Here is a 144,179-nt window from a genome sequence, read left to right as displayed (position 1 = left end):
TCATCTTTAGCCATCATGAAAACCAGATTTTTTTTACACTACTGGCTACAGAGCCTGTGTGATACAGTGTGTGGAGTGGCTAAAGCAGTCTTTCTGCTCCTCTGTAATCTTTAGTGTGGGCAGTGGGAGAATCCAGAGCTTTCGCCTAGGGCTTTAGCCTCTACTGAAACGGCTAGCCATGGCTGCATAGGGCTAATTGTGTCTGGGATTAAAGTGCTCTACTAAAGCAGATTAAACTCAAGGCTGAAGTCAAAGACAGCGCTAAAACATCAGTTATAAAAAGACTGAGATTTATAAATGGGTAGGTGAAGAAAGATATCCCAAGGCTTATGGAAGACCACTGCAGAGGGAAAGCGTGTTAAATTTATCTGTTGAAACCTTACTTGGCTAAGAACGTATGGACAATGTACGGTACATTGACTGAAGAACACACCATGTACGCATGGAATATGGGAATCGGATGCTACATCCACTTCACTTCCAAATAATCTGTTTTTATTAGCCGTCATTCATCTCCCAAAATGGCTAGAGAAAAATGGTCCAGTGTAACTGGAGTGCCAGCCATGTGCTCCAGCTTGTAATTAGGGCTGCTGTTTCATTCCAGAGCCAAAGCTACCTGGGAATTGGAGTTAAGAGCGAAAGGAAAAAGAGAACAAGCGAGCAAGAGTAAGAGAGCGAGAGAGAGAGACATTCTCCCAATCTCACCAATCTGACACTGACCCTTTTCATTAAAAGCTGATTAAAACTTTTAAAAATGCTGTTTGCCCTTAGTAGATGATAACCTCTACAACAGCAGACATTAAAGAATAATAGCCAGCTACAAAAGAGGGACAAAGAAATTCTTGCCTAAGCTAGAAATACCCAATTGGAACATTTTAGAAAATTAATGAAATTTTAGATCAAATGAATAATAAATTAAGGGAAAAATGAATTATAAATGAGAAAAAAGTGCTCCTGCTATAAAACAGCACTAAAAGAACATGTAATCCTCAACAAGCTTGAAGAAACAGGGTCAGGTTCAAGCCATGCTAGTTGTGAGCCAAAACAAAGGTTCCTGCACTGCTCTGCTTTGAAGATAATTGAAGCGACTGTACTTGAAAGGACTCCAGTCCCACTGCCTACTGTGCAGGCCACTTTTGCTTGTTGTTTTTATTTTTGCCAAACAACAATGGGATTTATTCGTGTGGGAATGCTCTTTTCACCAAGAAATCACATCAAATGCACACTTGCACTCGAGTTCCTTGGTAATTAATGAAGTTCTCTAAAGCTCCATTAAAAATAAAAGTGTCGAGAAAATATGCAAAGCTTCTCATGCCATGGAAAGTTGGACCATTAAAAGTTGGCTTGTGTGGAAATAAACTGTGAAACAAACTTAGAGCGCCTCTGTAGTCACACAACATCAATCCAGAACTTAAAATGGCCAATTTTATTAATAATCCAGAAAATGTCTATATTAATCTCAGCAGGTTCTGGTTCCAGAAGACTGTAATAGTGCTATGGGATATTAATTTCAATTATTAATATCTTAATGTTACAGCTGAAAAATACATAGCAAGAGAAATAAGCAGAAATAAGGGAGGAAAATAAAAAGGTACTTGGTAGCCTATTTGATGGAGTCAATGAGGTCAAGGATGCAAAGAAGAGGAGCAAAACTTAACAGTGCACACAAGTGTTCATCACTCTGGTGTTGATTTGTACTGAATGTGTGCTTACAATACAGCCTTTAAACTGGTATTCAGTATGGGCATATTGTCTTCTGCTGTCATAACAGTATTGCTCTCTCATACACGGCTGCGATATCACTGGACTGTTATCTGCTCTTGCCTGGGGAACATAGACTTTTATTGGACCTAATAAACAGCGCTCTTTGAGGGTGGGGTAGCCGATGGCTGGTGGTCTTATTGGAGGGTGTTAAACGGCCCATTGGCACGCTGCTGTGAATGTGTCAAACGATTGTCTGCTCCTTCTGAAGGTCAGAGGTCACTGGACAAAAGTAAACAAATCACATGCTAATCAAAGGCCACTCACTGGTCTCTAGAATGGAGATGCCATTGGAGAAGAGCTTTATACGAGCCCTGCAATGCATACTTTGGTCAAAATCATGCTTAATTCATTGTCTGCACATTTAACACAACAGCTCAGGAGTTGTTTAACTCTTCTGCTAATGTCCACAAAGACATTCCCACATACTGAGGGCAATGATAAGCCAGTACAGGCTTAGTAGATTGTGTACCAGTGGAGTAGCCTAGGCACCCTCATTTGGAAGCCAAGTCCTCCTAGATAGCTTACAGCCCAGAGCCCTCCGATGCCATTAAAACTACTATGAAATGTAATTTGTTTTGTGCTCTTGTAATACAGGATGAACCCAAAGTTAATGGGTTCTTGCATCTTTGTGCCTTTTGTTACTCCTTAAATAAATAAAAGTGACTGCCAAAGTTTTCCTTCATCACCAACTTTCAGCAGCTGCTACACTGGAAAAAATTATGCAGCTTCATAAATAAAAAATTAAGTAACTGGGTTAACTTGAAATTTAGAGGTCACTGAACTTGCAAAATTAAGTTAACAGAAAAATCTTCATTTTATACTAAATGTTAACTTATTTGTTAACTTATTTGTTCAGTTCAATGAGCTCAACATTTCAAGTTAAGCCAGTTACTTATTTTTTCCTGCTGGAAATTGGTGATGATCTGAGGAAAACTTTGGCCATCATTTTCATTTGTTTGAGGGTTAAAAAAAAGCACGAAGATGCAAGAACTCAGTACCTTTGTGTTCATCCTGTATTACAAGAGCACAACACAAATTACATTTTGTAACTTTTTTATTGGCATAGGAGGCTCTGAGCAGTCAGAAATGTGGAAGGGCCTGGCTTCCAAATGAGGGGGTCTTCACTCATTTTGAGCTCATTGAACTCGTAATATGTCTTGATATGCCATTATTGTACATTGAATAATGTACAGTATGTCTTCAAGAATAATGTTTGATTGAGTTTCATCCCCAAACTATATTTGAATCTGTGAGGTATCCTGCACAGACAGTGGATCAGGTGAAGACTGTAGTGGTTCAGGAATGAGCGCCTGGTGGAGTGTGAGCCAGATGCTGTTGTGACTGTAGCTGATAATCAATAGATTGTTCAAGTGCTTGAGATGCTTCAGGAGACCTTCAGATTTAAGAATGCTGAGATCAGACATCAGTTTATGACATGAGCTCATCGAATGCATTCCCTGAATGAACAGACATGCACGCATGCCCACACTCACACTTAAACACCAATGCACACATGCTTGAATGCACACATGCGGTGCATGACACTTATTTAGAGATGCAGTGGTCAGATCAGTATGTGTGGGCTTCGCTAAAAGAGGGTTAAAAGTAGACAACGGGAAACAGGAGGAAGTCGTCTGTACGATAGGCATCCACCGGCTCACAGCTTGTTACCAAAAGGGTTTTAATAATTAATGTAGTTCCCTTCCCTGTTCGACACTCTGTCTTTGATATAAGGTTACTGTGCTCGGGGTCCTGCTAAAGGAGCAGGCTATGCAGTTGAACCTTTTCAAGTCCTTCTCCTTTTTCCCCAGTGCCCAAACATGTGCCCTGGCCTGTGCCTTTTCAACGGCAATAGCAATCAAGCGCAGAAAACACAGGCTCCTTTTTGGCAGCATCAGCACATTTTCGTTTTTTTAAGGCTGATAATTGGCTCCGCTTAGCCACTTATTCTTTAAGTTCCATCTGCTTGCAGTAAATTGCGAGACTGGATGGACTGGTTTAGAGGTCAGAGGTATGGAATGCTAGGCCATCATTAGCTGAATATAAGTGTACACTTCTGAATGTGTACATACTGTGCTGTGCCCCTCAGTAGGAGGTCTATTCAGTGCAGATTGAGAAATGCAGCTGTAAGTATTTGCATCCAGAGATGCCTCTTGTTTTACGTTTCAAACAGTTCAACGGGGATCAAGAGTGGTGCAGGGTTGTGTGGTTGACTCACCAGTTCTAAAGGTCTTAGTGGTGTGGTTAAGGCCCCTTTGACTTGCTACAGCCATAAAAGGAATAATTTTTATTCATAAGTGCTAAGCACTGTTATACTGGTAGCCCTGAGCTTACCTCGGATATAAAGTATATGTTTAAAAATAAAAGTGGCTTAGTAGTTTATGCCTTCGTTGTGTAGTCCTTCAAAAACCTTTAACTGTTATAGAAGCCTGTCCAGTATAGTTTGGTATTTGGCCTACTCAGAAAAACACATACTTAGCCTGACAAGTACCAGATTAGTTAAATCAGGTGTGTTTATGCAAGGAAAATATTAATCTGTGCTGGACACCAGTCCTCCAGCACTGGAGTTGAAGACCCCTGTTGTAGAGAACCAAAAGAACCCCTTTTTGGCACCTTTATTTTTAGGGACCTTCAGTTTAGCCAAAAAATAAATTACTTCAGATAACCTACTAAACCAAATAACTGAGGATGAAATATCTGCAGTTTATTCCTGTATTTGTGCTGGGTGCAGTCAGTGCAGGCATGGCAGTAGGTTCTGGGTTTTGTTAGCTGTGAGTTTTACCTGTCTAAAATGTATGTGTAAAGCTATAACTGGCCTGATGCTGCGTGCAGAGCCAGGTCCAGTGAAAGATGAGGTACTGCTGTATGCATGCTGCAGTGCAGGGGGATTTTGAAGCTCGTGCCCATGCTGGGCTGGAGGTGTTGTTGTGGGCGCTGAGTTGTATGCAGGTCCATGCACGGGGCCTTGTCTGTCAAGGTGGGGCTCAGCTGTGGCCAGGCATGGGAGCATTAGCCCCCCGCTGAGCCCCCTCTCCGCACCCCCCTACACCCCCCGGTGCGCGGCCATGCTCTTACCTGTCCGCCTAATCTGGGATTTTCTCAAGATAATGCTGTTATTTCAGACCAGAGACAGGATTCCCACAAGAAAAACCCAGTTCAGCCCTTTTCTCCCCTCCAACTAAATGTCATTCTATTGTGGGGAGATATACTGGGGATTTTTTGGGGTATGTGGTGCATGCATAGAATTTTGACAGCATTTTAATATCGGCTATGATGGTTGTAAGAGATTTCTTTATCTTCCAAACTTGTCAGATAGAGTCCTAAAAGAAATATTTGCAAAGAATCCAAGTAAAACATTGCTAAAGTTACGAGCAGAGACAGAGAGAGTGCAGTGCTGAGAGAATCTACACTGCAGGCCTAAGAAATAAATAGCCAGCTCTAAACACCACGGATTGGGATATGTGTCTTTGTGTGTGTACTGGATTAGGGCTACATACTAGATTAGAGACTGGGGATTAAATTAGGGCAACAGATCTGTCTGGCAAAAAAGAAAAAAACACAGCCACAATGATTTTCCTTCTCAAGCTACTCCGTTTTTACACAAACATGCACGCACCCACACACTCCCACTCACACATGCACACAGAATACAATGAAATACAGTGAAATACAGTGAAATAATTAGATATGTGCTTTTAAAATTGTTTTTAAATGTATTTACATTCCTTTCCCCAGCACCCTCTCCAGTCCTGTTTAGGTTACACAGCAGGTTCCCTTTAAAATGCCATACATTAGAGGCATTATGAATAAACCAGTATATCATTACACTACTGCAGTAAGCCTGTGAGTGAGAGAGCATGCACATGTGTGTGTGAGAGTGTGTTTATGTATGTGTGCATAGTTGCGTGTGTGTAGGTCCTCTGATACTAAGACTGATTGTATTTCTTTATGAATGAAACGCTTTCTTTCATGTTTGTCCTTTTGCCACATGGTTGACCACAAACCAGCACCCTCAAATCTTTAAAATAAACAGAGAGATTGCAGCCCAGTAGTTCTCTTTGAAATGGTTTTGGATCCCAAATCCAGCCAGAAGGTCTTATTGAAGTTAGAGGCCTTAACAGGCTATAGTTTTGGCTAGCTGATTATTCCACGTTTTTATATACCTTCATTTGAAAAACGTCCATAGGCTAAATCAGAGGGGGGATGTAAGAAAACCCAAACAGATAACCACATAATGACAGCCAAGGGCTTTCAAAGTCAGACCACACTGAGGCCATAAAGTGAAAAGAGAAAAAAAGAAAAAACGGGGAAAGGTCCAGTAGAAATGTGTAAATGTTTCCATCCAAAGTGCAGTATATGAGAGACATTGATAATAATCCAGAATCAGGCTCATCAGGCTGTGCTCAGATCCTATACATCCACTCACAGTTACTGCAGGAACCAATAAAGGAAAGTGATACTGTGCTATGCGAAAATATAGTCTCCGGCTATTCAGGGCTGAGTGCATACCGTCTGTCCATGCTAATCGTAAATTACACACTAGACCTTGATGCCGCTGATGTATTTTTTTCACATGTCACACGGCTCTTGGTGCATAGCCAACTCGCGGTTTAGTCATTTGTCATTACTGGGCGGGACGGACCTCCGTAATCTTCGTCCAGATTTAAGACGATATTTGGAGACAATCCTTGATCATGAAAAGCCAATTTCCTCCAGATGTTAGAGGGAAAAAAAATCAGTTCCAAGAATTACCCAGATCTTAACCTCTTGGCCCTTTGTACTATAAATGTACTGAGAATGAACTGCGACAAAGTAACAACAAGAAAAGCTCCTGGATGCCTACATTTGTTGCTCAGATACATACATCCTGCAGGTTAGCCATGCTGGGAGGCTGTGTGTGTCATGACTGTCTCATTCTCAGATAATATACTATATGCATCAGAGCTATGTAAATGCAGTATTTTATGTTTAGAACAAGGATATGACTGTTCAGAGAAAAAGCAGCAATATGCTAGCTTAACTATGCTAGTAGGAATGCTGCTGTGTGCTAATATGCTGGTTCTTCTAGTTCCATGATGGTTTTTCAGCAGAGCATGCTCTTATTCACAAAAGAGTTAATGGAAAAATATGTAGACAGCTTTGAGATTTAATATCAAAGGCGAAAATGAAATAATAAAACCAAATAAAATCTATTGTTTAGTAAGAAAATACCTCATTTGATATCAGTACCCCCAACTGCTCGCTGCACATGAGAGACAGATTGCACCAAACCAATTAGTGCTCCTTTTGTTTGGCCCGAGTCAAACGCAGAGTCGTCCAAAGAAAGCTAGCGTCTTTTGATTTCTTTGAGTGCTATTGAAGATAGCCGAGGAAGGCTCCTCTCACAAAGCCGGGCTTGGTGACGTCGCACCAGGCTTTGCCCAGATGGCTCGGAGGCACTGTGACCTTGTTAGCACCTGCTCTGGAGGCCCTTTGTGTGGGCATGGCCACGGGCACCGAGACGGGCACACACTGGAGCCTGCGCCCCACCCAGCCTCCATCAGCCTTAATGAAGCAGCATTCTGCCCATCATTACGCTGCCTCCTCACCCCCTCACACTTCGCCTGGACAGCCCCCAAAACAGCCAAACGGCAGAGACACGAATTAAAATGAATCAACCATCACTGGGCCCCCTGAAATGTCATTATAATTAGATATGTAAATCTCCTTATCATCCCCCAGTGCCATGTATTAGAATGGCTGCTGTAAGCCCTAAGGTTGCACTAAAAATATACAATTAATAAATGAATGGGTTTTGATGAACTTTGATTATTTTGGGCTGTCTTCCAAGTTTACCTTATCAGGAAATGTCACCTTGATCCAGGCCTCAGTGGTCTGTTAAATGGTGTCGAACCCATCCGCCCCTATCTTCTTTATTTCTCTTTTAAAGAGCTCTCTGTGTTGCCGGGCCTCATGTGAGATGGTGGGACGGCCGTGTTTATGCCAGATTAACCGACTCTCCACGACATGCACCCGTTTGCCTCCAAAAAAGCAATAAATCATTTAGGTTTTATTAAACTCAAATCAAAGCGTTCTGCGTGTGATGGAATTAGTGCATTTAAAATGTTACGCATGGATCTCGTATGCGATTTTCCTCCCCGTGGACTTCCTCTCTCGTCCTCTTTTTCTCAGTGTATCTATGTCCCTCTCCCTTCTCTCACACACACGCGTGCCAACTGTACATATAAAATACATACACGCACAGGTATCAATTATGTATCAATGAATACATGTATGACCCCCATACCCAAAACACACACGCAAAAAGAAAGTGCCCCTTTAAGAGTCACCCAGAAAAGAAGGGAGGGGAGAAAAAAGGAAACAATCAGCGGCTAAGAAAGTAACAAATGAAAGCTCAGAGTGCTGGAGCTAATGTGCAAACTTGTTTCTGTCCTCTACGGCTCCATCATTTATTCAGGAGGAAGGAGCACAAGACGGCCGACTCGCATTTGCTTGATACTCAATTATACATTAGTGTACATCACTTGGCAATCTGTTCATATCAATTTAATTGGATTTTAATATTGCCTCTGATCTTGTTGTCCAATTAACAGTACTGGCTGGCAATAAAGCAGAACCACACACTATGTGACACCTTTGATCCCTGCCATATGGAGCTCCTCCATTGATTACCACATTTTCAGAAATTTCACTCTCTCAATATGGCCCGTGATGAATGGGAGGAAAAGCGCATCCCCGACGTGATAAAAATTTCACTTCCACTCGCAACTTCATTTATTTTGTTGACATTCTGCACTGATTAAAAACAATAAAAAAAGGAGCGCCATGCCCTGAATATGGTATGCAAATAGAACCCTGGGCAGGCATCTTGTGATGCCAGGGGACTGTTGCAGTCACTGGCTTGGCTTCGCCTCAAGAATTCCCTTAAAGCGACAGCACCTTTTTTTCCTTCCCTCTATCCATCCCTCCCCTCTCTCCCTCTCTCATGCTCTATCTCTCTCGCTCTCTTTGGCTCAGAGAGATGCTTCGCTTGTAATGGCTGTCACAACACGGCGCTGGTGGGGAGGAGAAGAAAAGAGGTTTGCAGATCATTTTCCCTTTTCATGAGGGGGCAGAAAAAAAACCTTCACATTCATTTTTCATAGAGGCTTACATGATTTCAGAACTGCGTCACACGAAAGATTAAAAAAGTAGAGGAGGGGAAAATGGCTCCTGTAGCAACTGTTTAGAGCACTCTCAGATTACCGTGGAGAGACAGCTGCCATAAAGCGGGAGCAGTTGTGGCAAATTTCACACCACACTTTGTGGGGGGGACTCAGAGTGTGCAGTGGATGCTCCAATGTGCTGAAACACAGCAGAGGAGCTGCTAAAGCACTGACCCAGTTCAGGTTCACAACTCACTGCAGCCACTGAGAACACCACTCACATACTGACCGTCTTTCTGCTCTTCTGTATTCTCTTCTGTCTTTCTTCTCTTTTCTCTCTTCTATCCCTCCTCTTGTTTCCCGTTTCCTCTCTTCTCTTCACTAATATTCTCTTCTCCTCTGTTCTCATCTCTTCTGTCTTTTCCTGTTCTCTTTTCATTCCACTTTTTCTGTTCTCTTCTCTTCTCTTCTCTTCTATCCTTTCATTTCCATTTTTATCTTCTCTTCTCTTTTCTCTTCTCTTCTCCTTTCATTCTGCTTTTTCTCTTCTCTTCTCTTCTCTTCTCTTCTCTTCTCTTCTCTTCTCTTCTGTCCCTTCATTTTCTTTCATCTCTTCTCTTCTTCTCTTCTGTCCTTTCATTTCCTTTTTTTCTCTTCTCTTCTATTCTCTTCTCTTTTCTTCTGTCCTTTCTTCTCCTCTTTTCATTTCATTTCTTCTCTTCTCTTCACTTCTGTCCTTTCATTTCCTTTCTTCCCCTCTCTTCTCTTCTCTTCTCTTCTCTTCTCTTCTCTTCTGTCCTTTCTTCTCCTCTTTTCATTTCATTTCTTCTCTTCTTTTCTCTTCTGTCCTTTCCTCTGCTCTTTTCGTTTAATTTCTTCTGTTCTCTTCTCTTCTTCTCTTCTCTTCTGTCCTTTCACTTCCTTTCTTTCCCTCTCTTCTCTTCTCTTCTGTCACTTCATCTCCTTTCTCTTCTCTTCTCTTCTCTTCTCTTCTCTTCTCTTCTCTTCACTTCTCATTTGTCCTGATCTTCTCTTCTGTCCAACCCTCTCATTTCTCCTCTTTTCTGTCCTTTCTTCTTTTCTTTTTTCTTGTGTATCTTCAGTCGTTTTCCTCTCTTTTCTTCATGTCTCTCTTGTCCTTTCCTTTTCGCTCTTTTCTCTTCTCTTCTCTTCTCTTCTCTTCTCTTCTCTTCTCTTCACTTCTCATTTGTCCTGATCTTCTCTTCTGTCCAACCCTCTCATTTCTCCTCTTTTCTGTCCTTTCTTCTTTTCTTTTTTCTTGTGTATCTTCAGTCGTTTTCCTCTCTTTTCTTCATGTCTCTCTTGTCCTTTCCTTTTCGCTCTTTTATCTTCTCTTCTCTTCTCTTCTCTTCTCTTCTCTTCTCTTCTCTTCTCTTCTCTTCTCTTCTCTTCTCTTCTCTACATCTGGATTAGTTTCACACATGGCCCAAGCAAAAACAAAAGTAAAATGGATAAATTCCCTTTGCATGATGGAGAAGAAGCACTGACTCAATGACATTAAATATGATCACAATAACATCACATGTATGGTAAGAGGGACATGTTATTTGATATGAGGATGTGCTGGAGTTTGAGTTTGGTGCTTGGAAAGTGTGAGCAGAGTAAGGGAGAGATATCAGTGACTGTTTCTTGCGTGAGCTCCTCTGAAACAGCAATGCTGCTGCTGCTGTGTGACACACTTCTGTGTGTGAGAGCAGCTCCCCTGTTCTGATCACCTCACACACCGTTTCTGTGTCACTTCTAACACCAGAGGGATTGAGTCTCTCTCTCTCTCTCTCTCTCTCTCTCTCTCTCTCTCGCTCACACACTTCCACACAACTCTAAAAAGCACTATTGAAAACTGGCTTATCATTAGAATAATTAATTGTTCAGTGAAGTGGCATTTTCACAGGGAAGTGCTCCAGCCGATGCTGTACTACAGGGCATTAGCAGGAGCCAAGTCATCTGTGCGAGAGACACCGAAGCTCAATTTGTTCCATTGGTGCAATTAAAAAGGAAAAGAAAAAAGCAAACAAACAAAAAGAAAAAAAAAAATAAAAAGCAACAAAAAGGCATCGTTTATAGTAAAATGCTTTCTTTAAAGTACAAACAGTTCCAGGCTGGACCCAGCAACATGTCTCATCATTATAATAAATAAATAACTACACAGTGTTCTAATGCCAGCCTTTTTTTGTGTCTGGCCTCAGTGGCATCAAAAAATGCTTAGCCTATCTATTACTCATGTGGTATATGATTTCTTGACCATTAGCACTTTTTCTGCATCATAGCTGTTCCTGGGGCGTATTAAATCAGTGTGTGTGTGTGTGTGTGTGTATGTGTGTGTGAGAGAGAGGAGGGGGGGCACGGTAGGACATCTGCGCCTGCCAGATAATTCAGTTAATTTCTATTCCCTTGAACCTGGAGGTGTTAATTTGGAAGCGAGGCAGCCGAGTCTGAAGAATGCCAATACGTCATTTGAATGATTAATGCAGATGTGGGAATTGGGGCTCTTTGTTTACTCTTTCATTCTGACATGGCACAGCAAGGAGGAGGCACCACACACGACGCGCAAAGTTAAGGGCAACTTCTGCAGCCGTCCCAGACCAATCAGATTACACCTTGTGTGTCTCCTTCATAAGTGAAAAACGTGAAAATCTAACACTGAGGAAACCTTTGGTGCCCTTTGGTGTTTTTTAGAATCAGTGTATCTATCTGTCTGTCTGTCTGTCTGTCTGTCTGTTTCTTTTACATTTTTTAAAATCATTTTTTAACTCACAAAAAACAGCTTTTACTTTCTCATTCTGGGCACATGCATAATCTCAACCTCAATAACTAAGTTTTATTTAATAAAATATTAATGCACATACCTTTACAGGTCCTTATGTCATCCTGTCATCTTGTCAGAGAAATATGTACACATACAAAGTAAAGTCATATTGCTGTGATGTAATCAGTATGAGAGACTTTGTTAAAGCATGAATATTTTTGAGTATTGATAAATTAATGTATATAAATAAAAATTAAATCATTATATAGGAATGCCGTATGCAAATGTTTGAACACCCGTGAACAAATTTCATGTTTTGTTGATTTTCTGTGTTAAATAAGTTGACGTCTTCTACAGGGAACAACTTAAATATGAAATTTTCTGCATATTTTAATACACAATTTTACAAGTTTAACATATTGGAAAAAATAAAACATAAAAAATAAAACATAAAATATAAAGTGTGCTATAACTCTTGCACAGGCTGTATTTATTAATTTAGGAAATGTCTACACAAAACTTTATCAAATCAGATATTCACAAACCAAATGAATCAAAAATTTCTGACATTCAAAAAGCAGCATATAAATATAGGAAAGAGTAAAAAAGGTATTATTTAACTATTTTTAATAAAATTTGAATACTGTTCTTCTAAGATGCCGAGATGTACAAAGATCTGTCAGATATCATCTCTATTATAATCGTGGTCTCATTATCTGTGGTGCTGAATTATCTCTGAAATTCTTTCCTGTTTTGCATCTCAGAGCTGCATACTAAACATCCAGACTGGTGTTCTACAGAAAATTTGCTGACTCATGCTGCTGCATTTATCTGAATGTTTATTTGACAAATGAGAGCATCGCGGGGGGACTGAAGAAAAAGAACACAGTGCGTTGGTAATTGCCTTTGTAGTGTGAGTAGGAAACGTGCATGTTCCTAGTGGGGCCTCTGCAGGCCGTTGCCAGGCAGTTAGCGGGCAGGGCGTGCCAGGCAGCGTGGCGTCCCTGGGCGAACAGATCTTGGCTGGTCCACCTCAACCCTGCCGCACAACCCCCGCCCCCCCCCTCCCCTAGCCCTGTCCTGCAGTGTGAGAGGAGATGAACTCATCTTGGGATGCTGACTGGCATCTGCATGCTCTGCTGGTCAGAGAACGGCCAGGTGTCCTCAGTCCACACACGCACCTCCTGGCCTTCTCATGCCCGACAGAGTGAAGCAAGCACTGACAGATTTCCTGTTTTCTCTTCCTCTGAACTCCCCATCCCCACCCCCTTCTCTCTCTCTCCCTCCCTCTCTCTCTCTTGCACCAGTACTCTATCCGTCCCTTTCCCATCCCCATCACTTATTCATGGAACAGGTTCAACCCCCTCCACTGATGTCAGGAAACGACAAGTGGGCCCAAAAGTGACAGTGGGTGGTTTCAGTAGTCACCGGCCTGGCATACAGCAGCCAGCCTGGAGATCAGCAGCGCTCCTTTGCTAGCTCACATGCCCAGGGTTAATTATCTGAAGGAACAATGTGATACAAAGATCAAAATAATGCTCTTCATTGTCTTGATTTTAGTGAAAAGATTTTTTTATTCGATTCAGTTTTTTGATTCATCTAATTCCTTTTTTCTTTAAGTCTAGTGGCACTTAAAACAAAATAATAATAATAATAATAATAATAATAATAATAATAATAATAATAATAATAATCATAAACACTCCTTTACAGAGCCTTGCTGGTGACATCCCATAAATAAAAATAATGTGGATGGACGCATGGAAACGAGATTCTAATGTGTGGCCACGACTTAGTATGGCATGGGAATGAGATCATGCCTTACTAAGTCGTGGCCATGTATTATTTTTATTTATACATGGTGTCACCGGGGGGGTCCGTACTCCTCTTTATTGTCTTTACTCTATTTAATTTTTTTTTTATCTAGTGCTCAAGGAAATTCAGCATTTCAGAAAACTTTGTTGCATATTTACTTTTTAAATGTATGTCATAAATAACATTTCTAAATGAAATTATTAAATGCCTCTAGCCTCTAGCAGCTCTTTGATAGCAGAGGTGCCCAAGGTACACTATGATAAAAGATGTAAACTGGTTTCTTTATTGTTTTGATTTTATGTAAAAAAAAAAAAAGAAAAATAGTGAATTTCAAATTTTACCTCCAGGTAATTTAGCATTTCAGTAAATCCATTTTTTCACTTTTCTAAATGAATTTCTAAATGCACCTTGGTGTGAATAGTGCAGTGCTCCCGGATTACGTTGGGCTATATCCTGCAGAGCATGGCCTGATTCCAAATGTGCATTTGGCCTTTTTCAGTAAAAGGATCTACACTGCTAATTCAACCTTTTTTTTTCTGGTGTTGATGTGCTATGTTTTGATATAATAATCTTTTTAATCCTCTCTTGATGAGGCACATTTTAATGAACAATCCTATAATCCAGAATTTGGTAAATAAATCTAAATGGCAACAGGATGATTTGCTCTCGGTCTAGGACCAATGTGGAGTATTATCTGTTGGCTCAGTGACTGTGTGTGTGTGTGTGTGTGTGAGAGAGAGTGTGTGTGAGAGTGTGTGTGGATGGGTGTTTATTAAAGAGGAGGGCTGGGGGATGTGCTTCTCCGCCTCCTTTATCAGTAATGTCTTTCGATCAATAAGTAGGACATCTAGATAAGGCAGACACACACTCACACAGCCATTACTGTGGAAACTGAAGGACACACACATGCTGTGTGCGCTCTGCTCACAGTGCAGAGGGCTACGGCAAAGAGAGAAAAATTCAAAGTAAATTAGACAAGAGTATAAAACATTCTGATCAAATTAAATCCATGGAAATGGAGCACAACCTCATCACACGATACATTTAAACATCACTCAGTTACAGAAAGAAGCTCAATGTTGAGCACAGAACATTTTCTTGATGAAGTGATGAAGTGAATCCCAGCAATGGAATTGATGTCAAACTACATCTTAATACAGTAAGATGATGAAACACACACTTATTAGCACATGTCTCGCAGGAATTGCGCGCTACACGGAACGATTGCTAAAAATAGATCTCTAAGCAATGGGGTCCTATGCTGGTTAATCCATGATGGAGCTACTTGTGTGTCAGTCTATTCAGTGCCTTTATGTTTACAGAGGATAGCTGATCTCTCCACCGCTGTATCCGACACAAGAGAGACCACATCTGTTTTTCACATTCCTGGCCACTTTAAAGATCCTCCCGGTGTAGTTAAATTAGAAACAGCACAGATTTATAAATGTTAAATCCTCCAATAATCTACAGCTTGACATGACCTTAAACTTCTCCAACACTAGCCAACATTATTGGGATAATACAAGTGAAGATTTTGGCCAGAAATAGTTTGAGATGATTTGTATATGGTATGAGAATTTTAACACTCGTGTAACTCTGTCTTTAATGATATAGTGTGTGTGTGTGTGTGTGTGTGTGTGTGTGCGTGTGTGTGTGTGTGTTTTACTAGGCTCCACACTCCAGGGACAGACCCAGGCGTTAGCTGCAAATCCAGCATGAAGACCAGGCTCTACTCCTGGCCTCAGAGTTGCCTGATCAATGGCCCTGCTCTTTTGAAAAGCCAAACCCAGCTGAACTCAGAAAGCCTCTGAATCATCACACAGGCACCCCAGGCATGGTGTAAAGAGAAAGGCTAGCATGATAAAAAGTAGAGAAATACCAAAAAAAAAAGAACTTTTTCCCCCATGAAAAATTTGTCCACCTAGCCTCCTGGTGAGACCCTTTGAGAAGAACTCTTGTGCCTTAAACAGAGAGAATAGCTGTGTGGGAACAGTGTAGGACTTCTCAATACAAATTTGGTACAAAATCAATTTTATTTGTATAGCAAACAAAAGATACCTAATGAGCAAGCTAAGGGCGACGGTGGCAGGAAAACTCCCTAAGAATCTGATAAAGAAACCCAGAAAGGAATCACCTCTACCTGACACTCAGGTCTTGATTTTGGGCGGAAGCAGGGGAATTTCTTTTCAGAAATCATGGACACTGTGTCCTCCGGGCTAAAGACCACTCAGCTTGTTATCAGTGTATAGTTCAAAAGCCAGTATTCATGATGGTATAGGGGTGCATTAGTGCACACGACATGGATAACTTGCACATCTGTGAAGGCACCATTAATGCTGAACAATATATACATGTTTTGGCAACAAATGCTGCCATTCAGATGACGTCTTTTTTCAGGGAAAGCCTTGATTATTTCAGCAAGACAATGTCAAACCACATTCTGCATGTATTACAACAGCATTGTTCTATATTAAAAGAGTCCAGGTGCTAAACTGGCCTGCCTGAAGTCCAGACCTGTAACCCACCGAAAACATGTGGCGCATTATGAAATGAAAAATATGACAAAGCAAACCCTGAACTATTAAGCAGTTAAAATCCTATATCAAACAAGAACGGGAAAACATTTTACTTTCAAAACTACAGCAGTGTCTCCTCTGTTCCCAAAACGCTTACAGAGTGCTGTTACAAGAAGAGGTGATGAAACACAGTGGTAAACATGCCCCCGTCCAAACTTTTTTGGAATGTGTTGTTGGCACAAATTCAAAATGGGTATATAGTTTTCAAAAAACAATAAAGTTTCTCAATTTCAACATGCTGTCTTTGCAGTATTTTCCTTTAAAAATATGGTTTACATGATTTCGTTGCATTCTATTTTTATTTATATTCTGCATACTCCAATATTTTTGGAAATTGTAAACATTTTTAATCCAACCATTTTTTCCAACCTTATTTGGAACAAAAACACCAACTTGCTGTATGCTGTACTCATCATGCCCCTTTTTTAATATATAATTTGACCATTGATGACCAGTGAAATTATGATACAAAACTAACATTAAACAGGCATACGTAGCATACAGACCATACAGAGAAAGAATCCATGTGCCCACTGTTAAAACGTCTGCCAAAGATCTGGAGGACCACCGATTGTGTTGGACAAATACATGTTAGAATGAGATCATGGTAGATAAGGACTTGACTAGATCAGGATAAATAAAGATTGCTGTGAAAAATATCACAGTTAGTGCCCTTAAAGTGCTGTAAAACTATTCTACTTCATCTCTTTGGCAAGGTGCAGCACTTAACCCTTTGTAGACCCCTGCAATGATGTAGCTGGTTGGTAAATTGGTGCCAAAACACATCACTGACAACAAGCACCCTCTGGTGAGTGTCTGTAGCTCTTCTCATTTATTGACATATTGCTGTGGACAGATGCGAGCACCAGCACCAACAAAGATACATATTTTTGCTGCAATCAGTACGTTTGTGCCCCTCATGCTAACCTTCATCATATACCATAAAACAGCTGGAAACACACATGGCCATTGATTTTTGCTTGGGGCATCGCTGTGTGAACTTAATAGGAAGCTTTTTGAGACTGAGTCCAAAAAAAAAGTGAAATAACTGCTTGACAAACAAGTTGCTAGTATAACCTTTGATATCTGACACTCTTGAAACTGTCTTGGAAAGTTGCCTGTGAATGCCAGCTTAAATAAAAATTTGATGAATAAGTGAGACATACAGTACATGCTCAACACCACACACTTTAAGCAGCGTATTGCTTTTCTGCTTTGCCGCGGCTGCTATGAATCCTTTGTGTCCATTCTGCAGAGTTAACCCATCTTTCCTCTGCGCTGGAGTGTGAGTTTCTAGCTAACACAAGGCACACTTCCCTCTGTGTGTTTGACCTGTTTAGCTGCACCACATTCGTGGCTCTTTACAGCAGTGCAAACAAAGAGCGGAGTGAGAACAAAGCCAGGCGTAATTATGTTTGGGGAGAACGAGTATGAACGCTCATCACCAACGGGTGAGGTGGCCAAAACTGCAGCGTGCTCATCTTACACTGGCGGGGAAAGCATTCAGCCCACCAGGAGCCTTTCACAGGAAACAGGACAAGGAATGCCAAACAAAAGGGGGCAAGTTGATTCCTGCACACACCAGGGCAGAGCCTCAAAAACTTTGGTCACTGTCCCACATTATCCTGAGATATATGACCTGTTTGAGACCCTCCCCCCATTACCCTCCCTACATTCTTAGATTGTATTGTTTTGGCTGACATTCATTCACTTTTACATGACCATTTTTAACAACTTTATCTACCTATTACAATTAATCAGGATCTGTTTATTACTGTGCCTTTAAAACAGATAAATGCAAATGAGCTCTGTTTTGATTGGCTGTTATTGCTAATCATTCAAAAAGTTTCAAAAGTCAGTCCAGCCCAAAACACCGTCTTACAACTTTGGTGTGAATGGGCGAGGCTAGACTTCTGTATGATGAATAGACAGATACACGTACATGCATTTGTTTTTGTGTTATATCACAAAAACAGTGAATTCAAAATCGGCTGTTTTTGCAGCCCATTTTTACAGCAGCTTAGTTTCCATATATGGATTGAATGAATTTGGGAGTGAATTGTATGTTTTTAATGTTTGTATGTTAGCTAATGTTTACATAGTATATCAAACTCTATTTAGTTTAAAAGAAAATCAAGAAAAACTTTTTTTTTCCATAATATGACATATATTCATGTACCTACTTCCATTCCACACTTCTGTAGCCGCTTCTCCTTAGGTATTCCATGTACTTGCTAAATAATAAACCTTAGGATGTAGATGTCCATGAAACTTAACTGGTTAAATAAAAACCATGACTCGTTATCATTACCTTGTATGAGCATTTATTACTGAGTACTTGAGCACTGTACTCCGACACTGTGGGAGAAGTCAGCGTCGACTTCTGAGAGTCCTGAGAGCCCTCTGTGGTGTCATAGCCCACAATAACACTGTAATGTCATTCTGAAATAAAGAAGTTTTGCACATGAGTGGCTCTGGTTTCGTCCTCGGGGTTACTTTCTGAAATTAAAATAGAGTGAATGAGCTTCTCTTTGAAGGCCAGGCAGATAGAGCAACGGATGAGAGAGAGAGAAAGAGAGAGAGAGAGAGAGAGAGAGAGAGAGAGAAAGAGAGAGAGAGAGAGAGATAGAGAGAGAGAGTGGGTGGGAGAAAGAAAGGGGCTGGGGGCAAGCAATAGGAGCGCAATTAAAATTGCACACACTGGCGAAATCTCCCTCTTTTAAAGCACAAGTCCTACCCCTCTTTTGGGAGCTCATCAACCCTGGCGCCTTTTGAAGATTTAGCCGCTTTTTATGCTCTGGTTTAAGGCAGACAACGAGGTACTGGCCAGTCCATTATGGCTTTGTTTGCCCTTTATATACTGTATCAACCATACAATAACAGAAATGCTCAACTTTTTTTGCGGTATTTTTAGCATATGCCTTGCTTCCGCTTAATAGTGCAGCCTCTGGTAAGGATTAGCAGAAATCATATCCTGGTGAGAGAGAAGCCACTGAAGAGAAAATGTGGGTGTTCTTAATGATTTGCTGCTGTTAACTGGCACAGCATAGCTTTTTACTTGTCATGTGTATAGAACAGTCAATTACACTGTAGTACAGTCAAGTACATCATTCTACAATTACAGTATAGTGCAAATACATGTTTATTATCCATTGGATAAAACAGAGTCATTATACGCTGGTTTAAAATAGAGATGTAACCAGAGTACACTATCCTAAATGTATGCAGTAACATATTCCATTACAATATGTAAAAGAAACATGTTCAGAATACATTGAGAATACATGTAGAATACATCCTGACAAGGCAAATGAGAAAAATAAGTATGACACTTTTTGGTAAATGCTCAAGGGGACCTGTGTAAAAGGTATATACCATATGTTTTGCATTTCATGATTTGGCACAAGCCTCCTAATTGTAAACGTACTAAAACTGTATTGTTTTATTTAAATATTTTACACCCTGGAACACAGTTAGGTTCAGTTTTTACAGGTAAATTAGGACAGTGCCTTAAGCTTATAGGAATGCTAAACTTAAGTCCACTACTGAGCAGCAGTTTGATCAGCCCTCAAAGGAGCTTTAGTAATGCTGAGGTAAATAACTTCTAATGACATTGACGTTTGAGTCTACTCATGCTTTGGCAGGAACTTCAGTGTTTGCAAAGAAGCATTTTTGTCGAGTTCCTCTTTAGAGTCTGTCTCCATGATGAACTTGTGCTGATTTTAAAATAAGGTGAAGATAAATAAGGGTAACACTTTATTTTGACTGATCCTTTACAGATGATTAATAAACTCTTAATAGATTATTAGTAACACATCAAAAACACATCAGTGAAGTAGCAGTAGTGAAGCGTCTGAATAGATAGAAGTAAACATCTTGAAGATGTACTGTTGATACGTTATTTACATTAAGTAGATGTATTGTTAATATGATACTTCCATTACGCAAAACCTAATTACCCAGCCTTACCCAAAACCTAACCTTAACCCTCACCCTGGCCCTAATCCCAACCCTAACCTTAACCTAAACCCAAAACCTAATCCTAAAACTCACCCTGGCCCTAATCCTAATCCTAACCTTAACCAAAACCTAATCTAGTTAAAGTCCTCTTACAGAACGGTGTTAGAAGTGTGTCTATAACAGCTTGTTGAGGATGTTGAGATGGTCTGTATTAAACCTGCTACATGTTCAGTGACCTCTCAAGTTAACATCTACAGATATGAACTTGGACTCTCCAAATAAAATGAAAACAATTCAGCAAAATACAAACAAATTTTGTTTATGCAGTTAATTAAAGTTCTCTTGATAATCTACTGAATGAATTCACTGCTGCTACATCATTGATATGTGGTGATGTTACTGTGAGTCTGTTAAGTGTTTATTTCATCTAAAAAAGGACCCCTGACCTAATTAATTAAAGATGGTGTTTCTAAGATTTGATCACATTTCATAGTGTGATCATTTTGAACAACCAAACATAATGTTGGCAATGATAGATCATAATAACTTGCTAAATCAAGTTTTTTGTCATTGTGAAAATATAGATTTGGCTCTGTGTGGGAGCTTTTAAGGAAGCCACCTGCTTTGAGAGAGTCCTAAGGATTTCTTACTTTTTGTAGCAAACAGAGCAGGGAATGAGGGGAGACTGGCCATGTTCTCATGAGAATACTTTCATGATATTTTAGGCTGCCAATGAGAGTCTTTGGGTGAGACTCCTAACACTGGATTTGCCTTCTTCTGAAATATAATTAGACTGTCTCTGTGGAGAAATCGTGCCATTTTTTCCAATGGGCCTCTGCATAGGCCTGGCCGTGGTCACCATGCCCAATGCCAAGCTTCAGCTAGAGCGTTATAAAGCTCCCCAGTACTGGGTGATGGAGCAGTGGAATTGTGTTCTCTGGAGTGATGGAGCACCATCCGGTACCTTCAGTTGATGATAATGAGTTGAAGTGGTCTTTGTGATCCAGAACTAATCATCCAACATTAGTACCTGCCCTCACTAATGCCTTATGACTGAATGAAATCAAATCCTCACAGCAATGTTCCAACTTCTAGTGCCTTCAGGAAGAGTAGACGTTGTTATTGCAGCAAAGAAAGGGGACAAGCTCCCAATTAATACCATTGATTTCTCAAGAAATGTTGGATGAGCCGGTGTTCACAAACTTTTTACATTGAGTGTAAGTATATCTGGATTTGAAACAGGACTAAGTTGAGACAACAGTGATGTCTTGCCCTACAGCAGCGACCCTGGGGGAAACAGTGGGGTGTTGTAATGCAAAAAATGTTAAAATGATGTCATATTTCAGTCAATAAATTCATTTTTTTAGATCAAGATCTAAAGATCTTTCTTTTAGATCAAGCTAAGTTCTGTGTGTAGCCTGTAGCCTATAGATTCAAAACTCTTGGTTTATTTGTTCAAGAAAGAGCAGAGTGAATGTGTGCTCTTTCCTTCTAAACCAATGCAGTGTGTCATGTTATTTTGTAGGCCACAGACTTTGTGAATTGCTGGGCAGTTTGTATAGAACTATGAGAGTATTTTGGAGATTAATAAGGCAATAAGAAATTTGCATCATTATTTGTATCTGCTTATCCGTTCATTCAGAATAATTCATTTGTATTTGGTTACATACTTAATATAATCAAGAGTAAAATGCAGTCCAGCAGTGTGCAGTGCTTCAGTCTGAGGTTGAGACTGTGTGTGTGTGTGTGTGTGTAAGAGAGAGAGAGGGAGGTTAGTATGGTGTATTGTAGTACTGAGTTTACTGTCCTGTGTATATTACTCGGGGCTGTGGTGTTGTGTATTATTGGGTATAAGTTCAGTGAGGGGACACAAGTATTTAGACACTTTTTTTATTACTTTACACTTCCAGTGCAAATATTCACTTTAGATTTACACAACTAATGTCTACTGACTTTGTACGAACAAAAAAGTATGTACTCATGATCATAAACAAAAATATGTTTAAGGTCTTAGCTATGGCTCTGTAGCTTTCTCCATTCAAGTGTTGTTTAATAATGTTGTCCTTGAGAACTTTAGGAAGCTCCTTCACCATAATTGCTGCTTGTTGCGTTAAATCATCGCAACTAATGGAAATCTTTATAATGTCGCATAATGTCACCAGATGCAATTTGCACAAGAACTTTTTTTTTGTTTTGGTGTGGTGGTGCAAAATCTACTGATTCTAACACAAAGTACACTATTGGAGCAGCTGACTGACTGGCAAATGATAAATTTCTCTGGCAAAAGACAACTGGGCCACTAACTAAAGCTAACTTTCAGTACTACATAAAGCAAATATCATGGCTTTATTATAATAACATACCAATCAACCTGTTCATGGTAATGTACGCATTGAACCTGCAGATTCACTGGGGTCTACCAAAGTTCTTACATTATAAAGGAGGAGGAGACACACCTACGCAGAAGCCATAATTTTTTTGTGGGTTATTTGAGCTGCAAGTAGCCACTAGTCTTGTATAACTTCCCTCTGAGCTCTCTGAATAGCTTTAAATCTTAGTTTAGCAAGGTCTTAAGAAATGCTGAAACTGACATGTAGTAAATTTCACAGTGTGGTAACATAATCTGTGACCAAGTGCATTAGTTATTAATTAGTGTATTGCAGTAAAAACATTTTACCATTGAGTTGCTGCAGTCATCTCACTAAATATGAAATCATGAAAGTTTGGATGTTTGAAAAATGTCCCACCCCCTCAGCTGAAATGGGGATTTTGATTGGTTCTGCCACAAAGTTTGACTCTGTCTGTTCTTTCCTAAAGGTCAGCAGTCCATACAGTTATGGAGAGTGGAGATGTTTTCAATGGAGGCCCCCTAAACTCAATAAGTTTAGGGGGTCATCGCACCAGTACCCAATACTTATATGCAGTATATGTTTAATATAGCGTCTCAATACTAATCAATAATAGTCACTCAGTAATGAATGTTTTTTTTAACATATCTTTGTTTATGCTTAAAAATACATACTTTTTTGTTCATATTTGAAAGTACAAAGTCAAAAGACATTATGTGTGTAAGTTTCATTTTGGATTTGTACTGGAAGTGAGTGTCTGCATACTTACTTTGCCTCACTGTATGTTAATGTAGTGTAGTCCAACCTGACAGGCTGACTAGGTGCAGATGTGGCGGGCAGTGAGCGGCAGTGTTGCCTCGCACTGTGGAGCGCTCTAATGGAGGGTGATGAATCACCAGCCTGACACTTCTAATTGTGTTCCTTTTTTTACTTCTCTGTAATGACAGCTGTTCTGAGGACAATCTTAAACGCTTCCTGTGTCAAAGCTGCCATATCCACAGCATGTTTCACTACTTGATGTGTGATGTTTCCCTGTTCTAAGCGTGTTCGTGTATACATGTGCTTGTGTGAACGGGTGGCCATGGCAAAAGTAGTAGTGCACTGTACGGTCATGTGTTATAATGTGTTTGTTCTTGCAAAATCACCCTATTTTATGGAACGGTCTACAGCACCTATGCAATATGTTCTCTACTCGATACACGGCCATGGATGAACACCTTGTACACAAAAGCCATCATGCTGCTTTGTCTTTCTAATGGGCCTGGGACATCACAACAGGGTATTATGGTTTCATAAATGATAATTTATGCGGCCGTGTAAAAATCTGGCCACAAAGCTTCATCACCAGCCTCTTCCTTGCATCTTCTTGAGCTAATTACTAGGTCAAAAAAGCCATTTGTAGCATCCAAGAACAGCCCCCTTTCCAAACACCTCACACATTATGCAAAAATGCCAGATGCTGGCAACACCTTCTGCAAAAAGTTGGTGCAAGGGTGAGAGACTGTAGACGGAGGAGAGCAGCTGAATGCACTCGCTTTATTTGATTAATTTGTTGACCTTAAAAGAGGGGAAACCAGATGTTTTCGTCCTGCAGGAAGGTGAAATATCTTACTGATGGTAAGCACAATGTTGTTGGGAGTGCGTTGGTTCACATAAGCTTAGTCATTTTCTTTCATGTCCTCTGTTCATATATTCTGATGTAAGGAACTGTAAGAAAAGTGATACATGTGGAAGCGACTCTGGGAGATATGCAGCGAAGTGTATTGAAAGCGGATCCTGAAGCAGAACAGAGAGAGAGATGACAGTCAGGGCATCAGACCCAACCAGACTGAGGAAAGAAAGTCAAGGCAAAGAGAGAGGAGAAAACAGTGCTGTAAGTGTGGAGTAAGTAATTCTCTTTCAACCAAAACAGAGGAGTTGACATCACAAACAACAGATCTGATACCCTCATATGCGACTTTGCTACACACACACACACACGCACACACATACACACACAAACACACAGAGTTTAAGTGCTTTCAGCAGTGCTGCGCTTTTCACAGGCATGCTGCATTGAATGCTTCTAGTTTAGGTTTTGTGTACCTGTTGTTTGTGCTGTTTAGTGTCGGGGTTGTGGGTTTTGTGTGGTGGGGGTCACCATTGGGGTGAAGTGTGTGGCTAGTGGTGACCTCCCCCCTGAGTTCAGTGTGCCGTATATGCCCCTTTTCTGCAAGGGTGTTCATAATTTATTGCTTTTTGTAGCATATCATGCCTACCCCTGTATTTCTTCTTCTGCCGTTGCTGCAGTGGTGTCAGAAGTGGGATACAGAGAGAGAGATTACAGTAAGGGCTCCAGACCCAACCAGACTAAGGAAAGAAATTCAAGGCAATGAAAGAGGAGAAAACAGTGCTGTAAGTGTGGAGTAAGTAATTCTCTTTCAACCAAACCAGAGGACACACACACACACAGAGTTTGTACTTTTAGCAGTGCTCAGCTTTTCACAGGCATGCTGTATTGAATGCTTCTAGTTTAGGTTTTGTGTACATGTTTGTGTTGTTTAGTGTCAGGGTTGTGAGTTTTGTGTGGAGGGGTCACAATTAGAATGAAGTGTATACCTAGTGGTGAACCCCCCCCCCAGTTCAGTGTGCTATATGTGCCCCTTTTCTGCCACTGTGTTCATGACATGCTGCTTTTTGTAGCAAATCATGGCTACCGCTTGTTACTTCTTCTGCCATCGCTAAAGTGGCGTCAGAAAGTGAGATACAGAGAGAGAGATAGAGAGAGAGAGAGAGAGAGAGATGACAGTCAGGGCACCAGACCCAACCAGACCAAGGAAAGAAAGTCAAGGCGAAGAAAGAGGAGAAAACATTACTGGAGTAAGTAATTCTCGTTCAACCAAAACAGAGGAGTTGACATCACAAACAACAGATCTGATACCCTCATATGCGAATTTGCTACACACACACACACACACACACACACACACACACACACACACACACAGAGTGTAAGTGCTTTTAGCAGTGCTGAGCTTTTCACAGGCATGCTGTATTGAATGCTTCTGGAGAGAAGATGGACTCTGTATCAGTGAATAAAAAGCCAGCAGTGTTTGCGTGTTGACTGCACACCCAAATCTGGAGGCCACTGAGGGGACAGGCCACTTCTTTCAGAAACATGTCAAACTGGACACATTAACTCACAAAATATCCTCTGACCGCATGAAAAATGCAGGCCGGTTCCAGGAGCAGGATATGTATAATTGATTCAAATGAGGAGCTCTTCCCCAGCAGAATTCGCATGCTTGGCTTGCTGGGCCGCCCTGCACGGGAAATGTAGGGCAGAAGAGGAAAGTTCTCCGGCCACAGTCTGACCCAGCTGCTGCAGGATTGCATGACGAACGAGCAACAAGACAACGCACAAGACAACCATAGTGGAGAACTTAAAGAGAGATTTGACTCTCTTCATGCACCATTAGTAAAATGAGCCATGGTTGATGAGAGAGGACTGTGAACACAGGCGCTGATGTCAAAGTTTAGAAAGAGGATGTCACATGCACTAGTGCATCATACAGCATGACAGCGTGTTTGCCAAGCAGAAAGGAAGAACGATGGGGACGTCTCTGCTCCATCAGAGTTAAATTGAAATATTCCTTATTGCCCCGTATAAATTGATGACATGCACACCTTTTAATAATGTATGGAATCCCTTCTGTTTAAATGTCTGTCAAGTAACTGTTTCAGTTGAGTGGACTTGAAACTGGATGAATATTTTAGAAAGCATAACCACGGCTTTCCTTAAGCATCAACATCTCAGTCATGCAAACGAAGGCCGCCGTCACCATCGTCTGGAGAGTGGGGGTGATGGAGATTGCACACTTTCGTCTGGATGCATCTTACAGAATAACAATTACAATCACTTTTTATTCACCAATACAAACTGTATTGGTCACCACAGAACATTGCAATCAAGGTATGACCAAAAGATAACAGTAAATACACAGAACTCTTTACTTAGAACTCTTTACATAGAACAGATTACAGATATAACAGTTTAGAACTGGAAGTATATGTAGTTTTATCTTAATCCACTACATTTGCTTGCAAAAATGAGCAAAATCTGGGCAAACGGGTAACACCACCATCAAGGGCTTTACAGGCCTTCACCGCCTATGGCCTGTAAAGACATGGTTCTCAGTCCCAGTCCTCAGGAACCTTATTTTTATTCATTTGTTTATTTATTTGTTCAAAGGGCAGCACGGTGGCGCAGTGGGTAGCGCTGTCGCCTCGCAGCAAGAATGGCCTGGGTTTGATTCCCGGCCCGGTGACCAGGGTCATTTCTGTGTGGAGTTTGTATGTTGTCTGCGTGGGTTTCCTCCGGGTTCTCCGGTTTCCTCCCACAGTCCAAAAACATGCAGTCAGGCTGATTGGACATGCTAAATTGCCCCTAGGTGATTGTGTATGTCTGTCTGCCCTGCGATGGACTGGCGACCTGTCCAGGGTGTATCCTGCCTTCTGCCCAATGACAGCTGGGATAGGCTCCAGCACCCCACCGCGACCCAGAAGGATAAGCAGTTTAGATGATGTATGTAGTATGTATATGTATTTATTTTTTATTTACTTATTTTGTTTGTTTTACCTGCTCCAACACCTCCAATCAGTGTCAGAATAAGGAACATGCAAAACAGTGTAGCCAGAATTGTATTTAAAGCAAGCTTGGTCAGGGTCAGCTGGGAAGCATTATGTCCCAGACACAACCACCAACTAGGTTACTGCATGAGAATCTGGAGGTGGTATGCGCACGCCCTCCAACAAAGGGACTAAATGTTGTTGCTGATGTAATTAGCTGTTAGATTAGGTTTTGTCTACATGTTGTTGGTGTTGTTTAGTGTCGGTGTTGTGAGTTTTGTGTGGGGGGTTCACAAAAATGGGGCAAAGTGTGTGGCTAGTTGTGACCTCCCCCTCGAGTTCAGTATGCTGTATGTGCCCCTTTTAGTAGCAGATCATGCCTACCCCTGTGTTTCTTTTTCTTCCTTTGCTACAATGGTGTCAGAAGTGGGATAGTGCCACCACTCCCCCCTCCATTGGCCTGGAGAAGAATAGTGCTTTCTGGATTTCAGCATTCATTTCAGAGTTTCCAGAGTGAGACACATTTAAAAAAATCCAATTGGAATTGCATTTCAAACCACCTCCAAATGTGTTTTTGCTGTCCAGATTTTCAAACATCAATCGGGATACAACCTGGATATGCCAAAAATTGGATTTGGGCTGTCAGTCTTAACATAGCCTAGTATTCAGATACTCTTGAAAGCCTTGATTAAAGGGGAATGTCACTGATTTCAGGGGTGCATTGTAGAGACTTTTCTTTTTGGACTATTTTACAACACTCTGCATGCATCTCTCCACTATGAATGGATTTTAAAAAATAAGTTTAATACTAAAACCTTTTTTCAAAACTATCACAAAACTATTTTTCAGGCATCAGGCAACATATTCAAAACCATTTCATACAATAACTTTCTTTAAGGTAGCTTTTAGAGGCATGAAATGCTTCAGATGTCTAGTTCCCATTACCACTTCTGTGAATTCTGACACTGTTTACATCTTAACAGTTTTATTATGCAGAAAACAAAACAGGATCAAGTGTGTGAAATTATCTATATGGTAGTAAATCGCCGAGACTGCACAAGGACAAAGTGAAGGTCTATGTTGTTGATGTTGATCACTAGTCTTAGTGGCCTTAGAAACTGTAGAGGCCTGAGGTGAGACGCAGTGACTGCTTGCTACTCTGCTTTTTAGTAAAGCAACTTCTCTCCAGTTCACTTCTGAGGCTGTGCACTATGATGATACATAACAGAAGAATGAGCGTGCATGAGCTTTAATCTCAGTGGAGGAAAGCTGCTTTGTTAGGCCTTTTAGTCTCCTCCTCTCCATCAGGACAAAGGTCCTGCCAGATGCCTTCACATGCAGCAATTACCTGGACCAAATCAATGGCAATTGTTTTCCGCCTTTAACCTTGCGAATAAATCAGGCTTCAGCTTGAAAGTAGTTAACGCTACTACTCTTGCGGCTTAGACTTCAAGGTCATTATCTGATTTAGGCAAAGAAAAAAAAACAGCATTTTTCCTCCTCTCATTTTCTTTTCCTTTTCTCTTTTTTTTCCTCGCCCTGCTGTTGAATGGCAACCCCTAATCAAGTCTTGACTGAAGCCCGATTTTAATCACTCTTCACACAGAGCTGCCAAATTCCTACAGGCAAATAGCCATGAAAAATTTACCAGCAATTCTTCACCTTGTAGTGTGCAGCTATTTGTTGTCCTGCTTAAATGTATAAAATAATATATTATTGAGTTGCGGGTGAGGAGGAAGGGAGCAAAGAGGAAGGCACTGAGGGATTCCAAGGTCAGCTTTATGTGCCTCAGGACTAACAGATCAATATAATTTGGTCAATAACTTCTTTATTACTACACTATCACTGCAAGCAAAATAATTTTGGAGTTGAAACACATTTTTGTAGAACCAGCTCTCAGAATATTGAGCGGTGTGCCATAAAGTAATATAAAGTAATAACTCTCAGAGGAAATATGTGCGTTTTTTTGCAATTCAAATATGAATCGCTTTAAACATTTACAATTAAAATGTACTTTTGGCCCAAGTTCTATCATTTGGCACCAATTAATTTATTCAAATCTTTCTAAGACATTTCAAGAAATCCACACCTCGAAGAAATTTCAGTTTTGGAACCAGGACTGTGCATTTTTCAAAAGTGTATCCTCTTCAACGGTGGCTAACAGGGTTAGCATAACCCTCCCTCCTCCCTCTCTCACGAGCAGATCACTCTTTAGACTAGGGCCTCTCACTGGGGGCCAATTATATGATGGAGTAAGCACACAAAGTTGTGTGCCAGTGGCCCTGGTGACGGTAGGTGTCCTCCTGTCCCAACGGCACGTCTGCATTAGGCTTTTACAATGCAATCCCTGCTCGCTGTAACTGCGGCGCCGCAGGTGAAGGACACCAAGACGCAATAAATATGGATGCAAAACAAAAATAATATTATAATAGTACATAAAAAGGCACCGGCATCTTTCCCTATCCAGCGGCATAGAAGTGGAGCTTTACTACAGCTTGTAAAACTGCTTTATCACCTGCCACTGCAAGCACAGAGGAGAGAGGAAAGGCACACTATACTACCTCCCTGCATTAGGGGCACTGCATCTTAAAGATGAGGCCGCTTGTTGGTCTTTCTGTAGTTCTTTTCCCAAAGATACATTTGACCTCTTTCTCTGTGCTTCATAGCTCTCCCCAGGTTTTCAGAACAAAGATGTCACTATTGAAAATATGCATTCTTCACATTGCATTAAACCTATTACTAAAATGCATCATCAATTTCAATATGATATCAGTTAAAGTGTATAACATGTGGTCAAAGCCATCTGTAATAGTGAAAGTGACTCCAGAATAAACAGGACTCTGCAGAAGTCTAACTTTGCTATGACATACAGCGCTCCAGTGGAAGTGGCGGGTAGCCTCAGCACTCAGTTTCACTGGCCCAGGTGAGAGCTCTTTTCAGTAGAGCTGTCCAGGAAGAGAGGAACAAACACAACCCTCGTCTGACAAATGGCTCTGCGGTCAGTTACACTTTGGACTTGGCCCAGATAAAGAGAGAGAAAACAACCACAATATCACTAATTCTTGCCATGGAAAATTCTTCCCTCAAAGAATGACTTGGGGAAATAGCTATATATTTTATTGTTCTTCACAGAGGAATGCTTTTCTTTGGAAGTATTTTCTTCTCAAATCATGTTTGGTCAGTTCAGTAATTTTTCCTTTCCTACTAAATCAGTCACCGGGATGGAAGACGGTACTTCATCTCCTTAACTTTTTTATTTGCGCTGAAATTCCTGCCATTCGCTTGCTGAGCACAGTGGTTTGTAGACTCAAAAAGAGTTGGACCAGAACAGATCAGAGCATTCCAGTCCTCTCTGACCGCATGTGACAGACACACTCGCAAACTTTGACCCCAATAATTGTTCTGTTGCTTAACCTTTGACACAATTTATGGCCAACTGGTTAAGGGACAAAACAGCTCATTTGAGTACAAATGTAAAGGATAAAGAAAAAGAATGGGAGAGGTTTTGAGCTAATAGTTCTCAGACAACACCATCTTCTCCTTTCTAAGTGTTTTTTCTCTTTTTTTCATAGTTGTAATCCTCCAAATAAAGAGAATAAAGGTTGGAGAAGGACTCTAGAATGTGGACTATGGGGTAGTAAGGCCTTAGCTAGTACGGGCAGAGACACACAATGCAAGTGCTGTTTCAGAGAGCAGAGCGCAGACCAGGACATATTGCTTTAATGGCTGCCATTTCCTCTCTTTTTCTTTCTCAAGACGAAAGGGTTTGACCCCTCTGACCACCCCCCCCAGCATGAGCTCTCAATAAACACTAAACATACCAACACTTGCTTTACATTAACACTTACAGACATGCCCAAACCCAAGCTGAGTCTCTCTGAAGTGTTTAAGTGAACAAACATTATTAGCTAAAACTATTAGCTTGGTTACATAAGGGATAGCTAGCCAGTCAGTTAGCTCATCCTTACAGCAGAACTGTGGACCTAAGGAACAGGCGGTGTAAAGTCCATGAGATAATTGTTTATGACTGACCAATCACATTTAACATGCTGTCACTCCATATGCAGTAAAAAAAACACTGCACTAGCCTAAAGCAACAGCTAGATAAAGCAGCTAACAAATACATTGGGGATAACCAGCATCAGATGGGAATTTAAATGGAAGGTTGTGATATTTGAGTAGGGCCGAAAAGCTTATCAGTCTTATTACAAGAACCCAAAAGTTAGTCTATGTGAGGCATTTGTATTCAAGCATTAATGAGAATTTCCCCTGGCTAGCAAGGAGCATGCTAATGACTCTCGAGCCAGCACACTGAATTGTGCTAACTGTAGCTATAGCTGGCCATGCATCCTCAGCTGTCTAAACAAAGCAGATCATTGATCACCTAAGATGAACATGAAATGGATTTCATCTTTGAGTAATATGCTGTATGTGAAGCTTTCATTAGACAGCTGGCTGACTGCCTCTTACAATCTACAGCATGGTGCTTAATCCTGTTTCTGGAACTCTACCATCCTGCAAACTCCAGCTCTAAATGAACACGCCTTATTCAGACAGGTGTGTTAGATTAGTGAGGTATATTTCCAGGGAGCATTTTTAAACTACACCCATGTCCTAAAAACACGTAGACCTATTCATTTCACCTGAATTGTAGATCTGAGATCAGTCTATATTGTAAGCCAAGCTGGAGACACGCATGTTCCTGTCCCATTGAATCCTGAAAAACGAAAAAAAAACAAAGAAAAAAACACATTCTGACAGCTTTTGCATGTATAAACGCATGTTTATTATGAACAACCCCATGTAATTTTTAAGAATCATAGAAACCTGACAAAAGTCAGGTTCCTATGAAGTTTTAGTACAACACAAAATTTGGTCAGTAATGTTTTCAACACGCTTTAAAATTTTCCCAAAACTCTATACTTTTGATTTTCAGTAATTAATAGTTAATTAAAAGTTATTTAATAGTTAGTTAATAGTTAGTTAGCTATTTAGCAGATGCTTTCTTTCAAAGTGGCCTACAATAAATGAATAAACAAATAAATAATGAGTGCCAGTGTAGGGTAAAGAAAAATGTTCAAATTTCATAGAAATTAAAATATTTTTTCATTATATTGAAAATATTCATACATTTACCAATATATGCAAAACAAGCATTATTAATTTAGCCAGCGATCTAGTGCAACATTAGCTAACATTTGGAGAAGATTTTTCTTAGGCTTTCACATTTGATAGCCATTTCTTGATGTTAATTTGACATTAACTAACTTAATTTGTGTCAATAGGTGCTAGCGTTTCTCTGAAATGTTAATGTTCTCTGACAAAGCTAACATTTTAAGTGCATGATAGCCAGGTAGCTAGCATGCATGCATATTTTTAATTGAGAAATGATGAAAGAAGTCCCCCCTTCCAAAAAATAAACAACAAATAAAGAAAGTCACACTTAATTGTAACTAATCTGTTGTGTATTGTTTGTAATATATTTCATGATTTATATCAATATGCTAACAGCTGACTGTTTGCTTCTTGACTCTGCAGGGTTTTTACTGGCCATTTATTAAGATGGAGCATGAAAATGAAAATTACTCATTTGACTAATAAAGGAGCATGCTAAAGTGGAGCGCACTACAAGCTTAAACTATTCGGCAGGAAACAGACACATCCAGGCTAGTGTGTTGAGTGACCACTGTTATAAATTATAACTGTTCATAATCTTTTAAGAGACAGATGTTCTTTGACAGTGTAACAGTGTTGATTTTGGATATTCGCAGATAGTGCTCAAAGAAAACTATGAACAAGGATGTCTTACAGGCCTGGTAGCAGTGGGGAATGCTTAGGGCTTTCTATAATGATGTGAAATGAAAGAAAAGTACTTTTTGATGATTTTTATTAAAAGAGTCTTAATGCTTGTTGTATTTAAATACTCACTGTATTATAAGTTTTGGCTGGAAACAAAAAGTGTTTCATTCTTGAAATGGAAAATGTTCCAATCAGGATTATTTTTCTCCATGGTTACTAGGTAGATAGAGCCAAGTGAGCTGTCCCATTGGTTAGGACTTCTGAATTGAACTAAAAGCTTAACGTGTCGGACTAGTCATCAAATAATTAGGAACTGACCAGGAAAATAACCAATCGCATTTTTTTTATCTCAAGTGGCCGGGACCAACTTTGTGAGGAAAATCACTGTAGGCCTACTGGAAATCCTAGATATGTCACCTACTGTGAATATGACTCAGCCTGATCAGTGTGTTTCAGTCAGACAGAAATGGAAACCAGCAACATCTAGGCCATGATTATATTAGATGCACTTTACCGAAGGAGTCACTTTAAAACTACTACAAGATCTGGTATAAGCTTCAAATAAAATATGGAATGTCTTTTACAAGCTTCAAATTTATTATGAGCAAATAATTTTCACGTGAAATGCCATTAGCTTAGCTCTCATGGACATAGGGCTGGTCACCAAAGCATAGAGTGAAAAGCATAAGAAGAACCTCAACATTGTCTGATCATTAGATGGAGACTGTCCCCCTCCCTCTCAGCTGTCATACGAAAAACAGACAGGCAGCCAGCACATGCAGACGGCATATACCCCAACACAGGTCCTAATGGAAATCATAATATCATCCCTAGCATCTCATATATTAACAGGCCTCCAGTCAACATGACAGACAAATTTACATACAGTGTTGCGGACTGCGCGATTATATATGCCAGCGACTTACATGCCCCCTGCGTGGAGGAGACATTTTCTCCTTCATCTGTTGGCGACGGCCAATGCACCCTGTGTGTGGAGGCTATTACAGTAGTACACAACAAAGATCTTTAATAATGAAAGATGCCACTCCAAGTGTAAAAAGAAGCAGCTCCCTTCTGCAGCCACTGCTCCGTGTTCCAGGAGAGATTAGCTTTAAAAATGAGTTGTTTTGATGACATGTGTAAGCCTGCATATAAAAAAAAAAAATCTGCTCTCTCCCCTTTTCTCTCTCTCTTTTGCCCTCCCTCCCCTTTAGAGACATCCAGAATACATTTGCGCATTGACACAATGCTTCCCTGGCTTAACGTTTCAACATAGCGGCGATGAATCATTCGCGGACTAATGTATTCAGGACAGGCGAGGACCAACTGCTGCTATCAAAGGACTTGCTTGAATAACTGTAATAACTGGAAAATTATTTTGATAGCCTGAAACAATCTTATATATCACAGAACTTTATTAAAATAATATCAAATCAAATTAGCCTGTATCCCCATAATGAATTAAGTAACAGGTTACGCTGATATTAATCTCGACTAGCTCGCAGGCATTGCGGCAGGAGCATTTAATAAGCCGGTCCCTGTTGCTCTGAAGGGCTAGAAATCCTCGAGTACCAGTGCTTATTCAGGGAAAAATACATCAAAAGGCTCTCTCCCTCTCTAAATAATGTGCCCGTTTTCTCTGCCTTTGGTGAAATTATTCATAAGGAGAGAAAATCTTGGCGAAATCTCGGGAGGGTTCTGATTAGCAGCTGACCCATGGGGACGCTACGTATCCTAATCCCCTAAATGCCTCGCCGTCTCCCTCCCACCCATGCGCCGAGGAGCAGACCATGCGGACCCTGAAATAATAATATAATCATGTTTTCTTATGGCGGCGTGGAGCAGCCGGGCCGGGCTGAAGCCGCAGCGGGTCTCCCCAGCCCCGGTGCAGCTGTCTGGGCTTGCGTTTGCTCGGGCCTCGGCCTGACTCTCCAGCCCCCCAGCTCTTCTCTCCCTCTGCTTTTCCCTCTCTCTCTCTCTCTCTCTGCCTCGCTCCCTCTCTCCCTTTGCCACTTGGATACTGTCCATTTTCAGGGCTAAGAACCTGCTGGAGGCTCTTTAAATTTTTTAATAGAGCCCAGATGAAGCAGTGCTGGGGAGAGGAGAAGACAGCTCGTGTCAGTTTTTCCCCCGGCTCCCAGAGGGCCAGTAGCCCTGTAATGATCTGGTAAGGCTACAGATTAAAGTCGAGCTGGAGTCCAAGAAAGAAGGGGGGAAAGAGAGCTGCCAGTTGCTCTTCACTCGCTCGCTCTCGCTCTCTCTCTTTTGCACTCTCTGCCTCCCTCCCTCTCCCTCTCTTTTGTCTCACTGTCCTTACCTCTTTCTCCTTCCCACTCTGCAGTGCCGCTGCTCTCTCCCCCATGGTTTGGGTGCAGTGTTTGCTCTGCCTGATGCTGGGGGGGGGCGAGTGGGGGAAGCTGGGGGATGAGGGTACGGTGAGTGCCGAAGAGCCTGGTCACAATGCCACCGCCATACTTTTCTTTTCTTCTGTTTTCATTTCTTTTTTTTTCCCTCTCTCTTCCTGCCTACTTCCCCTAGCAGTTTTTGTTCGCTTCCACTGTGTTATCTTCCCCCACTTCACCATTGCCACCGTCTCACTCCCCCCCCCCACACCTCTCTTTCCCCTACCCTCCCCTCTTCTTCCCTCCTCCTTGCCTCTCGTTCCCCCCGGTCTGCCTGGCTTGTTGTGTTGCCCTGCAAACCGCGCTACATAACCATCCTCCAGGGTGGACACTAAATCTTTTGATGCAGGCGGAGTAGTGATAACATCTGAACTAGGGGAGTCTTCTCAGGGCATGCTTGACAGATGTAGCGGGGCCTTTTAGGATTTAGTGCTAGAGCGTATCTATTACAGGCGCTGCGGCAGGGCTTGGCAGGCCCGCCTGGTAATCTCCCATGAATTTCTGTCCAACTTATCGCAGACCTGGGACAGGTTTCTGCAGGAAGTGGAATCGCTGGATCTCCTCTCCCAAAGACACAGCAGACAGGCCAGGCCTTTGAACTCTGCACTACCACAGATAGGAAGGACATAAACATTGCTCATGCAAAAACGAGATCAACAGGATTCATGTTCAGATGACGCTCTGTCATGCATAACTAACCCTGCAATATCCGCTCTCTTACACCGGTCTTTGATTCTCTGCTACAAATGCATAATTTGAGTTTATCTGCAGGGTAAAAGTGCGAAGATGGTTTGCTCCATTGTCTAATGACTCATGCCCTTCAAAAGTGAACTCTAAAGACAAACAGACAGACTCTCTCTGTGTCCCCAAGACCAGGAAACCGATGGACTATTAGAAATTATATAATTATGCTAATATATTCCAAAAGGATAATCATAAACATCCTAGAGAAATAATATACAGACGCGCACAGAAATATGAATATCAAGTAGATAAAGAAACGCAGCCATGGGCTACAGAAGAGAGCAGATCTGGTATGGACGGCTTTTTCATGTGGGCACGAGGGAAATATGGGGTTTTGTCTGTGTTCAAGAGTGCGTGAGTGTGCTTGTATGTGCGAGACAGGCAAAGATCATGTGTGTGAGAACGATCATGTGTGTGTGTATGTGTGCATCAGTGCAGGATGTGAGTAAATGTTTGTGTTTGTTCCGTCCCTCTGGAGGGTTTGATCCCGTGCCATCTGGCAGCTTGGGGCAATGGGGGCCGTCATCTTCCTCATCTGATGGTTTCTCTGCCCCCGTGCCCTCGCCTCCGACACCCCTCCACACCTCTGAATCCCCTCATCTCTTCTCAAGACACCATTCCCCCTTTCTCTTCTCTTCTGTTTCCCTTTCCCCAACTCTTGCTTTGACACAGCCATCTCCCTCACACAGACTCTTCCACTCTAACACATGGATGTGCAAACACAATGTCTGCTAAAAGTCCCACAGCCCCAACCATTAGATGTGGAAAAAAGATGAACGTAGAGAGTTATGGAGATGAAATGAGCACATGTAGTGCTAAAGGGATGCTTATAGCAGAAGTCATCTGCCCATTAACATGAACAGGGGCTCGTGTTGCATTTTAATCAGTGGATTTTAAGAGTGTTTGCATGAGGATTGTGCAGCAATATGGTTTAGAGCACTGTAACCAAATTACAGTTAGTAAATAAATCATTTGCCGTTCACTTACATATTCAGGAAAAAAGATCTATGATGCATAGTTAGATAAGTGACATAGCATCCAATTACTACTGTTGCTCTCTTTAGCCCGGTGGAGGGGCTCTCGAGCTGTTGGATATTTGACCATTATGGCTTATTTCACTTTGTGACTTCAGGCAATTATTTCCCTACTGGCCCATTTAACTCATTCAGCTCTGTCCCCACAGCTCCCTCATCATGTGCAGGAAAGAGTGTGAAAATAATCTTGTGCACACTTGTCACTGCTCTGAGTTTGATGTGAATGGATTGTTTTTACGTATGTGTGCGTGTGTGTGTTTCCTGCCTCACCTTTAAAGAAGAGAGAGAGAGAGGGAGAGAGAGAGAAGGAGAGAGAGAGAGAGTTTTTGCTCGGGGGCAGGTAAAGTAAGACTGAGGTAGAGTTTAAGGAGACCTGGGTTCTGTGACTACCTCCACTGAACACTGACTCACCTCAGGCTAAACACTGTCCATGAGTGTCTGCTCCACTTCCTACAGCTGTGACCTCCCTTCTACACACACAAACATACCAACACACACACACTCACAGACACACATACAGTACTGCGTAAAAGTGAGCCCACCCTTTCATTTATTTAATCTCCAAACAAAACGCTGGTAAAATGTGTCAGGAAAATAACATATTTAATAGAAAAGTACAGAGCAGAACTGAATGTAATATCAGAATTTTCAGTATTTAGTGTGTCCACTCTTTACCTTTATTACAGCCTCTATTCTTTTCAGTAGACTTGCTTTCAGCTACTCAGACATCTAAAGAAATACTTTTCCACAACTCCAAAGTTCAGTCTGCTTCTCACGATCCAGTTGAATACATTCAGTGATGTTGAGGTCTGGACTCTGGAGTTGTCAGTCCATTGTTCTCAGAACACCAGGATCTTTGTTGTTTGAATCACACATTTTCTTCTTTTTGTCCTTTTCTCTAACAGCTTTTTGAGATCCACAATGTTGTCTTCTCACAGCACACTATTAGAAATTAAGGTACATTTTTCGTTTATTAAGGTACAAACAATGTAAATGTACCCTCAAAGGTACAACAGTGGTTTTAAGGTCCAAACAAGTACCTTAAATATTTTTTCCCCGGTGAAAAGTATATATTTGTTTCTATTCATAACCTAATGTTTTAAAACACAACAATATAATGAAAAGCGTGGAGACGAGACAGGGTGTGTGGAGTCAATACAACTTAGAGAATATGATTTCAGTGGATTATGGTACAATTATGTTCCCTGACTAAAGGTACTGAGATGTACCCTTAAGGGTACCACCCCAGTGACAAGAGGGGTAATGCCCTGGTGACAGATTCAAACCTTTATTTCTGAGAGTGTGGAAGGATGGATGAAAACACCTGAAACAAGAGCTTGATTTTCTCCTATCGTTTAAAAATAAAAGTTCTACGTGCTGTTTATCTGATGATGACAGTTTTGGTGGTCTGTCAGGTCTTGTTAGGAGGCTAATTTTTTCTTTTAATCATTTTCAACATTTTTTTTTTTGGAAAGCATTTTTTCACTTCTCTTTCTTCGACTTCCCCTTCTTTGTGCAAGAGGATTATTTTACATCTAATCTCTTAAAAAAAAAAACTCCTTAGTGGCCTCAGTGGCCGTTCTAACTGAAACATATAAACATTATAACTGTTAATTGAAAGGTGATGACTTTTGCATGGTATTTTACAAATGCAGACACATACACGTAGTATTTAGTGTACAGCTGACTGACTGACTTTATACTGAAATGTATAATTTTCATCAAGTTTAGACTTATTGCTGCTCAGGTAGTCGTTTCATCGAGGTATTGAAAGTGGGGATTGAAATATGTTATAGATTAAGCTGTGTCACTTTCATTCAGAAGTCTAATTATCTTACAGGACTATAAGCATGGCAAGTACACTGAATGAAGAGTTCATTTAGACAGCAGTGATAGAGCTTTAATCCACTGAGATGTCTACATACTGGCCACACGTATATGATATCTCTATATATTACATGACAGCCCATTAGGACCTTTACAATAGGCTTAATTGAATGAATATCTCATTAGCTCATTATGGCATTCATTTAAATAAGGTGATGAATGTGCAATTATTATTATTATTATTATTATTATTATTATTATTATTATTATTATATTAAAATAAGTTGATTGATTATTTTTTCTCTTTCTTTTCTCCTATTGTTTGCTGCCTGGCCTGCTCTCTCTTGTGTGCTGGAGAGGTGTGTTTTCTAGGCCAGGGTGTGAGAGTGTGTGTGAGTGTGTGTGTGAGGTACAGTGCCCTGGGTGCTGTGCTGCCTGTGGAAACATATGGCTAATCTTTCCCGGTCACCATCGCCACTTTTATCTTCTCCCACCCTGGCTCTCTGCTGTTTGATGTCAAATTAGTCCAGGAATAACTAATTCTTTATTCTCCTGAATCTGGCACACTGAAAGAACTTTGTTGTAGTCCTGGGAGGCAAACAATGCTTCAAGGAGTTAAACCTAATGAAAGCCTTTGATCCTGAAAGATATTAGTGAGAGACGGAGAGAGAGAGAGAGAGAGAGAGAGAGAGAGTAAGAGTGAGGGGAAGAAAACAGTCAACTTGCTGAAAATTCAACCGCAAATCGAATTGCAAATGATATTGAAATGTGAAGGGTTTTTTTATTATTATTATTTTTGTTATTATTCTTTCCTTTCTCCCTTTTTAATTAAGGATCCCAGTTTTTTTGTAATAGTCTTAACCTACTAAAGTATGAAATCTTTTCTTTTCTATCATTCTATATTTGTATCATAGAGAATGAAAGTGCTATTTTCAAGTTGATACAAGAGATTAAAGTGTCAGAATGCTAAAGGAGGAACATGGGAACAGACAATCCATAGAGGAGGAGAGAGAGAGAGAGAAAAGAAGGCAACAGAAATAGATTTGTGTAAGTAGTTTTCCTTTTGGGCGTTTTAGCATTGTTAATTTTCCACAGCTTTTCTCTGCTTAGTATATTATGATAGCTCTCCCTAGAGCAAATAAAGTGAAATTGTCTAGTGCGCGGCAGTCCTTAATGACTGCTTTGTTGGGATGTCAGTAGAGCCGCTGACGAGATGGGAGCGTGGCTGACCCAGGCTTTTAAGATGTGACAGTGAACATGTGTAATTGAAAAGAGCTGAAGGTGAAAGCAGCTCCTCCTGCTTTGTTAGAGTAGTGGGATGAGTCTCCACACAAATTCCTCCACAATGTCTCAGATATAGTCGCTGTTGTAAAGCTTGTATCTCCAAAAAACAGGAAATGGTCCATTTGTTATGAAATCTTTACACAATATGAAGGCCAGCTGGTGTTTTCAAATGATGTAAAAAAATAAAAAAATAAAAACAAACCAAAACAAAACAAACAGCTGGAGCTACATAACATCTGCCTATGGATCATTCTCATTGGTTTAATGTCACAGTTAAACACATTTCATACTGTTAACTGACAAGGACTTCAGACTAAAATCATTTTACTTTGAGTGACCCCGTACCATAATTCTGGTTATTTTATTAAAATAAATTATTCAACATTCCATTTTCTCACTATCAAAACAATAACACTTCCCAAATGTTACCAAAAGTTTCAGTAGTGGCTGTTTCAGTAGTGACTGTTTTGGTTGCTCTAGTTTTGAGAAAAACTCAAGCGCTAGCCAATACATGAGCTTTGAACAGTTGTGCACAAATAAAATCCTATTTTTGATTAAAAAATCTTACTTATTTCCAGAAAAAAAAATGTGCTTCAGTGGTGACAATTCTTAATTCTTACACACTGATTTTCAGACTTTGGGACACATTTACTTCAAAACAATGGGATCTAACTGCTCACCATGTGGCCATGAGGGACAGGGATGCAGTCTTACTTCCTGCTCTAAAATGCAGGGGTGTGGCTAAAATAAGGCCCTGCCTATGAACTAAAACTCTTTGTGTTTCTATAGTGATATGAAAACATAGGACAGCATTTTTTGAATAAATTCTTTATTTAAAAATTAAACTCAATTAAATCTTTCAAATTCACTTTACAAGAAAAAGAAAAGAAATGTTGATTTTTTTCACAAGTTGAAATTTAGTGGTTAAGGTTAGGCACAAACAGCAGTATAACTGATGATTTTGTATATATTTAGCTTATTACTATCTCAATTAGTGCCTTGGGTTTAAACAGATCATAACATAATAGTTGTAAATATATACAAGGTCTGAATAATTAATTTAAAAAAACAGTCCACACAAACCATATAGTTCTAAATCCTCCTTAAAACAACTAAGCAAAAAATACAGGAAGAAGCTGACATTTCAGATTCTAATGGACAAAGACTGGAGAAAACGTTATGGAGAGCCTCTTCAGCCTCTGCTTCATAGAGACATCCCAAAGACTCAGCTGCAGCATCGATGATATGTGCCCTTCATAAGCCTCCTCTGAAACCCTTTCAGGTTCATGTTACTGTGTCTTCCTCTTTTGTGTCTTTAGATAGACCTGTACTTCCTCTGTGTGTGTGTGTGTGTGTGTGTGTGTCTGTGTGTGTGTGTTTGAGTGTTTGTGTGAGTTTGTGTGGGAGTGAATGCATGCGCTCCCCAGCTGCGAGTGGTCAGGCCTGGCCCGAGGGCTTGGCTCACTGGACTGATGAACTGCAGGCTTGTTGCCCCGGGGGGTAGTTGAGAACGGGCCACAGCGGCCCTCCTCCCTTATTCTCTTTTTCTTCCTTTCTTCCAATTTCTCCGCCTCAGTCTGGGCGAAAGCAAATAAAGAGATCTTGAGGAGGTGGCAGAGTGGCAGGCCCCGAAATGTAAAGTGTGCGCAATCACTCAGATACAAGTGGCACCGCTAAAAATTGCCTTCATATATCAGCTTATGGTTTACAGGCACTGGCAGAAAGGACGCCGAAAGGTCAGAGGGAAAAACATATAGATGTGTCAAGCCTGGCGCTCAGGGCGGCAGGACCACAGGATGATGGGATGTGATATGGGCTCTGGAGGGACTGAAGAAGTGCTTGATGGGGCAGTATTCTTCTCTTTCTTTCTCTCTCTCTCTCTCTCTCACTTTTTATTTTTTCTCCTTTCGCTTCTCCTGCAGAGGGAACAGGCGTGCAGGCGTCAGCACCGGAGACCAGGTACACCAGGGCTGTAACCTCTCCTGCCGACCCCTAGTGACAAGACAGATAGCTCCATTCATCTGCGGCTGAGCAGCGGCGCGCGCCTGCATTTTTCACCCTAAGCCCAGGATGGATCTGCTCGCCGGGAGGAATGTCAGCGGCCTGAATGCCCTGATCTGTCATGTGCCCACCATCTTCACACGTATCGCACGCCAACCTCGACACACCTTCACCAGCCAGACGGAGCGAGAGAGAGAGGCAAGCAGGCAGAGGGACGTCCACCACGTCAAGTGAAAGTCGTGTAAAAGTGAGAGTTTAACGTTCACCAGTGTCTAAGGGAAACTTAACATGATCAACACAAACACCACAGGCCAAAAGTTTGGAGGCAACAGTCATGACAAATGTAGCTTTTCAAACAGTAGTATGTTTATTAACATACAACAGGGTCTGACTGATCCATTCTCAATTCGTTTTGCTTGGATTTATCTAATTCTTGCTTTCAGATGCTCCTGAATAATAATAATAGTAGTAGTAATATTTGCATAACAGCCTCGATTGCAGTATTTCTTGAGATTCACCCTGAAGACACCATAAAAGTAACTTTTTTTTATCTTAAGTGTTTTTTTGATTACTGATTAACAAAAATCAAAGCTATGTTTTTTTTTTATATTCTCTCTTTTGGTGCCTGTAATAAATACAGCACCATTCTAAAGCATATAAACAACAGACAGTGAGAGCTAGCCAGGCTAAAGCACATTACTTACATTTATGCCTTCTTCTGTAAAGTTGGTTTTATGGATTTACCAGATTTTTAGCAACTGTTACAACTAGCCCCTCTCTCTGTGACAGTTAACCCCTCTTGTATTTATGGGGTATGTTGTATCATGTACACTTGTGCCACTTTCGGCTGCATTGTTGGTAAACGGTAGGTGCTTTTCATTTGTACACTGTTACAAATAAAGCTGCTATGCAGGTACATTTTTTGTTCATCAAGGTACAAAGGAGATGTACCCTTGAGGGTACCACCCCAGTGACAAGAAGGGTACTGCCCTAGTGACAGTTTCATACCTTTTTTCTGAGAGTGTAGCAGAGATGTGTAGATTGCTTGTATAAAAATATTAACCTAGCTCAAATACTTTTTAAAATATTAAGCAGAAAACTAACTGTGTTAGGTTGTACCCTGCCCTGCTGTACCCTGCATTAATATGAGCCAATGGCATATTTTGGGAAAACGGATTGGCATTTAAACTAGAAGTCAATAAACATGTTGATTGTTGACAAATTGACAATTGTAAACAATACTTTTGGCCTTTAGTGTGCTAAGGCACATCCAGGCCTAGTTAACTAGCATCACAATATGTGTCAGGTATTAAGCATGCTATTAAGAAACACCCCCCCAAAAAATCACCCTTCTAGTGTTGTGGACATTGTCTGTGCTGCAGGTTGTTAACATGTGTAAAAAGAGTAAAATTTATGAAGTATAGTTTTAGAAGCCCCCCCCCACCTCCACCCCCAGCCTTACCACCAGCCTGCACAATTTGAACTGTATTGATCACTGTGTACAGATATAATCACTTTTAAATTCATTCTCCATCACTATGGCCTCATGTATTGACTGATTTTTACTGATGCCTCTCTATGCAAGCTGCTGTGTGAGTGTGTGTGTGTGTGTGTGTGTGTGTGTGCGTGTGTGTGCGTGTGTGGAGGGTGAAGCTGGCTGTAATGCTGTGATGTTTTACGAGGTGTCATCCTTTGTTTCCTCTTCAGTGTTTTATCACTGCTAGTGGGAGTGAGCACTCGTGCTAAATCCAGCAGAGGGCTGTGCAATGGAGAGAGAGAGAGAGCGAGAGAGAGAGAGAGGTAGAAGGGAGGACAAAAGCAGGTTTGTCCCAGCACAACCCACCTAAGAATTAGGCTATAAAAGGCAATGGCGAATATTATCACAAGTGTAGATTAAAAACGTCAAATGCTACAAATGAGAACACACGCGCAGCATACACAGAAGAGCCAAGAGTGTGTGTGTCCAGTTTCTCTCCCAGTCACAGACTCAGCTGCTCAGAAGTGTCCTGAATGGCTCCAGCAGGGTCCTGAGCTGGTGCTACCGACTGAGAGAGAGACAGATAGGTGCAATAAGGAGAGAGGAAGAGAGAGAAACACAGGCTCTGTTACTGTTACCTTCAATTTGCTATACTTTTCAAATGTAATTAAGTAATTACATATTTAAGGAGCATAGTGAGCTACACAAATTGCATTTGTGTTCAGTTTACATTGTGTGTTTACAGTCGTAAGTCTGCACTTCAGACTTTAAGATATTAAGCCAATACAAAATTATGGTAAAAATGTAAAGGATTGTTTTTCTGCACACACAACAATAACTGTTCATCAAATTTAAATCATTAATAAATTAATAAAACTTAAAAAATTAATTAAAACATCTCCTCTTTTACTTAAGAGCACAAACGTGGTATTGATTGAAAGTTTAGAATCTGCACGATTGACAAGATTTCTCAAAAAAGTCATTATCCATTTTTACTTTGCCATTTTACAATCTCTCTTCAGATATCACATATATTATTACAATTACATATTTTCATTCATTATGAAATTTTCTCACAATGTATCTCAATGTATCTTATTACGAAAGAAAAAACCCGACAATCAACAAAAATTGAGATACACGTTTTTACAGGTAATATGTTGAAATGACTTCAATGTGTGTTAATGGTTACTAAACATTTTTGAAATATTTCAATCTGCTTTATCTAAAGTGTTCTTCTGTTTGGGGCTTAATGTCCCTGTGTGCACATTTCCCTGCAGGCCTGCCTCTGTCATTAAACTCACTTTGTGCTCGACCTGGTTTGGCGTCTGATTGAGGTGGGTCAGCCCTGGCAGTGGAGGGGATGTCGTTATATGTGTTAGGTCTGTATATGTGTGTATGTGTGTATATGTGTTAGGGTGGCAGGGTGTGGGTCTGAGTGTAGTGTGAAGCTGAAATAATGATGATTTAAATCAGAAATCCAAAAAGGTGTTCAGGGCACATCTGGTGTGAGGCACAGTGGCAGCGGCTGCAGTGCTCACACACAGCTTCGCTGGACCACTAGCAGATGCCAATTTTCTGCCCCGCTGAGGCCTCCTGGAGGAACACTGCCCTGCCTGCCTCGTGCCCCGTGCTCAGCCCCAGCATTCCAGCATAACACACACACACAGACTCGTGACTGCTCCTGCTCATCCCATGGCCACTTCAGAGCACATCTCTGCCCTGCAGTTAGTGCAGTCTGTAGACTCTCTGTGTTTGTGAGTGTGTGGCTACATTTGCTGTTTGTGTGTGTGTGAAAACACACAGCAGTGGCCTGATTTCCTCTCAGCTCAGAGGCTGAGGCCACACATCAAGCCGTGGTGTGTTATGTGTGCTGATGTTGACCATGCGGTCCTGTCAGCAGGACAACTGCATGCTTTTAGTGCAGGAACACTAGCAGACCGCAGCTACCTTTGTACCCGGACACTCACGCTGACACTGCTTACTCAGGTAGATGTGGACTCTACAGGACTGTGTTGAGCTCTCAAACTTGTCTGAATTGCTGCAGTTAGGCCTCAACTCCCATTAGCTGCTTTACCACAGACATCCACTGTAGCTATACTAACAGACTAAGGTGACTGTGGGCCATCAGACGGCTTCAAGCAATTGGTGAACATTGGTGACTGACCATCGGCTACAGCCTGTGCAGTGTGTCTCGCACTGTTAGCTCTAGTTGGCTCTCAGCGCTGTTTTGGCCAATTGAGCATACTGAAACAGTGTTGCCGGTCAGCCATGAGAGAGAGGAAAGAGAGCAACACAACAAACAGCACTCTCAAGAGGGCTCACTGAGAGAATAGCCTAAATGTTCAATGCCAGCAAGTAGCAAAGTTTTATCAATATCACTTTTGCTATTTGAATGTCTTTTTTTAAAGAATTTTGAATAGAACAATATTTGAATATTAAATTCCCAGCAAGAAAGTGCTTAATGTTATTGAATAACAGATGTTTGGGACTGTGACTGAAACTATTCCCATCTCTAATTTCCTGTGATGGCGTTTTCACAGTCCCCACTATCACTCCATCTTCTCCTCTGTTCATCAGTTCTATCTGTCAGTCCTACCACTGTCCATAGCAGGTGTCCGGCCTTCCAGCTCCAAACAGAGCCCTCCTCACTTCCCGAAATCAGGATTGTTTGACTGTGACTGCTAAAAATCAAACTTTGCAGTTTGTATTTACATTTTCTTTAAAAATTTGTAAAGCCTACAGTAGTTATTCACTGTTTAAGGCACAGGTTCCCAATCCTGGTCATGCACATTTTCGTGTTTTCCTTACTCTAAAACACCCAGTTTAACCCAGGAAGGGCCTGCTAATTGCTGCTTAGTTGAACCAGGTGTGTTGGGAGTATGGAAAATTGTGCAGGGCAGGGGTACTCCAGGATTTCCTAGGTTTAAAGTATTGCTGCATTTTCATTACAGCATGCCGAAAAGCTTCCCTTGTCAACTGTTGGCTGCTTTGTTTCTTTAAAACACAAGGAAAAGTCCAGAGTGAAAGTGTAGGGCAGCAGATTGAAGAGTTATGGACTATTTCTAAGACCCAATGTGGCCAAATATTGTTTTTTAAAGTTGTTATAACTACTAAGATGTCCAATATAGTGAATATATGCCACAAAAAAAATATTTTTTTATCAGAATAAGTATTTGACTTCTCACCTAAGTAATTTTATTAAGTCAAATTATCTCACTATATTGGCAGATAACTTAACTATTTTCAAAATATTTCTTAAAACAAGCAACATTATCTGCCAATACAGTGAGATAATTGAACTTAATAAAAGTACTTAAAACAAATAAAAAAGTTCAACAAGAAATGAGTTCAATAATTTTAAGAACAATCACAAAATGACAAACATTTGATGTATTAGACTAAATTTCAGATCATTTAACTTGTCAAGATATACTTTTTTTGTAGTGTATTAGTTTTTCCAACTATTATGTCTCCCGCTCGGTGTGTGTTTAAGAGTTAAATCAGAGTATAGTCAATCTCAGCTTGACTATGGGTGTGACAATTGGTTTCCGTGCAACATATAAACAGTGTGCTTGGTCGCTGCTCGGCTTATTTTGCATAAAGTTTGTCCAGAAGGAAAGAGAACAGAGCAAGCAGGCTGAGCATCAGTAGTTTGATGTATATAATGTCATCATGCACATTCTAACATGTTAACATGATGTAAATTCCAAAAAGTAGTTTTTTAAAAAGAGACATCATTTTGCATTACTCCACTGTACACATCATGTACATGGTACTTAAGCTTTCAGCACTCCAGCTCAAAACACCTCCCCACGTGTCCCTGTGCACAACTGCAGTCTAGCACGACGCCATCACTACAGATGTTAATAATTGCCTAATTGGTGGTAAAGCTAAAAATCCCTCATTTATTGCAACTACATCGGCCAATAAACAAAGCGGTGTAATTCCCTTTGAGCGCCAAGATTAATAACTGTATATGCTGTAGATGGTCTGGGAGTGATTGTTTGAAAAATAAACTTTGCAGTGACTTTTTGTGTGAGTGTTTGTTATGGCGGCGTAGTGAGAGTGTGGCACGAGAGGGAGGGGGAGAGTGGTTTATTTATTTGGCTTGATTTTCACTCCTAATCTCGCCCTGCTCATGCAAATGGAGCGAGTGAGGAAGGTGCCGTGGTTATCTTTCTTTACATCAATAAATAAAAGGCTCCAGTGGACCACAGGGCCCTGCTAATTTTCCAAACCAGTGAAGAGGCTTTTTATATGGGGAACACCTCTTCCATTCCACCTCTCTCTCTCTCTCTCTCTCTCTCTCTCTGTCTCTCTCTCTCTCTCTCTCCCTCCCTCCCCACCCCCCACTCCCTCACACACACTCCTTGTGTCTCACTCTGCAATTCCAGCTTCTTTCATTTCTGTCGCTGTTCCCTCTTCTCTTTTCAGCCGCTATGTCCGCCTCCTCTGAAGTTGGTGTGGGTGTAGATGTGGGCGTGTCTGTCCGTATGTGCCCCTGTGTGTTGGGCCGAGAGGTGGCCTGGCCGCTCCGGGACGGATTTGCATCAGGTTCCTGTGAGGTAAGAGGACGGAGCATTAAAGGCCAAGCTGTAATCTCTCTGTGTCATCTAATCTATTCGTATTAAGTTTCTCCTGGACGATAAGACGCCCGGCCGGCCACCTTGGCCGGACAGCTGACGGTACGGTCCAGAGACAGTTCAGGGCAAGCAGGAGACATACACACACATAATACACACACCCCTGGGAGAGATTAATTGCTCCAAATTCAAGCTGGTCTTTGGGCCCTAAGCTGTGAGGTCACTCTGGCAGAGGATGATGAAATGCTCTGACCGCTGCTTTAGCCCTGACCCAGCTCCTCCTGCCATCTGCAGCATGAAACAGCTGCACGAACTGCCTCAAACAGGCTGGACAGTGCAGCAGTGACAGAGGCCAGGCAAGTGGAGGGCCAGTGTTCACCGGACCAGTACAAGTGACCAAGACACAGACTACAACTGATGTATCAATGCTCTACCCACAAAGACATTCTTTCATGCCTACTGTTGCTACATTGGACAAGCTTTAAAGAACTCGAAAACTCTTTCAACAACAAATTTGACATTGTGACACACAACTTAACTTTTTCAAATGCATAAATTTAAGATGTTATTAAAGCAGCACTATGTAAGAAGGAAAAAAACGCAACACATGGTGTCCCTGTAAAGCCTGAAATAATAAAAGTCACAAGTGTCAGTTCAGATTTCATGGGAGTTTTTGGACAATGTCATACACGTTTACATATGAACGTCACATGCACAGGCTCAAAAACAAGGTCCAGCTCGATGTTTAGGTCTCAAAGGCAAAATCAACATTATACTGATTGTATATTGTGATTGTACAGAATATTACAGAATGAAACTTAACATTTGCACATTGTTTTGTAATCTAGGATTTTAGGGATAAACATCTAATTGGTAGTTCACTGGCTTCAGCTATGTTAACATTGCCAGCTAACTGAATAAATGCTATAGTCTACACCACCAGTTATTGTAGCACAGCTGACATTACAACAAACTCAGTGACAGTGATGGAGAGAGACAAATAGAGGCAGAAATACTTCAATCACAATGAAAATAAATGGGAGATCATGGATGCTTGCTGTAACTACCTATACTCGATGTATCCCGACAGTGTGAGTTCTCACGCTGACATCATACATATTGTTTCGAATCAGTAAAGCGCTCTAAATTAAAATTTTGAGTGTGCTACAGTTTCTCCTTACTTGAATGGAATGGGATTTTTGACAAAGTTCTGTAGAGCTTGCCCAGTCTTGCGTCAGTAACTCCAAAAAACAGATGTGGGTGGAGAATGGATGAGTCAATTGAACAAGGCGGTGCAGTACAGTACACTGAATTACAACACAATAAGCACACAACAGTGCAAAACTGGGCTTAAAGCTCAAAAGTACACAAACACAGTACACAAAGTGATAAATAGAGAACTAGCTTGCACTATTAATTATGGCCAGGATCAAAATATTTTTCACAGTAAAGCACTGTATTTATTTTATTCTGAAACCAACGCATCTAGAGATACTTTCTGTAAAAACACAGCAAATTACTGTGAGATTGATGTTGAGCTGTACCTGTGCTGCACAGCATTATGGGATATGACAGCAACTGAGAGTAAACATGAAACATTTTATTAAATACATTTAAGTGTTTTATTCCCTTTTTGTTTTTGAAGTCTTTTTTGTAATATTCATAGGCAAAAATGTTATTGTTTGTTGGTATTTCCAGATATACGTCTAAATGATTGAAATATGTATATTTTTGGCAAATTATAAACTAAATTACAATATCTTTTAAATTTGTTTTCATGATTAAAAATGTATATTTGAGAATGCAAAAAACGAACATATTTATAGATTTGGAAAAAGTATGCAGTCACAGTATAAAGTTGCTATTTTACTGTTGTTTACTGTTAATAATGCACTGTAAAATTAATGCAATCAGTAGTCAGTTTACTGTATGTTTCCTGTAATTGTACAGTAAAATAATTTACAGTGTAGCTTCAGCTGCTTTGGACTAAATTTAGGCAGTCACATGGAGATTCTCTCTTTCTGTGTCTCTGAAGCCTGTGCCTGTATCTACTTCCAGCTCTCATTTATTACCCATTTTCACAGAGCTTTCCTCAGCTTGCTCCACTGCCAGGACCATCTGAGCCTGAGAGCCACACCAGAGCCCTGTTATCCTGCTGAGGAGCGGAGAGGACACACCACTGTCCAGAAAGAGTGAGTGTGAGAGAGAGAGAGAGAGAGAGAGAGAGTACATGGTAGCAGCAACAGCCAAATCCCACACTCACACATGCACACACATGCTTAATAGACATATGTCGCTACATGAAGGTCATTTAATACAGTTCTAGTGTTCCAGCTTTGAGCAACCTCTGTACTTAAACTGCCACCCACTCCAATAAGGGCTCTCGCGGCCCTCACTTTTATGTGTTTTGCAACTGGATTCCTGCGAAGGCAACCCAAGAATGTGATGAAATGCGCAGATCTCTGGCCAGGCCACATGCATGCAGACATAAACAGAGTGCCTAATGGCGCTCAGGCCTCTGTGCCGGTCCGCTTTCAGCCCGGCCCTAACCACTCGCAGCTGAGCTGGGCTGGCACCAGCCATGTTTATTGGGGGGCTTTAGCCCATCAACTTATTGTCAACAGTTCAAGAGCCTGTCAGCGGACCCTCCAGATGTGGCTGGAGAGGGAGGGAGGAAAAGAGAGAGAGAGGGAGAGAGGCAGACAGACAGAAGGAAGGGGTGAAAGAAAGAGAAGAAAAAAAAGAAAGCAAGAGTGACTCTGGTGCAGGCATTAGTGCAAGGATTTATGTAATAATAATAATAATAATAATAATAATAATAGGAATGACCTATTAATTACTGTTTTCATAGTTATAAGTCAGAAAGCTGAGGCCAGAAACACTGTTTAATTAGGATATAATTGGATAAAATTGCCTTCCCACCACCACCGTTTCATTTTCTATCAGCAGTAGTCTTACAGACGCACAGGTTCTCACAGCTCTCTGCTTTGTACACATTAAGGTCGGGGGGGGGTCAGATCAACCAACTCAGATTTGCCTGTTGTGTCTCTTTTCCTGCCCCCTCCCTCCTGCACCCAATGTTTTGCGACACTGGCCAATGTTTACCAAAGTTTAGATAAGCTCATTTCCATATTAGATGTGATTAGCACAGTTCATTGTTGGGATTATGCTTATTGGGTGACATCCTTGCTGAGCATCAGCCGATGGATTGAGCTACGCTTTTGCAGCACAGGGGCCAGTAGCATTTTCAGCTATGCTAATGAGCGTACCTATGTAAATGAGCTAAAGCTTGAGCCTGGGTAAAACAATCTTCTCTTTCTTTGCGCAGGGATTCGTGAGTGTCTGTGTGTGTGTGTGCACGTCCTTATGTGTGATTCATAAGGCTATACACACACACACACACACACACACACATAAACGTCCTCAGGACACTCTGAGGGCTAGATATGCCCATTTATGATTTTCCCATAATCTTAACACTGATGGAGCCTGATGGAGCCTGATGGAGATACAGAAAGGATTTTTCAAGGCAGCAGCGTTTTTTTTTCTCTGGAAGAGCCATTTTATAATTCAAAGTTGTGGTCCAACTAAAACACATTTAATTTATGAGCCAAGAGTTTGCGGGCTAATGTTTTGCACACATGTTGGTCTCTTTGCAGTGATGTCTTCACTTGAACTGTTGACTTTGCAATTGACCCGTGATCTGCTAACGGACATAAGACAGGACTGCAGGACTGGCCCACAGCAGAAAGACCACACTGCTGCCGAGCAAAGACTTCCTGCCTTTTCTGTTTAAGTGGGCACAGGTTTGACCTCGCTGTGTGTGAGATTGAAAGGGTATGTGTGTGTATGTGTTTGTTTTTGTATATTTTCAGGACAAAAACATCCTGACTTTGTAAAAAAACAGGGAAAAACAGGGCTCACCTACAATGTAAGGAATAAAGGCCCTGATTTACAAAAGCTACAGCTACCGGCTACAGTCTTTAAAACTAATGTTAAGATTAGGATTAGATTTAAGACTAGGTTTAGAATATTGTCATTACTTATTAAAAACTGGGACTGTGATTAAAATGCACATAAAAACACTTTAAGCTGTATTTTAAGGATGGATCAAGGCTCACCACTTTGCCAAAAATATTAAAAATCCATTGTTTGTCACAGTATGGGGGTGAATTGGTGGGTAACTGGTACTCTGTGAAGGTACTATTAACACTAAACACATTTTGGAGGAACATATGCTGCCTTCTACACAACGTCGTTTTCAATGACGTCCATGCTTATTTGAACATGACGATGCCACACCACATTCTGCATGTGTTACAATAGCATGGCTGCATTATTAGAGAGTGTGGGTGCTAGACTGGCCTTCCTGCAGTCTCCCACTGAAAACGTGCATAAAACACAACAATGAAGGACCTGTACAACTGAAGACTTGTATAATAAAAGACAGTTGAAAACTGGATCATTTGGTGTCTTCAGTCCCCAAACGATTAAATGGTAAACATGCGCCTGTTGCAACTTTTTTGGAATGTGTTGCAGGTATCGGATTTGGAATGAGTAGATGATTCCTATGAACTATGTTCCATTTTTTACAATTTACTAACCACTGCTTTCTGTTTTTATTAGCATTTTATATACTTTTTTGGAATTGGAATTTTGGAATTTGTACACTACTTGACATAATGGACATATTTCATTTCCATTTAAAATGTCCATAAAGTAAATGCTACATTTTTCAGGAGATATTTCTGAAGAGACAAAATATAAGATAGTCTACTTACACAAGGAAGGGGAAAGTCAAAAGAAAGTTATAAAAAACAGACGTTTTGGACAAAGAAGCTGCTGTTCTGTGAACAATGGACTGGCCAACACACCTGGTCCACACCTCAACATCACTGAATGTGTTTGGGATCACACTGTACATGTATGAAATGAATTAAGCTCACACTACTATCACATTTTATATAGATTTCAGGAAGCTGTATAAAATAAAGAAATGTTATATGGGTCCAGAATGATGAAAAAAGCTGTAGGTGATTCCATAATGATCGAGAAAGGTGTATAACATTGATAAAGTTATAATAAAATCAATTGATTAGCTGTATTTTTAAAGCAGTGATTAAATCTCAACATTATACATCTTTCTCGATCGTTAAGGAATCATCTACAGCAGGGGTTCTCAACCTTTTCCACCCCAAGGCCCATCTATTTATCACTTGAAAGCATGAAGGCCCACTTTTTTCTTTTTTTATAATAAAAAAAATATTTGGGAAATTTTCAATACAGCAAAGTTTGGTCACCACAACACGTGATGTGTGTTATTGAACATACCAACAGATTAGGCTTACATAAGCTTGTTTTATACCTGAAATCAGGTGGAATGGTGGCAAATTAAGTGAAATGTTTGACTTGTGAGTGGATGATTGAAACTGCAATGTGTTTTGTTTCTGAAGGTAAGGGGTAAAAAAGATGATGATGCTTTGTGGCTTGTATTCATATTGTTTACTGTATGAAAATATCTGTTTGTTTCTCATTTGTTTCTTGTTATTAAGTCAATTATTTTTTCACTGATTTTTATGATATAAAGTGTCATGACTGGCCCACTAAGGACCACTGGCTCCTCCCTCACGACTGGCCCAAGGACCACCAGAGGGTGCTTCGCGGCCCACTGGTGGTCCGCGGCCCAGTGTTTAAAAAAACCCTGATCTACAGCTCTGTTCATCATTCTAGACACGTTTGTTTAAAGCTTTTTACACCTTAGTAAAAACCTTTGAAGTGTTACAGTAGTGTGAAGTTCCATTAAAACCATTTGATTAGATGTATTTTTAAAGCAGTGATTAAATCCTTAAGGCACGTAACTTAGAACGGTATTACTATGAAAAGATAAATACAGTATATTATTTATTTTTTAATGACATTTTGGTGTTCCCAAAACTTGAAAGATTAAGTAAAATATTTTAAAATATCTGCTGTTGTGTAGCTACACAACAGTCTACACTGTATAAGTTCTCATTAAATAATATCATGTTACATTAATATTACAAGTGATTCCAAACTTTTGAACAGTAGTTTATATGGGACGTATGTGTGACTCCATGTCCTAATATTGTATAAAACATTGAGACATTGAGAGAGTGTGCATGTGTGTGAGGGCCACAGCTGTGGCCGTTTCCCTGGCGACCCCGCGGCCCTGTGTCCCCTACGCCGGCTTTCCTCTTACATCTGCTGCAGCTGGAGAGCTGCATTTCACACACTCTGCACCTGAAGGCATTCACACACACACGGCTGACCCTAGGTCTCTCAAGCCCTCTGCTGTACACCACACTGAGCCCATGTGTCAGCTCTGGGCTTGCTCAGGAGCCCTGCTACCTTCTGCTACAAATGTGTGTTTGTTTCATATGTATATATGTGTGTTTATATCCTTTTTTTTGTATCATGTGTTTTTCACTTTCCTGTGATCAGAATGGCCTTCTTTATATAGCACTGTCCAGAGTCAAAGCCAAATACCGTAAATACTGTATAAAACAATTAGGGATTATATTATTGCTATAACAATGACTAATACCACTACACTGAAATGTGACAAAAACATATCTGTGTAAGAAAGTGTTAGTCTAATATGTCTACATTAACTGACTAAATAAAGTTTATAGGCTAAATCACATCAAAATCTTTAAAAAGTAAAAAATAATGCAGTCAGGTGTGATGTTGCTTTGTCCAAGACATCATTTCCATATTGCTCCTGTAGTAATAAAACCATTTATCTTCAAAAAGGTACAGGAGATGGCAAAAACAGCAGGCCCAAAGCTTTATTACACACTTTTATAACCTAAGAATAGCTCAGCCAGTTTGCATTGAAGTCCCTGTAGTTACTGAACAATAAGCTTTGGTGTGTACTAAGCCTGGGATTTTAAGGGATTAATGTAATGAGATTTTATTACAAGTAATTTTGGATCATTTTATTGGTCTATTTATCATGAAATGTTTATACAATGTAAAGGACAGCTGCCATGCCTGATCAATGCAGAAAAATAAAATTTAAAAAGAAAATAAATGAAAAAAGAAAAAAATATTTTGATATGGCAGTAATGATATGTTTATTTGCTTTCTAGTACAATGCTTGTTTACTTCTGCATACCTGTAGCCCAAACAACAGATATCAAGCCTGATAGTAGCTAGATAATAGTAGCTTTCATAGAATGTACAGTTGTTTGCAAAAGTTTGGGCACCCCTGGTCAAATGACACATTTTGTTGATTTTCTAAGTGAAAAAAGTACACATCCTCTACAGAGAACACACTTCTGCACATTTCAATATACAATTACTGTTTATTTGCTGAATTTGACATATTGCATGTCAAAAAATGTGGCCTGCACATTAGTTATAGCATATTTTATATTTTCTGTTTTTCCAGTGTTTTCCAATATATCTAACTCAACAAACAAATAGGACTTGTAAACTAATATTTGCAGAAATATTACATATTTAAGTTGCTCCCTATGGAGGAAGTGTTAACTTATCACTTAGAAAATCGACAAAACATGTAATTTGACAGGGAGGATTCAAGCTTTTGCATCTAACTGTATCTACTGAAAAATTATTATAAAGGTTTTATAGCAAAGATATACGCCTGACATGTAGCCCACATATGGGGGTATGAAAATATTACACTGCAGGATGCAGTTGTTGGACAGAGATTTGCTCACATTTCAGTTGTAAAAAAACTCCACAAAAGAACCAAACTGGCCCAGATGTTTAGCTCTGATTATTTTAATGCAACCCATAAGGAAGTAACCGACTTATTATAAAAACAGCAACAATGGAAGTTAGCAATGTTCAAAACACCATAGCATGTGGGTTAACAATATGCCTGTCTCAGAGGCAATTAAGGAAGTAGGACTACAGAGCCAAGTGCAATAAAGACCAAATAAAGTCTAACAACTCCATTATTAACTAAGAATGGAAACAGAAGCAATACAATCAAAGTAATATCTAATATGAAAGCCAAGAAAGGAAATAAGGGAATAGCAAACTGGAAATAGTGGGGAAAAAATAGAATTGTGTGCTGGTGTAATTTTCTGCAAATAGCAATTTTCCCTACTGCACCCCTAAACATTTGAATAATAATTTTGAAGGATCCACCTAGCAATGGGGAATCAGACTAATCAATTTAGAAATCAGCATCTGAACTAAACAAGCAAAACTACAGCATGTATTAATGGAGAGAGTAAACCTGTGTTGGACCAGATCTCCCATTAGTACTTTTGTTTGCAGGTTTTCAGATCCTCTTTAAAGCCCCAATCTGAACTGCAGGAGCATTGAAAGAGTCAGTGTACCTTTTACTGCATGCTTTATTGTTATCTGAAATCCTCTGTTGTCCTTTACTAAACTTTATTAAATGTCTGTGTCAACTCACTACAGAACTGTACATACAATGGGCTGTAAAACAAGCTGTGAAACAACACTGTAAGAAAACTTGTTCAAATAATGATTGTAAACTCAGTCAACTCCTTAGGGATCTGCGGCCTGATGTGATGCGGGGCATGCACATACAGTTGTTTATTTTTCACACCGCAGTGATATTAATCACTCTCCTTGTGTCTACTGGTGCCATCATGTTGTTCAGCATAAAATGTCTCAATTTGAATGGGAAACGGTCCAAAAAGTTTGTAAGAGCTGAGCCCAGCAACACACCAGATCAATTGTGTTCTTTTACTCCATTTCCATAACTCCACACCGCCAGGCATCAGACCAAACCAAACGAGAGAAAATGTTTTTGTTTTTTTTTTTTTCATTCCTGAGTGAATTATTTTTTGTTTTCTGGTGTCTGTGTGAGCGCCCCTGGCTTGACTCTGTAGTTTGAGCTTAAGTGAGCAAAGGTCAGAGCAGTGATGCAGTGATTTTACCACAATGTTAAAAAACAAAAGAGTATATCTGTGGTCTATTGCACCTTTGAAAGCAGCTTTCCTGAGTCATCACTCACTGGTGGCACAGAAAAAAAAGACATGACACATAAAAAAGTTACATAGATATAGATGTGTCGGATCAAGAACATGGAAGTAGTTTATAGTTTATGATAAACAGAAGGTTGCTGCCTTTTTTTTCTATGTTTTTCTTTCAGGTTACTCATTTGTGTGTAAATACAAGCAAGTACACGACTCATAACGTTTTTCTTGTTTTTAAATTTTTTCACTATTTCTTATATTGTAAAATTATAGTGAAGCCATCAAAACTATCAAATAACACATATGAAATTACACCATTTTAGTTTCTTTTAAAAACATGCCCCCTTTGCCTTGAAGTCAACGTGGCGTTCTCTCAACAAGCTTCATGAGAAGCCACCTGCAATGCTTTTCCATCAGGACTGAAGAAGATGTGCTAAGATATATGCTGAGACCCCACTGTTGCTGAAAACCACTTGCTGGGGAACACTGAAAAAAAATGCAAACATCTTGGGCATGAAAGCAAATAGTTTAAAACCATTTATCTATAAGCGTGTTTCTGCCTGTAAAAGCATTATATAACATTAGATTAAATGCAAATGAACATTAATCCAGTAAAAAAGTAACAAGAATGTTTTCAAAAAAGTACATAAAGATATCTTTTGAGCTAGTTCATTTTGGTTCCACACTTCTCGAAGCCTCCAGCCATCGCACCTGAATTAATTAAATGAAGTATTGATTAACCAAACTAGGCATTGGCTGATAACTACACAAAAAGGTTTTGTTCCAAAACACATTCTTTTTTCTATGATAGACATTGTTGAGAGGGAGCTTTAAATACACAAGAAATATCAGTACTGTATTATGAATAATAGCACCTTTATTAGAAAATTACAAATATTTTTTTCCATCATGCATTTGCTATTTTTTTTTTAAACTTGTTACATTTATTTTGGAATGGCTAATATGGGGCCCCCTCAAGGAGAGGTCTGGAAATAGTTAAAAACACTGATAAAATATCAATACCAATTGTATTGCCTTTATTTGTAATTATTGTAATGTTAGTGTTTTTGAACAAAAATGCTCAAAAAAGATCTTTTAATTACAAGTTTGCAGACTTTTCCCACATATGCATCAACATCAATATTCATATTTGTCTTTAAACGTTCTCTTAGAAACATTTGCATTTAAGCATATCCCTTTGAAAATGTCTTCAAGATAATGAAAAATGCATATTGTTGGGTGTGTCCAAACTTTTGACTGGCACTGTACGTATAGTGAAAATTCACTCTGTGGAGAGCTGCGGCCTGTGGCTGGTTGAAACAACGGGCCTATTTCTCCCATAAGCCCTGGTGCTAGACTGCCACATTAACCCCTCTTGACCCTCTATTCTCACCTGTAATAAAGCAGAGGACGAGCCGTCCACACACACATACACACACAAACTCCAACCCTAACACAGAGCAGACCAATGGGCCTTAGAGTGCTCATGCTCATTAGCCCAGCTTCAGTACCCCATGGAGGAGGGGTGTGTGTGTGTGTGTGCAGGCCAGGCGGTTATTAGTCGACTGGGTGAAATCTCTGGTGGCACACAGTCAGATGAAAGAGAAGAAAAGAGAAAGTAAGATGTGTGACAATGCGGCGGTGGTGTGGGGGCCAGCTGCTCAGGTTGAGCGTGTATGTGTGTGTGTGTGTGAGCAAAGGTGGACGGAGAGGGGCCATCAGTTCACAGCCTGTGAACCCCTCATTAGGCTCTTTCCCACCGAGACGGAGCTGAGTGAGGAGGGTAGGGGGGAGCTGTCAGTACGCATGATCACAGTGCCCGTCTTTATGCACACACACACACACACACACACACACACACTCATGGACGTCACACTCATTACACGCGACTGCCACAGACAGACACACACTGGCGTGTGTGTAGCTGGCACTCATGAAATGGCTTTTTTGAATGCTCTCTCTCTCAGCCCCATTTTCTGTCTATGTCTCTCGCTCTCTCTCCCAGCCAGAGTGTCAGTGGCTAAGGGAGTTTGGTGCTGAAGTGAAATCTGATAATCAGGAGTGACAAGGCTGATAGAATAGGAGTGTGCTTGAGTGAAAGTGAGAGAGGGGGGCAGACAAGGGTGGAGGGATAGAGAGAGAGAGAGAGAAGGACACAACTGTTTGCTGATAAACTGCGGACGTCTTGAATGCGGCTTTGCTATTAATTGTCACGCTAAACCTCACTTGTGCAAGCAGTTATCTCTGTAATTTGTAACTAGCGCATGTCAGTATCACGCGCACTGCAACCGAACATGCATTTTCAAAAGTGCATCCACAAAAAAAAGTAGTAATGCACTGAGTTTATGTGATTCAATTGTGTACCCCCTATTACTTAAATGGATTGCTTCAACACATCTAAACTTCTGCAAAATTCTGATGAAGTTGCTATGTCTGTCAAACTTTTAGTTCAGGCTACATGGTAGCATTCATAACACTTGTGCTAACAGATTAAAAGTTCAGTAGTACGAAGGAAAATTGGGAAACGCACAGAAGAGTGAATCTGAAATATTTTTCATTCAAAAAAACCGACTCTACATGATATTCAGTGCAGTCATGTGTTTGTTAAATGACAAAATATGAATGTAGATCAATTTAAAGGAAACAAAATGGATTCTGGAAAGCATGTTTGCATTAATCAAACCAGGGAAATCATTTAGCCACCCAATGTCTAAGTGGAAGGTTTTCATATTTAATAAGTAGGGAGTTTTATCGAGTGAAGCTGCCCCTTCAGATGAGCTAAAGCTAATACTTGAGCTTGTTGGAGCGTCAGTATTAGCTTTAGCTCAGCTAAAGCTAGGAGGTCTCGTCATCTTTTACACAAGGTTTTTCAGCAAAGCTTTAATGAAACAGCGTAAAGAATGGCATGTGTATGAATGCATTAATATTTATCTTTACACAGAATGTTTTAATCATAAATGTGAGCACTGTACAATCCTGTTTGAGCGGACTGATTTATAATGTCAACTGTCAGCAGCTAAATTCAGAGAAGCTAACTCATTAGCTAACAGTTTTTAATATTTTTCTGTAACATTATTTAGTGTTAGACATCATACTCAAATGATGTTCACCAAAAACATTAGCTCAGATAAAGTTTAGCTTACCTTCGAGCCAGTGCAAAAAGCCTGTTAATAGCTCACACTGAGCTGTTAGTTCAGTACTTCCACATACTTGTACTTCCACATAATTTTAATCCAAGACGTTTCCAGAATTAGGAATGAAATAACAGTACCACCCTCAAGATGATCAGGATAATGTGCATTATACGTTCCTCAGTAACACCTTTCCATCATTTCTTAGTCTAATAATTCTGACTGCTGTCAGTGCCGTTCTCACTGCAGGAGTTACGTTGAAGCTTTTCCTTCTGTTGACAGAGGACAGAACGCTATGGTTGGCTGAGAGTGTCAATTTTTCAAATGGTAAAAAGTTTAAAGTAAACTGAAATACAAATTTGTACTAATAGACTTCATTCATGTGGAAATGATGTACACATTTGAATCTTGTCATTTCAAATTCTGTGCCTCATTGTTCTTAAGTCTGTGGCACACGCCCAAGAATAAAACTTAAGTATGTCCGTCTCTGGTGCTATTTATTGGAAACATGGCAAGCAAACTCTCCGGGTAGAACAAGAGCGTGTATGTAAGCAGATGTGTGTAGAGAGCAGCAGGGGCTCTCTCTCGTGCTCTCTCTATCTCTCTGTATGTGTGTTTTGGAATAGAGATGTCTGGACCCTCTCTCTGTTATTGATCGCCCAGCGCTTTGAGAACAAAGAGTTAATCCCTGAAAGGCGAAATAGCACAGATTTCGTCTCAGTCATGAAAGTTTAAAATGTCTTCTTTTTTTGTTTGGCCCTGTGAGACATGTTCTCAGTGTAGCTGGCTGTGTGACCCGGGGCACATTGGAGATCCAATACTGAACCCTATTCATCCTACATTGAACCAGTCAATACCTATTATTAGCTACTGTTGGCCTATCCGCTCAGCTACGGCAGAAAAAAAGTAGGTTTTGAGATTGGCCAGCAGAGGAGGGGAGCGCTGAAACCCCGCCCAATCCCTCTTCCTCTCTCTTTCTCTTCACGGCCTGGAAAGGCTTCTGTTAAAAACTGTGCTTTAATTGCACAGGACTGGGAGAAGCTAAATAACAAATAATGGAAATAATTGACGCAACCTCCATCACAAGTAACGCTCTCATATACATCTGGGATGGAGCTGTATAATAAGAAAGAACAATGCTGATAATGAGTACTGATGATGGGAGCGATAATGATGATGATGTTTATGATAATGAAATCTTGCTGTGATTACATTGAGTGGCGTTTTTGTAGTCTGTTGCCTTGTTCCCATAAGATTCATTCTTATATCAGGCATATTGTTTGTTATTTATCACAAAAGAGTGAGTCTCGCCTGATGCTTAGCTATAAAATTGTATAGTGTAGTGTAGCAAGGTGGCTAGCCTGTTCTCTCACGGGTCCTGCTCCTCTGGGCGGTGTAACACACTCAAGCCCAGCGTGATGAGTAATGTAGCTCCGGCCACTCCGGTGACAGTATTGGGCCAGTGCGAAGGCTCAGACGGAGAGGAAGGAGGCTGTTTGCTAATAGGTAATAAATTGTGGTTTTAATTATAACAGTGAGGTAATTACAATAAAGGAAACACGCAGACCTCAGAGGGGAATAAAGACAGGAGAAATCCCCCTTAAAGAAAAAATGACACCTAGCTAGTCTGGACTGGAATAGTAAGGTGCGACAAAGGCAGCTTGGAACTGAACTTGCTTTGAACTCGCTGTGATTTAGCTTGCTTTTTGTGGGCTACATTTTAGTAACGTCCTTTAAAAACCAACAAGGCCCGAGGGAGGGCAAAGTGCAGAGGCGGTGATGTAGGCCTATGCTGAAGGACAATTCTCTTTGCCTCTGCGGGTTCCCTGCGAGTGCGGCATTGGAGGGAGGAGAGAGAAAGGGCCATGGCTGGGTCTCTCTGTCTCCTTCTCTTCCTCTCTGACTTTCATTTGCTAAATCTCATTGTTTAGGTGGCCTGCAGTGCCTGGCTAACTTCAGTCGACCTTTAAAGCTGAAGTCATTGTTGATGATCCACACGCATACACGTGCATGCAGTGACTGAGTTTGTCAAATTGAGCCCAGCATTTGGCCGAAAATTAAACCGGCTCTCGTCATAGTCTTCTTGACTTCCACTAAGACTTACAAAAGTAAGTGTAAACATAAGCTGACTTTGTTTATTGTTCTTGAGTTTATCAAAACCTGCTACCTTACAAGACAGTGTGACATTTTTAGATCTTTCATGCTTTATACCATAAAGCCTACAGAGAAATGTAGCAACTGCAGCATTTCTTGGCTCTATATCACAGGCCTCGCTCATACATACAGGTCGGAAAAGCTGCAGGCTAACTGAAACAGTGTCTGATAATGTGACTGTAATGTGTGATAATCTGATTTCTATAAGCTGTTATATCTGTGCCTGCTGCCGAACAGAGTCGGACAGACTGTGAACTCTTCTGACAAATCAGTCGAAACACATCTTTTTGCAAGGTTGCAATTACTGTGCTGCTGATGTGTGTGAGAGTGACCCTGCCCTCAGCACACACACAGATGTATGTGTATGTGTGTGTGTGTGTGAGCGAGTATGGGCACCGAAATGGTCCCTGTCACGTCGGTGCGCTGTGACATGGCACCTGAAGCGTTCTGCAGTGAAAATAGATTAGAGGAGGAGTCTTCAGTGCCAGGTCAACCTCCCCTCTACCCTCCACCGCCCCCCCCGCCACTTCTTTGCTGGCCGCTTTTAATTGTGTGAGCCGGCCTGGCAGGGCTCAACAGGGGGTCATCAATCACACGTCTCGGCCTTTTCATCTCATGCGCCTTCTCGCACGGCCTAAGTGACGGCCCGCACAGCATATGCTTTTAAACTCGTCCCGCTTCAGCGCGCCCCGAGCAGCGGCTGCTTTGCGCAATGTGAGGACGGAGGGATGAAGGGGCTGGCAGGCACCTCTCTTTGTCAGCACCGCTCGCCTTCAAATGCTCGCCGCTGGTCTCGGCCTGCACCTCTGCTCGAGCCAGGCCAAATCCATCGCTGTGACAAGGGGCCAACCGTGTGGACATGTGTGTGTGTGTGTAAGTGTGCATTCATAACCCAGTAAGTGAAAATTATGAGGAATGAAAAAGTAGTTAACCTGCACACAGAAGAGCTGAACTGGGCAAACTGAGTGATGTTCCAAGGTATGCATGACCAATAAAGTTAACCCTTAAGGACAAACATCATTGTGACATGCTGTGTTTAAAAGTGAATAATGTTATCTATCCCTGTGGAATCTCAGGACAGATCTACTCTACATCTGTCATTTGTATTGCCTGTCCACTAGATCACTGTGTATTTTTTGTACATATTTTCTTGCTTATTTGTCATCGCTCGGTAGCCAATCAAAGGATAAAATACACTACCCAGTACATCCAATCACAGCAGGGATTTAGCTTTTAAAAAACAAGATTTTCTTCAAGATGAGTGCTGGAAAACTACAAATGCTTTTCCAGGGCAGTGACGACGATGATGGAGACACAGGAGAAATGTTAGGAGCGTGATGTGACCTTGAGAAACCAGATAGCAAGAGCATCACCAGTAAGAGAATAAACAAAAACCTTGAGTAAAATGGCCACAGATTGGTACACATACAAAATAGAGACTTTTATAGGTTCATAAAGTGGTACTGTGAGGTTTCTCCATTCAACCTGATTTTGTATATTTTTGTATATTTTTGTTGTTTTTTCAGTAAAAGTGTGCAAATAAAACCAGTTTTCTGGATTTATTTATTTATTTATTTATTTGTTTTGCCTTTGCATACTATTTTCATCTTTAACATTTAGTGTCCACGTAACTACAATCACTGAAAAGCTGAATTTGTACTAAACAAGGTAAAATAAAACAGTTGTAGATAAGTCTACAAGTGTTTTATAATCATCTTGTTCAGCAGTAACTCTGTATTACTACTTTACAGTAAAAAGCCCAGATGGCCACCTCTGGGCTTAGTCCTTAAAGGGTTAAGCAAAACTAGTGTACATTTCAGATTCTTGAAAGATGCCCTGCCTTTGCTTTGACGCAGCTCTGCTCACTCTTAGCAACCTCTCAGCTGGGTTCATGAGGAGACACCAGGGTAGTCTCACAGGACCATATATGCCAATGAGAATACAGGTCTATGGGCAACTTTTTCAAGTTTTGGTGTTGGATTTCTGCAAAATCCAGTGCAAACAGAGGCACATCTCCTCTAAAGGCCTACCCCATATTCCTGTAGTCTGTGCTGGTTTAACATCTGGAATACAATTGATACCACAAGCAAAACAAGCTAGCTAGCAAAATGCTATCATTAGCTAACAGAGCAATTTTACCCTTGCAGGAAATAATATTTGTTTTTACTGCATTCTATTGCAAGGTGTATTGTATCCCAAAATAGTGTATCCCAAATAAGAAAACACTGGTAAATGTCAGAATCTTCATAAAAACTGCATGAGTTTTAAGACACTTCCTCTTAAGAACGGTTGGTGAATGAGGCCTTATGTTCCCACCTACATTTAGCATGAATTGGTTTATAATCATTGGTAGAAACTGGTTTATAAATTTCACGCTTAATGTATACCCACCTTAATAAGTCAATGTGCCCACCAACATTTAGCCCAAAAAAATTCTCATAGTTGTCCCCAGGTGTTCTCGGTGCCCAGATCACATCTGCCCCTGCAAGATTACCACCTGGGATACTTTTCCAACAGTACATATTTCAAGCATTTACACATAAACTAAAGCTTTTAAGATTATAAAAAAGCATACATTCAACCTGATGTGTCCTAACTTCTGACTGATATGTTTTTCCAGTTTCTCAATGCCATCTCTTCGTATGGCCTGGGAAAGGCCTGAGATGAGATGTTACACTGGGCAGCAGACTCAGGACTTCAAGCTCATGAGTATCTGCTGTGGGGCACAGTTCTTAATCCCATCATCTCAGCTCCACTACAGTTTCACCAACGCCTCCCCCGCCCTGTCTGCAGTCATTAACCCAACCAGAGATGCTACACCCATCCCTAGTACGAGACAAGAGGAATAGGGTTAGAGAACAATTCCATGTAGAGCAAATACACACGTCCTTTATGTGCATTTTTTAGGGTCATAAATATTGGGGGAGAAGCTGTTTTATTAAATGTATTTACCCCATTTTAGCCTTGAGAAACCCATCAAGATTCAACCTCATAAAATTTGTGCTCCCACAAGGGGCACTAAAAAGTCTCACAGAATCGATAGAAATGCCATTAAAACATGAAACATTCAAGTATACAAGCTTGAATACAGCAATAAAAGACAAATAAACATAAATACTGTAGCCAGTCACACAGCCTGCTAGGATCGTTTTGGTGCAGGCTGAAAAGTTATCAGAAGTAAAGAAGCATAGATCACAGAAAAGTGTCATGCTCATGGTGTCGGCCTGTGACACTGAACGCATGATCTGTTATTGCTCTAAATATCTTGTGTGGGTTTTAGAGATTCGACCCTGTCGTGGTTCCAGGCTCTTTACACAGTATAATAAGAGACTGTCAGTATGATGCACATTATTTGTTAAAAGATATTACCCTCGATGCAGCCTTTCCTAGCCTGTGACAGGAAGTAATGGGCCACTTTTGATAAACAAAGACACCAGGGTGCACATGCCCTTCTCTGACAGTGACTGAATGGGGGCAAGATGTACAGTGACAAGCACCGGCACATAGGTGCACAGATACGCACATGCACACATTGAGTGGTGTCCACACACATGCTGATGGAAGCATTGTGACATGGACAGTGCAACAGACTGTCACTTTAGCTTCACCTGTGAGCAGGTTTTTGGCCACGATGAAACATGCACTGCGGCTCTTTCGCGCCACTGCCCTGGGAGAACATCACACTCTCCGACACGGCCGAGGTGAGAGAGCCTGTCAGCGCAGCTCACGAGCCGATAGAGCTAACAGGCAGGCAGTCTGGCCAGTAAAGCTCGGCATAAACAGATGATTTACTAGCGGCCTGGCTCCACTAACGGCATCGTACGCTAGCCACTGCCAGGTCCGAGCACGCACTATGCCAGCTACTGGACTCAACAGAGACGGACATTGCTGTACGGTGCACATAATTAAATATAATTGAGGTTTTGAGGAATCTTTCTGAGGTTTTGACAAAAACGGGATGAGTTTTCCTCTTTAAATAGAAGCTAAAGAAAAAGCTTACTGCGCTAGGTGACAGCATTCTGTTGCTCTATTTTAGTGATCTCCATAGGCAGAGCGCTTTCTGCAGAGCCTTGGCCTTCTTATTTAATGTAGATTTATAGCTAGCCATGTGGAGATCAATAGGAGAACAATGTGGAAAGATAGAGGAGAACAAGGACTCTCGTAGAGGTTTTGGACAGTAATGGCGGCCTCCTGCTAGGTACAAAGGACAATGGAAAAATGCCTCGTGACAAAGAAAGCCATTCATCTGAAGTGGTTTGGAAATTAGGGAAAAAGAGCAAAACAAAATTTTATCCTAGAGGGAGACATTCAAAATCTGGAGACAGAGGTATTGTGAATGGCAAAAAAACAAGGTTTTTTCCAGAAGCGAGTCACAGTGCTTGTGGATTTATAAAAAAAAAAAAAATAGCATTTTGAGTGGAGAAAAGTTAAGTGTGCAATGTTAAGACTAAAAACACAAGCTAGGAGGGCTCTAACTGAATACTGGGAGAGAAAGAGGGAGTGAGAAAGGGAGGGAAGAGGAGAGAGAGCTCGAGCCAGACTGCACAGAGCTCTTTTGTCACCTGGGGACGCGTATTTGCCCATTAGATGTTGACCCGATTTAGAAGCGCAGCTGTGAAGGAACGCTATGTCAGACCCTTCCAGCATCCCCAGCCCTGCTCTCTCTCTCCCTCTCTCTTTCTCTCCCTCCCTCCCTCCCTATTTCTCTTGTTCGTTGGAGAGGCTGCTGTTGACACTGTAAGACTCTTGTTAAAAGTCAGAGTACTCACTCTCTCTCTCTCTCTCTCTGTCTCTCTCCCTCACTCTCTCTCTCTCTCCCTCTCTGGGGTTGTGGCACTCTGTCAAAAAGATGTTTGTCTGCTGTGCTTAGCGTCAGGCTAAGAGGCTAAGGTGCCATGGCCCAGTTGGGCTTCATTAGGACTGGGCCGTCTCCTCACGTCTTCAGGCACCAACGCCGTGCCACTCAACATTAGGCTTATTAACGCACCCCCAGCCGACCGCCCCCCCTTTATTTATGGCTGTGCGTGAGCCAGGCTAGCCCGTGGCCACAGAGGGACAAATCCATTTTAGCACACAGCACAAGTCCAAACCTATCCAGACTTGGACAAACATTCTCTGGAGGTGAAAGTGGACAGAACACCACAGCTCTCTCTCTCTCTCTCTCTCTCTCTTTTTCTTTCAGTCCCTTTTTTCCTCTCTCTATCGCCCTCTCTGATCCCTCTGTTTCAGTGCTGGCAAACGACTGCACTTTTTCATTCCAGCACATATACTACAAGGCCGTCTGACTGCATTTATTCAGAAAAGTTGGCACTCAGTGTCCTGTAGTAGTCATCATGCTCGATAAATCTTTCCTTTTCTTCTAGAAACGAACCCCGTCTGCTCCCCCCTTCTCTCCGTTTCAACCTTTCTCCGTTGCTCTCCATTTCTGTCTTATTCTGTTTTTCTTTACTGTTTTGTTCATGCCCTTGACCTCAGCATTTCTCTCTCTCTCTTGCACTGTCTGTCTTTCTCTGGTGTCCAGGGCTGGGGCACTAGTGAATAACACAGCTAAAATGTTTGGACATGAAACGTTAAACAGACGGCGATATGCGTCGCTCCCTGAAGGCTTTGCTCTCAGCCTACGATATAAAGTGTGTGTGTGTGTGTGTGTGTGTGTGTGTGTGTGTGTGTGCCGGGAGGCCCTTTGCCTCCCCAGGCTCCTCTCGCCACTGAGCCCCCTTTTAATCAACCACAAGGAGCATTCAAAGCCTTTCCACACCTTCTTACAGTAAGCCCACGCAAATCCCGGGCTAACTTTCACACATGTGGTGGGCCGGCTGAGCTGCAGGGCCGCAGGGGGCTGCGGGGGACGTAACTTTAGCCCCACAGTGAGAGAGCCACCTCACCACATCAAGCCAGTGGAGTCAGTGGGCACTGCCACCTCCAATGCGGCCCTATCCTTTGACGCGAGGAAGAAAACTCAGGCAACCCAACCCAAGCCTGGGCGAGAGCTAGATTTAATAGCGAGGCTCAGCGGATTTCATTTCTTTCCGCAGGGCCGCGGGACGGAGAGGCTCAGGGTGATGGAAGCTGAGACGAGACAGGCAGACTCGCGGAGGCCAGTGAAGCTGAACTTTGCGGAAAAGTGTCAGACTCGTCTTGAGCGCTTCATGCTCTTTCATGGAGATATATTCCACGTAAATATGTCTCATGGGTGGGAGAACGAAATGACTGGCCGCAGCATCCTATTTTATTTCTCTTCTGTCAGATGTTTCTATAAGGCGTCTGTGTTTTATTAATCAAAGGGAGCTCTTTTGAAATAAAAAAAGCAGCCATAAGAATGCTCATAGCTTCAAACCATTTGCCACAGGATAAAGGGCAGTCAAGTCATAGTGGGAAGCGATGCAGTAGTTCTGACTCTTGCTGGCACAAAATGTTTTCTGGCTCACATCAACACACACAGTCAACACAGTCGAGGCGGTAACATTAGAAAAGTAGCTGTTTGCTGTCTGTTCGGGTAGTGCTGACTGAAAGCAGTAACATTAGACCAGTGTGTCAGAAGCTCAAGGCCAAGCGCTAGAGCCTCCTTACCGCCAGCACTTTCAGATTTTACACATACATACACACGCATACACACATATTTACATGCACAAAGAGAGTAATACGCAAAGACCTGGCAGGTGATTCCTATTTCAAAGTCGCATGTACAAATTTATGGGAGCTACTTATCTGTTTCAGCCGTGTGACCTTTTTCTTGCAGCAGCCGTACTAATGGTCATCTTCTGTTGCGATAACTAAGCTTATTGTTCAAACAACAATAGTAATAGGTTTTGATTCATATGTAGTTCCTAGTAGTTCATGATTTATTCCCTTAAAATCCCAGACATATCACATACTAAGGCTTATTATTCAGTAACTACAAGGACTTTGATGCAAACTGGCTGAGCTATTCTTATGTTATAGAAGTGTGTGATGAAACTTTGGGCCTGCCAGCGGACTCGGGCCATTTAAATGGTTAAAGATCTTTAAAATGGACACTGCACTGACCCAAAGCTTTGACACCTGTATTCGGACACAAGCACTAAAGTTACTATTCTACCCATAAAAGTACTTGACTCCTCATACCTATTACGTGGCAAAATTAGCCTATGTCCCTATGGATAAGAGCATTGGCTAAAAACCTAAATGTAAGTTTACAGTCATATATTGTTTATTTGGCACACAGTCCATCCCCCTGTTCTGGTGAAAGCCTGATCAAAAAAAGTAGGCTACTGACACTGCTGCTTCAGTGCTGGATGGGCAAGCAGTACAGATTTACAGAAGAAAAAAACTGTATGTGAATGTGAGAGGTGATGTGAAATGATATCTATAAATACAAACTGGTGAATTTCACTTGAATATTGACGCACACATTCTACTAGCAAGCTAACACTCTTGCGCACTGAAATGACATCACATGAAAGACAGTCTAATATTGTACAGGGTGTCCCAAAAAATGACATCATTTGAGATGTGAATATCTGAGCAACTACACGTCCTAGACAAACTAAATTAAATATGCTTCATGTTGAACAACACAAGATTTATTTATCAAAATTCAAACAAGAAATTCAGAGGGACGTAGATTTTATAACCAATTTCACAAAGCTTCACAAATTTAATATCTTCTGATACTGGTGGTCGTCCAGATCCCTGTGCCCTGCACAGACAGCCTTCCTCTTTGAATTTTTTGTGCCATGTCCAAATCTGCTTTCCAGTTGGTGCATTTTTATTGAATTTTCTCAAAAATGTACACTGCACACTCTTGTTTGACTGTGTTCGAGCATATTCTAACACACAAAATGCCTTTTCATTTCTGGTGAACCACATTCTTCAACCTGAAGAGAAAACCTTAAAAATTAAACTTGTTTAGTTTTTACACATAAAATTTGAGATCATTTGAGGGAGAATTGGCTATGTTATTAGACTACGAAAATGTCAATTTTTTTGGGACACTCTGTACTTTAATATTATTATATAAAAAATTCACAGCGACTCTTTAACAATCTCATAATTCTGAGGACCCAGTGACATTTGGAGGAAAAGTGTATGTACAAAAAAAAAAAGTACTGGGTTTGGAACATTTTTGGTTAGAACAGGGTGGAATAGTGGTGAAGTTTGGAAATGCCAATTCATTTTTCCCCACACAGAGAAAATCAAATAGAGTTCCTAATATGGACATGATACCAACTACATAATGAAAAAATAACTTCAGAGGTCAATTGGCCTGTCCATGCTCCACGACAAGCTTTACAGAATGCTGGCAAAAATCCCTTTAAATCTAATAAGAAATTGTTGCACTCTTTGTTTGGAGTCACTACATTATATTAAATTTCCAGTTTAAAATGCTCAAAACCAGGCAGGTTGGAAACATTAAAAGAAAGCACTGTAGATGAATGGACCAATCGTCCAAAATAGTCCAGAATTACTTTCAAGCATAGTTTATAGCATTAGTAAATCTAGACTGTATGCATGTAACTTGTAATGCATGTGTGGTGATGAAATGCGCAACGAGCTGGAGGATGATCCAGTGGGCTGTGCAGCTTGGCGCAGGTCAGCAGAGACTAAAAAGAGCCTGGGAGATGTGAGTAGAAGCCCACTCAGAGCGGGTGTGCAGCAGTGAGTAAGGGAGAGACAGGCAGGGCTGCAAACAGTGGGCCGAAAGCCCCCTAGGCCCTTGATCATGCGGCCTCTTCAGATGAATTACTTATTAGGGAATATGTGCAGAATGTGGGGCTCCTTCCAGGCTGTGATCTCCCTGCCAGTTTAGCCAAAGTTCCTCTCCTCGACTCAGCCTGCCTCTTTATCTGGCATGACTCTGAGCCCCGAGCTGTCCACCACACCAAAACACAAAGCGAGAGAGACAGAGAGAGAGAGAGAGAGAGAGAGAGAGAGAGAGAGAGAAATGGAGAGGAGGAAAAGAGAGAAAAAAAAGAGAAAAACGGAGAGAAAAGGGAGTTAGAGTGACAGAGAGGGAGAGAGAGAAAGCATTAGAGAGAGATAGAAAAAGAAAAAAGTGACAGTGAGAGGGAGAGAGAGGGAAGAGAGAGAGAAGGAGAAAGAGAGAGAGAAATGGAGAGGGGTAGAGAGAGAAAAAAGAGAGAAATGGAGAGAAAAGAGAGTTAGAATGAGGGAGAAAGAAAAAGCATTAGAGAGAAAGAGAGAGGAAAAAAGTGACAGAGGGAGGGAGAGAGGGAAGAGGGAGCGAGAGAGAAAAAGAGAGAGAGAGAGAGAGAGAGAGAGAGAGAGAAAAGAGAAAGAAATGGAAAGGGGAGAGAGAGAAAAAAGAAAGGAATGGAGAGACAAGTGAGTTAGAGTGACAGAGAGGGAGAAAGAGAAAGCATTAGAGAGAAAGAGAGAGAAAAAGAGTGATAGAGAGAAGGAGAGAAAGGAAAGAGAGCAAGAAAGAGGAGTAAAAAGAAACAGACAGGGAAAGAGACACAGATGGAATGAAGCAGAGAAAGAGAGAGGGAAAGAAAGAAACAGAGCAAGACAGAGAAATAGAAAAGGCAAGAGAGAGAGAGAGAGAGAGAGAGAGAGAGAGAGAGAGAGAGAGAGAGAGAATGAGAATGATTAAAGGAGTGAGAGAAAGAGGTAAGAGAGAAAAATTTAGAGAAACAGAGAGAGAGAGAGTTGTCAGGCCCAACGCTGGCTCTCTCCAGGCTCAGGCCTTTCTAATACGTGTAGAACCACAGCAGCCACACTAACATAGAAACAGACTCCCAGACAGACACACAGACCACACTGTGCTTTCCCTCTTTACGGGCAGCGCTTTCTGGGCAAGGGCAGAGTTGATACGGGCCGCGGCGGGCGGTCTAATGTTCTGCCAAGGAAAATCGATTAAGCAAAACCCACCGAATCATGTTGCGTGAGAAGCCGGTGCCCGTGGTGGGTGACATTAAAAGCAGAGGCTGGCACAGGGCGGGCTGCAGCTGATGGAGAGACTGCTCGCCTTGCTTAGGTAAACAGGGCTGTGTCATATTTTTGCTGTGCTCACTAGACCGCTGCTGAGGAACAGCAAAGAGCAATGGCACAGATGGCTTTGGAAAAAAAATGAATTTCCAGCCATAAGCATCAGGATCCTCCAATGAAAGCCAGACCGGAATGGCTGAAAGACTGAAACAGATAAAATATTAGCCTGTGAATAATCAATACCCGAGGCAGTATGAATAACAATGATATCAAATGATTTGATATGGAAACACTTTTCGGTTCTTCTCACCACCACTTTTCTTAACCCTCTCAGCTACAACACTCCTAAAAATAAAGGTGCATAGAAGAGTCACTTTTAATTCCATTAGGAACCTCAATGGATGGCCCTTTAAAGTAATACTCCAGTATCTTTCAACCTGATCTCTGTCTCACATCTGTAGTGTACAGTTGCTTACCGCAGACAATAATTTCAACTTTTCCCAGCACTGAAAACCTGTTGACCCAAAATACATTAATAATTGAAGCCACTGGGTGCTCGCTCCAGCAACTGGCTTCTATTATAAGAGCATTTTAAGTCGGTGGCTTTTCTGTTGTTTTATTAAGCTGAGTGGAACCGTGTTTAAAACACTGTCTGGTGTAAAGCAGAGACGGGGACTCGAGACTTACGACTTGTGAAATTTCCGCCTGAGAATAAAACATAAACAAAACTGATAAATTAATGAGTGACTATTTTCGTGTGAGACTCTTCCTGTCAGTTTTGCTGTGGTCAGAGCAGCCAGGTCCGGATCATCCCATGGCTTAAATATGCTCGGGTTCCAGGCCACTAGGGGGCCACCGCGAGCAATTATGACCAAATCTAAACAGCTTCCTCGACGCGCGGCGGGAACAGCACCTCTTTGTCGGAGCAGTCGGGCCGCGCCGGTTCTCTGTGTTCGCCGCTGGTCGGCGTTTCTAATGAGCAGTACTGAACATATCTGGGGCTGTAAACAATCTGATAGGCTCTTTGCTATTGCACAGAAGCTTACAATGTGACTAAAATACATACATGTTTATGCTTTTATAATTTTCAGAATGCGTTCGTCACCAACACGAACTAGAACGGCCACTTGCTCAGTCTGACTAACGTTAGTTAACTAGCCTAGCTACCTTAGCGAGTAACCTCTGAGCACGTTATTGTTTGCTTTCCCGTTAACTTCATCCAGTCGAGCGGTCCCTCCAAATCCTCACTCTCAACGGTTCTGTAATGAACCAGATATTTTCATTGTTACTTTAGCTGTCGTGGATTGAGAGAAAAGAAAAAGAGCCTCTGTAGAGAGTTTTGTTTGCCATTAGTCGCGAAGGCCGGTTTACCGCTGCCTGATTGGCTAAACGCAGCGTGTCGGCTGCATCATTTGCATAACATTAAAATTTGCTTTTCTTGACGTGTGAAACTATAATAAACCGCGCACATAAACTAATTTCATACTCATTATTGTGTTAGGCTGATCATAATCTCGACACTACCTAGCAGCTGTCTAACTATCTGCCATTTCCTCGGTCAAGCTTCATGTTTTTAGCTAACGTTAGCTTTCAGGGTTTTTGTTTGTTTTTTAGCCAAGTTAGCTAGCTAGTGTTTCTATAAAGATACTTTGAATTTGAAGCCTCAGATATACAAAAGACTACAAAAGATGTGCTTTGAGGACCTGTAAAAGCAAGACCCGAAGCCCTGTCAGTGCAGAGGATGCCCCTTTCCAAAGCCAAACACAAATAAAGTCAGCCCGGAGTTGAAGAAAACCGTTGCTGCTTGTCATCGGTAGTGATCTGCGAACTGTCTGCTTCAGTGATCAGAGTCGTCAGAGGTAGGATATAAATGGTCTGTAAACATTTTTCATGCCCGCCGAGGCAGAGTGCTTTAATTTAGGAAGCTTGATGGTTTAAGTTTTTAAATTTGCTGGTGTTTTCTTCGTCTTAGCTGTGTTACATCTCAGCTGTGTGATTATATGTCGTCTTCACTGAGCTAAATGTGCTTGTGAAAAGCAGACTACTTTGTGTCTGCTTTGGTTGCATTGGTTATTGGGTTATTAGGTTAATCTGTGTGTTTGTTAATGTGTGCATGATCTTGTCATTTTTGCTATCTTGTTATTGTTTTGTTTTAGACTATATGGTGTTGAATGTAGGATGATTACTCCACTGCTTACAGCAATATGCTGTAATTTCATGCTGTTGCATGATTCAGCGTGTTTGGAAAATATATGGTTTTGCAGGTGCTCTTGTCTTTATGCAACAAGGCAGGTCAACACCGCTTCTTCTGGACAATAGCAAATAAAAAAAAGAATTTATAAATTTATTATATTTATTAATAAATAAACACTTTACTGTAGCCTATCAGGAGGTTTAGCTTGTATAACCAGTTAGACAACTCGGTTTTAGTTTTGTATACCACAAGCCCCACACTATGCAGCTTGGGTGTAACATTTAAAAATATTCTATCAAAAAAAAAAAAAAATGTTTCCTGACCTCCAAAAAAAGGTAGGTAGGTAAATGGGCTTCTGTTGAAAAAAGTACATTATAGAAGAACCCTCAGTCTGATGGACAGAATGACAGTAAATGGACAGTAAATGCAGTGTTTAAAAGAAGCATGCAAAATAACTTGAAACTCACATTCAAGATCACTGAAGATCACATTCCTTTCAAAGCGTACTGAAATTTCAGTTGCATTAGTTGTTGTATTAGTTAGCTAGCTTACATACTACATCAGTTTACACAATAACCAACTATTTCAACTTGCTTTGCCTCCTTTAAACACTGCCTTTACTGCATGTAGTGCATCAGTTCTGTCCTTCAGACAGAGATTTTCCATAATAAAAGGCTTGTTCTTTCAAACCATGTCAAACCTGGTCTGGTTACGTTTGTAAAATGCAATGCCTACAGCTAAAAACAAGACTAAACAGAAATGCTTTACTAAAGACTCAAGGCTCTCCAAGTCTTGACTTAGACTCGCACCTCAGAGACTAGAGATTTGACTCACGCCAGAGACTTGACTCTCACTTGCAACCCAGAAACTCAGAGAGACTCTTCAGAGACTATTCGACTTTCACATCTAAGACTCGACTTGACTCAGACTTGCATGAATCGACTTGTGAAAATCTCTGAACGTAAGCATGATACATATGTGGCAATGCATAAATGTGGACCGTCTGAGTGGTTTCCCTATGGGGACCTTTGACACCTTTAGGGGTCTGCAGCAGATGATAGATTTATAAAATATTATTTTTGTAGTAGTTATTGAATAATTCATGGAAGTTGTTAGATAATATGCCTTAAAGATTAATAACTGATTAATAAGCCTGCAGTATAAGGGCTTAAACAAGAAGCTATCAGCACAGTTCCCTCAAAAGAAACATTGTATAAGTACACGCAGCAGCGAAGTGTGTGTAAACTGCGGTGAGTGCGAGTGCGTGAGGGTGCCGCGAGGGGCCTCCCTGTGTGTGCCTGCGTACAGAGAAGCGATGTGTGATTTACCTGTGGGGCTGCAGCCACACTGCTCCTAACGCACACTGGCAGCACGCGGCTCCGGGCCACTTCAGCACCCCGCGCAAATCTAAAGTGAAACAATCATTCCACACAACTTCTGCTTCTGTCCTATTGAGAAATGTAATTTAAGGCCAGTGAACGTGACCCTCGGGTTATTCTCTCTCTCTCTCTCTCTCTCTCTCTCTCTCGCTCGCACACACACACTCAGTGGGCCAGATTTGCAGCTGTGTCTCCTTTACACACTACAGCATGAGAGGGGCAGGAGCTAAGTGAAAATAATGGGGTTAAAAAACAATCGCTCCTCACAGAGCGACCCCCACCCACCACCAGACAGAAAGAGAGAGAGAGAGAAAGAGAGATGGAGAGAAGTGTGTCAGTGGTCAAATCAAGAGATTTCCTCTGGATACCACAGAGAGTAGAAAAAGGGCATAAGAGAAGAAATAGATACATAAAGATAAGGAAGAGAAAAAAAATCTGAGCATGATTAGTTGCCCTAGATTTTTAAATTTATCTCCTGTTTTGGGCATTAAGTAAAATAACCAAAGTAATATAATCAACTGGCCCCATTACTGAAAGTTCCCATGTAGGGCAATTGAACAAAGTGGCGTCCTCAAAGTGTGAAGGAGCTGAAATGAGGTCGTTCCTGGGAGCCATCGGTAATGAACCTCGTCACACGGGGAAGCGCACACGAGTGTGCGAGTGTGAATGTGAGCAGGCTGGAGAGACCTGAGAGCGATGCCATGTAGTGCACAGGACACAGTCGCATAGCTCATGCTAATGTAGAGTGCTACGGGTTATGCACCCGGTCCGTGTGCGCTAGGGCTTACACAGGAGCACATGGATTACACAGAATCACATAACACACAGAGCTTCTCATGTAACATCTTCCAGAAGATCTGGAGTCTCCTGTGGGGTCATTTCTATTAATATTTGAAATTTATTTCACATCTTCAGTTTTAAAAAATGTGCAGAGTTGAAAGGGTTAAGGAAGGTATGTCTGAAACCACTCTCTCCTTCCTTTTCTCTGTTGTTGGTGTAAAACTTTCCCTTGTAGCTGTAATCTAGCTGATTTTGCAGCTGTGTATATGATGCTTTATCAAGGCTGAATCTCTCTGGACTAAGTAAAAGTGCTGGGATAAGGCAAAGAGCCTTTTCTTCATACCGAGTAATCTACACACTCTTTTTCTTAACCCTTAAAGGGGAATTTCACCATTTAAAAAAAAATGTTTGCATATTTAAATCATTAAGATGGAAAAAAACTCTTTTGATATGAAATGCACTGCTCTGTTCTAGAGGAGCGTACCATGTCAGAATTGTTCACAGTGGTGGTGATGGGAACCAGACGTCCAAAGTGTTCCACTACAAGTTGCATCCCAGGAAAGCAGTACATAAAATGGTTAAAATATGTTGTTTTACATACATTGTTTTACAATTGTTTTGAAACAGGATTTAGGCCTAAAACAGGCTGTTCATAATAGAGATGTACATGCGAGGTGTTGTAAGTCCCGTTTGAATAGCAGATAAAATGACTATATTTTTGTTGTAAACATCTCTGGTTCCTATCACTACTGTTATAAAGCAATCTTATACTACCTTATAACAATGGTCAAAACTTGATCTGTACCTCGAGCCCTCTGAGCTTCAAGTACAGCTTGGCTTGACCTACCATCCTTTAAGATGCATGAAACACATGCATCAAGACTCTTATCTGTCCTGGCACCCAGGTGGTGGAACGAACTTCCACTGGCGGTCCGAACAGCAGACTTTCTCGTGATCTTCCAACGCAGACTGGAGGCCTCTTTTTATACAGCACTTAAGTGAGCACTAATCTAAGTACTTACTGAAATGTATTGTATTGCACGTATGCAGGGTTTAGTTTCCGTCTTTTAGGTATCAGCACTGGCTTTTGTTTCTGGCAGTGTTTGAGCTCAAGGGTAGTTTGGACTCTGACCTATTTGTACCAGCTAGGATACTTTCTGAGCGGACAACAACGCGCTTTTTTAAGTCACTCTGGGTAAGAGTGTCTACTAAATGCCATAAATGTAAATGTAAATTATAAGTTGGTGAGCTTGTCTATAATTCATCATTTCCAATCAAAACACTCTGAAAGACTTGCTCAACAACTGCATAATGCAAAAATTTTGGAAAATCAGTGGAATTCCCCTTAAAATGTATATGTTGGGTGGCTAGCAACCCATGAAATCATGTTCTCCCTCTACTTTGTTCCGTTTTTCAGATACGTGACAAAAAATATCAAAATATAATATTTTTTTATTTTGTTTTATTGTCAATAAAATGTTTTGACAAATTTACAATATCATAGTAGTTTGTAGACCAGTTTGTGTTGGATACCGTATAGGCGCAGACTGCTATTTAAGGTATGTATGAACAATTGCTGAAAAACACCCATGCATTAAAGGGTTTAAGGTTAAATCTACACTCATCAACCCCGTAAATTGGAATTCAACTAGTTTTTCAAATTTTCTGTATAATTCAGTGGTTGAAATTTTAAAAAAGTCAGTCTGAGTGTTTTGATGTGAAATTGTTCACTACTGATCCCTTTTCTTTACAGTGGTGTTTATAGGAGTCACAATGTCTGCAATACAAATATAGCCATTTTATTTATTAATCAAAACCACCAGTGAACCTACTCGTGACTTTGGAGTTTATATATGTAATGTCGGCAGTGGTAAAATAGTGGTTAAGTTTTCTTGGGGACTATGTCGAGCTACATTAATGGAAAATAAAAATATGTTTAGGCCAAAACCTTCTTACATCTGTAAATAAAAAAAAAAACAATGTCTCAGCCATCAGGCAGTGCATTCATAATCATTTCATGTAATAACTTTCAAACCACTCATGACTTTGTTTACATCTTCACAACATATCAAATCACTCATGACTTTGTTTACATCTTAACCATTTAGTTATGCAGAAATTTTGAAAAATCAGTGGAATTCCCCTTTAAATAGCCAGGACTTATACCCCCCACACTTAGGACTTTAACATAAGTTGGCTAGTTTGCTTTGCCTTATATACAGCTACTGAGTAATAAGCCTTAGATGTAACAAGCCTGGGAATTGAAGGGGTTAAAACGCTTAAGAATAAGTGCAGATGCCCTGAGTACAGTTAGATGAGTCTGTATAGGGGCACAATGAGGTCAGCTGAAGAGGAGGGCTGGACGCTCACATGGCTAACCCTCTGTGGGACGGTCGAGGGAGCGCCCTAATTAAATTTCCCTGCACATCCCGGACACACTCGGCCCCTCTGAGCCTCACCGTTCTGGGGAGAAATGCTGCATTCTTGCTCTAATCGAATTAACTGGCCCCATTTTGGCAAATAAACATTACTTATCTGGACATAGATCATATGGCCAGTGGAGGTAGACACAGTAACCTCGTGCTCTGATCAATAGCCTAGTGGACCGCCACATGTGCTTCAGGGCCGGGGAAGACAACACAAACGCTGCTGCTTCTGGTTACACGCTGGACATATGAAGAGCCTGTTGACACACAGGACAGCGGGACTGTGTTCTACAAGATTTCAGCAAGCCTTAAAGGATTGCTTAAAAGTTTGGATTTGATCATTTCAGTCACCGTACAAGTTGAAGTGAATACCTGGTTCAAAGTCATTTAAATTCTGTGGAAGGAGTAAAAAGACGTCCTCAAATAAGAACCTGTGTAAATGTGTAGCAAAGTCTGCAAGGATAATAATGCTTTTAAAATGAGCGGATTAAAGGGATACCATGTAATAACAGAAAGTGGGCCACCGAGAGGCCTAGAGGGTCAGGGGTCATGGCCACTGCGGCTAACACAAATGCCAGAGTGTGTGTGTGTGTGTGTGCGCCGCGTGTGTGTGTGTAGCATGAAGGTTTTATTAGCATCAGCCAGGAAGAGCCACCCCCCAACCAGGTTGACCCATGGTGCTGGCCATGACAAGAAGGCTGCCAAGAGAACATCTGCAGGTCATAGACATTTTCTGTACCAAGGACTGAAAGGCAGACAGTGCATCTGGCCTGGCCTTGATCTGCATCTCTCTATCTTTCTCTTTTAAAATCACATTCAGAAGTTTGAAGTAAAATGGTTTATTGCAGACTGCTTACTCATTGCAGCTTGCTTACTGACTCAGCTCTTGAGTTCTCTACAGTGGTGGTGATAGGAACCAGAGGTCACAATGTCTACAATGCAAATGTAGTCGTTTTGTTTACTATCCGAAATGACCAGCGAACCTACATGTGTCCTGTTTTTATATGTATTGTTAATTTAAAAAAAAAAAAACAAAACATTTTTTCGGTTACTGTTTTGCCTTAGAACGCCTTGGATGTGTTCTCCGCCATGATTTGATTTAAAAATGCATGTTTTAGGCCAAAACTTGATTTCAAAACAGTTGTAAAGCAAACTGTCAGGCACCAGACAACATATTTTTAACCATTTATGTACAAACTTTGTCATATAGCTTTTTTGCCATGGGTATCTTGTTCCTACCACTACTGATGAGAACAATTCTGACTTAAACCTTCTCTAGAATGGTGTATTTCATATCAAACTACTCAGAATGACTTGCTTACGCAGAAATTTTCAAAAATCAGTGGGATTTCCCTTTACTTCTTACTGCATTTAAAGCTGTTAATCTTACTTACTGCATTTAAAGCTGTTAATGGTCTAGCTCCAGCATATTTGGCTGATCTGTTGAGGCCTTAGAGACCATCTAGAGTACTTTACTCAACTGAGGCAGGCTTACTGCTAACTCCTAGGATCACTTACACCTCAGTTTGTGGAAGGTCATTTTCTTAAAGTTCCTAAACTCAGGAATAGCAAATATTTGGAAAGCAAACTGGAAAGTTGTATTTAAATTTATATTAAAACATATTTGTTTAGGTGTGCATATGCATAGAAGAAGCTCATTTTCTCATTGAAGCTCATTTTCTTCTGGCTTGTAATTTTGCTGGTATTTTCAGTTAGAGCCACGTCCTGTTAAAAAGTGCCAAAAGTCAGAAGCAAAAAAGCGATTCCAATAATCAAAAAATATATCCGCAAAATCAACAAATAGAAGAAATTAAAGCAAAAATTGGCAAAATGAGTGATAAATTTATATCAAAATGAGAGGAAATGAGTAGCAATTGTTTTGAAAAATTTAATTTGATTAACTATTAAATAATTGTATTTGCAGCATATTTTGGACATTTTGATAATATTTTGATTGTTGATTTTATTATTTTATTTGAAACTTTTGGCACAAAATTAACTCTGTAGTAGTGTTTTTATCCTTTCAGTGTTTTCCTTTTTTTCTGCCTTAAGCAAGAGATTTAGTAATTAAATTAATTGAAAAGCGCTTTATAAATAAAGATTTATTATTGTTATTTCCCTGTTTTCTCTCCACAAAAAAAGCATGGCCAGACCTTAAGATTTCTCTCTCTGCATCTCTCTCTCTCACAGAATAGCTCATTTAACAGATAAAACATTCATATCAGCAGCTCTGTATTGTAAAATCTGAGAATGAGAAATCTCTAAGAAATCTGGGAATGTTAGACCATAATCTGTTCACCAATTAAGGCTTTACCCAAATAAAATTTTATTTTATTTATAATTTTATTAATTGCCATAAATCTGTCCCTCTCTCCTCCCTCCCTCCCTGTCCCTGTGTGTGTGTGTGTGTGTGTGTGTGTGTGTGTGTGTGTGTGTGTGTGTGTGTGTGTGTGTGTGTGTGTGTGTGTGTTTGTGTGAGGTGGCAGTGGTGTTAAACTCAGTAACGGTGGCAATTCTGAACGAGCTTTGAAGGCAGCGGACTCAGACGTCTTCAAGGAAGTCTCCTAATTACTCCACACTGCAAATCAATAGCTCTCTAAGAAAATATATTAAAAATACTGCCATTAGCCATCCTCCTCTGTCGCTTTCTTTCTCTCTCTTTTTTTCCTCTCTCTCGCTTCTGCTCTAGCACATGGAGGATGAGTGGTGCCCCTCTGCCGGCATTTTAATTGTGGCAGCAATCAGCGAGATTCACAGGAACTCATTAATATGCAGATTTACAGCATCTTTTTGCTGCCACTCGTTCCTTTTTTCTTTAGAGAGATTTCACATAAATTACCATTGAAGTGTTTCATAATTGCTTGTATAAAGAGTTAACATAAATGCAGAACGTGTGCTATTTGATGGCTAATTTTAGCAGCAGTATCACCCACACTCCCTAATACTGCGATTTATGCTAAATGATTGATGCTTCACACTACCAACATTTTCCACTTCATTAATAAAAAAATATATTTTTATTTATTAATGTGTGACATTCTGTACATATACATCTATTTATAATACAATTAGCAAGTTATTATGGTGTCATATTGCATTCAGATCTGTGCAGTGTGTGAGCTCCAGCAACAATGCCCTCTTTAAATGTGCCTGCGATTGCAGTGCCATCCAGGCAAAGACAAAAGCAGTTTTTGTGTGGAAACACTAGGAGGAGATTAAGGCTTATTTTTCCCATTGTCTGGGAGAAGGGAGGGACTAAATTAGACTCATCGCCTGTGTGCTCACCACATTAACACCATATAAAACTTGAAGTGCTGCACACAGTCCATTGCAGTTAATAGTCAGATAATGGGAGAGTGGACGAAAATGCTCCTATTAAATCATTATTTAATGCTTCAGTCTGAAAGATTACTATTGTGTGGTAATTTGTAAAAGACATTGCATATGTACACACTTAAGTCTGTGTGTATATGTGTGTGTGGTGTGTATAATGTTTGTATCTTTCTCTTTCATGTATGTATGTGGTAAATGTATGTATGTGTGTGTATATTTGGATAAATAGATAAACAGGTAGATAGATAGATATTTTTAAATCCCTATATGAGCTTGTTGGACTTTACTTTTGAAAACCATGGGATTTAATATGGAATTGGCTGCCCCTTCGCGGCTATAACAGCCTGCGCTCTTTCCACAGCTTTACAGAACATTTTGGAGTGTGTCTGTGGAAATTTGTGCCCATTCATTCAAAAGAGAAATTGTGAGGTCAGGCACTGATGCCGGATGAGAAGGCCTGGCTTGCAGTCAGCATTCAAATTCATTCCTAAGATGTTCAGCAGTGTAGAGGTCAGGACTCTGCAGGCCACTGGGGTTTCTTCTCCACACCAAACTCGTCTAACGATTTTTTTTATGGACCTTGCCTTGTGCACAGGGTACAGACATGCTTCCACAAAGCGTCTCTGTACGCTTTATCGTGAACATTACCCTTTACTGGAACTAAGGGGCCAAGCCCAAACCCTGAACAACAGCCACAGACCATTATTCCTCCTCCACCAAACTTTACTGTTTGCACTATGTATTCATGTAGGTAGAGTTTTCCTGCCATCTGCCAAACTCAGATTCTTTCATCAGATTGCCAGATAGTGAAGTGTGATTTATCACTCCAGACAACATGTTTCCACTGCTCTACAGTCCAGTGGCAGTGTGAATTGCACCACTGCAGCTGACCCTTGGCGTTGCACCTAGTGATCTTAGGCCTGTGTGCAGCTGCTCAGTGATAAAAACCCATTTAATGAAGCTCCTGACGCACAGTTATTGTGCTCCAGAGGCACTTTGGAACTCTATAGTGAAAGATGCAACAGCACTCGTCAGCTGTTGCGTGTAGATAATAATAGCACTTACAGTTGAGGGCAGAAATTTCGTAAACTGTCTTGTGGCAAAGATGGCATCCTATGACAGCGCCACTCTTCAGGGTAACCCATTCTGCTGCTAGTGTTGGACTATGGAGATTTTATGATTGACTTGTTTTTAAATGGCTGTTAGGAATGGGTGTGGCTAAAACAGCTGAACTCAGTAAGTAGGGGGGGCATACACATACTTTTGGCCATATAGTGCGTGCGTGTGTCTGTGTGTGTGTGTGTGTGCGTGTGTGTGTGTGCGTGTGTGTATGTATAAAATACACACACACAGAGGGCAGTGCTTAGTATTACTCATATACATACTTCTCTTAATAATCATATTTCTGGATCTTCTCTGTAGCATGTTTACTTTCTCTAGGATTTTTGAATTTTTTAAAATACTCATACTGCAGCACTTTTTTGAAAGAAACAGTATCATTACGAAGCATCAGTTGTGATGGATCATTAACCACCTCTCCATGGGGCACAGAGAGCAAGGTACACCAAATGAAAAATCAGCCCCAGTTATTTTCTCTTGCTAGTCACTTTGTGTACTATGGTCACTTTTTCCCTCCGTCCCAGACCTCCAACGTTCAGTATATCTTCAGCAAGTCTATGAAATTAGCCTTTGAAAGGAGAGTTAATCGAATTTTCCAACGAGAATTCATGACACCCTGGCTGGGCACAATAGTTGGCCTCCGAATACAATAGGTGCTGTAAATAATGATAGAATGTCAATGACCAGATTGCATTACAGTACACAACAGCCAGTTAATGGAGTTATTCACATAGTTTGAGGTCAGGAATACTGCTTTGCAACCCCGGGTCCAGTGATACAGACACAATGCTCCATGTCTCTTTTTCACATGCATTTACACCACGCACTTTATGAATGGAAATGCAAGGGAATTCTGTGTCAACTGTATTATTTGTTGCGTGGATTTGTATATCCATGGCTGTATTATTTGCCTTCTTCTATTACACCTATATCCTATTCCAGAACTTGCAGCGGAAAAGTAATTGCTCGGCTGGTATCTGCCTGCATTATCGGCGTGCGATGGCGTTTACTGTAAATTGATAAAGGATATTATACAGGCACATTGTGCAGGTGGAATGGAGTTTTTCTGTCAGACAATAAAGGGAGCATGCTTTACAGTCACATGACCTGCTCATTCTGAGCAAGGAGGGCAAAGATAACACCAGCCCATCTGCCTACTGGCAGTCAAACTTGTACATGTACAGACTTCCTCGGCACTGCGTGTGTGTGTGTCTGTGCATGCTGTGACATGAGTGTGTTTGAATGCATGTGTGCATGCCATGACATGGTCAGTGCATCCTGAAGGTTCAGAAAGGGTCAGTGAGTGATGCTGTTTAGTCCATGTTGTCTCTGTGTGTATGAATGTCAGTGTGTGTGTGTGTGTGTGTGTGTGTGTGTGTGTGTGTGTGTGTGTGTGTGTGTCGGCATGTGTGTGAGTGGGACAGAGAGCTGAGGGAGTGCGGGGCCTCACTGGAGCGAAGCCTATGAATCCTGGCAGCATGAGCGCAGACAAAGTCAAACTGCTGCTCACACATATTTGGGGAGATATTTAATTAAAAGTGGATTACAAGAGTGTTGGATAAACAAAGATCAGATTAACAAATAACTGTACGCTATTTTCCCATTTGCCAATGCAAATTTGACTTTGTGGCTAGATCCGTGACACAGAAGAGAAGATTTATGACACTTCCAGAATATTAAGTCTTAGTCTGGAAATGAGTTTTCGGCGGGAAAGTTTTCGCAAGAGCTGATAAATCCTCCCACCTGCCGGAATAACCTTCAGCTACCATGTGTGTGGCTGCTCATCAATAGCAGATATATCTGAATGTTAGACTGAGCATGCAGGCGCGCTACGGTGAAGTCCTGTCTATCAATCAGTCACAGCCTTTCGCAACACACGCGCTGTTTTAACTCTAAGAGATGAGGCACCCAGGTGGAAAACACTTTGCACCACGATCATGAACCCCCCTGACCTACGGCAGTATGCACGCCTCTGTTTGGGCCATTCTAATTGGAATTTAAATTGAGTTGGACTGGGCTGCAGTGGTTCACTGAGGCCTAGAGAATAGCAAGAGTGTTTTCTCTCTCTCTTTTTTTTAACATAGTTTCTTCTCTCCTTTCTAAGGCAAGAGTTTCTTTTCTTGCTCTTTTCTCTTCTTTTTTACTTTCGACACTGGCTGACCTTGTTGTGATAGACTGCCGGACTTTGTGACTGGGCACCGCAAGGTAGCCGGTCTCTGAGACAGAAAGGAGGAGGAAAAAAATGGATTTATTGACTTGTGACTTTGACTCAGGCTGATGTATCAGAGTCTGTATTATGGGGGATGATTAGGTTGCAGGATGTCAGGGACAACTTAATATAAATGAACCCCAAACATCGCTCACACCACCTCCTCCATGCCCAAACAGCCGTGGCAGATCCAGAGAGATAGCGGCGTCCAAATCAAACATATGAGCGTGCTGACGGGATGAGAGAGAGAGGGAGAAGGCTGAGACTGAGGGATCAGACACCCAAAGCCCTGTATCATCAGCTCCTCTGGAGAGTCTAGTCCGGCTGGGGCAGCCAATCTCCACCCGAGAGAGGGAGAGAGTGAGTTACTGGGAAAGAAAGTGGCAGTGTACAAGAAAGTCTGATAGAAGAGAGGACAGTTCCAGAGATTTTTTTAGAAACCATTATGGTTTCTTTTCACATTTACATTACTATTTAAAATCACTAACATTAAACTAACTTTATTGCAGTTACATGTATTAAATTATTTTAATGTGATACTAATGTTATATAGGTCTCAACCAGTTTAGCTTTATCAATTAAGAAAGTTTTGATCATGATGGAGCTCGACATGAGTCCATAATAATTGAAAAAGCTGTATATTTGTGAATGAACTTAGAATAAATTTAATTTCCAGAAGGCCTCATATTCAAAAAGTAGTGACTAGATCTCGTTGATCAAATAACTAATCGTAGTAATTTTGTGACAGGAAATTAGTGTAAATAGATAATTATGGTTTTGTTTTTCTTATATTAGTTCCTCAAATACTATAGTTTGTGAATAAACCATAAGTTTATGTTTTGGTGTCATTTATAACTGTACACTGTGTAAGTCATTGTTGAATTGCATTTATTAATATAAGTGATTCCGAACTTTTGAATGGCAGTGTATAAGCCTGCTTTGTTTGATTTTTTATCAGATATGGAGATGAAACATGCTTTTATTTAACACTCTGTCAGTTAGCTGTACTAGCTAACTGACTAGCTGTACTAACTAGAAGGAAAAAAATACGTAAATGAACTTTAACTTGGCTTGACAACGCCATTGGTATGGAATCCCAGGAGGTTGCTATGATGTTACTAGGCTGTTGCTGTGGTGTCCCAGGTGGTTGCTAATATGTGTGTATACTTGTGTGTTAGTATGTATTTGAGTCTGTATGTAATGTCTGTGTGGAGTAGTGTGAGAGTCATCCAGTATGACAGAATTTGTGGCAGTTAGATTTGAACTTTTTCAACATTCTGCCACTCATTTCCTGCGGGGAAAAATTCTATTGAATGAACACTATGCAAAAACCATAGGTTGCAGTCAGTCCCGCAAGTGTAGTCTTCCCATATAAACTCTACCATCCCACAGAGTTTCCTGTTTCTAGCTGCAACCTGTGTAAATGGCACAAAAAAGAATAGAAGAAAATGGGGCATGGCATTTTTTTAATGAGATTCCACAGGCATATCAAGTATATCATGCATGCACAAAAATGCCCACATGCAAATAATACTGTAACAGAAAGTATGAGGGCACAAATGTAAATGAATAGCCAGATCATGAACCTTAACTCATATAAAAAGAAATTGTCACAGGTAAAGGTAAAATAGATAATAGCTTTGACTATCAATATCAATTTATAAATTGTTTTTTTTTCTAAGTGGTTGAAACGTTGAATACGGTGGTAAGTACCTAAAGAAACTAAATATTTACTGCACCAGCTTTGAGCCAAATTATCCCTATCATTTGAAGTTTTGTATTGCAACCCACAGCCATACTGGCCCTAACTATTTTACAGATGACTGCTACACCTTGCTTACTTTTTACTTTTTTCTTTGTCCTGCTTACATGTGGCCACTGAGAGAGGGGTGGAAAGATAACGAGATAGAGGGAATGGCACAGGAATGAATAGATGAGGGGAAACGGAGCGAGTGGACTCTGGGCTGCTGGGGCCAGGGAAAACAGGACAGCACTTGGAGTTTGTTTGCTAAATAATGCAGGTAAAAATGCAGCAGGACAAGAGCCGCTTTCCCTGATCTTAACATCATTCTGTGTTTTTGTGGATTGCTCCTCTCAAACAGAAATACATTACCCGCCAAGTCCCTCTTCTCGTGTGGACACGGCATTTGCTGGGGTGGGTGCGTTGTAGTCGAGAGGAGATCGGGCGCTTGACACGAGGAACCAGATGAAAATTGCAAAGAAGAGGGGAAAAAAACAGATGCAAAGGAGAGAAGCATGTTAGGGATGAATTCCCTTCAGCCATTATGCTGTCCCTCATTTCCGAGGGGATACATAATTCAGAGAGTGGAAAAGTCAGAGCAGGGGCTGTGAAAGAGGGAGAGAGGAAAAAGAGAGAGAAGCAGAGAGAGAGATAGAGAGATGAGTCCAGTCTGTCCACTCCCTCTCTCTCCCCTGCAGTGCCACCAGCAGGTAGGCAGATATGCAGACTGTGGCTCTGTCAGGCCGGGCCAGTGTGTCCGTCTGTGTTTCTCTGTTTGGACTCTGTAGGGGTGCTGCCGGGGCAAAGAGAGAGAGGCCAAGGTCCGCCGGCCTGTCACGTTGAGTAACATCAGCGAAGGCCGAGCCTGGCACTTAAGCTGGGAGCTGGCGGCCTGGCAGAGATGGACAGGACAGTAATGTGTATTGTCACTAATGCAGGCCCCTGTGCTCGGGGTTAGGCGTGCTTGGCCCCCGCTGAACTCTCCGCAGGCCCGGACACACATGTTTAAGAAGGGTGAAGCCGCCTGGCACTTTCTCCTAGATAATTGATTTAGTGCCCGTAAGGGCCTCTGACGCAGTTACACAGGAGAGCACACACACACACACCACACAGCTTACATACAGAGAGCAACACACATGCAGACACAAGCACACATATACAAAAGTACATACTCCTGTGTGTGTGAGAGGGTATGTAGAGAACTCTTAGACCACATTGGAAATAAACAACAGAAAGTTTTTGAATGTTGAACAATTTAAAACAAAGGCAAGTTATGACAACTCAAATGAAGACGAAATATTCAGGATTCTGCACTATTTCTAGGTCACTATTCAAATTGAAGGAAATTTGTGAAATTAAACATGTTAAGGCCTCTGTACAGAAAAGTCTGTTTTTTTTTTTTGTCTTATTCTCTCCATTGAAGCTCATGTTCAGTCGACTCTCAACAGGATTTAATCTACTGATCAGAGGCTTCTGCACACACTTATGGAGTTCATGCAAGCTTCAGGGCATGCTGTCATTAAAGCAAAAGGGGGCCGTACCAAATGCTAACAACAGTTTGACACTAACAGTAACACTAAATGTGTTGTCTTTAACTGGACCTTAATCTGTATTTATTTAATTTCCAGTCAAAACAGCCGTTGACCTTTTTACAGCTTGTATTCCTTTTGGGAGACTTGCTTTCAGTTTAAAAAAAAACATCTCCAGGGTTATATTTTCACATCACCAAAGTTTAGTCTTAGAAGTTGGTTGGATTTTCTGCTTAATCTCAAGCACATTATATATATATATATATATATATATATATATTGAGATACAAGGTTTTCTTTGACAACAACAATACATACATGCGCAATAATGACTTATAGAATGTGGAATTAAATATTGCAGACTATTTGACAAAGGTATTTTTATTTGTTGTATTTAGTATTTAAATTATGTAGTGAATAATAATTAATTACATGCTAAATAATATACTAAATTTATCAATTTAAATACATTTTTGTAAAGATATGTTCTTTGAAAACTAAACTCCAGTTTTGATGTCATGAATTCTAAACATTAATTTTATTATAAATTTATTCTCAATGCTTTCTCAGTCATTTAAGAGTCTTCTCTGGGTTTGTTCATCATTCTGGACACATCTAACATTTGTTCATTTTTATTTACAGCTTCCTTGTGTCCTACTAATTATTTAAAAAACTCTGAAGTTGCACAGGATTAGCATATCAGAATTGTTTTATATACCTGTCTGCAACCAAATCAGTTTTATATTGAAAATATTGATTCCAAACTTTTAAACATCAATTCCAAACATTTTAAGAATTTTTTGAATTGCTGTATATAAAATTTGGAACATTCACACCTGATCCATCACTGGGTCGCAGTTAAATTTTAGTTTCACTAATTTGCTCTCTCTTTTCAAAACATGGTAACATTCAGCTGCACATGGGCCTCCACACTACATCCTGGCATTTAAAGAATCAAAGTAAGTATGATATAAACTGGCTGTGTGTGGAACTGGATCCCTGTTGGAGGTAGATAACTCACACTACTGGCTATTATAGAAACCTCTCTCATAAGAGAGTGTGCTGGAGTAAGGTGTCATGGGATGAGAAACTACATGAACCTCAGTGTTTGTGACACCATGGACAATATTTCATCTTGTGTATTCTTCTGGGAGCTGCTCTTAAGCATTCCACACACTCTCACACACTTTGCTCCTTGTGTATCACACAGGTGTGGATGCACACTAATCCACGCGGGAAAACAGAGTGTCTTTATACATTGACTAAAGAGAGAGAGTCAGGGAGAGAATGAGAGACCCTTATTCTCCATCTCACCCAAACACGAACATCCTCATAATGTGCCTTGCAGGAAACACATCACATCTGTCAATCAAATCTATTTAGCCCCAGCTTGTAGGAGTTAGTGTTAGACTCGGGCCCTGAGAAAACAAATAAAGCTAAACCCCACTCTCAGCCTAATCCTGCTGCTCCAAACTCTCCTAAATCTCTCAGCCCTGCTCCTGTATTGACACATCCTCTTTCAGTACCACAATCATTACTAGCTGAATCTCTCTCTCCCTCTCTCTCTCTCTGCCCCCACCTCTCTCTCTCAACAACAACACACAGCCACTGTTTATGAGTGGAGTGACTTCCACTCCGTATATCAGTAGCTATTAAAGAGAGCAGGAGATAAAGTGCATCACTGCCATAGTAGGCCTGTGTGTGTACACTAGTAAGGATGTGGACCATTGGACAGCATCTTTGGCGCTAAAACTAATGTAATATTTGTATCTCTGTCCACACTCAGTCACTGACACTGTGTGGACTCTGGCCGTTGGCAGTAAGCTTTGAGGTTTAAGTTGAATAAGTGTAATGTTACTTATGTTCATGAGTCCTCTTCTCTTCTCTTCTCTTCTCTTCTCTTCTCCTCAATCTCGCTGGTAGCTGTCACTAATAAAGCATCAGCCTCCAGTGTCTGTGACTCCAATTTGAGCAGAGCAAGTGGAGGTCTCACACTCTGTCAGTTTGTGCCCCCCATACCCCTCCGCACACCCCTCCCCAGCCTCAGACCCTCCCTTTCTCCCTCCGCTCCTGCAAACAGGGGCAATTACACACTGAACTGCCACCTTGTTTACACCTTAAACTGCCACCAATTACAGCAGTGTGACACCCTCACCAGCACGTGCACCCTGGCACTGCTCTCTCTCTCTCTCTCCCTCTCTGTCTCTCCCTCTCTCTCTCTCTGTCTCTCCCTCTCTCTCTGTCTCTCTCTCTCTCTTTCTCTCTCTCACCCTCTCCCTCCCTGAGCAGGCCGTCTGCTGGGGCGGGGGCAGAGAGCAGCCGCTAATGGAGAAGAGGCTGGCTTTGACTCTCACTCTGGCTGGAGGGTTGACAGGACGGAGGCTAACTGTTATAGGAGTGTGCGGAGATAGAGAGAGAGTGGAAACTGCACTGAGCTCTATCACCTTTCAGAGATACTGTAGAGAAGTAATGGCCATTTCAAAGACTAAATATTCAGTCAGAATATAACACAGTCTGCTTCTTCTTTAGGCTTCTATACTGCAAAGGTCCCTATGGTGGCTCACGCTTCAAGCCCTTATTAGAATAGCAAACTACACACATATTACTTTTGTAGTAGTTATTGATTAATTTTGAAAAAAATAATTACTAAATAATAAGTTTTAAAGGGTCCATATTATGGAAAACTGAATTTTCCTCACTCTTTTAAATAAAAGAATTTCACCTGTTTTGAATTAATTGTTTTTGTGATGTCACAACAACCAATATATATATACATATATCCACCTGTTCAACCTTCAGCAGTTTAGCTCCACCAGTTCACACTAAAATTATTAAGAGTGAAACACAATACAGGGCAGCCAATTAGAACACAGGTTATTTACATATAAAAAAGTTTATGTAAAAATGACTTATGACTTAACTTGAATTTAAAAGTAATAAAAAATAAAATGAAATAAAAAAATACTTGGTTCCTTATAGAACTGCACTGGAACTTCTCAGTATATACAGCATCAGCACAGGAACTGAAGTTTCTCTGTTCTTCTCTTTTTGGAGTTGTTTTGATCTAAAATAAAATGCTAAAGCTTGAAAATCAGAAGTGTGAGCAACAGCAGTCCAAGTGCTATCGCCAACAGAAGAGAATAATTCACTGTGAATGGCTAAAATGGAGCTGAGTAAAAAGTTCCATTTCTCACAGATATATTCAGAGTTATCATTTGAATATGCACAGAGAAATCAAAACCCATCAAAAGTTTACTTTAGTTCATGTAATTGAGTAAAATTTGCAAACTGAGGCAAGGATGTAGAGAGTGTGGCCTAAAGTAACTATACTGACAGTACAGCAGTACTGACTGACCAAGCAGAGCGGCACCACAAACAGAGTAACGGAGCAGCACAAACACGACAGGCTTCACTGTCGTGAGAAAAAGTGTGTGAAAAACAATGAAATAGGGTGCGGACATGAGAGAGTCAGGGTGAGAACAAAGTGTGTGCGTGTGTGTTTGTTGTTTGTGTGCCATGTGTGCATGAGTGAGTGTGTTAATGAACTGACCTGCTCAGCCCACCTGCTCTCCCCAGCTGCCTGGCCTAAGATGGAGGCAGTATTTCATAAATATCTGGACAACACTCTATAAGGCTTTCTCTCTCCCTCCTTCACTCTCTCCTTCTTTCACTCCCTCTCTCGCTTTCATTCTGTTTCTTTCGCTCTCTCACTTTCTCACTCCCACGTTCTTCCAGTCTGTCTCCTCATATCTTTCCTTTTATCACCTTGACCTTCTTAGCATTGAATAGGTTCTAACGGCATCAGTAATGTTGTATCTGTGTCATGATATGTCTAGTGTCAGCCTCAGATGTTCCACCCACAGGTATACAGATCATCTGATATTTATTGTACACAACTATCTGAATTCAGGTCTTTGAAAGTTGTTTGAGTTTTCTTTGAACCTGTTAATGCAAGCAAATGAGAATGTTTACTGACAGGCAGACCACTTTGTTTTCCAAGGGTATGTTTGTTTATTTATTTGTTTGTTTGTTTGTTTTGTGGCGCTGTTTTGACAGTTACCTTCTTTAGTAAAGACGATGGTTGCATGTAGAACCATGAACGCTAAAAGAACCATTTGCATGCTTAAATGGTTCTTTGCATCGTGAAATCGTTCTTCAGATTGATGGAAAATGTGTTGTTTATGGTTCTGTATGCAACCTTTTTGAAAATGGTTCTATATAGTACCAAAAAGGGTTCTTGTATTGTTACAGTGTTAGGTTTGTACCAATAGAAGAACCCTTTTTGGTGCTATGTAGAACCATAAACAACACATTCTCCAGCAGTCTCATGAACTATTTCACCATGCAAAGAACTGTTTAAGCATCAAATGGTTCTATATAGAGCTCATGGTTCTAAACAAAATCATTCACTTAACTAAACAACCCTTGAGGAACCATCTTTTTAAAGAGTGTATTATATAGAATAAGGTAAATAATTTTTAAATGTTCTTAAAACAATTTCAGAATGCAAGATTGATATATCGACTAGATTTATGATGTCACTTGCCAAGATATTTATTACAGTGTTCTATGTCAGATAAACACAGTAGTTTGTGGTTGGTCTGTTTGCGTGTCAGCCACATATCCTGTTCTGTCAAAGTAGGTCATTCTTGGCCACATCGAGCAACAAAACCCATAGGCTTTAATTGGTTTAGGGCACAATTTCAGCAACACATCATACTCAGCATATATTTTAACTGTAATCCCTGAATTTCTTAAACATTCTGCATTTATTATGACCAAGCCTCCAACCTCAGGGTCATAGTCTCACACACATTGTGCCTTCAGAGAGTCTGGTGTGTGTCTTTGCTTAGACAAACAAAAACACCTGCTTTTACAGGAAAGGGCTATTTGATTGACATGTAAAATAAAAAAACTAAAACACACTCAGAGAAAAAACGTTCTCATGTTTACACATGCAGTTACAGGATAAACAGTATCAGAAGGTTTCCCTGGATCTTCACTTATACCATAATCGTGTCTGAAGTGCTCTGCCTCCTCTGTTTCTACTGTGGCTAAATGAGACTATTTACTTTTAGGGCCTGAATGTGGGCCTACATTTCCATTCCTCACTCTCATGAAGTCGTAACTTACATACTAGTTTCATAGTTGTTGCCAAGTAGTTGAAAGTAGCAACTGAATAATAATCAGGGTTGGGAGGTTTACTTCAAAAATGTATTCTGGTTCAGATTACAGATTACTTCAAATTATTGTATTTAATTATTTTACTTATAGATGTGTTTTGTAACCTAATCCAAAAGAATTACTGTGTTACAGAAGGTCAATCTGGTGGACATCTTGTAAGACCTCTCATGAGTAATCATAAGTAGAGGTCAGACTAAAACTCTGTGTTCTGTCTGCTGAAAGGCTCATAAGGCTTCCTGTCTGTGTGTCATGCTTGGACTTTAAACACTCTCTTTAAACTTTGTGTTTTCGGCAGCCCACACAAATCAACGTATCTTAAAAATCTTACAAGGCATTCATCTCACACAAAAACTGTGGGAGTGAGCAGGAATTGATTAATTTTGTAAACAATAATGATAATTTACACATAGTAGCATTTCTGCACCCACTGTGTTCCACATTTTAATCTTTTCACATTTCGTTATTCTTCTGTTCCATGTTATTCTTCTTAATGTTAGGGTATCTCACTTCAGCTCATTATTCTTTATATATTAGTTTGATATAAGGTTAAACTATAGATTTTTTTATGTATTAACAAACAAGAATAAAAGAGTTCCAAATCAGTCTGCTGCCATAGAATCTGCTGCTGAGGCGAGTTCTGCCCATAACAGTGAAGTACTTAGTAACATTTCCATAGATTGGCCAAATAGAAGACCATGAAGTGTGCTGGGGAAGTGGGATTCATCAGAATCCTGTACTGCATATTTATCATTCAATACGGTAATTTTCAACGAAAAGCAGCAAGTTTTCATGTATGTGGTTTGAACCTTGCTGGTAATCACCCTGTTTTTATAATGTACCTGCCATCTGAGTACTGTGTCTTTTTTTAATTGAACTGTTCAAGGTGTTCCCTGACATTGGATGCACATGTGGAGAAACATATATTGGGACAGATTGCTGGACATAGATTAAACCTAGTCCTGGGTAATAGATCACCATTCCAAAGTGTCTTTAGTGTAAGCTAATGTAAGCTTAGTTTCTCTAATGTGATAAATTGTCCATTTTATCAGCTCCACTTACTATATAGGTGCACTTTGTAGTTCTACAATTACAGACTGTCTGAGTGGATCAGACAGAGCAGTGCTGCTGGAGTTTTTAAACAATGTGTCCACTCACTGTCAACTCTATTAGACAGTCCTACCTTGTCAGGTGTTTAAAAACTCCAGCAGCACTGCTCTGTCTGATCCACTCAGACCAGCGCAACACACACTAACACATCACCACCATGTCAGTGTTACTGTGAATGATCCACCACCCAAATAGTACCTGCTCTGTGAGGGTCCATGGGGGTCCTGACCACTGAAGAAAAGGGTAAAAGGGATCTAACAAAGTATGCAGAGCAACAGATGAACTACAGTCTGTAACTGTAGAACTACAAAGTGCACCTATATAGTAAGTGGATCTGATAAAATGGACAATGAGCATAGAAACAAGGAGGTGGTCATAAGGTTATGCCTGATCGGTGTATGTCTGGCTACACCTCCTCATCTCTTTGGGTATACTTGTATCTTACCTTTAAAATATAGTTAATGTGATTTATTTTTCTTTTTTCTTTTTTGCTTTGAATTCTTCTTTCCGGTTATGATTCTGAGCCTGGCTATTCCTCCGTGGCTCAGTGTCACATTTGTCATAGCTGAACAGACATACAGCAGTATCTCTCCACAGCGTTCCAGGGTAATGACCCCACCACAGAGCAAGGAGAGGCCCCGGACATCCAGGGGAGCGCAGCCGGGACAAACGCATCACTTCCTCTTTGTTAAATCTTAATGCGCGTTGGCCCAATTCCCTACCACGACGCTTGTGCCAAGTGCCTGCCTCTTTCCCTGCTCTCTCTCCCTGCCTAATGTATGCAGGCCCTTAGTCTTAGTCTAATAAGTGACACAGGAGGGGCAGTGCGTGCACGTGTGTGTGTGCGTGCGCAAATTCCGTTTATGCAAGGCAGGTGAAAAGTTGGAAAATTGGTCCGTTCCATCATTGCCGGACATGGAAGCAGCGGTGACACCCTGATCAGGTGTGCATGCATAATCGCCACCAAAAATAATCACTGTTTTGAATAATTCCCCCCACCAAATTCTTGCAGCTTCGACTTCTTCTGGGGAGGTATCTCATAAATCTTTACAATGAATGTAAATCAGAGATGGAAGGGCTGCAACGCTAGGCCTCTTAGGAGCCCTGTAGATATCTCTCTCTCTCTCTCTCTCTCTCTCTCTCTCTCTCTCTCTCTCTCTCTGCTCTCCTTTCTTGAGAGTTTACACAGATGATGCATGAAGGCACTGGCAGAGAGAGCTAAGGAAAGAGCAGTGTTTTAACATCCATCTAGGAGGTGATTCTAGACTCCCCTGTTGGTCCAGTGCTCTCTGTAAATGAACGCTGTGCTTTTCTCTTACCTCTGAGGATCTCACCAAATCCCATATCTTCATCTTCTTCACAATAACAACCCTTCAATGCAGTGCCGTGGTGCGATATCACCATAGAAACGCACAATTCATAAATGTTTTTGTAGCCTTACCTTTGCTGTAATCAATACCTCACCTAAATGTCTATTTAAAGGAGAAGAGCAGATGAGCACATCATATCCTCTGTAGATAATATAATATATTAAATGAGGAAACAGAGGCAGTGACTGAGCTAAGACCAAAGTCAGTTGTAAAAAGTGCACTGTTTCTGTTTGCTGGTTTAATCCCAGGCTTCTGTGGTGTAATTGATGGGGAGGAGAGAAGGAGAAAGGAACTGGAGGGGGTGGGGTTAAGAGACAGCATCGTGGGTAGGCAAATCGCATGCAGACCAGTGTGCATGTGCATGTGCATGTGCATGTGCGTGTGTGTATGTGTGTGCTACAGAGAGTTTTTCCACTCTGGGTGATTGAGCGACCCTGCCATGGTGCCATTGTAATGAGCATCCACTAGAGTGAGGAAACTTCGAGCCGAGAAAGTTACAGAATTATTTAGAGGGGCTCTGTGAAAATTACAATATGCACAATCTACCTTCTCGTTAAAGGATGAAAAATAATAAAATTCTTTGTGACAGCCTTCCAGCCCTTGCGATGTATAATGATTTTTTATTTTTTTCACCCTGTGAATAATTTTTTTTTTTTCTTCCAGAATCTGGATACATCTGTTTTGCATGAGATGCATAAAATGACAGGACTTAGACAGCTAGTGCATCTAGTGACAAAGATTACTGTCAGCCACCTCCTTGAGTTAATTCATCATTGGAAATGGTCCGTTCCCTTCCTCTGTCTCTTAGCAACAGCCTATCCCCTGGTGCTGCCTTTGCCACATGTGTATGTGTAATATAGTGCTCTTCAGAATACCTTTTACATAAAAATAAGCAGATAATTTCAACTTTACATTTTTATTGCATTAACATAAAATATTGGGCATATTACATTGGAAATTCATATCTAAAGAATTTGATTCTACCAGCTATTATGCAGTGCAAGGCGTAGTGGTTATACTTGTTAATCTGGGTGCATGAATAAGGGAATATTTGCTTTGGATATTAGTTTTCGGTGGCGGAGACGGGATGGAGAAACTTTGCAATAACATGTCGGGGAGGGGGAGTAACCTCTTAACATGCAAATCACCTGGCTCACCTCTGATGAATGGCTGCAGTACCCCGTTTAAAAATTGTCCTTTCACACAAGACTTTCTGCTAAAGGATTAGGTGCTAACAAGTGCGAACAGCGTTGAAACAAACAAAACTTATCTCTTTACGCGGGCTCTCTGCTGACTTTGGCAGAGGTCGTCAAGGTTGCTGTTTAATTTTATGCTCTTGTTTTCATCGTCCGCACATATACACAATATACATGCATACTGGATTGACCCTCCCATGGTCCAACGTCAAGAACCGGTTAAAAAAATAATGATATATAAGTCATTCACACATAATAAAGTCTCAAATTATTGACAAAAAGGGAGTATGATCACAGCAGTAAACTTTAAATGCTTGACAAAGAACAAATTACTAAAGATTGTATAAGGAGTGAACCTATATACTGAGACCAGCACCACATCTCTCTCTCTTTCCCTCTCTCCCTCTCTCTGGAGTGACACTGCAGTGTTACAGCTTTATCTGCCATGAAAAGGTGAAGCCATGAGTGATCTCCCCAATTTAAAAGCACTCAACCCTTACATCCAGTGAGACGAATATTTTGCATATATTCATGGAACAATGATTCAATTTAAGAATATTATTTTGAAAACATTGCCCGAGCTCTTTGCTGCAACAGATCATGGACAATATCACACCAGCAACAAACGCGCGCACTGAGCTCGATACATTCTGAAGAAGATGAGACCTAAAAAAAATTAATTAAAAAGCAAACGATAAAAGATAAATGAGATGCAGAGTTTAAAGGAAAAAAGAATAAAAAGAATTACCAATGGGTCGCCCCTGGAATCTGCATCCTGTCTTTGGTCTCTAATGACCTCATTTCCTGCTAATGAATTGCTGACAAAAAAGGGAAAAAAAAAATCTAGATATATAGATGAGGAAAGGAGTCCAGCTCAGTCCACAGAGCTTCTGTATGATGGTGTTGAGTCAGATCAGAGGGGCAGAGGCGATGAGGGAAATTGAGCCCACTGGACTAAGGGACGTGAGAACTGCACTCTTAAAAATGGAGGTGCCAAAAGGTTTTTTTGGAGGGATGACCTACAAGAACCACTGTTGGCCCCCAAAGAACCTTTCAGTGGACGGTTCTTTACAGAGTCATGTTTGTGAATGAGATGTGTGAGTGTGAAGAACCTTTTTACAGTTCCTTCACATAATCTAAGGGACCATTTATTCTTAAGAGCGTGGGAGGCAGGAAAATTAACATGTGTAGGGAGAGTTCATATGTTTAGATGAGATGCCGTTGTACTAATTGTCACTGTCGTACAAAAGCAAGTCAGCTTTGACACACACAGTTCATCTCTTGCTCACATGTGTTAGGTAGTTACACTCGTGCACAGATTTATTTGAATCATAACCTAGAAGCCTCTTATGCATTTGTGGTGCAAACGTAAGACAAGTGAAAGCATGTGAATGCTAAAAGGCTAGCCTGCTAACTGGCACTTCGCATCATCTACATCTTAAAAATAATACTCCATTTTTGACAAAATCTGGCTGTTTTTATCGCAAAACAAACAGATTCTGCTGACTGTCAGAATCTAACTCTGTGTTTGTTTTGGGAACACCTGCTTTTCACACTCCAATCAAATCCTAAAGAATAAAATCATGTCCTACCCACAATTATTTCCCCCTAAATTATTCTATTTCAGCCATATGTACATCACATTAAGGAAGAAAAATGCATTCTGATTTTTGATTCAAATTGACTTTAAAGTTAAGACCCTTTTTGCTTCTCTTATAGTTACCATTATAGAGATTTCAGAGGTTTTTTCTTACAACAACAACGTTGTATTATTGCTGGCATCACATGCACACAGCCAAAACTCAAATATACAAAAGTGAATACCTTTCCTACACTCCCACCCATTATAAAAAGACATAAGTGCATGATTGAGGAGTTGTTTGATTTTTAAGACAGCATCCACTGACAAAATCGGTCACTATCCCTTTGCAGCCTCCGTCGAAAAAACACGCCGACTATTTCACTGCTTTATTTTGGCAGTGAAATTGCGAGAGGAAGACCAACAATACCAAATTATAACAGCACTCTCCAACAGAATAATTTACCTTCAATTCAGCTCAGCAAGCAGCCGGCTCAGCGTCTTAATTAAGCGCTTGGCCAGAAAAGAATCCGAGTCGAATAATGATCTGTGCATGTGGATAAACAGCGGCTATTGACTCTGTAATAGGTAGGTTTCATGGGATGTGTGGTTCAATAGTAATGAGATGAAGTGAGGAGAGCCTTCTCCACACAATGAACTAAGTACTGTCCAGACAGTGGCTTTCAAATGCAATAGCTACTCATCAATACTTTCACAGGGGTTTAGGGAGAGTGGAGAAATTTATCAACACCTTAAAAGGAGCCCAGAACGCAGGGACATGGCTAAAATAAAGCGCTGTGATCGATGAGATGCCGTGCGTCGGTTTCTGGACAAAATGAAGTAAATAAGCGCGAGGCTCAGAGGACTATCAGGGAAGTCATTTGCATTAGAGAGAGTGATTTTTAAAGTGCTTTCATCTGTTGTGTAAGCAGGGTTACTTTCAGTGATGCGGGCCGCCGCGAGCGGATCGTTTTGGGCGAAGACCCCTCATTAGCAAGGTGACAGCAAAAACAAACAGTATACCTAACAGAGGCTGTGTTTTGTTCCATTTACATAGTTCAAGCCAATCTGCGCCATTACCCAGCATAAGAGCAGGATGCTTTAAAAAGCCAGTCCTCCACTGGCCGTGCCCTCGCCAGTCAACAGCCACGCATCAATCAGCTACTGAGCTAATTTAGCGGGTCTCTCTCGGATTCTGCTGAGTGCTACATGCAGGTGGGCTAATGCTCTTTTGTAGGCCACCACTCAATTAGAGAGCGGCGCGCGACAAAACAGCAAACAAAATACAGCAAAACAGTAGCAAACGTACTACCTGAGCGTATTTGCGCGAACTCTAAGAAGGTAGAAAGCCGAGTGCATCACTGTGGGAGACAGATCAAGGATGAGATCGTGATTGGGCGAGCCTAGAACTCCTGCTTTGAGTCTTCCACAACTGCTACTGCACCCCTTTCTCCAGTTTTTAAGTTAATCACATTATAACAGCTGATTTGTGCTGCAATAACTACACTTTATATCACTTTATACACTCTCAGGAAAAAAAGGTATGAAACTGTCACTGGGGTGGTACCCTCACGGGTACATCTCAGTACCTTTAGTCAGGGAACATAATTGTACCATAATCCATCGAAATTATATTTTCAAAACTGTATTGACTCTACGCACCCCGTCTTGTCTTCAGGCTTTTTAATTTATTGTTATGTTATTAAACATTAGGTTATGAAAAGGTACAAATATATACTCTTCCACTGGGGAAAAACTTACTTAAGGTTCACAACTGGACTTAAAACCACTGTTGTACCTTTGAGGGTACATTTACATTGTTTGTACCGTGATACACGAAAATCGTACCTGCGCAGAATCTTTATCTCTAACAGTGTAGAACAATTTACTATATCTGTCTTTATTAATTTCATATTACTATTATATATACCATCTTATATATGTCCATTTTTTACACCATTTAAGCCGATCAACTGTCCTTTACACTGTCTGAAAAAAATGATGAACAGACCAATAAAAATCATTTTGAATAAAACTTATTTTTATTAACTTACATTAACAGTTAAGACCATTTTGCCTTCTGTAAAGTTACCTCTTTTTTTGGACAGTAGCAATTTGCAAATATAGCTTGTTGTACACACAAGACTTATAGTTTTCTGTCTTGTGTTTTTTCAAATTCACAGTTCTATTCTATGTCTGATGCCTGTAAATGTTTGTAAGATGGGCCTTGTATTTTAATTTTTATTGTGGCTCCACCAGAGATGAATATGCAGTGTAAGAACTCATACAGGTTCTCTGTGCATATGACAATAAAGACCTGATTCTGAATTTGAGACATGTAAACAGAGCTTACTCTCGATTAGGCCTTTCTTTCTCTCTGCACTGCCCGCTGTGAGCGCACGCGAGCGTTTGGAGTGGAGGGTCTGAGGTTGGAGCTGTGGTATTAGTGGGCTTAGTTAACATTAGGGGCGTAAGGCAGGCAGAGGAAGTTGTGGCGGCGTTTCTCGTGTCATTACTCTGAGATGGCTCTAATGGCCGTCCCGCTGGAGAGCCACTTCAGAGGCGACGCTCGGCACAGGCGCGCGCGTTTTAAGCGCCCCCGCGCACCCGCAGCCCGAGAGCTCGCGCGCCGGCGCGTTGTATGTAAATTCCCCCTCATTTATGGCATTATCTGAAGGAGGATATTGTCACTCCACGGTAATGTGCGTGTACGCACCGCCGTCGCATGAAAGAGAGAGAGAGAGACAGAGAGAGCATACATAAGAGAGATACCCACTAACACACAATAGCTGCAGCACGACTGAGAGCCAAGTGCAAGAAGAGAGGAATGGAAGAGAGGAGTAAAGCAGGCTGACTAAGAGAGACACAAGGAAGAGAGGGGAGGAGAAAGAGAAAGGGGGGGGGGGCTACTTTTTTTTCCCTGAGCTGAATAAAGAAATGTCTCTATTGAAAAATAGCCAGGTGGGTAAATTTAACTAGCTCAGCCATTTACAACACTCTAAAGAGTGGACGGAAGGAGAGGGCAGACAGAACAGACTGAGACAGAGGGGCACAGGATGAAGGGGTGGAGAAAATAGAGCCAAAACTGGCTTAAGGAATAAAGAAAGGAGAAAAGGAACTATAGGTAACAGTAACATAGAAAGGATATTACGCTGAGCTCATATTTGAAATATGCAAAAAAAATTGCAACAAAATAGACTTGCAGGAGGACAAGTAAATATGGCCTTTTTATGGCATTTATGACGATTCTTTCAGTGAATATTGTGGAATTTGAGATTATTTCAATGGAATTTTTAGTACGGCTAGCATACCTTACATATAAAGCTGCATATTTTGTATGCGTTTCCAAATTCTTGTATTGTGAACCTATATGTGAACAGAAGTGTATGTTTGTTAGTGTAGTTTTGTATTTAAGCCTTGCAGCAATGTGCTTTTGAAAATTGCACTTTTTTCCCAAAATTCAGACAGTATTATATTTTCTCATTAAGTTACTTTTTGCAAAACTTCCTACTTCTATACTTCATGGACTTAATGCAGATATTCAAATTGTTATCTCACAGAAAAGGCTTTACTATGATGTAGATCACATTTTGCTACCAAAACATATTAATTCACCCATTCATTCGTTTTATTTTTCTGCGTGAACAAATAAAGACTACATGCAAGTAAAGGGGCTATTGTACCATTCAGTAGTTGATGGACAGAGTTAAAAATAACAGTACTGGCGCTGGCATCGGCTTGACTTGCCAGTGCAGCCTGTTTTCTGGTCTGTAGTACTATCGACAACAACTCGGAAATGTAGCCTATTGATCTAAGAGGCAGCTTGTGCTATTGAGAGGTCAGCTGGCTGTGTGTAAAGAGTACAAGTCAGCAAACACATTTGCCGTCACTCAGCCCACTAAGAAATTTAGCAGGAATTCTTCCCTCTGTATGTATGGTTTACCATACTGTAGCTATTTGGCAAGATTCACTTCAAGTGATGAAATGTGTTTGGATGCAGTATGACTTTATCTGTGATATATATGGCTAGAATGTAAATATGTAAAGCATAACACTTTGTGGGTTCTGAAATTGCTTTGTCATGATTAAATTAATAAACCGAGTCTGAAAAGCAGATTGTGCTTGACAGACTCCAACCTCTCTGTTTCCCTGCCACTGCCTCTCGCATGGGCCTAATAAGCTTCAATTACGCGCAGCTCTTTCATTCATTAAAGACAGCCACAGCCCTTTGTAGACCCGCAATAAACACTAACAGAGAGAAATATTAGGGCCCGTTTATTTATGAACCCGTTAATAATGAGGCGCTTGATGAAAATAGCTTTCTCAGCAGTGCTCTTGCTGAACAAACAATGTGCATTCGGGAGAGGTAGCTAGTTAGCCTCTGTGACTTAGACAAAGCTACGGAGACACGACAAGTGCTGGCAATTAGCTGAGCCTTCTCTACAGGCTAACCCTATACATCTTTGTCGTTTTCAATCACCCAAGACTGCCGCGTGGTGTAGAATTAAAGTAAGGATGTCATCAATTTCTTTTAAACCCCTTCCATTGTTCTGTGTTCATGCATATGTGATAGATTACTTTTGCTATTCTGTTTCAGACTGCTGGGAGTGGGAGTGGAGAGTGGAGGGTGGGTTTCTACTGGAGGTGATCCTTGTCCACAACTCCTACCAAGTTTTAAGTCAAGAACTATATAAGTGTTTACTGTCAGATCAAGAGCTTGATCCACAGCGATGCCACAGCCAACCATGGCTGGCAGTCAAAGAAGGCATAATTGGCATCTCTCTTCAGTGCAGTGCACACAAACGTTGGACGTCTGTTAACTGATGTAACACAACTGGTAGTTAGTGATCTCCTTCAAGCACGTTGAGTCGTCCAGTGATGTTGCATTAGCGGCAGTTTGAAGAGATGCAGTAGCTAGTTTCGCATGCCTCAGATGAAGCATGTGCCAACCTTTACCTCCCCATTATCACAACTAAATTGACAAGAAAATAAAAAAAAACAAAACAAAACTGATATTGCTGACATTAGTGTTTGTTTTACATTTACTGATGGAACAACAAATTAACCGTTCAACACTGACCTCTATTATTATATTATGAGGACGTTTGAAGTTAAAGGAATAGTTCTGTAGAAAATAAAATGTCCGTGATTTTCCGCTTACACCAAATACGCAAAATGTGATCAACCAAAACATGTCTGTGTCCAAATTTTGCTTATTTAGTTTTGAACTGGAGATGCTTGGCTAACATTGCTGACAAACACTGTAAGCGAGTAGTCACCCTAACAGTGTCCACCAATACATGCAGAAATCTTCACATATTTATTTCAAATCACCTCAATAAGCTACCTAGATGATTTGGCAAAATGGCATGGCTAGACTTTGTTTCTGCTTAAGTTAAAATAGGAACTACATTATCATCAGCATAACAGCCCTCTTTCTTATTCTATTCCACCTTAAAACTCTGGGAGGCTGGAGTGCGGGGGTGTGTTGTACGCAGGTAGGTGTTAGCACAAAGTTAGAAGGAGTTAGAAGTTGCATATCGAATAATGATAAACCTACAAAAATGAGATGTTGCGTTCTATTTTGCAAAAACAGAACAAAGAAATCGGCGAGTATTCTGGTAAGTTTCCACTGTTTTCCTGCTGATGAAGACACATGCAGAGTGTTGCTTTTGGCCATTAACCACAAACTAGCAACAGAAATTTTAAATAACATTACCATGCAAAATCTCTGTGCATGTGGTGATAATTTTTTACCTGACAAATACAAGAAAGGTGTCCAGCGGAATATTCTGCAATCTACAGCAGTGCCAAGTTCATTTTTATGGGTGACACCTTAATGCAGTAAATATAAGGTAAGCTTTTGTTTTCTCTCACTGGTGGGTCCAGCATCCAACTGATGCGTTTCTTCATGTTATGTTTAGATTCAGACACATATTGTTGAGGCTAATTTGTGCAGATTATGTGTTCCTCAAATTTGTAATCGGACATTGTTCTGATTTTCTGAGTACGCTCGCTTAACTTCTCTGCCTGCATTACCTATGGTTATGAATTAGCCCTGTTATTGGTTGTCTTGGGCATAATGAATTCGAATTGTGGTAAGGAAAGAATTGTCCAACTTATCCAAGTTATTCAGTAATGACTTCCTCTTCTTTTAGCTACACAAAGCTACACAAAGATGTTTGTTTTGTTTTTATTGTTCACAGTGAGCCATACTGTATTTAAAACCATGACACGTGCAGATAAACATTATTATTATTATCTTTGGTAGTAGACTGAATGTAACCGGTAAGACTTATGTAACCTGCTTACACAAAGGTGGTAGAGAAAATTAAGCATTGTCACAGTGACATGTCCCTGTTTATAAACGTAACCATGTAACTACATCCATATAGTCTGGAAAGGCGAGACTTTAAAAGAAGATGGGAAGTGTATTTGAAGGGTTTTGTGAGGAAAGGACCAAAATATCAAGGCATATATTCTACTACCTTTAAATCAGACATAGGTTGACCACTGCTGCGATAAAGCAAGTGTAATACCACCACGTCCAGACCCACTTACACTGGCTACTGCTACTGGGGGTCTGTACCCCAGACAGGCTTTTATATCCATTGCATATCAGAAAAGCAGTGACATGTTTAGCTGAATCATCATTATTTGCCTTGACTTTGACTTGAATCTTGGACAGAAAAAGTAGGATTACAGTGCATGAATCAAAGACAGTGAGATTCATTATAGAATACATGTGTGGGTGTCAGTCTGTCTGTGTGTGTTTGTTTTTGTATATTTTCAGAACAAAAGTGTTCTGACTGTGTAAAACGCTTCTTGCAAAACCTTTTTTTTGTTTGAACAAAAGCTGTGTTTGTTTTTATTTTAATTGAAGTGATTTTTTTGGGTTGCTGAGGTTAAGGGTCAGGCATAAATTTACTTAAATTTACACTTTATTTGGGTAGTACAGTTCAGATGCTTTGTAGATACTTACCATTAATGTACCTTCAACTAAATATCTATTAAATCCACTTCAATTTTCCTTAACCTGAACCTAACACTCACTTTAACTCTAAAATTATTGTCAGTTCAAAACCTAAACCTAACACTTACCTAATCCTAACTCTAACACTGTTGAGAATCCAGTAAGTTTCAGATTTGTCAACAATTTTAATTTAAGTAATAGAGTAGGTAGGGTGTGATTTAGCTGTGATACGGTCACGAGCCAAATCGTGCAATGTTATTTACGATAACATATGACCTTGGACGTTCTATTGCCTTTAAACAACAGCTCTGCAATATAAAGAGTAAAGTAAAGCAAAAAAGCCCTGACCATTGTATCAAAGGTGTATTCATACTGGCACTTTCTTCCACCAAAAAAGTAGTAGCCTTGTGCGTTACGGACAGAGCCATAAAACTTTTGCAATATCAGGTTCAGCTCAGCTTTTTCAGTATTTGCTAGATTACCTTATTTTTTTCCCCCAGTCAGTCTGTAAAGCATTTCACAGTTGATCGTGTTTGCAGAATTGCGTTGTGTTTCTGGCTACTTCCAGTTTATTTATTATAGAAACTAGTAAGCAGTAACTAGTAGCAATAGGGTGGCTGTAGCGCAAAGCAGGTCATTACTTAGCATCCTGTGCTGAGTGGAATGGTACAGTTATTATGGAAAAAAAAACACTTCTATTGTGTAGAAAGCTTCTCAGCCAAACAGATTGTGCCATCGGAACTAACTGTTGTGTGATTGTTAATAATTTGAATATCTGTAGATGATCTAGAGGAGACTATAATGCATCTAAACAAAGTGAGACCAAACAGTCTTAATAAATATCAGTAGTTAATACACTGGGACTTACAGTCGTATGGGCAAGTTTGGGCGCCCCTGGCCAATAACATGTTTTGTTGACATTCTAAGTGAAAATAAATACCCATTCTCTACAGAGAACACACTTGTTTTATTTGCTGAATTTAACATGTTAAAAGTCATGGCACATATTATGTTTCCTTTTTTCTGGTATGTTAAACCCAGAAATTGTGCACTGAAATGCAGAAAACACCACATTTAAGTCTGTTCCCTGTAGAGGATTGAGTGTTAACTTATTTTCAAATCAAAAATCATTAAAGAATATAATTTGACCAGGTTCAAACTTTTGCTTATGACTGTATATAGGAATCCACACCCTGAGATATAAAAATGAAAGCGTGGTAACGGTGCTACCTAGCATTCCCCCATATAGTTTAGGCCACACTAGGTAAGCCTAACAGTATCCCAGGAGTGCTAACGTCCTTCACATTTACAATAAATCAGACAGCCTGCATCTCTAGCACTGCCACTCCGCTCTCACATACCACCCAGATGTGTGAAGTAGCAGTGTGATCATTCACTTCCATGCTGTTCGGTACTGGTCAGGCGGGCTTTGGTGAATTTGGGCCAGTGTGGCTCCCTCACCTCTCCTCCACCAGCTCTCTCTCTCTCTCGGCACTGTCTCTGCAGCAGCAGGCAGATTGCTATAGCCAGGCTTGTCTGAGTAGATGAAAGATGGCACAGGATTGACGCTGGGGGACGATAGCCCTGGTGACACGTGCGCTGCTCTCCTCTCTCTCATTCCCTCCCTGCAATGCTCTCTGGCTTCACTCATTTACATAATACACTTCTGACACCTTTACTTTATTCATCAATCACCAGGCTTCTCTCCCAGTCTACCTTTTGTCTGAGCATGTCTCTGCTCCATCAGGACCCGCACAAAAGATTAATTTCACAGTTTTTTTTTTCCCCTTCCTTTCCCTCTCCCCCTCCTCTATATTCCTCTGCTTTTTCCTGCCCTCCCTTCTCCCTCCTTTCATTTCAAAGATACAAAGCTCAAAAAATGACAGAAGGAAGATAATGAAAACAACAATGCGAGCAATTTTTACTCCTGCAGGTCGCATCACTGGATTTTCTCTCCTCCTCCTTCTCCTCCTCCTCCTCTCCCCCCTCCTTCCCTCCTCTCCTCCATCCTTTCTGCCGAGGCGCTGCCATCTGTCTAAGGTTCACACTGCCGCCTCACTCTTTAATCTGCATCCACACAGCGCTGGGCCCACCACCTCACTGAATTCATCTACGTCTGTCTCCAGCACCCCAAACACTAATCTTTTGCTTTTGCTTTTCTACATACTTGTGAATTACTTATCCTGCTTAGTGTGTTTTCCCCCCTGTATTCCTCTTTAGACTTCATTTATCTTTTTTTTTACATACCTGCTTTTGGCATGTAGTTATGCTCATGGCGCTCAATGGGGAGAAAACGTTAAGAAAAAAAATCTGCATTAAACTCTCTGAAAATTGTTCATGTGAAAACAACACCTACCAGTAGCAACAATAAGAAAAAAAATGCTGACAAACATGTACACTTTCTCAGTGAAAATGGATTCCCAGTGGTCTACCAACATCGCCGTGACAGCGGCCAGTCAGAGCTTGATTTCCTTTTCTATTATCATACATTTCCTGATCAAAATTTCTCTTTTTCGCTCTCTTTTTAGTGTTGCATGTATATATTGACAAATTAAGTTGTGTTTGAGTTAAAATGTGTTAAAAGTAGCACAAAATATGTTCCTGGGGAAAACGGGAATTCTGTGTAATTCAATCTTTTGAGATGTACAGTCATTTAGATGGTTTGTTGTGAAGTGGTTCATTGTAGAGAAACTTGTTGACTCAGATTTACTTCCAGTGGTTGTGACAGGAACCAGGGATCACAATGTCTCCAACACAAATATAGACATTTTATTTACTATCTAAAATGACCATTAAGCTCTGTGCGTCTTCTGAGTATATCGTCAGCGTCAAAACAAAATCTCTTTTTTTAAAACTTTTTTGAAAACACTGGCTGCCTTTACGTTGTGTAAAGATTTCATTATGAATGGAACAATAGAAATCGTCCAACATCACTTGAATTACACATTAACTTTTGTTATACGTTAGGAAATGTTTTCTTTCTCCTGTAAAGTTACCGTTTTGGAAATATGAGATTTATGCTCTGACAGTGACGATATATATTGTTGGTAAATGGTAAAATTATTGCAAATCTGAGAAAATAGCTTTTTTTTTAGGTAATATTTTGTTTTACAATCTGTGTATACCTCTCTGCTGTGAAAGTATATTAAAAAATACATGTTAAGATTTAATTGCAAAAAGATTTAATTGCAAAATTTATTTGCCAAACTATTGTAAAACAATCTGTCAGGCAATAGGCAATGTATTTATCGCTTTATGTACTAGCCTTCTGTGAGGTAGCTTTGAGAGGTATTAAACGCTTCAGATGTCTGGTTCCTACCAGCACCACTGTGAACAATTCTAACTCGCCAGATTTCTCTACAATGCCTGATTTCTCGTCAAACCACTCTGAATGACTATGTTTACATCATAACATCTTAGAAATTTTTCCGATTTAACTGGACACACACATCTCCTTTGAGAATGTGAATACAAAATTATATGGTTTCATGTAGGGGGCCCCCAAGTGGGATAACGCCCCCAAATGTTCAGAAGCGACCCTGCATAAGAGCTAGGATGGGATTACGTCTCTCAGGGACGCGCGTTTAAAATGAGGCAGGAGAACGGTGAAAATGTCGTGTGAAAGTGACAGTAGGGTTGGTGCTATTTTAAACAGTCCACATCTGCTCATAAGTTTAGTGGCTTGCAGGACTGGGTCACTGCATGCCTGTGGGCAGGGCATGGACATTAACCGCGCAGGACAGTGGAGGCATTCTGCTCGTTCCAACACCTGAACTTAGCCAGGAGGATAATTACCTGAGTGTGAGTCTTCTGCTCCAGATAGCTTAACAGTGTTGCGGGTAACACTACACACTCTGACCTAATGACCCTGAGTCACGCTGGGATTGTGTGTGTGTGCTGCGGCACACAAGGCTTGCCTGAGTGAAAGCATGGCAAACAAACATGCACATGGACAAACAGCTATAGACATACATGCAAACAGAAATCTTCAGCATACAAGTATGCAAATGTACACATCATGTGCAACGACAGACACACTGTATACAACAAGTACACAGGAAGATGGGACTAAGAGTAAATTATTTTTCATCCTCTCTCTGCCCTCTCTCTCTCTCTCTCTCTCTCTCTCTCTCCACTCATGATTTCCCCTTAACCTCCTCTACATTTCTCTTCCTATCCTTTATTGTTCTCTCTTTTGCTCTCTACCTCTCATCACACTCCTTTTGCTCTTTTTCCCCACCTCTGATCCAAGTATCCTCCTTTTCTTTAAGTCCCACTAACATTCACTCACTCTCCTTCCTCCTTCTCTATCCTCCACATCCTCTCTCTTTCTTTACCTGTCCTTCTCTACTCCCCCACCTTCTCTACTCCCCACATCACCCCACCTCTCTTTCTTTACTTGTCCTGCTCACTCTCTCTCTCTACCCCTCAACATCACCCCTTTTTTTCTATACCTGTCCTTCTTACCCACCCTTCTTCTTTACCCCCACATAACCCCCTCTTCCTCTCTCTCTCTCCCTACCTCTCTCGCTCCCTTTCTTTTTTACATGTCCAACTCAGTCTTGCTCTCTTTCTCTCTCGCTCTCCCTTACCTGTCCCTCTCGCTCACTCTCCTTCCTTACCCCCACACCCCATCTCTCTCTCTCTCTCTCTCTCTCTCTCTCTCTCTCTCTCTCTCTCTTTCTTTCTACCTTCACTCCCTTTCTTTCTTTACCTGTCCTACTCACTCTCCTACTCCACCTACCACATCACCTCTCTTTCTCTCTCAGTGTATGTGTGTGGAAGATGACTGTTCACCTCCCACTGCAGGTGGTGTAGGGAGAGGTGGGGTGTGGTGTGTGTTGCAGGGGGGGTGTTGTGTGTGAGTGGTTTGATTTATCGGAGGCTGTCAGCCCCTGGGAGGATTGGAGGCTACAGGAGGGTGGCGTCTCCTCCTTGGCCCCTTGGCTGGCTCTGAGGCAGACCCCATCTCTCATTAGGAGAGCAGCGCAGCTCCACTTGAAAGTGACATTCACACTCCCTTCTCTGCTCACAAATGCAAAGAGATGACAGCCCCTCGCCACTTAAAAGCCAGGGTCCCTCTTTTCAGGCCCAGGAAAACATCAATTTATTACATTAGGTTTGGCAGATATCCATATGATACCTATATGGCTCAAACAACCCACCCACCCCATCTCTCTCTCTCACACTCGCAAACACTCACACACACGTGCACACACACTCCTCACACTCATCCTGTCGCTCCCTTCATCACCTCCGTCTGCAGCCCACCCCCTCGTTCTCCTTCCACACCTCCTCTCTTCTGTCACCCTTCTCTCCAAACCAAACAGCTTGTTTGCTTGCTGGGATTTTAATTCACAATTAGTGCATGGGAGCTTGGAAGGCGAAAGGGACAAAAGCATTTTTCAAATCTTTTGCGGCCCGTCAGAGGGAAGATGTGTAATCAGAAGTGTGCTACATTATGAAGTAAAATTATGACTTAAATGCCGCTTGTAAAACATGGTTTACATTCCTTCTCATAAATTATATCCCTCTTAAACTTATATGCACTCAGGCATGGGTTGAATGTCAGACATTTGGCAAACGAACTGCAACATTTAGAGCAACCAAAGGAAATGTTGAAATGAAATTCTTGACCTAGTTGAATGCCTTTTTGTTAGCTTGTCAAGTTTGGAGCCCATAAAAAGATTTCAACGTTGTAAACCATTGATTTAGATCAGTTTGTGTGGTGGAAAATTGCTGTAATTTGAATGTTCCTATACATTTAAGAACATTTTCAGCTCCTTTTGTCATATTTCACTCCTCACTTTTATTTGTTTATTTGTTTACATGGCTGTCAACTGATATTATAAGTGAACTTGTTTGCTTTCATTTACCTTTTTCAGTTTTTTAGTTTATTATAAATAAAAACAACAATACAATAAATATAGACTTTCTGCAAATATACAAAGCAAACCGAATCATTACAGGTAGCCGTCTAAGGTTAATACTTATATTATTTCTTCACACGCAATGTCAGGTTTCATTTGTACATTACCGAATGTATCATAGAGATCCATAAACGATTACTATAAATTGTAAGTTTCCATTTACATGTCAAACAGCATCACCATGACAAGGCTGTCAAAAAACTCAAACTGTACTCTGCACGTTTGTATAACCTCACCATTCAGAGACTGCAGTCCGCTGTCATTCTGGTAAAGCCACTGCTGAATTTATGGCAACTAATAAGCATGTGATTATGAGAAAGACACCCAGAAAATATCCATATCAAACAACAGAGCTGTCAAAGTGTTCCGAGCATGTTCCAACTTCAGAATTTGACGTTCTTCAGAACTATAATGGGTCCAGCGCACTGAAGCATGCACTCTCTGGCTTAGCTGCTGCTCCTAATGTTGACTAATTAGCCAGTAATAATTATCGTTTTTTTTTGTTTTCCTGAGGAAATGGAAATCAGCCTCCATTATTGAATACAATACAAAAGTAATATTTCCTAGAAATACTGAGCATATTGATGGAGGGAGAGCAGGGGGTGGGAATCAGATCCCAGCCAAAGCTGTCAAACCAAGAGCAAAGAGAAGAGGAGATGGACAAGTGAAAGAGAGTGAAGCAGGAGCTGGATTGATGGACATGGAAAAATGAAAGAAAGAAATCAATCAATTAAACTCCATTTGCAGAGATGAGCGGGTGAAGCATGCAGAGGAATATGCAGGGTTGAAGGCGAGGTGACGGAGGTGCGTCGGAGAAAGCAAAGGAAGTCATTTTTTTCCCCCCTCGTTCTCGCCTTCCATGCGTCGTCCTCTCCCTCTCTCTTTAAAGATCGGCAGCATGTCGGGAGGGGATGGGGAGTGATATGCAAAACGCCACCTCCATAACCAAAGTAGCCTGCAAAATGAGGTGTCAGCATGCGAAGCTCATTGATGTATGAATGCGGAAAATCAAAAGCGGCAGCAGACAGACGGGGCTAAAGGTGAGACAGGCGCAATGTGAGCAGCTGTACATCTACGTCAAGGTGTTGCCGTACTAGGCCCTCTCTCTCTCTCTCTCTCTCTCTCTCTCTCTCTCTCTCTCTCTCTCTCTCTCTCTCTCTCTCTCTCTCTCTCTCTCTTCCATCCCCCCCTCACCCCAAGCTATCTTTCTCAGCTCTTTATTTATTTATTTATTTCCCTCTGTCTCACTCTCTTTTCTTTAGTGGAGGGGCCGCAGCCTAACAAGGCACACAGGCCACAGGACGATGAAAGAATGCTATTCAGGGAAATGATCACCATCCCTGAGGACTACCAACTAATTTGATGTGAAGACAGCCCTGTTTCTCCTCCCTATGGATCTCATCCACACTGTTAATGTACAGCACTCTATATTGTGCACAAATTCCAATTCTGTAGACAGCTGCTCATCCAACATTTCTTCTGAAATCAAGGGTATTTGTCCCCCCTTTGCTGCAGTAACAGCCTCTAGCCTGGGAGGGCTTTCCAGGATGTTGGAGAATTGCTGTGAGGATTTGATTACATTCAGCCACAAGAACATTTGTAAGGTTGGTACTGATGCTGGATGTTTAGTTCTGGATCACAAACGTCACTCCAACTCCTAATAGTCCTAAAGGTATTGGATGGTGTCCAGAATTGCAGTTCCACTGTTCCACAGTCCAGTCTATTGGCATTGCCTTTCAATAGACATTATACAGGCTGTGCACAAATGAACACTTGTGTCAGCAATGGGTGCATCTTAAAGTAGCTGAATTTACTAATTAGGTTTGTCTGCAAACTTAAGTACAGTGTTTGAGGCTAAAGTAGCTGACACATAATGAAACCGTGCACCCCACCAACTAGCACTGTGCAAATTACATCCAAGCATTATGAAAATTGGAAAGAAATGAATCAAAATACAGACAAAAGTCAGGAGTCAGGCTACTAATACTTTTGTTTTTACCCATGCAATGTACCTTTTTTCCATTTTTATAGAGAACAGTGGGTCATACACTGTGGGAAACCACAAGCACGTCTATATGAGATTACTTGATGACCCATTTTGGTTTGAAGCAACTGTGTGGTTATAAGCTTCTATTATTTGTTAGCTACATTAGCTTTATAGCTCCTGCGCCAAACTAAAGAAACAAACATCAGACCCCAAACCTGTCTTGGCTCTTCAGCTACATTTGGGATAAGGGAAAAGTTACGAATATTTACATTTTTTAACATATTATCCTGAGACACCTAACAGTAGCCTGGCGTGTCACATTTCCTAGTGCATCCAGGCCTGTAAGTCTCCCGTTCAGCTGCTGATGGAGAATAACGACTGCAGGCACACTGGGGAGAGGACCTTTACTGATGGTCAAGCCTGGCAGTGTGTAAAACAGCACATGATGCTACTCTTATCGAATTGGAAAGGAAGCTCAGCGATGGCGGGGCTTAAACAACTTTCAGGCTGAGCCATCTACTGGGTGTGTGTGTGTGTGAGTGTGTGTGTGTGTGTGTGTGTGTGAGTGAGAGAGAGATCGAGATGGAGCGAGAGAGATGATAGAGCAGAAATCTTCTCTAAAGTGATGTTAGTGATGGTGTGTTTTGTGCTGGATGGGGACATAGAGTCCCAACCCGTCTGACTCAGGTTACTCTAAACAACACTTTCAAACGCTGCTGCTTATACCTACTATAGAATAAGCAGCACAGGCATTGCTTGTAGTGTTTTCCATGCTATGTATAGTACATATTCTAATGTCGTTAGCAAGGTTACAGAATGCGCATATATAAAAGTATGACTCTACTCCATTAAGATTTTATTTTCTTTCCTATTTGGAGAGAAAAGCTGCAGTCAAACTCATCTATATGCTTTCAGAAATTGTTGTGTCTGTTCAGTAATTTGCTCCTTTGTCATGGTGGCTGACGCAGTAGTCATTTGCACGCCCCCTCCCTCCGGAGTGAGTGGATAAAGGATGGCTCCTGTAATGCACTCAGTGTTTGTGGCAGAGCTGATTGATAAAGTGGAGCTCGGTGTTGTGCAAAGCTCATGTCTGGCCAGAGGGCCAGCAAAAAAGAGAGAGAAAGAAAGTGGTAAAGAAAAATAGCGTAAAACGTGATAGTAAAATAGATCCAGACAAGACAGTTTAAAATGATGCCAAAGTGACAAATGTACATCAAGATGGAGAGAAGAAAGAGAAGGAGCGAAGGAAGGAGAAAGGACAGAATGAGTTAACCATGGCCTGCTGTGGAAGGGGGGTGGGTGTCTGTAGAGGCTGCAGCACTGAAATGAGTTCTTAAGGTATGCTCCTGGGTGCAGGACTTGTAAAGCAGATGTCATTCTAATAATGTGGAGCTGGTGAACACGCTGGGCCTAAACCCGGCAGGATGAAGCTCCACAAGCCCCAGCGCTAGCAGCTAATGCCATTTTATGAGGCGCCATCTTATAAAGACAATGCCCGCCTCATGCCACATACTTTAGGTAGTCAGCTGCAGGCACCAGCAAGCATTTGCTGCAGGGATTTCATTTCATTATTTCATAAGCCTCAATTCTGAAATCTGATTTTGCCCCCCCTTCTCTAAAAGCCACGATTTTCCCTCGTTTCCCAGGACAAGAACACCTTCAGGTCCTTCTGTCCTCCAGCTGAGATCTTGTCTGCGAGCACACACGCACACGACCTCGCTGAAGTTTGAGGCGAGATTTATTAGAAGTTTTCTCTGCATACAAGAACCATGTGCCTCTTTGGAGCCCTCTGTGTCAGGACTGTTCTGCGGGTTCTTTATTATTACACATGTGCTCTTAAAAATAAAGGCTCCAAAAAGGGATTTTTTGGAGCGATGCCATAGAAAGATTTCTGGTTTCCTTAAGAACCTTTTAGTGGATGGTGCTTTAAAGAACTGTGTTGGTGAAGAAATGAGATGTGCGAGTGTGAAGAACCTCCACATGGTTCCACAACAATTAAAAGGTCTTTTTTCCCCCCCCAACAACTGTACATCCAAACTAAGAAACATTTAATGAAACGTTACTTTTTAGAGTGGACTCTAAGAGTTGGCAGTATCATTGGGAGACTGTGAGTCCGGTGCCACTGCCATCCATGGCCTGGAGTCCAAGAGAACCATGTCCTTGCTTTCTCTGTGTGGTTAGGACGGCCCTATTTCTCCCCATCACCCAACAGATGCCTCAAATAGGGCATCTGTTAACTGACATGACAGAATAGACCCTTTTCACAGTTTAATATTCAGCGTGGAGTTCATCATAGTAGAGAAAACATTGCAGCAGCAGCATTTACCAGTGAGAATGTAGGCAAAGTCGTCATTCATAATGTCTGTGATTTAGAGGACTTGCTCATTTTTACACCCTTATTAAGCTATTTACCTGTTCTTTCCATAAAGCACATTGTTCGTTTGGTGGAGCAGTAAGCTTGAGAATGGCCACAAGCTTTTTCTTTCAGAAATAAAGATTACTCGCATACAGGGAGGAACTCATAACAGGTTACCCAGTGAGGTTAGCTAAAGTTAGCTGCTAATGTTTACTAGAATATAGTCAGTGTAGTGCAAGTTGGGAGTAGTCAGTCATACCTCCGGCAACCTTTTGGTCGTGTTTTGTTATTTAACTTTTATATTTTTCCCGGTCTAATGTTAATGTTCTGTATAGTGTCCAGTGTTGTAAAGTGTTCAATGTCCTGTGTAAGCTAACTAACATGGCAATGTTTAATTACTTCAGTAATAGAGCAGAAATATCACTAAAGTTAACGTTTACTGTGGAAAAGTGTCAGAATGTACTGATCAACACTATCGCCACACAGAACTTTCCAGTCAGTCCACACAGTTCACTGGCTCATAACATGGTGATGCCACCAGTTTTCATTTAAAAATAGTGTCATCTTTTCTCTCCCAATCACGGACAGCATTTAACTTTCTTTAAATCCATACTCGCCCATCCAGTGGCCTACTTTTCTACTTTTGATGCACACCTTGTGAAGCTTCCTCCTCTCTTAAACAATATATTTTGTGGAAAATTAGATAAATACCTTAATAAGGATGTAAAAATGTCCTTTACCTTCTAATTTGTGTAAGGCTATAATAGAAGAAGGTTGCTTTAATGTTTGACAGATTTCCATGTAAAAAGGGTCTATTGGCACTTAGCATTCTCCCCAGACATTGAAGTGGTCCAGTTCAGATGTGTTAGTGACAATTTGAAAAGTGGCATGACTAAGCTGGGGAGAAAAACTGAATAAAAACCCAACAAAAAAAGTATGTGTCCTATTTTAAATTTGTATTGACTTGGACATGCTAATACCTTAAGGGCGTGAAAAAAAAGAGAGCATGTAATATTCATGGATTTGTATGGTGCAGGTAACCTGGCATTAATTACAGTGTGTGACGGCATCGGTGTATGAATGCAGTGATGCTTTACGAGTTGTCTCGAGCAGTGGGAGAGCGTGTGTTTTTTCCATCCTGCTCCCCAGCCCTCACCCATTACCTGACAGCTCCAGGCTCAGGAGTATAGCTTAATAAAAGTTAATCATGAGAAACTTGCTCATTAATTACATTTCTGGTGGCTGCCTAGCACAATCCCTCATACTCTGCACTCAATCCACTCTCTCTCTTTCTCTCTCCCCCTCTCTCACTTACTTTGAGGCACACGCGCACACGCACACACAGAAGGTTTTTCCATGGCCTGAAGCAAAGCTGCTCCGAGTTGCAGGCCCTGGTGGTGGCGGCGGGGTTGCTTGGCCCACAGACATCCACAGACAGTAGTGGCTCTGTCCAAAAACGCAGCAGGGTTTGGTTCTGGGATCCAGAAATAAAAGGGTAAGAGATCTCCCCCCAGCACCACTGAAACTCAGCGCTTCAGTTTGAAGTTAGCATGCAGTGGGACGCTTGTAATTAAGCACACGCAGATATGCAGAGATCTGACCAATGCACCTAATGCGTCCAGACCTCCTCCAAACATATCATTTCACCTCCTAAATCACCCCACGCCAGCTAGTCATAATGCTACAAATATGGACACTGACTACAGTGGAGGTTGAGTACAGTCGAAGGCAAATCCAAACACCCCTGGTCAAATTACATGTTGTGTTGATCATGTAAGTGAAAATAAGTTCCTCTACAGGGAACAAACTAAAGTGTGACATTTTGCGCATTCTGCAAATTTTAGTTCACAATTTGTATTTATTTGCTCAGTATAACTTATTGGAAATCAAAAAACATGACGTAGCTAACTTTTGCACTGGTCACATTTTGTTTTTTATCCTCAATATGTTAAATTTATCAAATAAACTGTAACTGTGCATTAAAATGTGCAGAGGTATGTTAACTGTAGAGGATGTGTTACTTAGAGAATCTAGAAAACTTGATTGGGGCACTTACATTTTGCACATAACTGTGTATCATCACTGTCATATCAAAACCTCGTAACTCCATTTTCGTTTCCTACAAATTTGTTTTTTAATGCCATAATAAAGCACCAGCTATCCTTTATATGTTATTACAAATGGACCAATAGAAATGGTCTAAAATAGGTTATTATATTAAAATGCATTACAATAAAGATTTTTTTTTCCTTCTCCTACAGAGTTACCATTTCATTTTTTTCAGTTGTATCTACTGCTTTATGCCTCAACTGGTATGTTCATTTGGAAAAAATCACTGCTTGTCACTCATTTGTTAAAAAAAAAAAAATCTGTTTGTCGCATTTGACTTCCTGTTGTGGACACAGCGCAAAGCCAGGCTAGTCCCTGGTGAACTGTGCAGAATGTGTCCAGGAAAACAGCAGCATTAAAAAAAAAACAGAAAGAGGAGAGGAGGAAAATACAGATGAATGTGTAAACAGTCTGGGCCCTGTAATGGCAGGATGCTCAGTTATGAATTATTATATGGCTTCGGCTGAGGGCCCAGGGATCCCAGCATATCATTAAATACTTAGCATCGCTTCATCTGCGTCTCGCATGGTTTTTATCTCATTATGCTTTAATAGATCTGACCCTACAGACTCTTCCAAAGGTGTGTTAAAAATGTAAAACTCCACCTGCACGTCAGGGCATTTTCAAAGAATGCAAAGAAAATATACTGTATAACCTTCTTAAGTCTTAAGTAAAATGAAATTTCAGGGACCCAGTTCTTTTCATCTATACAACCTATTCAATATATATATATATATATAGATATAAGTCAACAACTGTAAGGCAGTTTGTCACAAACTGATAACCTTTATTTGCTTGAATAAGGACATTCACATTTGCTACAGTTTTTTCAGAATCTTCATTAACCTTAAGCAGCCTGAATGATATGGTGTTGCAGATTCTCATGTGCATGTCTGTGTGCGAGTGTGTGTCTGTGTGTGCAAGGCTCTTATGGGAGCGAGATGCTAATTGGAAGCGAGTTGGTGTCTCTGCTGCATTTTCAGGTGTGAAGAGTCTGCAGCGCCCGTGGAAATAGCACATGTTCACGGGGGGCACATAGAGTAGGTGTTAGTGAGAAAAACTGCCCCGGTGCCACATTATGGCATCAACAACTACTACACTGCTGTCACTCTGACCATTATGCCTGGTGATAAAGACGAAAACAATGTGCTCAGCTTTTCCTCAAGTACTGACAAGACAAGGTGCTAAACCCAATGAAAATCAAACCTTTATTATGGATAAGAACTTGTAAATAATTAACCTGGTGTAAAGCGCAATAGCAATCAATTAATAACAACTACGGTCACGACTCTAACAGATCTTTCCTGGTTACACTAAAGAACTGTGTAGGAGGCCATGCAACATGCATACTAACCTAATAGTTAGTCATTATTATATTAACAGAGTATTAAGATGTTTTCAGCATACTCTATCAGCATGTTGCCAAACAAATAGTAAATAGTGCACACGGCTATAATGTTTTGTTGCTGTTAAATAAGTAAATAAATACATGGAAAAAGGGCTGAAAAGTTTGGAATCCCTGTTTTCTATAATGTAAAACCTCTTCTGTTGCAGGCACATGTATAAAATGATGCCAGTATTCTACAGGTATCCAACGGTTTGTTGGAAGCTGTAAATATTTTCAGCTTTTCAAAGAAAGTTTCAATGATGAACGGAGCTGTATGTGATTCTGAAATAACTGAAAGCACTGTATAGCATTGAGAATTAACTTATAATTAATATCTAGAATACCTCATATTCCTAAGTGGTGACCAAATCTATTCATAGTAAAAGCTATTCATAGTCACAAAACATACCATAGACAGGAAAATATACTTTTTACTATAAGAATTATAAGTAGAATCTTTCTGTTCATTATTTAATAACATTTGCTCTTTTTTACAATGTCTGTCATTGTTTCCAAAATACGTTCATTTGTAAATAACCAATTGGTTTGTGTTTTCACTTAGAAAACCGTCTAATTTATAACCTTACAATCTACACTATATAAGTTAGTGTTGAATAACATTTAATACGACAAGTGGTTCTAAAAATATGAACGGTAGTAATATATCATCGCTGTCCAAAGAAAAACAAGTATCTCCAAAATGTTACATTTACAGGAGAGGGCAGAAACTTTCTTATTTTCAATGTAAGTCAATGTAAAAAGTTTTTATTCCAAGCCCTTTTGGAGCATTTCTATTGGTCCATTTATCATGAAGTGTTCATACAATGTAAAGGGCATCTGTCATGTACAAATGATATAGAAACCTAAAATCTGAAAAATGGAGATACACGTGCTTTTTTTGGACAGCGATATACAGGCAAAAACAGAAAGGTGAATGCAAACCAAACAACAAACCACAACAATGTCCTATTATACATAATGTCAGTGATATCTGAAGCCATCTTAAATTGACTGAAGTGAATGTGTTGTAGTGAATGGCTTCAGGAAAGACCGCATTTAAGTGACAGCTGGGATAAACACTGCTACAGGATTCGCTGTAATGAAATGACAGTGATTTATCAGAAATTTATCAGAAATGTCCTCTCAGGCTAATGCCAGTTCAGGTGACACAATTTCCTAGAAATTAGAGCTGTGCATTCTATAAGTTGATATTATTGGGTATTTGCTATGAAACTGAAGTGATTAAACACGTTTAACCATTTATTGCTTGGAATCCTGATATCATCACTGCAAATTTTCACAAAGCTGGGAACGAGGGCAGTTTAAACTTTTTTTTATCATTCAAAACGTCCATAAAGCATCCCATGGGACTGGTGTTAATTATCGGTTATTACTAATGCATTCCAGTATTGTGACCTGAGAACTTTTGCTTTTTGCAAACCTGGATGGGCTTTCAGCTGTGCGCTTATCCCCATCAACACAGGAACGATACTGTTAAAGTTACAACCTTTTCATTTGAAAGGTGAAAATCTGAAAAAAAGAGTGAACGATAACACAGTTGATTGAGGTGATACTATTATATGGACACACATCATACATGCTAGTGAATTTGAGCGGGAATATTGTATGTATGTGAGTTTGTAACAGGCTGTTTTCCATAAACACTGAGCTAAACAGATTAAAAATCTCTGCCCAGACGTGCAATGAAAGCACACAAAACAAGGGACACTGACAGATCCTTGTGATGCCTCTCGAATGTAAGACGTAGACAAAGGTCTGGCAACTGTCTGAACTTATTTACATCTCTATTGATTGGGAGGCTCTTTGGGGCACAGGGCTGAGGAGGCGGGGGAAGGGGGGGTCCCACCTGAATGCAGCACTCCTGCAACACTGGAGCAAAAGGGTTTTGTTCCGACTAAAAAGGACACTGTGCTTTTAGCTTGAGATGGGGGGAGATGGGGCAGCAGGGGGTCACAGCTTAATATTCCAGACATCTTTAAAGAAGAGAATGAGAGGGACATGTGAAAGAGAGAGAGAAAGAGCGGGCGTAAGTAATAAACACACAGGTCTGTAATGCAGCTTCTAAATGGCAAACTAGTGGCAACAATGTATAGATCATTGCATTTCATGCTTGTTGCAATAAAATTAAACAAGCTCAGCTCAGAGCAGGTGTACAGGAGCTGTTGTGTCGGCTAATTGAAATGAAAGGCATCTCCAGTGCAGGGGGCTGGACAGCCCAGGTCTTTGAGTGGTACATGCTGGTTCAGTTCCTGTACGAAACAACATGGCAAACGCTGCCAGGAGAGACGAGCTGAACCTGAAACACGGGAGCACATCATTAGACTAATATATCAGGCAATGCAGGCCACTGCTTAATTACCCCCTTTGAGATGAGTGGAGAAAATGAGCCCCAACCTCTTCTTCTACAGCTGTTTTTCCCATGCTCATGCACGCACACTCTACACCCCTTACTGTGTGTTTCCCATTGCCACGTTTATCATTAGCCACCATGCTCTCCCAACTTTATTTATTATGACCTGTGGATTTTTTTCCCCTGCCTTTTTTCCTTTACATTTTTTTCTCCCTACCTCCACTCCATCTCTCTCTCTCTCCCTTGCCCTCTCTCTCTCTCTTTCTCTCCTCCTCCTCTACCATGCGGATCTGTATATTCACAAATGAGAGCTATTCATCCTTGCCCGGCATGGCATTCTTCAGCTGTCCTCGCCGCTGCCTCAGCCTCTCCGCTCCGGCCTTTGTGCTCAGTGCGAAGCCTCTTCATCCACACTGTTCATCATCTTGATGGTGGAGCTTTATCTTGCTTTAGTGCAGCTGCTTTCAGCCTATCAAAAGTGCTGAGGGATACAAGGAGAATGGAGAGAGAGAGAGAGAGAGAGAGAGAGAGAGAGCAAGAGTGAGCGGGGACGAGCGAGATAGCGGGGAATGGCCAGTGCCCACTAGAAGGGATAATTTGTACTTTCTCAATAAATAAGGAGGACAGGCTAATTACTGGCTTAACAAGGGCAGACCGTGGATCCTCATGTCAAAAGGACAGGCATAATTATCAGCCATCAAAGTACATTCATATGGCAGCACAAAGGAGAGAGGTGGAGGGAGAGAGAGGGAGAGTGAGAGGCAAAAGAGGGAGGGGAGGCGAGTGGTGGGGGGGGACTTGTGGCAAATGGATCTGGCTAATAAACAGCGGTGAGTGCAGCATTATGGCTGTCGCTGAGGATGCAGGCACATTAGGACTCTGTGACATGGCGAGACTGGAGTCCAAAAAGACAAGAGGCGCTCTCCGGAAGAGGAGGAGAAAAGGAGAGAATAAGGAGAGAGGAGGTTGGTAATTAAAAGCCCCTATTTTGCGCTGGGCCCGAGCGGACGGCTGCGACAGGGTGCTTGGGTGAAAGAGGACGCTGCTAGTGGTCTAAAGGTGACCCTGTAAGAAAGCCGAGGGCAGTCTATTGGAGATGCCCTCTTTTGTAGAGCGCGCCACAATAGCTCGAGATCACCAAGACTCGAGGTCAGCAAAGGTCAGCGAAGTTGGGCTGGAACGGCTTTGAATGCTCTGTCAGACACACTGAAGACAGAGCAACACCAGGTGGGTTGTGACCAATTTAATTTGGATGAATTGGGCATGAAGAGCACCCATATTAAAGAGGGGAACCAATCAATAGCCACCACTCTTTGTGTAAAACAATGAGAGAGAATTCCTGGCCCTCTCTGTGAAGCGTGAGAGAGACTGTAGGGGCTGATGAAGGAAATGAGGTCTCGCAGAGGAGAGAAGGGTGGAGCGAAGGGGCAGGGGGTGAGAACGGGGACTCTGGAGGGATGCTGGGTCAGAAGGAAGGGCCTCAGAAAAAACTGTCTAGGGCACTGTCACAGTTCTGCAGATTCAAGTGGACACATTGAGGCATAATTCAGAAGCTATTATAAACCACTATGAAAGTAATATGTAAGGTATGTAATTATTAAAGGCCTTATAAGGGGTCCTTAGAGTTTAAGAGGTTAATGTGATATCTATGAAAGTACACTAAAATGGTAGAAAGAGCAAATAAAATTAAGTAAAGTAAGTAAATAAGACTTGAAGCTGTAGAGAGAGTTAACTGCATCTACTAATCAAAGGAATCAAAGTCTCAAGCATAATGCTTTGTCACTAATTAAATGCATATTTCATGCGCAATCTGTCCACGTCACATTATCAATACACAGTTCAGAATCACATCTGTTTCATCTGAATTCATGAATTCAACTACATTCTTAAAGATAAAGGTTCTTAAATGGTTTTTGGCTTATGTACAGTTCTAAAAAACCAAAAAAGTTCTTTAAAGAACCATCTATTCAAATGTTTATTGATTTTGGAATTAAAAGAGCTTCTCTCGGCACTTTAGTTTTAAAGAACGTAGGTGTTTGGCATATTGTGTTCCACCACTGGCCAAAGAAGTTTGGTTACAGTAAAATGTGCGTTGAGTACACGTGCATCTGGAAGAGCAGGCAATCATTGCGCTCCCATTTACTGAATGACAATGGGGGGAGCCACAGCAGGTTTGGTGTGAGTGCACGTGAGAATGAGATGAGAAGAAAGAGCTTCAATGACAGACAAAAAATAGAAAGTGGAGGGTGCAGAGGAGAACCCTAAACCCCAGGTTGAGTTTCAGCGGAAATGGGTAGCAAGGATATAAACTCTCACACACACACAGTAAAAATGTGGCTGAAACCCAAAGTATAGACTGCAGCCAAGCTGACTAACACCCAGCTCTCCACTGGCCAGGCTTGAAGGGGCCGGCTGTCTCTGAAAGCACTCAGCATCAGCACTGCTCCCTGCTCCCTAACCCCCATCTGGAGCACTGCCCAAGCCAGGCTTTATTAGAAAGCACCATGTGCACTTCTGCACTAGAGGAATGCATTGGTCAAAACCATATTTGAGGACTTACAAACCATGAGCCTTCTGTATGCAGCAATTACTATATGTGCGTTTGGGTGTGTTTGCGTTCATGAACACGTTTGCTTCTGCCGTGTGTGTGTCCACAGAGGCCTTTAGCCACTATATGTGGATGTGGATATCTGTGTTTTCTCCATGGGCACATTTAGGAGACCTCTAATGGAGGGCTCTGGGAGCACTTGTGGTGTGCTAGAGCATTAATTAAACTGAAAATCAGTTTAGCACAGACCACAAGTAGAGCAGAAGTTTGTTCTTGAGCTTAAAATTAAATTGAGAATAAAAACATGGTAGGAGTCCAAGTAAGTCATAGCAAGCTTGTGCATTTGTGTGTTAATTCAAATAAATTAAATAGAACAATGACAACTACACAGAACAGACACACAGAAACACAAGGAGGAAATGCATCAGAACCTTCTAGGCCTTTAGAGAAGGAGTCATGACTTCTGGAAAAAATAGTCTGCAATTTTATTTCTTTTTCATTTAATAGAATCATTGTGAGTGTTGCATGTAAACTAATTGGAAAAAGGTTAAATTATTTAAAAAAACAATTGAAAAACTGTTCAGTCAAGATTTTCCTCTATGGTATCTAGCTAGATATAGCCAATCTAGCTCACCCATTCGCCACTACTTCAAAGCTGGACAGGAGCCATTATACCTCAGATTAACCACCAACATAATTAGGAAGCAAGAGTGGAATCAACCACTCGCGTTTTGATTTACCTTGTTTTTCTAATTTTCAACATTCTAGGCTTTCTAAGAAGGCCTATACATCACTGAGCTTGAATACGAGTGGTAGTCTAGCCAAGTTTCAGTCAGTGATTGAAGTGAAAACAACAGCGGCAGCTCTTTTCCAAGGCTCTTTAGTGAAATAGTCACTGCAGTGTAATATATAAGGTAGAATATACGTTAATGTCTGTTACAAGCTCCAATGAAAAATATGAAATGTATTTTGCAAGCTTCAGATGTCTGTGTCTAATCTAGAAAGGTCCAAAGATGTCTAAGTGCAACAGGGCCACTTTAGCGCTAACATACTATTAAAAATCCCATAGGATTGTTAGCAGAAAGCAGTATTATTATAGAGGTTTTTCATTTATGGCCCAAAATGAAGGCCTAGCGTTAATAGTCACAGTTGGCCACTAAATGTAAGTGGAGATGTATGCAAAGTATACAAAACATACAAATGCTTTACTCCAGCTGTTTATAACTTACGTAAAGCCATCATGCTTATACTTGCTATTTGCTGAAATGAAACAGCTTTTTTTTTTAAATGATGCAGACTCTCCATTAACACATTATGAAAACAACCCATCAACTGATATTTATGATATGGCAGACTGCATCAGAAGTCGTTCCATTAGGACCAGCTCATTAAGAGAGAGCAGAAAGCTCAGTGGCAGAGCCTTCACGTGTCTGGATCGGAACAGTTTTGATACATTCCTCAAATGAACCCCGCGCCCCCATCAAATACGTGTTTAATTGGTCTCGCTTGCCGTACACCTCTAAACATGTACACACGCTGGTGTCAGCTGATGTCACAAATGATAATGCGTCTTTTGCCCCATTGATGGCTTATAAAGTAAAGCGAAAGGTCAAAGGCAGACAAACAGGGACGGTGCCAGATAAATGAGATCATAGCTGAAATTGCTAATTATGTGCATTTTATTTCCACAGCTTAGAACAGGTATAAACATAATAGCAGTTGTCAGGCAGGCCGCTGTGTTGACTAAAAACCAGCACCTCTGACCTCGCCTTGCAAACAGACCTCTACTCCATTAGAATGCATTATGGAAATGAACATTGTTTTTTTTGTTTTTTTTTAATGTAAACCCTCATAGAAAAGAAAGATGATCACCTGGGCATGTCCAAACCCACAACCCACTGCTAGTCTATACAGAGAGAGAGAGAGAGAGAGAGTGAGAGAGATTTTAATACAAGGAATCAGTTGCATTTGAGGAACATAAAGTGCACCTATTACAGACCTTTCAGTGGCAAATTATCCTGCGCTACCTTTCAACTGCGGTATGCTAATTTCATATTCAGCGTCGAGCTGTAGGGGCGGCTTTTTGGGACAAGGAGAGGAAGTGCTTAATTTGGCGGTGTGAAATGGAGAGGCTGAATAGCGAGTGCCAGGACTAGGGCTAAATTGTCAGAGGCGCTCAGTCCCGGCTGTACGGAGCCTGTCACTGAATCAGACTGTGATGGGGTAATCCGCTCCCTTTAGTGTGCTGTTTGTTCTCCTGGGCTCAGGCGGCTGAGGGTGAACGGCAGACCTGTATAAATGGACGGGCAGTGTTAAAGACAGCTTGTAACAGGCAGGAATTAATGAGGATGTATAGATCGGAGAGAGAGGGAGAGTAGATAAGCACCGCTTCTCATGTAGCTTTAAATGGAAGTTCCACTGCAAGTTTTTATATGTTGCTTTTCTACTTGGAATGAAGTGAGTCAGTCTGTTCTCCTACACCTTAGGCTTGCTCAGTAGCAGGAGGAGTTAGAGCTGCAGCAGTTCTGACTGGCTGAAGCTGGTAATGCACTGCAAAAATGATGGGCAAGTAAAGTCATCTTAAATGTAGTATATATATTTGATGTTTCTCATTAGAATATTAAAACTTACAATGCTTAAAGGAGGTGACCCAGAAGGATAAGTGGCTTAGACAATGTGTGTGTGTGTGCGTGTGCGTGCGTGCGTGCGTGTAGTAAGATAATTTCACTCAATAATATCCTCTGTCAAACAAAATTTTTGTTCGACAAATTTTAGCGCACAATTTTTTTGCCCCTGAATTTAACATAATTAACATGAAGCATAAAATTTTTTTATAGTTTTTTTTAATTTTGTTCCTTATATGTTAAATTCAGCAAATAAACTGTGTGCAATAAAATTTACAGAAGTTTGTTCTGTGTAGACAATGTGTTGACTTATTTTCGCTTAGAAAATCAACGTGTAGTTTGACCAGGGGTGCCCAAACATTTGCACAGGACTAAGAACATTTTTCTATCTTCTATAAAGTTACTATTTCAGAGACACAAGGTGTTGTATGCCAACAATATGTAAAAATGTTTAGAAACAGGTTTTCTAATCTCATTATTAAGACATAATGAGACGTATGAGATGCAGCGCACTGATGTACATTTAAAGTTCTTTCACTTGCCAAGATATCAGTTTTATTGTGGTGATGCTGCTGATAGGAACAGTGCAGTATAGCGACACATACACTCTGCGAATCCCTCTCACAAATGGGCTCCTTCAGTCAAAGTGGCTCCAGAGGGACCCCCAGGCTCCCTGGCACTCAGCGCCTCACCCTCCGCTCCCACCCTGGCTTGCCAAGAAAGAGAAGGGTCCTTCATTTTTCTGACACTCTTGTCCTTCAGCCTATTGATCGGCAGGGAAAGAACATCCGCGCGATGGCCGCTAATAGAAAGTGAAGTTCATCAGCCAGTGCCTGCTGATCCCCCTGCACAGACACACAGATCTATAAAGGCCACCCAACTAACCTTTTCCCTTTTTTAACTTCCCCATGTCCCTGCCACCTTCAGCTCTCTCTGTTTCTCTCTCTGTCTCTGTTTTTTTAAGGAGGTTTATTCTTTGTTCTGTTCTTCCTTTGTTTGTTTCCCTCTCATGTCTGCTGCGCTTAAAAATAGTTCTGGTAAGAGCCTTGTTGCAAATTGAACCTCTTTCATTACCGAAGCTAACAAGGATGCTGCTGCTGTACACAAATAAATGGTGGTGTGATCAAAGCTAACTTTTTATTTTTGTGGATTAGTGGAAATAGGTTGAGCAGGAGAGCAATCAAACAGGAATATTTACATGTCTTTCTATAACTCTTCTCCTATGAGGACATTATCCTGAGACGCGCAGCCATTGTTCAAATTGTTATCACATTATTCCAACTGTCCAGGGAGTGAACATCCAACAATGAGTGGCTGCTATGAAAGAGGGATTATATGGTAATTGTCCAAATAACACCAAACATCTCCATTTGTTTGCACTCTTTACGGCACGGCACAAAAAGCTGACAATAACCATGCACGAAAGGAGGATTCCGGAGAAATGGCGAGTAGGGCAGCGGTGCTTACATAAACACACATACACACGAGCGTGGAAGTACACCACACATCCTTTATTTTGACTGAGTTAGAGAGCTTTAGTGGTTTGTTGTCAGCGCTAGGAGGTACACACATTTCTCACAGAGGAAAAGAGAGCGAGAGTGATCCTCCCCATATCCACACAGCCCTCAGGCCTTCAGCACTGTCTGTCCTTCCAAAGCCCACTGTACTACAGCGATAAGGTGATGACATACAGTAGCCACACTGCTATGATGACAGACTAACCCTTTCTCCTTCTCTGCTGTGTTGTTTCAGGGTTAAGATACAGTATGTATCCAAAAGTTTGTAGATATCTGCTCATTCAGTGTTCTTTGTAAAATCAGATGTATTATTTGTGAATTTACCCCCTTTGTTGCAGTAAAAGCCTCTATTCTTCTACAACGGCTTTTCATTGATGGAACATTGTTGTGAGGATTTGAGTACAGTCACTGACAAGAGCATTAGTGAGCTCAGGTACTGATGTTTATGATTAATTCTGGATTACTAACACCACTCATTACTCATCCCAAAGGAATTTAGATGGAGCTCCATCACTCCAGAGAACACTATTTCATTGTTCCACAGCTCCATGCTGGGGGGCTTTATACCCTTCTAACCAACACATGGCACTGAATCAAGGCACAACTGATCTCCTGTGCCAGGAACCCAAAAATCAAGAATTAGAAGGGGTGTATGAATACCTTTGGACAAAATGTGTGCCAATAGAACAATTTTAAAGTGCCAAATAAATTAAGTGTACCCTTAAAAATGTAGTTGTCGAAAGGGTTCTTTGAAGCAACGCCAAAGAAGAATCGTTTCTGAATTAATCGTTGTTTAAAGAAGTGTGAAGAACCTTTTTTAAAGTTTAAAGAACCTCTGAGTGTATAGAACTAAAGGTTTTTCCTAGAACTGTATGTCCAAGCCAAGAGCCCTTTAAGCACCATCATTTTTAGGAGAGTTGAGCTGAAACTGGAAACTTTCTGACATTAATTTCTGAATATTAGGTGCCGTTCTCTTTGCTTCATGAGAAGCATTATTTTCTTTGATCAATGTTGCCGGAGACACCGCTAGCTGAGGAGTGTATTTTGCCAGCTGTCCAGTTACACTCTCCTAGCCAGTTGGAAGCTCTTTATTCACATAGGAAAGCTTCAACAAATCACTTAAAACTACACAGAAGAATACAGACAGACCTTATGAAAAACGGACCTACTCATAATCCAAACCATATCTCTCCATTTATCTGATCCAGTGATCCAGGGTGAAATGGGGCTAGAAAAACTCAAGCAATCATTCATATCCAACACAGGAGTCAATAAACTATGGGTTTACTTTGTTTCAAAGTCATAAAGACCTAACAGTGGCGGTAGTAATATGCTTCCCCCAGAACAATGCTCACATCACAGACTCTAAAAGCAGATATTAACTAAATGCCTCCAGCCATGATATATTTTGCCATATTTATGTAAGAGCAGAATGGATGGATTGTGGTGCTATATTTCGGTCTATCAGTCAGGGTAAGAGACTGGCCTCAGCTCTGCAAGCACCCTCTCATTCCTGACAACCTGAGCCCACAAGGGCCATAAAGCCACTCACGACGCCGGGCTCATCGGGGATTATAGCCGTACCTGCATTGACACGTCACACTGCGCCATTCCCTAACACCAAAACAACCCATCTACTTATGCCTAAGGAAATGGAAACCTATCAAATTTGCATTCATAAATTCATTGGAGAAATGCCTGAAAATGTAAATAGGGTGGAAGTAATTGTTTGTGCCATAGTAGGATGTCAAAAGGCACACATCTCATCTGACATCCTGATTGGAACCAACGCAAGTCAATTTCCCTTGTTTGTGTGGACCCGGCCCGAAAACGAGGCTTTGATGGCATTGTAATGTGCTACAGGTTCTCTCATTGAAGACAGATGGAGGTAGAAATCATCAATGGTATGAAATACATGCTAACTAGCTTATTTTACTGATACAGTGCCATTCCATATGAGAACTAGAAATAGTTCAAGGCCACAGTCAGAATGGTGCCCCCGAGAGAGCAGGATGCTGCTATAGACGGCTGCTGAATTGCACTTGCATACATTATCACTAGAATATAGGCTGCCTTAAATTCAGAGGGGGACCTACAGTGAGCACAAAAAATGTGTGCACATATTGCTTGTATGAATTTATCAGCACACTCTATGCATATAGTGGAGCAGCCATGCTTTATCACTGCAAAAGAACACTGTTTCTGCAGAACAGAAACAGAAAATCAGACATAAACATCTACATACTGATTTCCAGAGTGAATGGGCTACTGGGCAAGAACTGTCACAAAAAAAGGGATCTATAAACTCAGCTGTCCAAAACAGCTAAATTTGTCTGCTCAATTAAAACTACCCCAACTTTCTAAATCAAAGGAAATTACAATAATTATCACAACATCTCTCTGTCATTACTGAAAGACATACCAGGGATTCTGGATCCTATTCAGACTCAGCTATCCTAACTGCCTGGGCGAAACCAGCAGACATTTTTAGTAAAGTTAATGGCACACCATTCCAGAGAGACAGTGCATATCTTACACAGCCTCTTCTTTGCATGCTTGAAATGAGCGTTTGTGTACTCATTGAACTTAGCAAGCCGGAAACACAATACCATCACTTAGCGCATATTCCAGAAAAAAGGCTAAGTGGTCATAATTTTGATTACATATTGGATGAAGTAAATACAAATTTCAAGATATGATATAGTGCAAGAGTGTCCAAAGTCCAGCCCCAGGGCCAAATGCAGTTTGCGGACAGATTTTAATTGGCCCGTGGCTTCTGTTTAAGAGTGTGTTAGAAATGGTCCGCCAGTCAGTACGTTACAGTTTTTCTTTTCACCTGATGCTGGCAGCAGTACAGTAAAATTACAGTATAATGCACCACACTTTGGGAACAAAGTCAGCTAAAGTTTAAGGGTCTTTCTTCTCTGACTAGACCTGCAGCTTAATTTACTGCACGACTTTTAGTCAAGTCTATAGCCATAAAGCGTAACATTGAGAACCAGGCGATTTTGGCCTGGTTAATTTTAATACTTCTTCCACCGAGAGCCACAGCAAATGCATGTAACTCGTATGTCAAAAGACTGTCATGAATTCAGTATCAACAGACATGAAATAAAGCATGGAAATTACAATAAATAATGTAAACACTCAAATAGGAATATACCTAATACATTAGGCATATTTTATTGTTACTCTTAAACAATTTAATTAGGCCTATTTGTTATTGGCGCTCACCAGTCCAAATTGCTCTGCTCAATCCAACAATAAAAGAAGTCTTGTGCATCTTTTATACAGTGATAGGAAACACAGCAGGTCACAAAAAGCTCTGATTCTATGTGCTGACATTTTGAAAACTCAATATCTTAATATGTAAGTAATAAATTATAAAGTCATAAATTACTGTGGACATATTCACATCAAATAAACTTAAGCAGAAATCCAGTACACATAACATCTGCCTGTTAATGGAATGTATAGTTAATTTTCACTCTTTTCTTTCCTACCACCATAGGAGATGCTTTGCATCGGCCAGCCAGCACTAATCTCTCCTGTGCACTTAGGATGCAGTGTATGGCCTCAAATAACTCACTCTTAGCCCATTTTTAACTCAAGACCAATGACTCCTATTAAGGGCTTAGACAGGGCCACTGACAAGCCAGTCAATATCATTGTGAGGTTACTTCATTAATGGCCTAATGGCTGATGGAGTAAGGCCTGGAAACAGGCCAGTCAAGCAAACACTAGAAAAAAGAGACAGTTTTAGCTATACATGCCAGGTCCTTTAACTGGAGTAAACCCATTTAGATAGCCGGCTCTGATGAAAACACACCTATACGTGCACACACATACACTGTTTGCAGCTGTGTTTGTGTATAAATGTGTCTTCCATTCTGTAAGAGGCACATGGCTCAGACTCGTACAGTAGGCCCTATTATTCCACTAGTGACCCCATCAAAACACTGACGATCGTCCTACAGCCAAATCAGCATACAGCAATCCATTAGACAGGCCCTGCTACATGGTCGGGAAATCCCCAATAGGCCTGATCAGACGAGGACAAGTTCATTATTTATAATGGAAGCACAGAGACAGAGATGACCACAAAGAGAGCACCGCACAGCCAAAACCACTCTGCTACTGCATAGCGGTCAGACATAAACTGGCACCATGACACATGCACTGATATAAATGTCATCGTGATAAACACAACATTTAATACTGTTATTTTAGTGTGTTACATGTCTTTTAACCCTGAAATGTCTAGAGTTATTTTGTTTTGCTAGGCATGTTTACATTGTTAATTATGTAAAATGTAAATATATAATTACAAAGTTACAGAGTGTATAGAGTTACATTTATGTGAGATTTACATTTACATAAGATTTACATTTTGTATCTACAGATTCAAGTCTTTGTTTCAATGCAAAAAATGACAAAAACTGGCAAAATTGTAGAAGAATCTGCATAAAAACAATACAAAACAAAACAGTAGTAGCTTTTCATCAAATTTATTAAAGCACATAATACAATTTCTGCTTTTCTGTTTACAAACACAAATGCAGTATCGTTATTGCTTGTTTCTGTGAGCTGCTTGTGAGAAATAATTGACATACAAATGAAACATTCTTTTGTTGGTGCCAATGACAAACTATGACTTGCTAAAGATTATCAAAGAATAAATGAAAGTTAAAAATATTCTATGGATATATTTTTTTTCATTACTTACATGTTCATAAGTCAGTAAGAACTACAATGAAATGTGGTTTAATACAGTGAACTGATTTCTTGATTTGTTAATAAACTCTTACCTAATTTTGGCATCCAAGTATTTATGTAAAGTTTTTTTTTCTCCCTTTTTATTATTTTTGCATGTTAAACATGTTGCCATCCTCTGCTGAGGAAAGCGGCTAATCTGAAAAGTGGCTACCGTTGTGAACAAATACACATACATTAAACCATAACTTGTAAGTGAAGTTCTGCTGACACGAGTAAAGTTAAATGCCAACGTACCATTTAAGATGGAAAGGGCAGCAGCGCATCCAACCTTTGTAGTATGCCATTCAGAGTGATTCAGAAATAAAATGGGACTCCACTCCTCAGTGCCTGCCAAGAGATGAGCTTGATAAAAAAAAAAAAGCAACAAGGAACAAAAGAAGATTCTGCGGTAGCATCTGATGACAGCACGGTACACAAACACATACTTTGATTTTTCCATTTTTCTTTCTTTAAATGTAATGTAAGTACTGCACCATTACAGCCTCTGGGTTATTTTCTGACTTATTCCTCTCATTGGCGTATTAGTTCCAATTCAAATAATTTTGACTTTAAAAGAGTGTATTGGCAGGACAGGCTAAATCAAGTCCAATGGCACCATGGAAAGGCCATCATGACCTCTAGCTGGCTACTCTATTCAAACTAATGACAGGCAAGCAGTACATCTTTTCCCAGGGCGAAATGCCATGTCTGAAAGGCTTCGATTTGATTAATTTTTATAATGAAAGTGTGACATCTTTTCTTCCACAGGCTAGTTTATTGTCTGCTGATTACCTCTCTAATTTGGGCCTGGGAAATGACTGCCCTGTTGGTGGGGCCTTGCCAGAAAAGAGCTCTGTGTGATTGTGGCCTTGCAGTAATCCCAAAATCTGTTCATCTTTTTTCAGTCCCTCTCTTCAACTCAATCTCTTTTTCTTGCTATACAGTTTTCCATATTACTACTGGCACTAATTCCTGCACTCTGTAAAACATACAGTGACTGTTAAGGACCTCTTACTCTCAGTGTATAGCTCCTTTACTTGAGAGCAATTTTTAGACAGCTGTTGTTTTATAAATTGTAGACTTAACTATCATAGGTTCAGTGAATGGCCATGTGCACACAGCTAGCAGCTAACTTTGCTATGTTGTATCACTATCAACATTACATTCTAGGATTATTAGCTAGCTACACTCTAAAACATCCACATATGGAGCACTGGCTTGTCAGAAAAAGCCTAGATGGTGGTTGTCCTATTCATTTATGGTTGGCAATACCATGTTTTTCATGTTTTTCATGTCTTTCTGTTTTTCCTTATACTAGCAGTATCAGCAGATATAGTTGGATGCAAACGTTTGAACACCCCTGGTTAAATTGTGTTTTTTTTTATAAAATAACACATTCTCTGCAGAAAAAAGACTTAAATATGGCACCGTTCTGCAAATTTTAGTGTGCAATATAGTGTGCCACCTATTTATTTATTTTTTTATTTTATAAATAAAAAATGATATACATTCTATACATTTATATGAATTTTATAAAAAAGAAATTTATAAGTAGTGACTATATTGTGTTGCAGGTTGTGAAGGTTAAAATGAGATGTATTATTAATTAGAGGGGGTTAGACACCAGAGCTGTCTGAATAGTGTGGATGGATGCTAACTGGTGAAGAAACTGTACTTTTAATGAATGCATTTCATATAAAAATTCTCATCTTTTGTCTCTCACCGCCTGCTTCAGTCCACTGCTGCTCCCACAATCTCCCGAGTCCAATACAACACCAATGCTAAACTTATCACTCGCAAAAATGTCCATTAGTAAGATGATTTTTTGTTTGATCATCCCCCAAAAGAGCGCATTAACACTGATATTAATAACTGGCCATCACACTGATTTGTCAGTCTACTAAGGCTTTAGTAGGAACTTCGGTGTTTGTTAAGCTGTTAACTGAGGTCCTCTTTAGAATTTGTCTAACAAGCAAAGCCATTAGCTGGTTTTAAAGTAGTTAATAAAGAAGCATTGGTTGTGTATCATTTGAAGGCTGTAGGTTTTTTTATTTGGTTGGTAAGTATTCTGAAAGTATTCTGCTAAGAGTGTAAAAAGTAACTGTATTCTAAATACTTTACAAAATGTAACTTGGTCTGAATACCTTATTTCTGTATTCTGAATACGTATTCCCAATTCTTGTATTCCATTACATCCAACCCTGTCTGTGAGTCACGAATGTACAACTGTGTCAGTATCGATATGAGGGGCTCAATAAAGAGTTAGAGATGCCGCAGCCCCCCCCCCTGCACCTTGAGCCCTAGTGTGATTGCATCACCTGCCCCCCCATTCATTACAACCTCAACATAGAGGCACCTGTGTGACATATTTAGGCACTAGGCAGCACTGCATGCTACATGATAACTGAGATTAGGTTCTGTAGCTTATCTGACATCTATCTACATTGGGTTGCTTCGTGAGTGTAGCTACCCCTCCATTGAATTTAGATCAAAGTCAAGTCACTGATTGGGTTTCCAAGAATTCTACTGGGCTGAGGTGGCAAACCTAAGCTGTAGTGTTTCATGGCAGAAATGTAAAGAAGATTGCTGTGGGTGGCTGAGAGAGGGAGAGGGTCATGAACCCCATCCTACATTTTTGTCAGAAAAGCCGCTGCAATGAAGGACACCGCATATGCCACTTCGTAGAATCATGCTTGTAGACAGGGAATTCATATAACTTCCGGACTGGTATGATCCTCCTCTACAGGTCAGGGTTAATGCACTTCTTCTGATGTGCAGATGACGTGCACTTACACAGAGAAAGTGTTCTTTTCTCCTTTCTTGTGCTCCTGCAGCTCACAGGTTGTGGTGGAACTTTATTTTCTTCGGTGTCCATTGTCACTTGTAGTTTTTTAGGTTCTACTTCAGATAAGTTACGTACCTGTTGTGTTCAATTTCCACCTTAGGAAACCAATCTGGAGGCAGCTTTTTCAAGCTATATGTCAGCAGACAAGGGTCGAAGGCTTTTATGTGGTGAAAGCAGTTAAATATGGCAGAGAGGATTACTATTGCTTGAGCCAGGCTTGAATGACAGTGTGACAGTACAGGCACATCAGCTCTGCTCTCCAAATCAAGAGCTTCTAGCAGAAGCCCTGAGACACACTCACTCACTGATCCAGCTGAAAGGTGAAAGAGCCACGGCATCATTGAGGGGAGTGCGTGTGAGAGAGGTAGAGAGAAAGAGAGAGAGATGTACAGGTCTGCTGTGACCTTGGATGCAGAGGATGAGGAGTGATGAGTGTATATGTATTGCACACACTGGATCCATTACTCACCGCTCTCTTCTCCAGGATCTTTATATTGTCATCCAGTCTCTACATTTTACACACAAACGTGCGCACACACACACACACACACACCGCTGAGAGTGTGGAATGGCTCTGCAGGCACCGGCCTCCTATGGCAGTGAATATATAGAGAACCAGTTCCCTCTCGTTCATCGCATTGAGGCACCCACCGTACGCTTTTCACACCATTTTGGTTCTCATCTTTATTCCTATTTAAGTCAAAGGCAGAAATTCAATGCACACAGGGGCACGGTGTGGAGCTAGGCTTCGCTGGTTTTCCTCTGTGCAGAAAATGAGATCTAATAATGATTTGCTCACCGTGGGTGCTATCAGCACATGAAATCATCCAGGTTAATCAAATGGTTGTTGTGAAGGCCATTTCTTTTTGCACAGTGCTAACCCTTGCCGGTGCGAGTTGAAGAGATCATTGATTTTTAATCTGCAATGAAAACCCCTTGTCACCCATGGTTGTTTCAGAAATAATGCTGTTTTTGTTAGTTAGAGTTAGAGTTTCTCCACTTCTTCTGGGACGTGCCTCTGTGCCTTCTGATGGGATGAAAATGACAAAAGTTTAAATGTGATCAACTTCAGCTTTTAACCGTTTCATGTAATTTAATGTGACCTCAGCTTTCGCTCTGAGCAGCGGCCTAAGATGTTTTATATATATAAATATTTCGTCTACTTTGGACTAAATAAACAAAAAATGGACGATACATTATAATGTCTAATACGCCGGGGGCTAGTATTGATTGCCTGAAAGAGGCACGCATAGCACTTTATCAAAATTAATTATACTCATGCAGCCAAGGCTCAATGCTAATGAACCCCGCTAATATCAAAATGCGTAATCCTTAAATAAAATAAATAACTTCAATCTTTAAAAAGTGAATTCTATCACAATGATGTGCTGTCATAGTCAAGACCTTGTGATGTCAATGGAACATCAATACACAGATGGGGAAAACTGAATAAGCCCTTGATTCAAGAGCTACTCACTGAATAAAACTTGACAAATAGAAAATAATTTAAAATATGACAGAAATCAACTTCCTTCAACATATTCAAGGTTCACAAGATGGATATAATGAGGACATTCTCTCATATTCTGTGATATTTAACAGCGCAAGGACATTTGGTATGAATAATAATTTAGCACAAGCAAAGCACACTGACACCCACAGTTTGATGGTAAGAGTTTGTTTGAATGTTTTGAATGAGAGAAATCTTAAACTGAGCTTTCCCCCCATTATCGAGCAGCCATGGACACGTAACTGTGCTCTCGCACTGAGCAGAGCATGTGCATATTTTCCTCCCAGTCCTAGGCCATATAGGATAAGTAGACATGAGTGATTATGCTTAGCAATTGTTTGTTAAGTAAAGAATGTACTCCTTTCTTAGCGCTGTCTAATGCGCTCAGTATTAGTGATGTGTTATTTTCTTGGACCGGCTTGGCCCTTGTCTGCTTGGCGACCCCCCAAAAAGCCTGGCTTAGGCCTATGGCAGGACTCACAGATAAAGCCTCAATAAATGTTCAATAAATCATCAGCCTGACCTTTCCTGGCGTGGCAAACCTCCCTGCTCCAAATGTTAAAGACAAGAGAAAGATTGAGACTTGCAGAGAGTGATGAAGTAGACTCTGCAGCCTCTCCTTCTTTTTCTTTTTCCTTCCAGCTTCTATAGTCCTTCTCTCTTTGTCTCTGACTGTCTGGGCCAGATGTGCGTATGTGTGCCTAGGCACAGGGGAAAATGGGACTCGCAACGTGCCTGAAATTAACGTTCAGTTTACTAAGGCTATAGCTATTCATGCAAACTGTGCATAAGACCGCCTACAAATTGTGCTGTTAAACTTAAGGAGCTAAAAGTGGCAGAACTGTCAACACGCTTGGGACATGACAGAATTTTCTACCAAAACATTCTACATGTGATTCTTTCTGCTTCATTTAAAAAAAAAAAAATACAATTTAAGAAACAATAACACAGATTGTGCGTGCTTATTAAATAACAGTGTGTTATTCTGTTATCCTCCCTCAAATGTGTATGTATGAAGAAGAGAAAGGCATCATTCTGTCTCTTTTTCCAGCTTCGCCTCACCATCCGTATTCCTCCCTGTACCTACTTGGCTGTGTGAGCGCATAGGGCAGTGGACATTTTACATATGTGATCCGTCATAGGGGCAGGATTAATGTTGTTTGCCGGCGCCCAAACACAGCTTGTGGTGCACTGTGGGCGACAGAAAACTTGGCCAGGCCTGGCTGCCACGCGGCTGGGAGGGAAATTAACCCTTGGTGGCGATGAGGCTGGAGGCCGCTGCTCAGGTGTCCTTACATATGTTAGCGGTGTCAGGACAAGCCCAGCTCCGGGGCCCCCTGCAGGGAGAGAGCAGCACCAGTGTGCCTGCGCTAGAGGCTGGGAAGAGGGGGAGAGGGGGAGAGGGCCAGTCCTTGGCACAGAGCGCTGCCAATATGCTTGCTTTTTAAATGCCGCCTTGTCTGCTTAACTGCTGCAGAGCTGGGGCAGACAATTATCACCATAAACTGCGTGATGCTGTTCGGCCTTTAAACACTGTTCTGTGAGAGCAGTGGAACGCAGTAACAGGAAACTCTGTCCATGCACTCTGAATGGTCACTAGTCATTGCACTGGAGAAATCTGAGATGACATAAAAGAGGACTGCCATAAAAGGCTAAAAATTAATTATGGTGGCATATACTATATGGCTATAGAATGCAGTCTATTGTAGTGCAATTATAAGAATGAGAGTAAACCCACCAACTGCAAAGCTCATTTTGGCAGAGGTAAACTGTACAAAACCTCTAGTAAATACTTTATTTTTATTTTTCTACATCATTTGAACACAGCAGTTGCTCTTTACATTGTTTGAACATTTCATGGTTTCATGGTGAATGGACCAATAGAAATGGTCCAAAAATCATATATGGCAAACATTTGTGAACTGAATGCAGGTTCCATTCACACCTATTGCTAACAGATGTATAAAATAGAGCACATAGCCATGTGTTCCACAGACAAACATTGGCAGTAGAAAGGATTGTACTGAAGTGCTTGGTGACTTTAAACATGGCACTGTAATAGGATGCCATCTTTGCCACAAGTCAGTTTGTGAAATGTCTTTCTTGCTGGATCTGCCCTGGTCAACTGTAAGTGCTATTATTGTGATTAGGAAGAGTTCCAAACTGCCTCCAACACCAGCACTGTGTTTTGGGAGCTTCATGAAATGGGTTTCCATGGCTGAGCAGCTGCACACAAGCATAAGATCACTATGCACAATGCCAAGCATTGGATGGCGTAAATCATGCCGCCATTGGACTTTGGAGCTTAGCAGAATGCATGGTACCAACAGTAAAGTTTGGAGGAGGAGGAATAATGGTCTGGGGCTGGTTTTCAGAATTTGGTCTCAGTCCCTTAATTCCAGTGAGAGGTAAAGTTAATGCTACAGCATACAAAGACATTTTAGACTATTAAATGCTTTGTAGCGGCAGATTGGGGAAGGCCCTTTGCTGTTCCAGCATGACTGTGCCCCTGTGCACAATGCGAGGTCCATAAAGACATGGTTCCATTTTGGTGGAGAGTTTGGTGGAGGAACTCCAGTGGCCCGCACAGAGCCTTGACCTCAACCCCACTGAACACCTTTGGGATGAAATGGAATGTTGATTGTGAATCAGGCCTTCTCATCCAACATCAGTGCCTGACCTCACAAATGCATTTTTGACTGAGAGGGCACAAATTCACACAGACACTCTCCAAAATTCTGCAGAAAGCCTTCCCACCAGTCAAATTCCTTAGTAAGCCACTTAATTCCTTGATGAACTGCAACCAAACTGAGCTTTGTTAGACCCTTGACGGCATCCTGGTTACACTGGATTAAACTGAAGTAAAATCAAAATATACGAGAACTTGCTTTATATCACTGACTTGAATGAGGGGCCATTCAACTTATTACAATTCTTTGTTTCTATCTCTGCTGGAACACCGGTGTCCTAGTGAGAGAGCACATTGGGAACACACGGTGGGACTGTTACGCTACATTGCCTGCTCTGTAATTACAGCTCAGCTTGGCAAGGCTACAGCTGATCAGAAATACCTGCATATTCTACCCGCTCTGCAAATGAAATATTTTTGAGTCCGAAGTAGTGTAATGTTTGATTTCCGTCGTGGTTTGAAGTTATTGTTTTTCTTTGTGCAAAAAAGGGGTTCTCCTCAGCAGCACGCTTTCCTTGTTAGTATACTCAAGTGCAATCAAATAACAGTGCAGGAGAGGAGAGATAAAGATAGAATGCCTTAACTGACAGTATCCAGCAGCTGTTGTCATGGTGCTGACCTTTACTGTGGCCCATGGTGACCCGTAGTTCTGCATTCAAACTTTAAATTGTAAACTTGAACCCTGACATTTCCATGCCTCAGTGCAGGGGTGTTATCTTAGAGAAGAGTGACAGTGCACCGAACGTAACCAGGAGCGGACTTCTGACAGCTGAGAGAGAGAGAGAGCAAAAGAGAGAGAGTAAGGGTTTTCTTTAATGGTCGCGCTAAAAAAAGCATTGACATGGCAAACCGAAATGCTCTATCAGAGCAAAGTTGCTGTGAGTCAAGCGTAGAGCATGTGAAACCAGGGAAGAATCCCCTCTCCTCAGAGCCGCTCTCTGACTCTTACTCCAGCTCGCTCTCTCCATCTATGATCCAGCTTCTGCCAATCTGACAGGCTCTATCTGCCTGCTCCAAAGAGTCAGCGTAAAAGGACAAAAATAAAGAAATAATATAAAAAAAAAGACTCACCCCCAGGCTATAGCCAGCACCTCCACCACTTTTTCCATTATTTCCAGTCGGGGTTTGAAGTTTTTTGCTATCTCTAATAGAAAAAGCCCACGAAGGGGAGCTGTGAATGAACAGGCCCTAAAGAAAGAAAAGGAACAAGCGTGCTGGGGTGGGTTGAGTTGGAGGGGGGGGTTAGGCAGGGGAAAAAAAAGTAATAGTCTGCAAGCAAGATGCTAGGCAGGGAAGACAGGGCTGGAGATAGTTGTCCCAGGCAGAGAGATAAAAGCTACATTACATGAAATTAATGGAGGCTGCATGAGCAGTACATGAATCACTGTTTCAACACTATGAAACTGGTACAAAGGCATAAAGGAATCTGAGCACTAACTACAGCTTCAAAGGTCTCCCATTTAGCCAGCCAACATGGGCCTGACAGAGAGGGGGTGTTAGGCGAGGGAAAGAGAGAAGAGAGAGAAGAGCCAGGGAACAAGATAGCTAGTAAGGGAAGGGGGGTTAGGGAGAGAAAAGAAAGCGACTGCAGTGGAATGAATGAGAGCAGATGAGCGTTACCGGTGAAGTCGGCTGCATTTCTCTCTCTTAGCCGATATCAAACACAGTTTAATGAAAGTTAAATGCTTTCTGAGGAGCGCACGGGCTGGAACAGATGAGATTGGGCCGTGAGAGCTGTCAGTGCCATTGTTGCTGATGCACTCTCTCTCCCTCTCCCTCTCCCTCTCCCAGTGCTGGGACTGCCACCAGCACCACTCTCCTCCTACACAAAAGGCATATGCAGATAGCACGCAGCAACCGCGTCCGCCATGTTGAGTCAGAGAAAAGATGAAGGGTTTTTTTTTAACCTCCCTCCCTTGCCTTTTTTCTACACTTGGCATGTTCATCTGCAAATAAATCTTTGTAATTTGAAAGTGACAAGAGGGAGATTTATGGTGGAATAAGTGGCCGTTTCTGCAGGAATTTATAGCGGTGGTGAAGGGAGTGCGCAGGAAGCAGCGAAAGAGGCACAACCCGAGCAGGTAGAGTGTTTGATTATGGGGGGCAATGCGACAGACGTGTCTGCCGTCCGCTTTGATCTGAGGGGATCCTGCCCCCCACCTATCACCCTCCCAGACAGATGCTCACCCCAAAAAACCACCCACGCCCTCCCCTTTCTCCCTTTCTCTCCTTCTCTCTCCCTCTCCAGACACTTTAGAGAGACATCCCTCCCTCCCTACGCATAATCGTTCTCCTCCTTCTGTCTTCTGTCTCTGAGATGCAGATGTGCAACAAAAAAGAGAGGGAGCAGACAGCTCTTTTATTTCAAATATGAATAACTAGCCATGATATATGACCCAGCCCACGTGCTGTTACAAAGGAGTCGCTATTTAGGTTGCAATTGTCTAAAGAAAGACGAATCAAGCCCATTGTGAGGGGAGAACAGGACAGCCCGTCCTGCGTAGGTGGAGAGAGGCTCGGGCAGTGGTGTAACGTGCGCCTAGGTGCTGTAATTAATGCACAGTTCCAGCGGCTGATCATTTAACCTCTCCTGGCATGTGTCACCCAGTGGCTCCTCTCACTTCTGCAACAATAAACACAAACAAACAATTAGAGATGGCCAGTGGCTCAGCCACTTCCCCTCACCGGCGGAGTTTCATTACAACAAGAGCCATCAGCGTAAAGCCATCATAACACACAATTACTGCAGAGTGAACCTCTCGAAGCTGAAATACAGATGCCTGCGATTTCACAATCAGCGGACGGAAAAAAGACGCAAATAAAATAAAAAAGCAAAAATAATTGCACCGTTCACCTCTGTGGAAGAAGGCACTTAATACAGTTTATTGATACAGAGAAAGAGACCGTGGCTCTGGAACACAAAGGGGCAAAAGGGCTAGCGATACTGTTGGAGTGTAGTTCAGGAACACTCTGGACTGGGTGACAGCGAGGGGGAATTACACAAGCCGCCCCCTCGGCACCTCTTTCTTGCCACCCTAAAGCGCTCTATCACGCAGGTCAGAGGTCAACTGCAAAGCATGACAGGAAAAGAGAAAATTGCAGCAGGGCCAAAGACTGAAGTTCTCCTCTTCAAAA

The sequence above is a fragment of the Colossoma macropomum genome, unplaced genomic scaffold (assembly GCF_904425465.1).
Source record: "Colossoma macropomum unplaced genomic scaffold, Colossoma_macropomum, whole genome shotgun sequence".
NCBI classification, from domain to species: domain Eukaryota; kingdom Metazoa; phylum Chordata; class Actinopteri; order Characiformes; family Serrasalmidae; genus Colossoma; species Colossoma macropomum.
This window is presented reverse-complemented; position numbering follows the sequence as displayed.